At 44.2% G+C, this 105647-nt stretch overlaps 3 protein-coding genes across 6 annotated transcripts; 2 read left to right on the top strand and 1 right to left on the bottom strand.

Annotated features, from left to right (window-relative positions):
* The first annotated feature begins 1244 nt into the window (after window positions 1–1244).
* Window positions 1245–44685, top strand: POLB (DNA polymerase beta). Its single transcript, XM_038746614.1, has 14 exons — window positions 1245–1517; window positions 6260–6317; window positions 12608–12674; window positions 13999–14073; window positions 14802–14860; window positions 15177–15226; window positions 15628–15679; window positions 22587–22641; window positions 22740–22812; window positions 27860–27930; window positions 29019–29105; window positions 40269–40333; window positions 43543–43682; window positions 44446–44685. The coding sequence occupies exons 1-14, from the start codon at window positions 1457–1459 to the stop codon at window positions 44538–44540; spliced, it is 1008 nt and encodes a 335-aa protein (XP_038602542.1). The 5' UTR covers window positions 1245–1456; the 3' UTR covers window positions 44541–44685.
* Window positions 44686–46089: 1404 nt separating this feature from the next.
* DKK4 (dickkopf WNT signaling pathway inhibitor 4) lies at window positions 46090–51102 on the bottom strand. The gene is made up of 4 exons (XM_038746616.1): window positions 50992–51102; window positions 49371–49521; window positions 48367–48519; window positions 46090–46337 (listed from the first exon to the last, which is right to left on the bottom strand). Exons 1-4 carry the CDS (start codon window positions 51100–51102, stop codon window positions 46090–46092), a joined length of 663 nt encoding a protein of 220 aa, XP_038602544.1.
* Window positions 51103–74304: 23202 nt separating this feature from the next.
* On the top strand, window positions 74305–104627 carry VDAC3 (voltage dependent anion channel 3). Of its 4 annotated transcripts, XM_038746390.1 has the most exons (11): window positions 74305–74390; window positions 82724–82812; window positions 86191–86262; window positions 87649–87698; window positions 91238–91240; window positions 92935–93087; window positions 94554–94606; window positions 98375–98602; window positions 100210–100360; window positions 101635–101692; window positions 104088–104627. In XM_038746390.1, the coding sequence occupies exons 2-11, from the start codon at window positions 82773–82775 to the stop codon at window positions 104177–104179; spliced, it is 900 nt and encodes a 299-aa protein (XP_038602318.1). In that variant the 5' UTR covers window positions 74305–74390; window positions 82724–82772; the 3' UTR covers window positions 104180–104627. The 4 variants fall into 4 exon arrangements, with proteins under 4 accessions (XP_038602318.1, XP_038602321.1, XP_038602319.1 ...); XM_038746393.1 differs by lacking the exon at window positions 82724–82812; XM_038746391.1 differs by lacking the exon at window positions 91238–91240.
* The last annotated feature ends 1020 nt before the right edge of the window (window positions 104628–105647 follow it).

Here is a 105647-nt window from a genome sequence, read left to right as displayed (position 1 = left end):
TCATCATCAGTCATCTTTATTGAGCGCTTACTGTGTGCAGAGCACTGTACTCAGCGCTTGGGAAGTACAAGTTGGCCACATATAGAGACGGTCCCTACCCCGCAGTGGGCTCAATCATCATCATCATCAATTGTATGTATTGAGCGCTTACTGTGTGCAGAGCACTGTACTATGCGCTTGGGAAGTACAAGTCGGCCACATATAGAGACGGTCCCTACCCCACAGTGGGCTCACAGTCTAAAAGACACAGGACACCGTGACATCTCGCCGGGGCCTCCACATGTTGTGCGTCATCATCCTCATCATCAATCGTATGTATTGAGCGCTTACTGTGTGCAGAGCGCTTGGGAAGTACAAATCGGCAACATATAGAGACAGTCCCTACCCAACAGTGGGCTCACAGTCTAAAAGACTTATGCAGAGAATCAGGAAGCGAGACCCAAAAGTGGTGGACTTTTATTAGCGGGCGGCTGCCAGGGGGGAGAGACCCAAATCAAGCAGCCCCCATCAGGGGTAGGGCTGGAGTTTATATAGGCCCCAAACCGCAAAGCCAACGCTTGGGAGTTGCATAAGCGGAAAGTTACAGAAGCAAACACTTGCAATTAGTTAATTTCTCGCTCGAGGGCCACATGAACAGGGTGGGGGGGGAGGACTTTCGTCAGGCAGGTTTTGTGGAGGGGGGTTTTGTCGGGCTTTCTTCTTCCGTGAAGAAGGGCCTGCAAAATGGCGGGGGGAAGGGCTGGGGAAACAAAATGGAGGTCGGATAGATTTGTACAGAGCATCATCATCAACCGTATTTATTGAAGATAAACTGTACAGATTCACTACTCTGTTTATTTCACTTGTGCTTATTTACTGTTCTATTTATTTTGTTAATGACGTGCACGTCGACATGATTTTATTTGTTCTGACGGTTTTGACCCCTGTCTTGCTGTCTCCGCCCCCCCCCCCCCGCATTCTTCCTCAGCGTTCACTTCTGCGCGTGCGCGGGCCATGTCGGCGGGCCGACGTCGAGCCGTGACGTCAGACGCCGACGCACGCACTGTCTCCCCCTCGCCCCGTTCCGCCTCAGCGTTCACTTCTGCGCGTGCGCGGGCTCCGTCAGCGGGCCGACGTCCATCCGTGACGTCAGACGCCGACGCACGCACTGTCTCCCCCCGCCCCGTTCCGCCTCGGCGTTCACTTCTGCGCGTGCGCGGGCCCTGTCAGCGGGCCGACGTGAGCCGTGACGTCAGACGCAGACGCACGCAGAGGACGTACGGTCTGGCCATGGGGCAGCACCCCCCCCACTGTGGGCAGGGCCTGGGCCCATTACTAGGCCGCGGGGCGTCCAACGACGAGGGTTGGGGGCGTTTAAGCGCTTAGTACAGTGCCCTGCACACAGTAGGCGCTCAATAAAGACGATCGATTGATTGATTAAAAGGGCCGGGACCCCCCTAATCCGGTCCGGTCCGCCATGAGTAAGAGGAAAGCCCCCCAGGAGACACTCAACGTGGGGATCACCGACTTCCTGACGGGTCAGCAGGCCGTGGGCGGGGAAGAGGGAGGGGGCCTGTTATCATCATTATTAATAATAATAAGAATCTATAATATTATTTATAATATAATATAAATATTATATAATATAATACAAATGATAATGATATTAATATTATTAATAATGGTATTTGGTAAGCGTTTACTATGGGCAAAGCACTGTTCTAAGCGCTGGGGAGGTTACAAGGTGATCAGGTGGTCCCACGGGGGGCTCCCAGTTTTAATCCCCATTTTACAGATGAGGGAACTGAGGCCCAGAGAAGTGAAGTGAGTCGCCCAAAGTCACACAGCTGACGGTTGGCGGAGCCGGGATTTGAACCCATAATAATAATAATGGTATTTGGTAAGCGCTTACTATGTGCAAAGCACCGTTCTAAGCGCTGGGGAGGTTACAAGGTGATCAGGTGGTCCCATGGGGGGCTCCCAGTTTTAATCCCCATTTTACAGATGAGGGAACTGAGGCACAGAGAAGTAAAGTTAGTCGCCCAAAGTCACACAGCTGACAGGTGGCGGAGCCGGGATTTGAACCCATAGTAATAATACTGATAATGATGGCATTTGTTAAGCGCTTACCATGTGCAAAGCACTGTTCTAAGCGCTGGGGAGGTTACAAGGTGATCAGGTGGTCCCATGGGGGGGCTCCCAGTTTGAATCCCCATGTTACAGATGAGGGAACTGAGGCACAGAGAAGTGAAGTGACTCGCCCAAAGTCACACAGCTGACGGTTGGCGGAGCTGGGATTTGAACCCATAATAGTAATAATAATGATGGCGTTTGTTAAGCGCTTACTGTGTGTAAAGCACCGTTCTAAGTGCTGGGGAGGTTACAAGGTGATCAGGTTGTCCCATGGGGGGCTCCCAGTTTTAATAATAATAATAATAATGATGGCATGTATTAAGCGCTTACTATGTGCAAAGCACTGTTCTAAGCGCCGGAGAGGTTACAAAGGGATCAGGTTGTACCACGGGGGGCTCCCAGTCTTAATCCCCATTTTACAGATGAGGGAACTGAGGCCCAGAGAAGTGAAATGACTTGCCCAAGGTCACACAGCAGATGTGGGAGAGCCGGGATTCGAACCCCTGACCTCTGACTCCAAAGCCCGGGCTCTTTCCACTGAGCCACGCTGCTTCTCTAATCCCCATTTGAACCCATAATAATAATAATAATGGTATTTGGTAAGCACTTATGTGCAAAGCACTGTTCTAAGCGCTGGGGAGGTTACAAGGTGCCCACTGTTGGGTAGGGACTGTCTCTATATGTTGCCAACTTGTACTTCCCAAGTGCTTAGTACAGTTCTCGGCACACAGTAAGCGCTCAATAAATACGATTGATTGATTGATCAGGTGGTCCCATGGGGGGCTCCCAGTTTTAATCCCCGTGTTACAGATGAGGGAACTGAGGCCCAGAGAAGTGAAGTGAGTCACCCAAAGTCCCACAGCTGACAGTTGGCGGAGCCGGGATTTGAACCCATAATAATAATAATAATGATGGCATTTAAGTGCTTACTATGTGCAAAGCAATGTTCTAAGCGCTGGGGAGTCTGCAAGGTGATCAGGTTGTCCCATGGGGGGCTCACAGTTTTAATCCCCATTTTACACATGAGGGAACTGAGGCCCAGAGAAGTGAAGTGACTCGCCCAAAGTCACACAGCTGACAGTTGGCGGAGCCGGGATTTGAACCCATGGCCTCTGACTCCAAAGCCCGGGCTCTTTCCACTGAGCCACGCGGCTTCTCCAATAACAATGATAGTGATGGCATTTATTAAGCGCTTCCCATGTGCTGGGGAGCTTACAAGGTGATCAGGTTGGCCCACGGGGGGGCTCACAGTCTTAAGCCCCATTTTACAGATGAGAGAAGTGAAGTGACTTGCCCAAAGTCACACAGCTGGCAATTGGTGGGAGCTGGGATTTGAACCCATGACTTCTGACTCCAAAGCCTGAGCTCTTTCCACTGAGCCACGCTGCTTCTCTAATAATATTGGCGTTTGTTAAGCGCTTACTATATGTCAAGCATTGTTCTAAGAGCTAATAATAATAATAATAATAATGATGATGGCATGCATTTATTAAGCGCTTAATATGTGCAAAGTGCTGTTCTAAGCGCTGAGGAGGCTACAAGGTGATCAGTTTGTCCCACGGGGGGGCTCACAGTATTAATCCCCATTTTACAGATTGAGGGAACTGAGGCCCAGAGAAGTTGTGACTTGCCCAAAGTCACACAGCTGGCAATTGGTGGGAGCCGGGATTTGAACCCATGACCTCTGACTCCAAAGCCCGAGCTCTTTCCACTGAGCCCCGCTGCTTCTCTAATAATAATGGCATTTGTTAAGCGCTCACTATGTGCCAAGCACTGTTCTAAGAGCTAATAATAATAATGATGGCATTTATTAAGCGCTTAATATATGCAAAGTACTGTTCTAAGCGCAGAGGAGGCTACAAGGTGATCAGGTTGTCCCACTGGGGGGCTCAGTCTTAATCCCCATTTTACAGATGAGGGAACTGAGGCCCAGAGAAGGTGAAGTGACTTGCCCAAAGTCACAGAGCTGGCAATTGGTGGGAGCCGGGATTTGAACCCATGACCTCTGACTCCAAAGCCCGAGCTCTTTCCACTGAGCCCCGCCGCTTCTCTAATAATAATGGCATTTGTTAAGCGCTCACTATGTGCCAAGCACTGTTCTAAGAGCTAATAATAATAATGATGGCATTTATTAAGCGCTTAATATATGCAAAGCACTGTTCTAAGCGCAGAGGAGGCTACAAGGTGATCAGGTTGTCCCACTGGGGGGCTCAGTCTTAATCCCCATTTTACAGATGAGGGAACTGAGGCCCAGAGAAGTGAAGTGACTTGCCCAAAGTCACACAGCTGGCAATTGGTGGGAGCCGGGATTTGAACCCATGACCTCTGACTCCAAAGCCCGAGCTCTTTCCACTGAGCCCCGCCGCTTCTCTAATAATAATGGCATTTGTTAAGCGCTTACTATGTGCCAAGCACTGTTCTAAGAGCTAATAATATAATGGTATTTGTTAAGCGCTTACTATGTGCCGAGCACTGTTCTAGGCGCTGGGGTAGATACAAGGTAATCAAGTCGTCCCACGGGGGGCTCACAGTCTTCATCCCCATGTACAGATCATCAGTCGTATTTATTGAGCGCTTACTATGTGCAGAGCATAATAATCATGATGGCATTTATTAAGCACTTACTATGTACAAAAGCATTGTGCTTAGCGCTGGGGAGGTTACAAGGTGATCAGGTTGGCCCACGGGGGGCTCATAGGCTTCATCCCCATTTTACAGATGAGGGAGCTGAGGCCCAGAGAAGTTGTGACTTGCCCAAGGTCACACAGCAGACATGTGGGGGAGCCGGGATTAGAACCCACGACCTTTGACTCCCAAGCCTGTGCTCTTCATCATCATCAATCGTATTTATTGAGCGCTTACTGTGTGCAGAGCACTGGACTAAGCGCTTGGGAAGTACCAGTTGGCAACATGTAGAGATAGTCCCTACCCAGCAGTGGGCTCACAGTCCAAAGTGTACTTCCCAGGCGCTTAGTACAGTGCTCTGCCCACAGTAAGCGCTCAATAAATACGATCGAGCGATTGATTCTCTAAACCGAAGCACAGAGAAGTTAAGTGACTTGCCCAAGGTCATTACAATCATCATTTGCTCCCGTTCATCACTCTTGTCCATCGCCTGTTTTCAGTCCGTCGGTGCTATTTATTGAGCACCCACTGTGTGTAGAGCACTGTCCTAAGTGCTTGGGAGAGGATGGTATGGCAGTTGGTCAGCGCTTAGACCAGTACTTGGCACATAGTAAGCGCTTAACACATAGCATGATTATTAGACACCGTTCCCTGCCCACAGTGAGCAGCCTCTCCCTTTGAGCTTTTGATGCAGACCACCCGTTTATTTCTTTAAAAGGCACCCAGCACATAGCCCCTGAAAAGACCATGTGGCTTCCAAATCTGTGCATTTGGCGATTTAGTAGGCCAACTTATTGGCCTCCTTCATTGCCCCATGGCTTCAGCCAGTCAATCGATAGGATTTATAATAATAATGATGATGATGGGTTTTGTTAGGCGCTTACTATGTAGCCGGCACTGAGTGTTCATTCTGCGCCAAACCTCTGGTTGTCACTCCTTGTGTGAGTTCCTTGGCCCATTCGTTCAGTCGCATTTATTGAGCGCCTAGTGTGTGAGAAGCAGCGTGGCTCAGTGGAAAGAGCCCGGGCTTTGGAGGCAGAGGTCGTGGGTTCGAATCTCGGCTCCGCCACCTAGTTGCGGGACCTTGGGCAAGCCACTTCTCTGTGCCTCAGTTCCCTCATCTGTAAAATGGGATGAAGACTGTGAGCCCCCCGTGGGACAACCTGATCACCTTGTATCCCCCCAGCGCTTAGAACAGTGCTTTGGACATAGTAAGCGCTTAATAAATGCCATCATTATTATTATTATTATTACTAAGCGCTTCTGCGCGGGCTGGTTCCGTGCTGAGGATATCAGTTTCTGACGGCTGCCCTTAGCACCTCGTTGAATATTACCCGGTTCCCTCTGTGTGTTCATTTATTGAGCGCTTACTGTGTGCAGAGCACTGTACTAAGCGCTCGGGAAGTCCAAGTTGGCAACATCTAGGGACGGTCCCTGCCCGACAACGGGCTCACAGTCTAGAAGGGGGAGGCAGACGACAAAAACAAAATATGTCACCTTGCACAACGTGTTGCTTTTCCAGAGCTTGCAAACTACGAGAGGAACGTCAACCGGGCAATCCACAAATACAACGCGTACAGGTAGGACTGTGGTGTGGGTTGTGGTAATAATAATGACGGCGTTTGTTAAGCGCTTACTATGTGCGAAGCACTGTTCTAAGCGCTGGGAATAGTACTTCGGCAAGACTTCGTCATCCGTCCTGCTTCTCCAAATGAGCCTTTGGTTCCTCTCCTTATAGGAGAGGTTGATATATTTAGTTTTCCCTAATCTTCCTAATCTTTGAACCTTCCGTGGTTTCCCCAACTGTGTTCCTTTTCGCTTGTACATATTTATTACTCTGTTTATTTATTTTCCTTGTACCTATGTATTCTATTTATTTTATTTTGTTAGTATGTTTGGTTTTGTTCTCTGTCTCCCCCTTGTAGACTGTGAGCCCACTGTTGGGTAGGGACCGTCTCTATATGTTGCCAACTTGGACTTCCCAAGCGCTTAGTACAGTGCTCTGCACACACGGTAAGCGCTCAATAAATACGATCGATGATGATAATTGTGGTATTTATTAGGTGCTGCCTTTGTGCCGAGTGTTGGGGTAAATACAGTCAGATCAGAGAATCCCCGTCCCACCTAGGGCTAGGGTTGGAGGGAGAACAAAAATGTAATTCCTCATTTAGAAATGATGAAACTAAGGCACAAATAAGTTAATGGACATGCCCAAGTTCCCACTAGGCCCCATTGCTCCTGGTGTTGGTGTTCTGGTGTGTGAAACACTGTGCCAAGCGTCAGTCGGAGCAGACACAGGCCCTGTCCCGTTGTGGGGCGTGGAGGGGGGGGCTCACAGTCCAAGGGAAAGGGGGAACAGGTGTTCAGTCCACATTTTACAGATGAAAAGACTGAGGCACAGAGAAGTCAAATGAGTTGCCAACAAGCGGCAAGGGGCAGAGCTGGAATTACAACCCGGGTCTGCTGACTCCAATCAATCAGTGGTATTTCTTGAGCCGCCGACTGTGTGCAGAGTGCTGTGCTAAGCACTTGGGAGAGTCCAGTGTAACGGAGTTGGTGGACGCGTCATGAGTGCTTACTGTGTGCAGCGTTTGGGAGAGTACCACACAACACAATATACGACACATTCCGTGCCACGGCAATTAGCCCGCGGCCTTTCCGTTAGGCCGTGTAGGTGTGGAGAAGAATAGGTGCTTCTGTCCCTTGAATGACAGGTGGGAGGCACCCCACATAATAATAATAATCAATCAATCAATCGTATTTATTGAGCGCTTACTGTGTGCAGAGCACCGTACTGAGCGCTTGGGAAGTCGGCAACACATAGAGACAGTCCCTACCCAACAGCGGGCTCGCAGTCTAGAATAAATGACATTTATTAAGCGCTTACTTACTTTTTAGACTGTGAGCCCACTGTTGGGTAGGGACTGTCTCTATATGTTGCCAATTTGTACTTCCCAAGCGCTTAGTACAGTGCTCTGCACATGGGAAGCGCTCAATAAATACGATTGATGATGATGATGAGCAAAGCACTGTTCTAAGCGCTGGGGAGGTTACAAGGTGGTCAGGTTGTCCCACGAGGGGCTCACAGTCTTAATCCCCATCATCATCATCATCAATTGTATTTATTGAGCGCTTACTATGTGCAGAGCACTGTACTAAGCGCTTGGGAAGTACAAATTGGCAACATATAGAGACAGTCCCTACCCAACAGTGGGCTCAGAAGAGGTAGCTGAGGCACAGAGAAGTGAAGTGACTCGCCCAACACAGCTGACAATTGGCAGAGCCGGGATTCGAACCCATGGCCTCTGACTCCAAAGCCCGGGCTCTTTCCGCTGAGCCACGCTGCTTCGCGTCCCATCACCTGCTGTGTTGCCCGGTGTAACGTTTGTGCCGTCACGGCCATAGAGGCAAAGAAAATGTTTTTACTTTCAACTTTGCTCCTTGGGTGGTGTGGTTACATCATAGTCGCACATCTTAATCCATTCCCCAGCACCAGTGAGATCTGGTAGTGTGCGTAAAGGACTCAGCCGTACTCAAACCATTCTAAACACGATAGTCAAAAACCTGCAATTCGGTAGCACACTTAGGGGCAAGAACCTGGGAGTTAGAGGACCTATATTTTAATCGTAACTCTGCCATTTGCCTGCTGTGTGACCTTGGGCAAGACGCTTACCTTCTCTGTATCTGTTTCCTCAACTGAAAAATGGGGGCTCAGTATCTCTTTTCCCTTAGACTGTGCGCTCCGTGGGGGACAGGGATGGTGTCCAACCTGATTAACCTGTATCCGCCCAGCATTTAGAACAGTGAGCGCTTAGCAAAGGATGTAATTATTTTAATTACTGCACTTGTGAACTACTGGAAAATGTTCAATTTAGGAGACTGTAGCCTGTAAGCTCCCTCTTGACTGTAAACTCGCTATGGGCAGGCATCACGTCTGTTAATTCTCTTGTATTATGCTCTGCACATACGAGTTACCTCATCTGTAAAATGGGGATTCAGACTGTGAACCCCACGTGGGACAACCTGATCACCTTGTAACCTCCCCAGCGCTTAGAACAGTGCTTTGCACATGGTGAGCGCTTAATAAATGCCATCATTATTATTATCTGAAAAATGGGGGCTCAGTATCTGTTTTCCCTTAGACTGTGCGCTCCGTGGGGGACAGGGATGGTGTCCAACCTGATTAACCTGTATCCGCCCAGCATTTAGAGCAGTGAGCGCTTAGCAAAGGGTGTAATTATTTTAATTACTACATTTGTGAACTACTGGGAAATGTTCAATTTAGGAGACTGTAGCCTGTAAGCTCCCTCTTGACTGTAAACTCGCTATGGGCAGGGATCACGTCTGTTAATTCTCTTGTATTATGCTCTGCACATACGAGTTACCTCATCTGTAAAATGGGGATTCAGACTGTGAACCCCACGTGGGACAACCTGATCACCTTGTAACCTCCCCAGCGCTTAGAACAGTGCTTTGCACATGGTGAGCGCTTAATAAATGCCATCATTATTATTATTATTATCTGAAAAATGGGGGCTCAGTATCTGTTTTCCCTTAGACTGTGCGCTCCGTGGGGGACAGGGATGGTGTCCAACCTGATTAACCTGTATCCACCCAGCATTTAGAACAGTGAGCGCTTAGCAAAGGATGTAATTATTTTAATTACTGCACTTGTGAACTACTGGGAAATTTTCAACTTAGGAGACTGTAGCCTGTAAGCTCCCTCTTGACTGTAAACTCGCTATGGGCAGGGATCACGTCTGTTAATTCTCTTGTATTATGCTCTGCACATACGAGTTACCTCATCTGTAAAATGGGGATTAAGACTGTGAACCCCACGTGGGACAACCTGATCACCTTGTAACCTCCCCAGCGCTTAGAACAGTGCTTTGCACATGGTGAGCGCTTAATAAATGCCATCATCATTATTATTATTATCTGTAAAATGGGGATTAAGGCCATGAGCCCCACGTGGGGCAACCCGATCACCTTGTAACCTCCCCAGCGCCTAGAACAGTGCTTTGCACTTAGTAAGCGCTTAATAAATGCCATCATTATTACTATTATCTGTAAAATGGGGATTAAGACCATGAGCCCCACGTGGGACAGCCTGATCACCTTGTAACCTCCCCAGCGCTTAGAACAGTGCTTTGCACATAGTAAGCGCTTAATAAATGCCATCATTACTATTATTATTAAATACTATTGATTGACTGAGGCTAATTACCTCCTAAAGTGAAGGTTGTTTTTTTTTTTTTAACTGTACTTGTTACTATGTGCCAAGCACTTTACTGAGCCTTGGGGTAGATACAGATAATCAGGTTGGACATAGCCTCTGTCCCTCATTGGGCTCACACTCAAAGTAGGAAGGGGAAAAGGTATTGATTTCCCATTTTACAGATGAGGGAACTGATGCACAGAGAAATGAAATGATTTGCCCAAGGTCACACGGCGGACAAGGGGCAGGGGCAAGATTAGAACCCAGGTCCTCTGGCTCACAGACCCCATGCTCTTTCCATTAGGCCACACTGCTTCTCACTGTACAAATTTCCCTACGCCAATAATTAAGCTTTTTGAAACGCATAGACAAGAGAGATATGCAAGAGATTCTAAAAAGCGTGAAGAAGCATGACTACTGAATTCTGCGATTTTGGCAGCTGAGGGACAGATAAGTAGAAATAAAAAGAAGACTAAATGTCTTTCTTGAACCTGGGGGTGCATCAATGCGTAATTAAGCTCCAGCAAACTAAATGTCTGCAGAGAGGTTTTTCTAGCCTTCTAACCCTCTCTAGACGGTAAGCTCATTGTGGACAGGGAACATATCTATCAATGCTGTTTTATTGTACTTTCCCAAGCTCCTAGTATAGTGTTCTGTACACTGTAAGCCTTCAAAAAAATACCACCGATGATTGTGGTTGTGAGACCCGGACGGGCCGCAGGCTTCCTGTGCATCTGTGAACCATAATTAATATTAAGCAAGATTGCAAAAGATGAGATCCTTGAACACCACTCAGTCTACCGACGCTGAAAACGAGGCGTATTGCAGCACAGGTCTTCAGTACTAAAAAATATGCAGAGGATAAGTGATAGTATGACCTGTGTCTTAATAAAGTGCTTGCATTTTATTGGATAGCAATGAGGCTATCCAGCTAGCCGGTGAATATGACACTGAAATATGACTTCTGGGGCTGTGGCGCGTCAGAGATGTTGAGGTGAGCAGTGGCTGACCAACAAAGCCAATATAGCACGTGAGCTATAAATAGGGTCATTTCAGGCAAATGCTTAGGGTAAGTCATGAATTTTAAGAGCTAGCAGCAGATTATGAAAGAATCGATTGTTTCCAAAAGAAAATTGCAGTACATGTGGGGTATGGAAAGGAACGAGTGATCACCAGCCTTTTCGGGCACACCGCCTTACGTGGTTAAATGCCATGAGCAGCGTCTTCAGGTGTGGAGAAACCGTATATGTTTCTGCGCCTGTGTGGAAATACACACATGCCCTTGTAATCTAAGGATTTAGCAGAATCCGAGTCTCACTTGGCCCTTCAAGTAGAAGTAATGACACTGGACTAAATAAATGGGAATTAATATACAATAGTGGGAATTATAATTCTAATAAATGGGAATTTTAATAAGAGAAGTGCAGGACACATTCCCAGCCCACAGGGAGTTGACACCCTGATGGGTGAGGTAAACAGAATAGTCGCAACAGAGGCATTAAAATAAAATTGGATGTTCAATCCAATAATCCTGTAGCATTTGCAGATTTTTTTTTTAGTAATTTATGGTTTTGCCTACTTGTGGGGGGGCTGTATCCATACCATGGCTGCCCGGCAATGGGCACTGGTTCCTCCTCAAGCTTCTGATCTGTGTCTGATCCCTGTTTGATCACTAGCAGCTTCAGTGACCACCTGGCCACCTCCTCCCACCCCTAGGACAGCCTGCATGGCCGTGAGCGGTAGATTAAACTTCCTAGGGCTTTGGGTGCAGCTGCCGTGAGGCACAGGTGGTATTTGTGGTTTCAGTTTATTCACAGGAGTTTCTCTAACGCAGCGAAACCGAAGGCACCATGGATATTCTGTACACAGGTGGTGAGGCTGGGCATAAATAAATAAATGCATCTGTGTAAGAAGTGGCTGAGGAGTTGATAAGGTTTCACAGTCTTTATAATTAATAGAGAAGCGGTGGTTGATGGGGGGTGAGATTGTAGGAGGGCTTTAAAAGAGTGGGGATTTGAGATCTGCCAACTTGTACTTCCCAAGCGCTTAGTCCAGTGCTCTGCACACAGTAAGCGCTCAATAAATACGATTGATTGATTGATCTGGTGGATTTTGAGGAGGAGAAGCAAAGTGGCAGGGGAGGGAGTTGTCGACCCCAGAGACAACGTGAAAAGGGAAGGGGACAGGCAAGGCGGGAGCTGGGTAATGCCGGGAGCTGGATTTGGGAGGAATAGAGTGTGTGAGCAGGGAAGAGAGCCCGTAAGGAAGGTGCAGAGGACTGGTTTTCTTTTCTAAGTGCCATTTCAAGGAAGAGAAAAACACACTGTTTTCATAGTGGCTCAAGTCTTAGTCATGATAGCGTATATTAAGTGCTTACTACACGCAGAGCACTGTACTAAGCTCTGGAGAAGAATACACAGGTAGGAATTAGACATGGTCCCTATCTCTCAGGGAGCTCACAATTAAAGAAGTGGGGTGGAGGTCCTTGGTACCCTGCCCCTCTCAGGGGGTAGGGGCTTGGGGGGATGGAAGGTGTTACTCTGCATGTCCCCCCAATATTGAATGTGTGTGTCTGCATGTCTAATAGCCCCCCTCAATTTTGAATGTGTGTGGAATTAAAATTTTATGGTACCTGTCATTATTTCCCTGTAGAAAAGCAGCCTCCGTGATAGCCAAGTACCCAAACAAAATAAAAAGTGGAGCAGAAGCAAAGAAATTGGTAAGTTCTAAGATTCATTAAGTGTGAAGATCGTTTCAGACCATTCCCACCGCGGGTAAATCAGTGAAGATCACATCTCTCATTTTAAGGGGGTATTACTGTGCTCCTAACTCTTATAAAATCTGAGTTGAAATATTTCACTTTTGGCACTTGGGGGATTAAAAACTTCAGTGCAGATGTAATTTTGTAAATATCTTTTTCCTATCTTTTTTTTCCTCTCCTAACTGAACAGTCACCCAAAATCAAGTCCCAAAACCTCGAGCAATGCCCAATTCTACTTTTTTTTGAGAATCCCAAAGTTGGGCTTCTTTTAATCAGGGCTGTAGTCCCTGAAACTTCGTCTATCAGGAAGGAGTGGTTTGCTGTCATCTCTCTGTTTAGAGGTACAACAAGCACCTGTGTGCCTTGGCACATGGAATTAGCAGCACAAGAATCAGCGTATTTTTAGAGCGATGTCCTTGCAGCATTAAGAAAGGGAAATGTAGAAACCTTTCCTTTTGTCTGGTTGGAGACCCATTTGCTCACTCGGAGACTCCGGGGGCTTCTCTTCTTTCTTCCCTTCTATTTCTGATTTGCTATTCGTTTGGGTTTATTCAGGTTAGACAATATGGAATAGAAATTCAGCAGCTTCCGTTCCCCCTCCCTTGTGAGTCTGACACATTTATTTAAAATGAAATAAATTAAAGGACATTTTAAGCTATTTTATATTTCAGAAAAATCAAATTGCTGGATAAGTCCCTGAAAGACCATCTGACCCAACCAGCCCCCTGACCGCTGGAAAGGGAATAGACCAAAGCCATCTGGAGACAGTGGTTGCTTATTCTTTTCTTAGATCTTTGGGGATGGAGACTCCACACACCTCTCAGACGTTTATTCCAGTGCTTTTTTTTTTTTTTAGCCTGATGATTTAAAACTTCATCAAGTCTATTTCCTCTTGTTCAGGTCTTTGAAGATTTGAAATAAAAGATTAGTCAGCAGTTATCTGTTTCTAAAATCACTTCAGCGTTCTTTCAGTCCTTTGGAGATTATTTTGTTGGGTTCATTTTGGTCTACTTTGCATTCTGGCACTATTGTTAATAATGCTATGATACCAAAATAATTACGGTGTTAAGCGCTTAGTATGTGTCAAGCACTGTTCTAAGCTCTGACGTAAATGCAAATTAATTAGATTGGACACAGTCCCTGTCGCACATGGGGCTCACAATCTAAATAGGACTTATCATTTTAGGGTTGCGTTTTCCTTGCCCAAATTTTGGATTTTAACTCTGTTACTATTTCAGTTCAGGAGGTGTAAGTGTTCCTTGTTCTCTTTGTTTCTCTGTAGGATGGAGTAGGAGCGAAAATTGCTGAAAAGATAGATGAGTTTTTATCCACTGGAAAATTGCGTAAATTGGAAAAGGTAAATCACTAATGCTTAAGTTTAGTTTCTTACTTGATTAAAGCATCTACCGTCATAGTTCTCTGGCCCCTAGCACGTTTAAAGTTCCATTAATGTTTCCAAAATGATGACGGGAAACCAAGAGAAAGGAGGCATATTGAAAATGAAACCCATTGCTTTAAAAGCATAGGCTCCAAGGTATTTTGAGGGGCTCCATCTGCTACTAAAATGAAGTTAACACTTTGTCAATCAATCAGTTGTATTTATTGAGTGCTTACTGTGTGCAGAGCTCTGTACTAAGCACTTGGGAGAGTACAGTATAGCAACGTTGATAGAAACGTTCCCTTCTTGCTATTCAGTCAGAAAAAGGAGGGAATAAGAGAACTGGCTTATTTCTTTCGGGCACAATATCTATTTTCCACACACAGCTTTGTCATTTCAACTCAGCCTTAGTCACAGCAGCAATTACAGTCCATGCCACACCATATAGAATAGAAGTGAAATATAGGGGAAATATAGGAGACGTGAAATATAGGATAAAATGGGAGAAGTGAAATAAAACGGGAAGTATTTTGTAAGTCAAGTGCATTCCTGTTAGGAAATTCCCTCTAAAGTCTCCTAATGCGTTTATCCCTAACAAATCTGAAAATATCACATGGAATGACTGTTAACTTCCGGCAGACTCATGTGTCCCAGATGAAGTATTTCTAGGTGCCATGCATTCCAAGATTATTTTTTGTTTTATTTAGATTCGGCAAGATGACACAAGTTCATCCATCAATTTCCTGACGAGAGTTAGTGGCATCGGGTGAGAATTATATTTGGAATAAAATAGGAAAAGGTCCATGCTTGGTGGTTTTTTCTCCCTTTTTAGGACAGGTGATTTTTTTTTTTCCTTTTAAAGCTTTTGTCCCTGTGCCGTGGGGCAAAGTACAGTACAAACTTGACATATTCTTAACGGTTACATTTTGGCATGTGCAGTTTGCTCTGCAGCAGCTCTTTAGTTATATTTTTCCTGACTCATTGAAGTGCCCTGGAGCCTTTTAAACCCTGATATTCTGATGCAGTTTTTTCCCCATTTGGGCTCAGAGGATGATAATGATGTTTCCCCTCTCTTTCTGCAGTCCATCTGCCGCCCGCAAGCTCGTAGATGAGGGAATTAAGACATTGGAAGGTGAGTGTGCTGTATAGACACGCCATATAAGTTCAGCTAGAATTTAAGTAAATGTTCATTAGTATTCTGATGAAATATAACTTGAAAGGCCTGTTCTCCACTAGATTAAGAGCAGTAAAATTAAGCAATAGTGTAGTTTCGGCTGCACAGTTAAGCAAAGGAAGATGTTCATTGGTTTAGTTATGATATATGATGGTTTACATCTGGGGAAAGGGGAATATCTTATTCTGGTTCTTTTCTTTTTTTCTCATGGATCTTGAAAATCTTTTCAGCGGTCTGTTACTCGAGTACCTTCTGTCAAAAGCTGTTGATCCATCAAATTAAATAAAGGATTAAATTTAAAAAATTTCCGATATGCTGTAGTTCCAATTCTCAGTATTTTTCTTTTATCCTTTGCGCAGATCTAAGGAAAAACGACCACAAGTTGAACCATCATCAGCGAATTGGGCTGAAGTAAGGTGGCCTTTTCGGGGTTGATGTCTACATACACAAATGCATATAATAAATAAAATAAAATGCATATAATAGAAGCCCTCTCCAGCCGAGTTAACCCAAGGGCTCTGATTGGAAACAAGAAAGAAAGGGCAGAAGAAAAGAGGAGGGAGGTGGGGGGAGATGGGAAGGCCGGGGTTGGGAACCATTCATTCAGTCTCAATTCATTCAGTCGTATTTACTGAGTGCTGACTGTGTTCAGAGCACTGTACTAAGTGCTTAATAATTGTGGTATTTAAGTGCTTACTATGTGCCAGGCAAGTGCTGGGGTGAGTACCATGAAATCAGGTTGGACACAGTCCCTGTCCCACATGAGGCTCGCAGACTCAATCTCCATTTTACAGGTGAGATAACTGAGGCACAGAGAAGTTAAGTGACTTTCCCAAGGTCACACAGCAGACCAGTGGTGGAGCCGGGATGAGAACCCATGACCTTCTGAGTCCCAGGCCCATGCTCTCTAACCATAAGGACAGACAGTTGAGGGAGAAAGAAGAGAGTTGACCCTGGGGGAGATATTCCAACTATATTGGAATAATATAATTATGCAATTATGGAATTGCTCCTTGCAGGAGCAAGGATAGCATAACTGATGGGGATATTTGACAGGGTGGCGGTGGTAACACCCCTTCACAGTTTAGGTATTCTGGTATGTGCGCATGAATAGTCAATCATATTTATTGGGCGCCTACTGTGCCAGGAGCACTGTACTGAGTGCATGGGAGAATGCAATACAGTAATAGAGATACATTCCCTACCCACAACGAGCTTACAGTCTAGAGGGGGAGACAGACATTAATATAAATAAATTACAAATACATACATAAGTGCTGTGGGGCTGAGGGTGGGGATGAATAAAGGGAACAAGGCAGGGCAGTGCAGAGGGGAGTGGGGGAAGAGGAAAGCAGAAGCTTAGTCAAGGCTTCTTGGAGGAGATCAATCAATCGATCGTATTTGTTGAGCACTTACTGTGTGCAGAGCACTGTACTAAGCGCTTGGGAAGTCCAAGTTGGCAACATATAGAGACAGTCCCCACCCAACAGTGGGCTCACAGTCTAAAAGGGGGAGCCAGAGAACAAAACCAAACATACTAACAAAATAAAATAAATGAATAGATATGTACAAGTAAAATAGAGTATTAAATATGTACAAACATATATACGTATATACAGGTGCTGCGGGGAAGGGAAGGAGGTAAGATGGGGGGATGGAGAAGGGGACGAGGGGGAGAGGAAGGAAGGGGCTCAGTCAGGGAAGGCCTCCTGGAGGAGGTGAGCTCTCAGTAGGGCCTTGAAGGGAGGAAGAGAGCTAGCTTGGCAGATGGGCAGAGGGAGAGATGTGTGTTCAATAAGGCTTTGAAATGGGGGAGTCATTGCCTGGCAGATAGGAGGATTGGTGACTGAGTGTCTGTGCATCTGGTGCAGAAATCCTTCCCGGCTGATCCCGGCATGAGTGTGGAAAGCAGGAGGAAGAGGAGAGTTTGAGGGTGTTTCCATCCACTACTGTCAAGTTGAGAAGCAGCATGGCTTAGTGGAAAGATCACGGGCTTGGGAGTCGGACGATGTGGCTCTGCCACCTGTCTGCTGTGTGACCTTGGGCAAGCCACTTCACTTCTCTCCGCCTCAGTTACCTCGTCTGTAAAATGGGGATTAAGATTTTGAGCCCCTCATGGGACAGCGTCATTACCTCGTATCTGTGCTTAGAGCCTCGTCTGTAAAATGGGGGTTAAGACTGTGAGCCCCACGTGGGACAGCCTCATTACCTTGTACCCTGTGCTTAGAGCATTGCTTGGCACATAGTAAGCGCTTAACAAATGCCATTATTATTATTATTAGTAATAACTGTCATAGCAAAATTTCCTGGTCAGGGTTTCCGAGCGGCTCCAGCTCTCGGCCAGCTGTGAGTTCTGAGCCCTCAAGGAAGCAAATCGGGGCCAGACACGGCCCAGAATGGGCCACACAGTTTTCCTAGCCATCCCCGTGGGCCAGTGCAGCCCTGGATATTAAGGGCTATTAAGCCCTTTATAATAATATTTATTATTATAAATAAATAAATAGAGTAATAAAAATGTATATTTATTAAGGGCTATTAAGCCCTGGATATTAATAAATATACATATTTATTACTCTATTTATTTATTTTACTTGTACATGTCTATCCTATTTATTTTATTTTGTTGGTATGTTTGGTTTTGTTCTCTGTCTCCCCCTTTTAAACTGTGAGCCCACTGTTGGGTAGGGACTGTCTCTATGTGTTGCCAGCTTGTACTTCCCAAGCGCTTAGTACAGTGCTCTGCACATAGTAAGCGCTCAATAAATGCGATTGATGATGATGATGATCGGACGTGACAGCTGGACGGGGAAAGGAGCAAGGGCTCCTTTTCGTGTGGCGGTTAGCCCTACCTGTCATGGCCACACCCTCCCCTCCAGATTTTTCAGCTTGTTGTTAATTTGAAAAAATATATCCGTAGAAAGTACCATAGGTGTTTGTGGTTAGTATCAAACAGTCAATCAGTGGTATTTATTCAGTGCTTAAGTGTACAGAGCACTGAAGAAAGTAGTGTCATAATCTGTGTTTGCATTGTGCATTTTGGATGACCACAGAATTAGGGAATATTCTTCTGTCTGTGTCGGGCCCTCCTGAACGGGTAGCTGAACTTTAGAATATGTGCTCATTGCCCAGTTTCATTTCTTCTTTTGGCCTCCCTCATATTCTGAAGGATTTTAGAGAAGAAACGTCCTACTGTGTGTATGCTATTTCTGATTTGTCCATGGCAAACCTTGACTGTGACTTGACCCCCTTGTAGACTGTGAGCCCACTGTTGGGTAGGGACCGTCTCTAGATGTTGCCAACTTGGACTTCCCAAGCGCTTAGTACAGTGCTCTGCACACAGTAAGCGCTCAATAAATACGATTGACTAAGTTTTGCATTACAAAGATGTTGTTTTAGAAGTGCTCTTCTACAGAGCCTGCAGGTTTTGAGGTTTAATTGCCTTGTGCTTCTTGAAAGTAAACGGGATTGAGATCTATTTATTTAGCTCTATTGAGAGCTCATCATGTGCAGAACTCTGTACTAAGGGCTTGAGAGAATCCAATATAACAATCAGTAGACACGTTCCCTGCCCACAACAAGCTTACAGTCTAGAGGGGGAGACAGACATGAATATAAATAAATTACAGATATGTACGTGAGTGCTGCGGGGCTGAGGAAGGGGTGAATACAGGGAGCAAATCAGGGGGACGCATAAGGGAGGGCTTAGGGAAGACCTCTGTATGTAAACACAAGCAGTGATAGGAAATGTCTGCGTCTACTGGAGAAGCAGCGTGGTTCAGTGGAAAGAGCCCGGGCTTTGGAATCAGAGGTCATGGGTTCAAATCCCCGCACTGCCAATTGTCAGCTGTGTGACTTTGGGCAAGTCACTTAACTTCTCTGGGCCTCAGTGACCTCATCTGCAAAATAGGGGATTAAGACTGAGCCCGCTGCGGGATAACTTGATCACCTTGTAACCTCCCCAGTGCTTAGAACAGTGCTTTGCACATAGTAAGCGCTTAATAAATGCCATCATTATTATTATTATTACCTGCCCTGAGTAGTACACAGTGTCATTTGGAGGTGGGGCAGGAGAAGTTGGCAGCCTCGGCCAAAGTTTACCTCTGAGCATCTTGCCCTGCTATGGTCTGCTCAGTGCCTAAGACTCAGAATCCCGGTATTCCTGTCAAATTCCCAGTTGAAGTGTCTTGGGCCTCCGGGGGACTGTTCCGAGGGGCAGGTACCCCTTGGGGATCCTGCCTTGCTTGGCAATTCTGGGAACCAGCCCTCTTGGGATATTGAACAGGGCTTGGCACATAGTAAGCGCTTAACTAGTACCATAATTATTATTGATTAATAATTGATCGATAGGACCATGCACGGCTTGATGTCCTCCCTGTTGTGTTCTAAGTAAGCCCTAGGAGGCTGTCGCAGAGGTCAAGGTCTCTGGCTGATTTCTGCATATTAGCCTAAAATTTCATATGACAAAAACTGAATTCTTCATCCCGAGCTCTTAGAACAGTGCTTGGCACATAGTAAGTGTTCTAGCAATTGTCATTTAAAAAAAAAAATCAGGTAGGCATTCAACGGCTGTCTCCCTCAATCAATCAGTGGTATTTATTGAGTACTTACTGTGTGTAGAACACTTGGCGGGGGTACAATACAGAATTAACAGACACACTCCCTGCCCATAAGGAGTTTACAGTTTCCCTCATACTAATCCAGTTTGCCGCCTTTGTTGCCTGCAGCTACCCAACTCACCGAGTCTCCTCCTTGTCTTTTCTGCCTCCAAATACTTGCCTTTTTTTTTTAACTGGTATTTCTTAAGCACTTACTGTGTGCCAGGACTGTACTAAGCGCTGGGGTAGATACAAGATAGTCCTTCTGACTCGCAGGGCTGTGCTCTCCCCACTTGAGTACACTTTTCCCCAGCTTGACGCCTTCCCCGTTTGGCTCCCCAAGACCCCAGCTCCCCAGTTTCAAAGCCCCTTCTGAAATCGTGTTTTTCCTGGAAGCCTTCCCTGATTCCTTTTTCTTCTCCCCAGGTCAGACTGCCCTCCTACCACCTCAGGCCTTCTGCACCGGCTATGCTCCATCCTGCTAGCAGGGCTTATGGATCTGTTACAAAAGAATCAGACTTAACATAAAGACAAAATACAGCAACAGACAAAACAACAGAGGAGGCAGGAGACCCCCAAGACCAGGGAGGGGGTCCCCAGCATCCCAGGGGCAGAAACAGAGCCTGGTTTTCCCCATATTCCCTTCTTCCCCCAGGATACAGCAAGGGGTGGATTACTTTTAAACCCCTCTCCCACCAGAGTCAAGTTTCGGCCTCTGCCCGACGCTGATGTCCCACAGTCCTGCCCATGCAGCGTGGCCTTGTGGTTAAATCCTGGGCGTCAGAAGGACGTGGGTTCTCATCCCTTCTCCGCTTGTCAGCTTTGTGACCTCGGGCAAGTCGCTTCACACCTCTGAGCCACAGTTACCTCATCTGTAAAATGGGGGTTCATTCATTCGGTCGTATTTATTGAGCGCTTACTGCGTGCAGAGCCCTGGACTAAGCGCTTGGGAAGTCCAAGTCGGCAACATCTAGAGGCGGTCCCTACCCAACAGCGGGCTCACAGGCTAGAAGGGGGAGACAGAGAACAAAAACAAAACATACTAACAAAATAAAGTAAATATGTACAAATAGAGTGATAAATACGTACAAATATATATACATATATACAGGTGCTGTGGGGAGGGGAAGGATGTAAGGGGGGCGATTCATTCAGTCGTATTTATTGAGCGCTTACTGTGTGCAGTGCACTGGACTAAGCGCCTGGGAAGTCCAAGTTGGCAACATCTAGAGACGGTCCCTACCCAACAGCGGGCTCACAGGCTAGAAGGGGGAGACAGAGAACAAAACAGAACGTATTAACAAAATAAAATAAATAGAATAAGTATGTACGAATGTACAAATAAATACAAATTACAAAGTACAAATAAATGTACAAATAAATGTGAGCAAACATGTACAAATAAAATAGAGTAATAAATACGTACAAACATATATGCAGATACACGGGCCGTGGGGAGGGAAAGGAGGCAAGGCGGGGGAGAGGAAAGAGGGGGCTGAGTGTGGGAAGGCTTCCCGGAGGAGGCGAGCTCTCAGTAGGGAAGATGGAGGAGGATCCCCCCCAGGCCCAAGGCTTGAGGCCCACTCTGTGAGCCCCATGAGGGACAGGGACTGTGTCCAAACCGTATATACCCCAGCACTCGGTGCCTGGCACGTAGTAAACATTTAACAAATAGCATTTTTTTTAAAAAAAAAAAAAGCAGAAGTTGAACTATGGGACTTTTGAATTCTCCTTCCCACCAGTGCCCTCCTCCATCCATTCCATTAATGGAAAGGGCAACTGGAGAAGCAGTTTGCATCCCTGGAGTTCCTGAAGGGTTATTTCTGGTTTATTCCCAGTTTGGCAGCCCCGTGGCAAATGCAGATCCCGAGCGTATCACAGTGCGGCAAAAGCCAAGTTTGGCGTATGACAAAATTCTGATTTTTGATATTTAGAAATGGAAACAGTTTTGTGTCCTCATCTTTCAGGGAGAAGTGAGATGTGAATCCTTGGTGTAGTGGGAAGAACGGATATGTTGGAACGTGGCTCAGTGGAAAGAGCCCAGGCTTTGGAGTCAGAGGTTGTGGGTTCAAATCCCGGCTCCCCCACTTGTCAACTGTGTGACTTCGGGCAAGTCACTTAACTTCTCTGGGCCTCAGTTCCCTCATCTGTAAAATGGGGATGAAGACTGAGCCCCACGTGGGACAACCTCATCACCCTGTATCTCCCCAGCACTTAGAGCAGTGCTTTGCACATAGTAATAATAATAATAATAATAATAATGATGGCATTTATTAAGCGCTTACTATGTGCAAAGCACTGTAAGCGCTTAACAAATACCATCATTATACAGTGCTTAGAACAGTGCTGTGCACATAGTAAGCGTTTAATATGTGCCATTATTATTATTATAGATTAATTGCCTTTAATCCATTTTCTTGCTCTTAAAATTAAGGGCAAACAGCCCAGTGATTTTATTCATTGGGCTTTTTGAAGCTTTAAGGGAATAAAGCTTCCAGGTTTGGCTCTAGGCAGGAAATGAGGCTAAGAAATACATTACAGTTGCTTTTTGTAGTGAAAGCATGGTAATTTCCATGCTATAGTGCTGATTCCTGGAAGATCCCTTAAGTACTGGAGAGAGACATTTGCAAATTAGGTTAGTAATGCTTTGACTGAGGGCAGGTTAATGGGGTTAATCAGTATTTGCTTAACCACTGTTTTTTTTTTTTTTTTTAACCCCACAGATATTTTGAGGACTTTGAGAAAAGAATACCCCGGGAAGAGATGTTACAAATGCAAGTAAGAACTGATGAACTGAGTTATTCTAATGGTGCCAGGAAAGGCCTAAAGGGAAATGAAGATTGAGATTTTGATCTGATTACTCTTTCTCTTGCTAGGACATCGTGCTGAATGAAGTCAAAAAGTTGGATCCCAAATACATTGCTACCGTCTGTGGGAGTTTCCGGCGGGGTAAGAGCTACCCCATCCTTTTTTATTCAAAGTTTTTTTATTTTAGTCGTATTTAAGTGCTTACTAAATGTGTCAAGCACTGTGCTAACTGTGGGGATAGATATTCATTCATTCATTGTCGTATTTATTGAACGCTTACTGTGTGCGGAGCACTGTACTAAGCGCTTGGGAAGTACAAGTTGGCAACATACATCATCATCAATCGTATTTATTGAGCGCTTACTGTGTCCAGAGCACTGTACTAAGCGCTTGGGAAGTCCAAGTTGGCAACATATAGAGACAGTCCCTACCCAACAGCGGGCTCACAGCCTAGAAGGGGGATAGATATGAGATAATCATGTTGGACACAGTGCATGCTCCACTTGGGGCCCACAGTCCTAATCCCCATTTTACGTAGGTGGTAACTGAGGCACAGACAAGTGAAGTGACTTACCCAAGGTCACACAGCAGACAAGTAGCAGAGCTGAGATTAGAACCCAGTCCTTCTAACTCCCAGGCCTGTCCACTAGGCCTCACTTTGATGTTACAATTTTTTAATCATCATCATCGATCGTATTTATTGAGCGCTTACTGTGTGCAGAGCAGTGTACTAAGCGCTTGGGAACGTACAAGTTGGTAACATAGAGACAGTCCCTACCCAGCAGTGGGCTCAATCCTCACCAGGTTCCAGGACCCTAACGACCCATTTCTTTAAGAGTCTTTGAGACCCAGTAGTGTTACTTTGCTGGAGTCTGTCATCGTCTTTAGGTAGGGTCATTTAGTTAAATTCGAGGGCAAATGCGTTTCTTGCTGTCATTTAGCCATTGCCGTTCGGGGTCTTACTAGTGGAAGGTGCTATAGTGGCCTTCTCAGCAGCCTTTTTTAAATAAGTGCTTACTATCGATGGATCGATCAATGGTATTTATTGAGTGTTTACTATGTGCGGAGCTGGAAGAGTACAGAACAGCAGAATTGGCAGACACATTCCCTGCCCATAATTCATTCATTTATTCAATCATATTTATTGAGTGCCTACTATGTGCAGAGCACTGTACTAAGTGCTTGGGAAGTACAGGTCGGCAACCTATAGAGACAGTCCCTACCCAACAGTGGGTACAGTCGGGAGGGAGAGACAGACATTAATATGAGTAAATAAATAATTTATAAATGTACTAAGCACTGGGCTAGATACAACATAATTAGGTTGGACACAGTCCCTGTCCCATGTGGGGCTTACAGTAATAATAATAATAATAATGGCATTTATTCATACAATCTTATTTCAATCGTATTTATTGAGCGCTTACTGTGTGCAGAGCAACTGTACTAAGCGCTTGACACTTCTTATGTGCAGAGCACTGTTCTAAGCGCTGGGGAATTTACAAGGTGATCAGGTTGTCCCACGTGGGGCTCACAGTCTTAATCCCCATTCTACAGAGGAGGTAACTGAGGCCCAGAGAAATGAAGCGACTTGCCCAAAGTCACACAGCTGACCAGTGGCAGAGCCAGGATTTGAACCGATGACCTCTGACTTCAAAGCCCGGGCTCTTCCCGCTGAGCCGCGCGGCTTCCCTACTTCCCAAGCGCTTAGTACGGTGCTCTGCACACAGTAAGCGCTCGCTAAATACGACGGAATGAATGAACGAATGAATGAAGCACTGTTCTAAGCGCTGGGGGGGTTACAAGGTGATCAGGTTGCCCCGCCGCGGGGCTCACAGTCTTCATCCCCGTTTTACAGAGGAGGTAACTGAGGCCCAGAGAATCAGTCAATCGTATTTATTGAGCGCTTACTGTGTGCAGTAAGCACACAGTGTACTAAGCGCTTGGGAAGGACAAGTTGGCAACATAGTGAAGTGACTTGCCCAAAGTCACACAGCTGACAAGTGCGTCCACCAAGTACCCACATCAGGACAGAAGGGCCCGCTTTCTGGGGCCCCCTGAAGTGCCCGGAGATGGCTTCGCAGGCCAGCCACTCACTGTACTAAGCGCTTGGGAAGTACAGGTTGGCAACCTATAGAGACGGTCCCTACCCAACAACGGGTACAGTCTGAAAGGGGAGACAGACATTAATATGAGTAAATAAATCATTTGTAAATGTGCTAAGCACTGGGCTAGATACAACATAATTAGGTTGGACACGGTCCCCGTCCCATGTGGGGCTTTACAGTAATAATAATGGCATTTATTCATTCAATCGTATTTCAATCGTATTTATTGAGCGCTTACTGTGTGCAGAGCACTGTACTAAGCGCTTGACACTTCCTGTGTGCAGAGCACTGTTCTAAGCGCTGGGGAGGTTACACGGGGATCAGGTTGTCCCGCAGGGGGCTCACAGTCTTAATCCCCATTTTACAGATGAGGTAACTGAGGCACAGAGAAGTGAAGTGACTTGCCCAGAGTCACCCAGCTGACAAGTGGCAGAGCTGGGATTTGAACCCATGACCTCCGACTCCAAAGCCCGTGCTCTTTCCACTGAGCCACGCTGCTTCCCTTCGCAGTCTTCACCCTCATTTTACAGATGAGGTAACTGAGGCCCAGAGTAGGTCAGCGACTTGGCCAAGGTCACACAGCAGACAAATGGCGGGGCTGGGATTAGAACCCAGGGCCTCTGACTCCCAAGCACGTGCTCTTTCCACTAGGCCACTGCGGTAAAGCCACCCGCTCAGATCTTTACTAGCCCATTTGCTTGGGCCCAGGAAGTGAGGGGGAGAAACTTCCAGAGGAATTGGGGGAAGAGCGGGCGGGGAGAAGGAATTCCGTGGCTTCCACTGCCTACTCGAAGGTATGGCAGCAGTTGGGAGTGATTGAGCAGGTGCAGGATCTTGGAAGATTGATGGGAGTTTGCCGGCCCCGATTAGTCATCTTCCCTGGGCATATGGTGGGGTCCATTTACTTGGCATTTTTGGCAAAGGCATTTTCTTATTTCATCTCCCTTCACACCTGGCGTCATGAACTGAAACATAAGAGTTTTCATCATAATAATGGTACTTGTCAAGTGCCTGCTATGTGTGAGACACTGTACTAAGCGCTGAGTAGTTCAACTGGAGATGCACTGGGAATATCTGAAGTAAACTATTGCTTTTCTGTATCTATACCCGTTGACTGTGCATTAGGTTGTGGAGTGGTTTCTGGGGAGGGAAGATTGAGGAGTCATCAGCTCCCTCCTCCCAGCTTTCAGGACTGACCCGTGGGATCTTCCCCGGGCATCAGCAGCGGATTTTCTGGGTGTCGATGCCCGGTTTTAGGCCCTCTAGACTGTAAACTCGTTACGGGCAGGGAGAGCATCTGCTCATTCCGTTGTATTGTACTCTTCCAAGCGCTTAGTACAGGGCGCTGCACATAGTAAGAGGTTAATAAATACCGTCGTTCGATTGATTCATGGGGTCCGTATCGAGTCCATCTGCCCCTTTCCTAGCAAGACATGGGCAGGACACCCATACGCAGTCACTCTCACACCCGTCGTCCATCAGGACAGTCTTCAGTATGCAGCTCCGTCCCCTCCATCCTCATCTGTGGAGGTGGTGGTGGAAGAATAATAATGATAATCTTGGTGTTTGTTGAGTGCTGGCTGGAGTGTTGTGCTCTGCTGGGGGCTGAGCTTGCAGTCAACAACATCTGTGTGGGTGACAGAAGGAAGGGAACATTTTGGTGCTGTTCCAAGAGGAAAGCACAAAAGAATGTGAAATGGGGGTCTCTGAGCTCTTTGTAGGATAGGGAGTTTCCAGAAACCATAAGGCATTTATATGACCTCGACTTACGAGTAGAAATTCTAACCATGGTTCTTTATCACGTGTTTTGAGGGGCCTTAAAGGCCCTCGTTTAACCAAAGTGTCAGTTTAATTAGGGAACACCACACAACACCCCTGGGCTGTGCTTAAACTCAGGTGGATTGTTTGAATTGATCTGAGGATGGGGGGGAAGAGGATTCCATCCCTTTTAAGCAAATCAGATTAACTCTTTTTTTCATGGTATTTGTTAAGTGCTTACTGTGCATTAAGCACTGTATTAAGTGCTGGAGTAGATACAGATTAATCAGGTTGAACACAGTCCCTGTCCCTTATGGGGCTCACAGTCTTAATCCCCATTGTACAGACGAGGAAACTGAGTCACAGAGAAGTGAAGCAACTTGCCCACGGTCACACAGCAGACAAGTGGAGGAGCCGGGATTAGAAACCAGGTCCTTCTTACTCCCGGATCCATGCGGTATCCACTAGGCCACACTGGGTCTCCGTGTGAATTCATTCAGTCGTATTTATTGAGCGCTTGCTGTGTGCAAGGCACTGTACTAAGCGCTTAGCACTGTATTAGGCCACTGGCTCCAGACTCTTGGGATTTAGACAGCAAAACCAGGGAGAAAGCCCTGACTGTCAGGTACCTCTGCAAGGAAGCCTAACCAAACTCAGGTTTGATTCCCAAGGGCCTGTTCAGTAGAGGGAATTACGTACACACCTGGGAGATAGTATAGAGAGCAAAGGATTTAAATCAGAAGTCTGGATAGGAGGGGCCTTTTTCATGCTAAGGAGAGTGCTGGGGTGGATATACAATGGGCAGATCAGGCGTGATCCCTGTCCCATATGGATTTTATGTAGGGGAGAGAGAACAGGAATCCTACCCAATCCTACCCCCATTTTTACATTATATCGTATAGCACCCAGCCTCACAGCGCGTAAGTACGTATCCTTATTCTCCCCTAGCTCCCCATCAGAAATTTATTTTTAATATCCGTTTCCCATTAGAGACTGTAAGCTTCTCGAGGGCAGGGATTGGGTCTCCCAACTCTGTTGTAGTTTCCCAAGTGGCTCTGCACCCAGCGCTCAAAAATACCACTGACTGACTGACATTTATTGTAATCATCCCAGATTCTGCTTTCAGCATCAAATCACCTGGACAGAAAGTTCGCAGGCCGTAAACTTGCGATGTGGCGGAGTGAGATAGAAAGTTAGCCGCAGAAACCACCGAGAAGAAAGTTAGGCTCAGTAAGAATTGGTCGTTTACTCAATTCCCCATCTAACATGTACAATGTGGTGTTTATAAAAGGGATTTCTTTCTCTGTTCTCTACGCTCACAGGTGCAGAGTCAAGTGGAGATATGGATGTTCTCCTGACCCATCCCAGCTTCACCTCTGAGTCATCCAAACAGGTGCCTGAATCCGTAATCCAGTTCAGTCATTAACTGGTAGGGTCGCGCGTGCGTTCCGGAGTTATCGACAAGAACGTTGTAGAGCTGAGCAGTTCTGGCAGAGGGAAAAGAAAATTGCTGAAAACATCCTTCTGGACAGGGAACCGGGAGCAGTAATAATAAAAATTAGAAGATGAAGAAGAACTGTGGTATTAAGGAACATAAGTTTTAGTTAATGTTCAGTAGCTGCTCTGCTTTACAGTCATTCATCCATTCAGTCGTGTTTACTGAGCACCTACTGTGTTCGGAGCACCGTACTAAGCGCTTGGAAAGTACAGTTCGGCAACATATAGAGACGGTCCCTACCCAACAAAGGGCTCTCAGTCTAGAAGGGGGGGACAGACTACAAAACAGAACAAGTAGACGGGTGACAAGAAGTCACCCTAGATATACACAATATCCGTGTACCGTATTATGAGTCAGTCAAGCAACACAGCAAGGATGTTGGCGGGTTACCATAGAGACATGCGTGTGTCAGACATTTGTGACCCATCAACATCCAGTCTGCCTCCCCACCCAAAGAGTAGCTGACGTGCTGAGCTGGTGGCTGTCTGGGGGACTTCCCTGTTCATCAAGGTAACCAAGCAATACGGCGTATCACCCACCCTCTGCCATCACTGACCTCTGCCATTAGAGTAGTTATAGTTGAATTTTCCCTCTAAATGCATTTCTTTCAGTTTAAATAAAGCCATCAGTTCTGGGGAAATTCGGGTGAGGCTCACACACGGCACACCTTCCCCAAGTTTAAACGTAAGCTTTAGAAATCACTGGGCAGACTCTTCTGTGATCCCGTCACTTGCAAGCTTGCAAATACTCTCTTTTCTCCTGGCATCTCAGTGTCATGAGGGGAAAAACATCCTCTGTGTAAGATCTGCATGTTGATACACTGAGATTTTTAGGTTCGAGCAAGACGTAGTTCGGTCTCCAAGATGCTTAGGACCCGTGACTGTTTTGCGGACATTCAGAGCGGTGGCTTTGTGTCTGGTTCCCTCTTTTTAAACTAATAGCTTCTCACTTAACTTTTTGTTTTACCGTCTCTAATTTTACAGCCCAAATTATTGCATCAAGTTGTGGAACAGTTACAGAAAGTCCACTTCATCACAGATACTCTGTCAAAGGGTGAAACCAAGTTCATGGTGAGTTCTTTTCTGGAATAAAACAACAACCTTGAAGGCTGCCCAGTAACCATTCTGAATGTATTGCCTCAGCTAGGTCTGGCTGAAGCTTCATGTTAATGCAACCAGATTCAACGTCTAAAAGTCCTGAAAGACAAAATAGTTATTAGTTGCCACTTATGCTCGCATTTGGTATCACAGTCTAGTGTACATTTTGAAGGACCGAACAGCTGAAATATGGTCAGTTATTAGTCAGAATAATTTACCAGCTTTATTGTTTTCAAGTTACTGTGATGGCTTTGGAGTTTCTTACGGTATTTGTTAAATGCTTTCTGTGTGTAAGCTCGTGACGGGCAGGGAACGTTTCTGCTAATTCTTGTTGTACTGTACTCTCCCAGGTGCTTAATACAGTGCTCTGCACATAGTAAGTACTCAGTAAATACCACTGATTGATTGCCAGGCACTTTCTTAAGCGCTGGGGTAAATACAAGATATTTGGGTCAGACATAGTTCCCGTCCTACGTAGAGCTCACAGTCTTAATCCCCAATTTATAAATGAGGTAACTGAGGCACAGAGAAGTGAAGTGACTTGCCCAAGCTCACACAGCAGACAAGTGGCAGAACGGGAATTAGAACCCAATACCTCTGACTTCCAGCCCCATCCTCTTTCCACTAAACTACATTGCTTCTCCCAGGCGTTTTACGTGATCATTATTAATTAAATGAGTTTCTCCCCAAACTAGTAAGCCCCCTTGTAACCCTGGAAGTGGGCCTCAGATAGCTTCCCCTAACTGGATTTAGAATGATTTTAGAGCAACACATGCACGGGGTGAAGCAAGGAGCAAAAGAGGAGAAGGGAGGACGGGAAAACCTTTACAGGAATTTCCCACAGTCGGTCCAACTCGAATTAATCATCACAGTTCTGCTGTCCCGTGATGACAACCCTAAGGAATTAGGGGATAGAAGCACAATTTAAAATGGCAAATGGATTTAAGAGAAATTATCAAACAATTCTTTATAAATACTAAGGGAAAGGCTTCAAAACAGCCAGACAATCCTTTTCCTTTCTGACTTTTAATGGATCTAATTCATATCCTTCTGTCTCCTTCCTCTCCTGAGCTTTGGAAAGAAAATAAAACCCCTATATAGTACAGTTTGAAGATATTAAAGGATATGAAATCATTATTTGGGGGGTGGGTGGGTTATGAATATTCAGTTTTCTAGTAGCATGCCTTCTGATCTAAAGATGTAGTTGGTAGACTTGGTTATTCTCATATAAAGTCATTCAGACTTTGAGGTAGTTCCTTGGTTATTGAACATTTTTAAACATTGTAATTATTGCCAACATTAAGAGAATAGAAGTAATGAGAAATTATAACACCCAAGTTCTTAGTGTTTTGGAGCATATCTTGACTGTGAAGTCAAGTCAGTTATCTTGACAGCTCTTTATTTGTATGGACATTTGATTTAAAATTGAGTATCCAACTTTTTGTTCTTTCGCGATGTTGACTTTTGTGAAACATCATCATAAGTTCAGGTTTTTGTAGTATTAGAGACAAACAGAAACCAATTTAAAACTTAACTACTCCCCCCCCCAACAAAATATAGGTAGAACCCAGTCTCAGCAATGTTGACGAGACCAAGAAATTAAAGGTGCTGTAGCCAAGTCCACTGCTTGTATACTTGGGATAATTTTCCTGGACCAGCCTGAGTGACGCTGTAACAGGATTGGTGTTGTGAGAGGTAATGTTATAACCGGGTTTTACCATGTAGGAAGAATCATGGCAATATTTGAGTGCCCTTGGCTCCTTCTAACTCAATAACAGCTTTGGTCTACACTTTGGCCTGGAGGGATTAGAAGCAGAAGCACCAGTTAGCTTTGGAACCTACCTGCATTTTTTATTCAGACACAGAATTTTAATGGTTAAATGTTCCTTTCATCTGTGCTGTTGTCACTGGAGACTAGGATACGGATTTTTGTTCAATTTCTAATTAGGATTTAGGTTCCTACTTTACCCCTTACGCCTCCCAAATCTAAATATTAAACTTTGATAAGTTTTCCGTCATTTTTTCAATGCCACAGTTCCTTTATCTGGTCAATAAGTGGTATTTCTTGGTATTTCTGTGTGCAGAGCATTGTACTAAGCACCTAACAAGGTTGGTAGGCACGTTCCCTGCCCACAAGGAATTTGTAGTGCAGAGGGGCAGGCAGTTCTTATTATTAAAAATAATAATAATAATGATGGCATTTGTTAAGCCCTTACGTTGTGCAAGGCACTGTTCTAAGTGTTGGGAGAGATACAAGGTGATCACGTCCCTCGTGGAGCTCACAGTCTTAATCCCCATTTTACAGATGAGGTAACTGAAGCTCAGAAGTTAAGTGACTTTGCCCAAGGTCACACAGCAGGCATGTGGGGGGGCCGGGATTAGAACCCATGACCTCTGACTCCCAAGCCTGTGCTCTTTCCACTGAGCCACACTGCTTCTCAGCTATGTACCTAAGTGCTGTGGGGCTGAGGGTGGGGTGGATTTCAAATGCTAAAGGGATACAGATCCAGGTGCATAGGTGATGGAAAAGACAGCGGGAGGAGGGGAAAAGAGGGCTCAATTGAGGAAGGTCTCTTGGAGGAGATGAAATTTTAGCAAGGCTTTGGAGGTGGGGAGAATAGTTCTCTGTCCTGTAAAAGCCGGGAGGGAGATCCAGGTCAAAGGGAGGATGTGGGCAAAGGATCGGTGGTGAGGTAGACATGATCATGTTTCAGTGAGTCAGTTGGTGTTTAAAGGAGTCAAGTGTGGATATTGAGTTTGTGGGAAATCAGCAAGTTAGGTAAGAAGGGGCAAACTGATTGCTTTAAATCCCATCATAAGGAGTTTCTGTTTGCTGAGGTGGATGGGCAAACATTAGGGATTCTTGAGTGGGGAAACGAGGACTGAACGTCTTAGGAAAATGACCTGGGCAGCAGAGCGAAGCGTGGACTGGATTGGAGAGAGACAGGAGGCAGGGAAGTCGGTGAAGAGGCTGATGCAGTAGTCAAATTAGGTTATGATAAGTGCTTGGATCAGCATCAATTGCAGATTGATGGAGGGGATAGGGTGGATTTTAGTGATGTTGTAAAGGGAAAACCTACAGGATTTGGCAACAGTGAATATCTGAGTTAAATGAAAGAGCTGAGTTGAGGATAATGCCATTGTTACGGGTTTGTGAGAGAGGGAGGATGGTGAGGTGGTTTACAGTGGTGGGAAGACCTGGGGAGAATGGGGTTTGGGTGGGAAAGACCCAAGGTGCCCAGAATCTTCCAAAGCTTTAACCTATCCACATGAGTTGGCCTTCTCATCAGGCTGCAGGGAGTGACCTGCTGTTTTCCTGTGGCTTCTGCTATTAAAGCCGTGGAATATTTAGGTGACAACTGCCTAAATCATCATATTTAACCATAATGACATTCCACGGGAGCAGTCACCCCACGGGCTCCTTCCCATTGGCTTTAATTCCTCAGTCAACTTGCCCCATCTCACCTCACCTCACTAGTCTCCGACTACAACCCAGCCCGCACACTCTGCTCCTCTAGTACCAGCTTACTCACTGTGCCCCAGTCTCGTCTGTCTCACCCCCAATCCCTTTCCCACATCCTTCCCCTAGCCCGGAACTCCCTCCCATTCTATATATGCCAGACCACCGTTCTCCCCCACCTTCAAAGCATTATTACGGTCACATCTTCTCCAAGCGGCCTTCCTCAATTAAGCCCTCTTTTTTCCCCCGGCTTGCTGTCCTTACTGAGTCATCTGTGCACTTTGATCTGTGACCTTTGGACATTTGATATTGGCCCCACCCCCAACTTCGTAGGTCTTATGTACGTTTCTTTACATTATATATTATAAATTATCTATTTGCATGTGGAGTCTGTCTCCCCTTCTAAGAGTATAAGCTCATGCTGGGCAAGGAAAGGCTACTTCTGTTGTATTGTACTCTCCCAAGTGCTTAGAGTACACTGCTCTGCACGTGGTAAGTGCTCAATAAACTCGATTGATTGATTGATTGGGCTGGCATAATGGGTTCAAGGCCATTAGCCTGGTTCCCACAGCTTAGACTGAGGCCCCTCCTTCCTCTCCCCCTCCCCGTCTCCCCCGCCTTACCTCCTTCCCTTCCCCACAGCACCTGTATATATGTATATATGTTTGTACATATTTATTACTCTATTTATTTGTTTTATTTGTACGTATTCTATTTATTTTATTTTGTTAATATGTTTTGTTTTGTTGTCTGTCTCCCCCTGCTAGACTGTAAGCCCCCTGTTGGGTAGGGACCGTCTCTATATGTTGCCAACTTGTACTTCCCAAGCGCTTAGTACAGTGCTGTGCACACAGTAAGTGCTCGATAAATGCGATTGAATGAGTTTGGAAGGTCTGCACTGTAAATCTGGTTTCTGCTCACAGCTACTAGGGAGATGCACAAGAACAGGAATGCCATTAAACACAATGATGCAGTAATGTGTGTGCATGAAGGTTTGCAAGGAGAAAGGAGGAATCGGCAGGAGCCACTTGGCACCCAGGCAATAAGAAAAAAAAAAAGTTTTGGATGTTGAGGAGTAGAGGAAATCCAGCTAGGAATGCTGTGGGTTTGGTTGTGGAAGGGTAGAAAAAATGTAAGCCAAGGACTGCTCTTTTGCAGCGGCCGGGACCTGGTAACCACATTCAGCATTGCTAAGGACTTTTGCACAGAAAGCCTTGCACTCAATCAATCAATCAATCAATCAATCGTATTTATTGAGCGCTTACTGTGTGCAGAGCACTGTACTAAGCTCTTGGGAAGTCCAAGTTGGCAACACATAGAGACAGTCCCTACCCAACAGTGGGGTCACAGTCTAAAAGGGGGAGACAGAGAACAAAACCAAACATACTAATAAAATAAATAGAATAGATATGTACAAGTAAAATAAATAGAGTAATAAATATGTACAAACATATATACATGTTTACAGGTGCTGTGGGGAAGGGAAGGAGGTGAGATGAGGGGGATGGAGAGGGGGAGAGGAAGGAAGGGGCTCAGTCTGGGAAGGCCTCCTGGAGGAGGTGAGCTCTCAGTAAGGTCTTGAAGGGAGGAAGAGAGCTAGTCACTGCATCTCAGGAGCTGTTGACTACCTAGCTTGAATCAATCAATCGTATTTACGTTGTACTGTACTCTCCCAGCACTTAGTACAGTGATTTGCACACAGTAAGTGCTCAATAAATACGATTGAATGGATTAACTGAGCTCTTAGTGTGTGCAGAGCACTGTACTGAGTGCTTGGGAGAGGACAGTATAACAACAGAGTTGGTAGACACATTTCCTGCCTACAACAAGCTTACAGCCTAGAGGATGAGCTTACAGTCAACAACATCTGTGTGGGTGACAGAAGGAAGGGAATATTTTGGTGCTGTTCCAAGAGGAAAGCACAAAAAAAATGTGAAATGGGGGTCTCTGAGCTCTTTGTAGGATAGGGAGTTTCCAGAAACCATAAGGCATTTATATGACCTCGACTTATGAGTAGAAATTCTAACCATGGTTCTTTATCACATTTTTTGAGGGGCCTTAAAGGCCCTCGTTTAACCAAAGCATCAGTTTAATTAGGGAACACCACACAACACCACTGGAATGTCCTTAAACTCAGGTGGATTGTTTGAATTGATCTGAGGATGGGGGGAAGAGGATTTCATCCCTTTTAAGCAAATCAGATTAACTCTTTTTTTCATGGTATTTAAGTGCTTACTATGCATTAAGCACTATATTAAGTGCTGGAGTAGATACAGATTAATCAGGGTGAACACAGTGTCTGTCCCTTCTGGGGCTCACAGTCTTAATCCCCGTTTTAGAGATGAGGTAACTGAGTCACAGAGAAGTGAAGCAACTTGCCCACGATCACACAAGCAGACAAGTGGAGGAGCCGGGATTAGAAACCAGGTCCTTCTTACTCCCGGATCCATGTGGTATCCACTAGGCCACACTGGGTCTCCGTGTGAATTCATTCAGTCGTATTTATTGAGCGCTTGCTGTGTGCAAGGCACTGTACTAGGCCACTGGCTCCAGACTCTTGGGATTTAGACAGCAAAACCAGGGAGAAAGCCCTGACTGTCAGGTACCTCTGCAAGGAAGCCTAACCAAACTCAGGTTTGGTTCCCAATGGCCTATTCAGGAGAGGGAATTACATACACACCTGGGAGATAGTATAGAGAGCAAAGGATTTAAATCAGCAGTCTGGGTAGGAGGGACCTTTTTCGTGCTAAGAAGAGTGCAGTTTGAGAATCAGAATCTTGAAGACCGTCCATCGTGGTGGAATTTGGGAGAGAAGATGTAGCAGAAGCCTCTGCTGAAAGGTAGAAATGGGCAGCTTGGAAAAGTCCATATGGCTTGTAGCAATTCAGTTCTCAAAAATACAAGGGAAGGAGCAAAGTGGACTCGTAGTGGTGGTACTTACAGCATTGCTCCTCTGACTACGCCTTATATTTTTTTCTGCCTCTTGCCTCTCTGCCCCCCTGTAAATCCCTCTCTTTACATCTGTGTCTCTATTTGTGTGTATCTTTATACTCCTTTTTTGTTCTTCCCCACATCTGTCTCTCTCCTCTTCCCTTCCTCCCTCAGTCCTTTTCTGAGGTATTCCCAGGCAGCAGTGTAAGACTGTGGGAAAGATGGAGGGAGGGCTGAGCATGCTGAAGCAGGAGAATGGCAAGACGAGGATTAAAGCTAGTCTTAAGAGTGTTTCAGGAAACCAAAGTCATAAATAATAGTAATAATAATAACCAGAAGAGAAATAGGGGCACCATCCCTGTTTTAGGCTTGTTCTGCCCTATCCAGGTTATCCTACACACTCACACACTCCCCCCTCTTCTCGCTTCCCCCGCCACCAGGCTATCACACCTGAGAAAAAGGAGAGGCAGGATACCAATGTTTGGCTTCTACAGCTGGATAAGGATTGTGCTAACCTCACCAAAAGAACAAAAATATATTCTTCTCTGGTATGAGGGACGTTGTCCTTGGTTTATTAGTAAATTAGCATTTTGGCAAATTAAAGGAAGAACAAGGTATTGAAGGGGGAAAACTGGATGGGGTGGGGGAAGAGTACGGAAAGGAGCTGGAAGAGGTAGGTGGTGGAATAGAGAAATCCTTCCAAGTGGATGTACGAGCTTTCTGAAGAGCATTATACCAAGTGCTTAGAGTTATTTGGAGTGAAGGACACAATCCCTGTCCTTAATGAGCTTTTAAATTTCAATTTGTTACAAAAAGCCATGCTCAGACCTCACTCCTCAGAAAGTTCATGCCCCTCCCAAAGCTTGACATACAAATTTCCAGGTCTGCTTTAAGGAGGTAGTCTTTCCCTGAAACTGAATAATTGAAAGAGTGAGAATCCCTGTTGACACAGAGCTGTCTTCTGGGCATTACGTAATTAGAAATTCCCACAAGCTACCATAACCAAACCAAAAGCCATTGCAGATCTTTCTTCCTAAGGTAATTGAGCCATTCTTCCTGAGGGTACCTCATTTGGAAGGGAAAGTTAGATTCCTAAGCGTTTAGGTACCTGTTAGCTTTGTGCCTGATGGACACCAGTCAAACTCTTACCATTGAGGGCTACCTTGGCCACGGATCTTAGAATTTACAGAACACGGCAGCGTGGCTTCCAGGGACATAAGAAGTCTCCTGGAATTGCCAGGAGAAATGAAAAGAGCTTAATTTCATACACGCAACACGAAGCCATCCAACTGAAATGCCAAACATAGCTAATCCACTCAGTCCAGCAAGGAATTTGCAGTAGTACACAGACATCCTTAAGCATCAGAACTTCCGTTACAGTGCAGGAAACCAAATTAGCCTTGAGGGAAGGAGCGAAGCCATTAGGTAAAATCCTAACATGACAAACGGCAAGATCACTGCTTCTCCAACTTGAAACAGCCAGATCTATAGGTATTACCGTATGGTAATACCAAATGGAAATCAGTTGAGGATGGAAGGTGAGTTGGAACTTGTTAATGCCTCAGGAAGGTAGGATTCATGGCAAGGTAAACTAAGGTTTCACAATAGGGTTGGCTAATCCTGGTATTTAACCACTGGCACTGCCTGTATGAACAAGGAATGCCAAAGTGTAAACCCCGATCTGAAAAGGGCATAGTACAGTGGGGTTCCAAAAAGTTGGTGAAATTTTTCCTTGTTTTAGGATTTTTTTTCCTCTCTTTTATTGAATGCTCCGTAAAACAGGTGTGGGTTAAGAACCTTACAAGTTTGTTAGAAAGCGGGAGTCTGTAACTCGTTGAAGTTTCACTACTTAGAAATGGGCTAACAATAATAATAATAATACTGATGATATTTAAGCATTTACTTTGTGCCAGGCACTGTACTAAGCCCTGGGGCGGATGTACAAGCAAATTGAGTTGGACACAGTCCCTGTCCCATGTGGGGCTCACAGTCTAGATCCCCATTTCACAGGTGAGGTAACTGAGGCACAGAGAAGTGAAGTGAATTGCCCAAGGTTACACAGGAGACAAGTGACAGAATTAGGACCCATGACCTTTTGAATCCCAAGCCTGTACTCTATCCATTACGCCATGCGTTTCTTTAATATAATTGACAGCCTGTCTCAGGATTTCAAGTGCAGAAAATCAATCACGTAGCCAAAAGTGCAAATTTCTTTTCGACCGTTGAAAGAATGGCATGCAGCTCCCTTTGGGGGCAGGAAGAAAATGTGAGGGACCACTTTTCAACATCCGAATGAAGTGCTAATTAGAGATGTTCAGGAAATTCATTCAGCCAAATTATGTGGCAGGTAGGTCAGCGATATTAAGGGAAGCCCATTGAAGGTTGTGGGTTCAAAGTGAATCAAAGAAAACTTCCCACACTAGAGCTTGGAATTCATTATCACATACTTGAATTCAAGTATGAATTCATACTTGGAATTCATTATCCCAGGAAGTTGTACAGGCAGGCTGTATTAGGTTCTAGAAGAGTTTGGGTTTGGATAAATTAATTGGAGAGAGAATCATAGTTGATTAATAGAGGGGAAAAATTAGGGGGATAAGATGACTTGAGATGTGTTGCACGGTTCTAAGGAAAAGAAAGGAATCCTCCTTAACATTTGCAGAATCCACCCCTTCCTTCCTCTCAGGCACTGGTCATTTCCCAGTTTGACTCCTGCGTTAACCTCACTGACTTCCCAGCCTCCAGTCCTCCCTTTGCTGCCCAGATCATTTTTCTAAAACATGACTCCACCTGTGTTTCCCCACCCCTCAAAAAAAACCCAGCGGTTGCTCATTCCTCTCTGCACTAAGCAGACACTCATGACCATTGGCTTTAAGGCACTCTCCCTCCTACTTATCCACTGTCTTCTCCCTCTACACCATCTTGCACTCTTCATTCCGTGCAAGCTCTCCTTGTCACTACTGTGCCTCGTTCTTGTGGAAGTCCCTTCCAATTCACCTCTGGCAGACCCATTTCTCCCCATCTTCAGACCCCTTCTGAAATCACACCTCCTTCAGGAAGCCTTCCCCAGTTGATTCTCAATCTTCTTGCATCCCTCAACTGCCGTATCAGCACTTCCACACGACCTAATTTATAATCTGTTACTTCATCCTATCTGTAATTTATTTTAGTGTCTGTGTCTTGAGGGCAGAGATCATGTCTACTAATTGTGTTGTACTTCCCCAAGCACTGCACAAAGCAGGCTCTCAAAAACTATTGCTTTGTGGATTGATTTCCTGTTTGTATGTACGTGGCCATGAGGATGGATTTCATGGACAACAACCATCCGACAGTACCTGTAAGCATCCTTGATTTCCAGTGGTGGAATCAGAAGGTGTTTTATTCTGACCCTCTGACCTGATGTCTGTGGAATTAGCAAGCTGTCGACGTTCTTCTGTCAACATTAATTTTGGTATTTGTAGCCTTAGTTTTGTGTGCCATGACTTCAAAATACAGAGTTCTTGCTTCTTTTAAATAGCCAGTTTCCTTCTTAAAAGGAACAAATGTTTCCCTCTGTTGCCTGATATGATGTGTCCCTTGGGTATTCTTGAAAGGGGACAGTTCTACCCCTGGATTTGTAATAGAATGGGTGAGTGTAAAAAGTCAAACTTCACTTCTAGGCCCTTCTCCTCCCAAAACACTACCCTGCCTCATTCTCACTGTCATTAGTAAAATCCGTGTTCGCAGCTGCACTCCACCCATAACATACACATTTTCCTCTTTTCCTCACTCTCTACCGTAGTCTTCCATGGACTCAAGTTGGCTTGCGGGCTGTGTTAATCCAAAAAAAATGAATGAACTGGATATGTGGTAGCAGGGTCCCTGACCCCCAGTCATCTTGAAACCAGCAGTTTGGGTTTTCCTCAGGCTGGTGGCCGCAACTGTGTTGCAAAGGAGGGGTTAGGTAATTTATGTGCTGGCAAAGGCCAAAGTGCAGGCTGGATGAGTTGTCACATGTGGAAGAAATGAAGGAATACATAGCCCAGAGGTAGAGACGTAGCATCAGCGGTCACGACGGAGCGTTTGGGAAGCAGATGGTCCCAGGATGCATAAAAGGTGCCATTTTAAAACCTTAAAGTGCTCAAGCTCCCTCCTAATCAGTCGTATTTATTGAACTTACGGTGTGCAGAGTACTATATTAAGCACTTGGGAGAATACAATGCAGCAGAGTTGGTAGACACGTTCCTTGTGCTTGTCCACAGCGCGCTTACTCGTCCTCTAGACTGTAAGCTCGTTGTGGGCAGGGAACGTGTCCTTTTTTTTGTTATATTGTACTCTCCCAAGCACTTAATACAGTGCTCCACACACAGTAAACATTCAATAAGTAGGATTGACTGACTAAAGCAGGAGGCAGACAATGTAAATAAATAATGGCTTTGTATGTAAGTGCTGTGGGTCTGAGGGAGGGGTGAATGGAGGGTGCAAATACAAGTGCAAGGGAAAATCCTAAATTATCAGTCCAGGCCCCGTATATTCAGACAACTTCAGGCTGGGAAACTTGGGTCCTTGAGATCTGCACTCTGAGAAACCCTCAGGAAGGCAATCTTGCTTGCTAGCGGAGAAGTGCTTATAAGGACAGAGCTCTCAAAACTTTTAAAACTTTATCCTCTGCAAGTACATTTTGAAAAAACTCACGCTATTAAAAACAAAGCCTCAGGTTTCAAAATGTCTGTACGTTTTATCCTGTACAACTTGTGTGTTTTTAGGGGGTCTGTCAGCTGTCCAGCAAAGATGAGGAAACGGATTATCCATACAGAAGAATCGATATCAGGTATTACTCAAATTGGAAGCCAGGTGCAACCTTTGAGCATCTTGCCTCCTGTCCACTCCAAATTTGGGATTTCTGCCTCTGTCCCTGTTCTTCTGAAAGTATGTGGTTTACCAAAATAAGGCTGAAGAGTACTCTACATCAATCAATCATATTTATTGAGCACTTACTACATGCAGAGGACTGAACTAAAGCACTTGAGAGTACGATACAACAGAGTTGGTAGACGTGTTCCCGTCCCATAACCAGTTAACAGTGTACAGGGGGAAACAGACATGGAAATAAATTATGGATTTGTTCTTAAGCGCTATGGGGCTGAGGTGGGGTGACTATCAAATGGCCAGAGGGCACAGATAAAAATGCATAGGCGATGCAGAAAGGAGAGGGAGAAGGAGAAATGGGGGCTTAATTGGCCTGTTGGAGGAAATGGGACCTTGATAAGGCTTTGAAGGTGGGGAAAGTGGTGTTCTGGCATATATGGAGAGGGAGTAGAGGGAGGGAGGATGTGGGAAAGAGGTCGATGGTAAGATAGCAAGATTGAGGCACAATGAGCAAACAGGTGCTAGAGGAGCAGAGTGAGCAGGCTGGACTGCAGTAGATCAGTGAGGTGAAGTAGGCTGGGGTGAGCTGATTGAGTACTTTAAAGCCGGTAGTATGGAGTTCCTGTTTGCGAAGGTGGATGGGCAGCCCTGGTGGTTCTTGAGGTGTGGGGAGGTGTGAACTAAACTTTTTATTAGAAAAGTGATCCAGCAGCAGAGTGAAGAATGGACTGGATTGGGGAGAGATGAGGCAGGAAGGTCAGCAAGAAGGCAGATGCAGTAAATAAGGCGTGATGTAATAACAGGATTTGGTGGCAGAATGAAGATACGGGTTGTATGAGTCAAGGGTAATGCCAAGGGTACAGGCTTGTGGGATAGAGAGGATAGTCATATTGTGTACAGCGATGGGAAAGACAGGATGGACAGGGTTTGGGTGGGAACGTGAGTTCCGTTTTGGGCGTGTTTTAGTTTGAGTTGTTGGTGAGGTATCCAGGTAGAAATGTCCTAAAGGCAGGAGGAAATGCCATAGTGCAGAGGAGGAGGGGGGTCGGGGCTGGAGAGGTAAATTTGGGAATCATCAATCGATCAGTTGTATTTATTGAGCTCTTACTATGTGCGCAGCACCATACTAAGCACTTGGGTGAGTACAATACAGCAAAATTAGCAGACATATCCCCTGCCCATAGGAGCTTGCATCCATGTAAAAGGTGGTAGTTGAAGTCTTAAGAATGAATGAGTTCTCCAAGTGAGACTTGGAGACTGTGACTGAGTTCTTTTAGACTGTGAGCCCACTGTTGGGTAGGGACTGTCTCTATATGTTGCCAACTTGTACTTCCCAAGCACTTAGTACAGTGCTCTGCACATAGTAAGCGCTCAATAAATACGATTGATGATGAGTGGGTGTAGATGGAGAATAGAAGGGGACCCAGAACTGAACCTTGAGGGATAACCCCCACTGTCAAAGGGTGGGTGGCAGAGATGGCGTCTGCAAAAGAGACTGAGAAGGAGCAGGCAAAGAGATAGGAGGGGAACCAGGAGAGGACAGTGCCACTGAAGCCGAGGTTGGATAATGTTTCCAGGGGAAGGGGCGGTTGACAATGTTGCAAGCATCTGAGCAGTCAAGGAGGATAAGGTTAGAGTAGAGGCCACTGGATTTGGCGAGGAGGTCATTGGTGACCTTAGAGACGGCGGTTTCCGTGGCGTGAAGGGTGTGGAAACCAGGTTGGAAGGGATGGAGAGAACTGGAGGAGAGGAAGAGGAGACAGCGGGTGTAGGCAACTCATTCAAGGAGATTGGAGAGGAATGGTAGGAGGGAGATAGGGTGATAACTGGAGGGAGCCATGGGATTGTGACTTCAGAACTGTTCACCCTCCTATTTAGACTGTGAGCCCCATCCGAGACGGGGACTGTATCCATCATCATCATCATCAATCGTATTTATTGAGCGCTTACTATGTGCAGAGCACTGTACTAAGCGCTTGGGAAGTACAAACTGGCAACATACAGAGACAGTCCCTACCCAACAGCGGGCTCACAGTCTAAAAGGGGAAGACAGAGAACAAAACCAAACATACTAATAAAATAAATAGAATAGATATGTACAAATAAAATAAATAAATAAATAGGGTAATAAATATGTACAAACATATATACATATATACAGGTGCTGTGGGGAAGGGGAGGAGGTAAGATGGGGGGGATGGAGAGGGGGACGAGGGGGAGGGGAAGGAATTCACTTGCATCTACCCCAGTTCTTAGAACAGTGTTTGGCACACAGTAAGTGCTTAACAAGTACCATAAAAAAACTGCCTTTCATCACAGCTTCTTCCTCAGGTACTAAACGGATGGGTGGCAGGTCACACCCAACCTATTTTGGGAGTTATTGATGGGGTGTTTGTAATGAGCCTACTATGTGCCAGACACTGAACTAAGCGCCGGGGTAGGTACAAGCTAATCAGGTTGCACACAGTCCGTGTCGCACATCAGGCTCAAGGTCTTAATCCCCATTTTACAGATAAGGGAACTGAGGCACGGGGAAGTAAAGTGACTCACCCAAGGGCACACAGCAGACAAGTGGAGGAGCTGGGATTAGAACCCAGGTCTTTATGAGTCCCAGGCCCATGCTTTAGCCATTAGGCCACGCTGCTTTTGACTCTCCTCATTCCATAATGTCCCAATTCACCCTGATTGGGTGAGTAGGTGATGGTTAGGTCAATTACAAAAGTGATGGTATTGGAATTTAAGCGTTATCCTTTAAGCATTTAATAGTCATCCCAACCTCAGCCCCACAGCACTTACGTACATATCCGTAATTTATTTACTTTCGTGTCTGCATCCCTCCCTAAACTGTTGGCTCCTTATGGTCAGGGAACATGCCTTCCAACCAACTCCGTTGTATCGTACTCTCCCAAGTGCATACTACGGGGCTCTGCACATAGTAAACACTCAATAAATTTGAGAGATTACAAAAGCATTTACCGTGATTTTTCATCACGGCTGCATTGTTTTCTCAGGTTGGTTAGCTATGACCAGTTTGTGTAACCTGTATATTTACACTTATTTTTCTAGTACCTTGCTCTACTTTTAGCGAATTCCCAGTTTTTTGTAAATTGCAAGCGTATTTCAAGTCATCCTCAAAGAAGTTGTTTGTGTTTCCGAATTGCGTTTTTTTAGGCTGATCCCCAAGGACCAGTATTACTGCGGTGTTTTGTACTTCACCGGCAGTGATATCTTTAATAAGAATATGAGGAGCCATGCCCTAGAAAAAGGCTTCACAATCAATGAATACACAATCCGCCCCATAGGAGTCACGGGTAAGTGTTTCCTTCTGCCCCGGAATTGTTCTTCAGTAGAGAAAACCATCCAGGAGACTTCACTGTTGGCAACTTTGGTCCACATTAAAACCCTCTAATAAAGCTCATGGCCCATTGTAGCAAATCCTCAATGGCATTAGAGAGAAGCTTCGTGATATAGCAGTTCCACATACACACACACAAACACACACTCCCCTCCCTCCAAGCTCGATCAATTAGTTCCCTAAAGAAAGACTTTTCCTCTGGCGTCATTATGGGACGTCGGTACCTTTATGATATTTGCAGTGCCAGTAAGCATTTGTAAAGGCTGTGCCCGAGTGGTCTGCAGAAGCCCTCAGCTTAACAACGCAACACATTCTCCGCTTTAAAGAATGATTTTCCAAGTATCAGTGTTTCCATGTACATTTGATATTTTCTTTTTAAAAAGCCACTTTTTAAAACAGATGACCCAAATCCCACCGAAACTGCATGTTAAAATGACGGGCAACAAATTGGCTCATTTGAATTAAAAAAAAATATTAACATGTCTTGAAATTGGAAGATAAACGGAAAGCCATTTTAGGCATCGTGGGGCTGATTAACACCACATAACTTGAGTGTCAAGGCAGTGGATGAAGAACAAAACTGTTTACAACGCTGTACACGATAAGGTTCTGACCAGCACTAGCAGAAGTTTCCATTTCTCTGTAGCTTTGATGTCTAGTGTCGTTCTTGTTCTCCTTCTAAAATGTTTCATGTCTGGAATTCTCTTTTGTTTCCGCAGGAGTTGCTGGGGAACCCCTCCCAGTAGACAGTGAGAAGGATATCTTTGACTACATTCAGTGGAAATACCGTGAGCCCAAGGACAGAAGCGAGTGACTTGCTGTCTTGTTTGTGTTAAGACCAGCCTCGGGTTATTTATTTCTCATCCTTGCCATTGTAAAGCCCTCGACTGGGGTTTTTAAACAACGGCCTATTAATTACCTATTAGGTGCTATTATAGTCATTAAGCCACTGAGTATCATCAAGTGTTGTTTTGTTTTATTTACTAATACCTTCGATGCAGATCGCATTGCTGTTCGTCCGTAATTTTTGAACTGGAGTCAAAATGCTGTGAAACGGGATGAAAAGAAAACCGACGGAATTCTTCTGAGCTCCAGGTTAAATAGGGGAGATCCTCTTAGTGCCTAGACTATAGGCATCTCCCCAAAGGGGCATAATGAAGGAAGTAGGCTATACCCTGGGAGAATCTGACTCTATATTGATTTTTAAGAAGATAGTAGTCTTTAGGTTAATTGAAATATTCTCAAACTAGAAACTGGTTCCGCCGCAATCACTTTTCCTAACAACTTTCCATGATAAAATTGAACCAGGCTTCATTTTAAACTACAACATATGGAATTGGACCTTACCCTCTAAACAGGAGTACGTGATTTTCCTTTATGCCAAAAAATGGAAACACCCAATTGCATCCGTCCCTGATTATAATAATCAAAAAGTTTATTCTCACACCTTACAACTTCATATTCTCTCACAATTTCTCTCGAATAATATACATAAAGATCTTAAGTATGAATTGTCAGCTCTAGCCAAGACATTCACACTTCGGGAGTGACGGAAGTCTAAAGCACAGCATCCTTACCTTTATGTAATGGAACAGATAAATTGTATTAATATGTTTATTTCCCTTGCTGAACTAGATGGTCTCTGGCAGTCCATTCCAACTCTCTATAACTATTTTATTTTTCCGGGGCGTGGTGAAATAGCAGTTGTATGTGTTCCAGCGTTGGAGACAGGTGTCACTTGAAAGAACCAATTGGGAAGGGAAACATCATCATCGTCATCATCAATCGTATTTATTGAGCGCTTACTATGTGCAGAGCACTGTACTAAGCGCTTGGGAAGTACAAATTGGCAATGTATAGAGACAGTCCCTACCCAACAGTGGGCTCACAGTACATCAATCAGCAATTTTCATAGTAACCCAATCTGATCGTTTAGCTCACCGAAAAGACTTGACAACTCTGTCTTCAGTCCCCTTCATTTTCCTCTGAATCTTCGGCCAAGTACAAACACCTGACGAGATCCATTTTATGAGGTTGCTATTTTGCCCATGTTTAGTTAGGAGTCGTGTCCAAAATAAATCTTTAATGTAGAAGGATGTCAGTTTTCTACGGAACGGAGGAAGCTGACACAAGGAAGCGAAGCCTTTTTCAATAATTCACTGAGCCTACAAAGTAATTCTGAAAACATCCGACAGCTACTCTACCTTCAGCTTGTATTGTGTTGCCAAGTCAGGATCTCCCAACTCTCTGCAGGACCTGACAGTATCGAGGAAAAGTTTAAAATCGATCTTTGAGTTCTATACTTACGCAAGTTAAGAGTGAGGGGTCACCCCCCGACTCTTGATCGTAGAATACAAGTCATTTTAGATTTTTTGACAGACTCTCAACCGTGTTTGATGCGGCGTCCCAGTGCTCTGATTTCGACAAGATAAACCAGGGCCACAGTCACACCGCTGGAAGATTTCTGGACCTTGAACGTCTTTGTGGCCCCTCCGAGAGCAGACCTGCCCCTCCGTGAGAACTGGCTTACAGATTTTCGTCCAGAAATGGCGAGCGCAGCACAGGCCGGGGCCACAGTCAAAAGTGCGGAGGCAGCTTTCTCCTTCTTGCCCTAAAACAAGAGTGAGAGTTCCAGCAACATCAGTCGTGGAGAAATAATAATAATAACCGTAATGATGGCATTTATTAAGCGCTTACCATGTGCAAAGCACTGTTGACAAGCAGTCGTATCTGAGCACTAACCGTGTGCAGAGCACTGTACTGAGCCCTAGGGAGAGGTGACAGTATGGTCATGGGTTCTAATCCCGACTCAGCCGCTTGTCTGCTGTTTGGCCTTGGGCAAGTCACTTCACTTCTCTGTGCCTCAGATATCTGTGAAATGGGGATTAAGACTGAGCCCCACGTAGGATCGGAACTGTGTCCTACCCCAGTGCTTAGAACAGTGCTTGGCACATAGTAAACACTCAAAAAGTGCCATTTTTATTTTTATTAAATATAAGCATTGGTATTGACGGCTGTGTGCCAAAAGGATGCCACCAAGGGTATTTTATTTCAGGGATGTCGTTCATAATTTAAACCAGAGAAGCAGCGTGGCTCAGTGGAAAGAGCGTGGGCTTTGGCGTCAGAGGTCATGGGTTCAAATTGCGGCTCTGCCAGTTGCCAGCTGTGTGACTTTGGGCCAGTCACTTGACTTCCCTGTGCCTCAGTTACCTCATCTGTAAAATGGGCATTAAGACTACGAGCCCCCCGTGGGACAACCTGATCACCTTGTAACCTCCCCAGTGCTTAGAACAGTGCTTTGCACACAGCAAGCGCTTAATAAATGCTATCATTGTTATTACTGTTTTTCAAGGAGGCACATCCTTCAGGGCTTCAGGTGGAATATGATCACTAAGTCACCCTACACTTTCATTTGGTTTAGAGAAGCAGCATGGCCTAGTGGATAGAGCACAGACTTGGGAGTGAGTAGGACCTAGAGAAGCAGCGTGGCTCAGTGGGAAAGAGCCCGGGCTTTGGAGTCAGAGGTCGTGGGTTCAAATCCCGGCTCTGCCAGTTATCAGCTGTGCGACTTTGGGCAAGTCACTTAACTTCTCTGGGCCTCAGTTCCCTCATCTGTAAAAGGGGGATGAAGACTGTGAGCCCCCCCCCGTGGGACAACCTGATCACCTTGTAACCTCCCCAGCGCTTAGAACAGTGCTTTGCACGTAGAAAGTGCTTAACAAATGCCATTATTAAGCGCTTAGTACAGTGCTCTGCACATAGTAAGCGCTCAATAAATACGATTGATTGATTGATTGATTGACCTGGGTTCCAATTCTGACTTTGCCATTTGTCTGCTTTGTGACCTTCGGTGAGTCACTTCAGGGCCTCAGTTCCCTCATCTCTAAAATAGGGATTAAGACTGTGAGCCCTATGTGGGACAGGGACTGTGTCCAACCTGATTAACTTGTATCCACCCCAGCACATAGTACTGCGTCCGGCATGTAGTAAGCACTTATATAACTTTTTTTTAAAAAGTGGGTTTTACACTGTCATGGTACTAAGCCAGCTCATGGAGGCTCCAAATACAAGAGCTGGACTTGTGTCATATTTAAATAGTGGTGTAGAAAACAGCAATTTCTACATCAGTAATCAGAAAGGGTGAGACAGGGAGGCATCAGTACTATTTAAATTTTAGACCGGCCTAGTTATGCGCCCTAAGAACTGCTGTTTTGTAAATTAGAGATATGTTAGTGTAAAGACAGAAGGCCCCAGTTATGGGGTCCCTTGCTAACCAGTCAGTTATTACATCTTACAGGTGGAAGGTGAAGAGCCTCCTTTTCAGCTTTCAAGCTGCTTCCTACACTTCCCTTATCCCAACTTATGTCTGTTTGTCACATCTCGTACTTGCCGCCTCTGCTTCCCAGCCTCAAAGCTCTTGGAATCATTTTCTCATGTGACAGTTTCTGGCAAGGAAAGGGAGCGAGACACAGACAGAGGCAGAGGGAGAGACACTTGTTTCACCGTCTCTTGCCTCTGTCACAGGAAGCCCTGCCAGGATCTTAAAAAAAAAGGTCTGTGGTGATTATGGTTTTTAATAACGGGGAAAATGATGTTTCCCACAACCTTGTTTCCTTTAAAATAAGAAACGCTGTTCTTACCTTTGCTGCCTTGAGGTTTGTTGGGATTTGACTTTTTCTTAGGTCTGTTCTCTTGTATTGGATGCTGAGTTGTCACTTTTAAAATCAGCCCGTCTTGGTCGTCCAGCCTTCTCTCCAAAAGCGGGATTGTCTCTTCGGCCAGTGTACATACATCTAAAAGCCAGTCAGGGAAGGCCGTGGTAAATAGTCTTGGGTGGAAAGGGGAGACAGGTGCATTGAGCTTGGTTCCTGTGCCTATTTAAATGGGTGCCTCTGGCTTTCTGGGACATGGAAACAACGTTCGGGGTTGGGGGAAGAAATTGAGGGTTTGGAAACAAAGCAGAGAATCAAAGACTCTACCTTTGTTTTATCTAAAAGCAGTGGTTCTTTCCCACCCAATCCCCAGGCCCTAAAAGATACAACGGTCCCAGAACTCACTTCCATGCCCTGGGATTGAAGGAGGAAGTGGCCTAGTGGATAATGCACAGGCTTGGGAGCCAAAGGACCTGTGTGTCCCAATCCCAGCTCCACTATTTGCATGCTGTATGACCTTGGTTAAGTCACTTGGCTTCTCTGTGCCTCAGTTACCTCACCTATAAAATGGGGAGCCTCATATGGGACGCAGACTGTGTCCGACCCGATTAACTTGTATCTCCCCCAGAGCTTAGAACAGTGCTTGGTACATAGTAAGTGCTTAACAAATATTTTTTTTTAAAAAAGGAAGGAATCTAATGCTGCAGTCCCAGGGGGGCAACCCTAAATTACTAAATCCCCACCAGTCCACGCACAAGGAATGAAGACACCAGAGCACCTGTCCAGGGTGTTCCCCAGGGAAACATCACTTCAAATAATTTTTTTTTTAGAGGAAAGAGTTTTAGTTAAATGGAAAAAAGAGTGGTAAATTTAAATCAACTCCAAAAAAATTAAAACTAAGAAAACCATCCCACTTGATTTTCGCCTTTCTGAAAAAGACCAACCGTCTCGACTGTTTACCTCCAGGCATTGTGAGTGAAAGCTAAGCTTACCATTGACACAGACCGTCCCTGGGCAGCACATGGAATTACGGTGGCATCTTCTCCTCATCCCACGACAGGTAGCACAGAATGCCGGTTCATCTCGGGGTTTAAGGCAGAATTGTCTAACGCTGCAATCTTTGTCTATCGAGCACTGCGAACCCTGCGGAGAGAAAGTGGCTTCGATGAAAAATAAATAGCTGCAGAGTTCTAGGACACGAAGATCAGCACCTCTTTCCCGACCAAAGCGAGCTGCAGCCGCCTTGATTTGATCTAGAAGCAACGTTTTAGAAATCTGTCCCTTGTAGCCTAGCTCAAAGGATATTTCCACAATAACAATTTGTGTTTTCAATATATAAAGATGGAGATGGGAAGGAAGGGAAGTGGTTTGTCCTTTCCTGATGTGACAGCAGTAATCTAAGTAACAGAAGAAATGTTTTGCAGGAGCTAAGAAGGGGCAGTGGACTAGTTGCGTGAAAGCAGTGGATTTGTTTTTAAATGGTATTTGATAAAGCACTTCCTATGTGCCAGGCACTGTACTAAGCACTGGGCTAGATACAAGACAAGCAGGTTGGGCACAATTCATGTCTATATGAGACTCACAGTCTTCATCCACATTGTATAGATGAGGTAACTTTCATTCAGTCATTCAATCATTTATTGAACGCTTACTGTGTGCAAAGCACTGTACTAAGCGCTTGGGAAGTACAAATCGGCAACATAAAGAGACAGTCCCTACCCAACAACAGGGTAACTTGAGGCACAGAGAAGTGACAAGCCCAAAGTCACCCAGCAGACAAGTGGCGGAGTCAGGATTAGAACCCAGGTCCTCTGACACCCAGGCTCGTGCTCTTTCCACTATGCCTCACTGCTTCTTGTGGAATTCCTAGGATGCAACAGGTTAAAAGTATAGAAGAAAGTTTCTTTTTTTTTTCCCCAAGTCTCACAGGTGATTAGAGGCATTTTGAAGTATGAGAGTTTGTTGCCCGGTGCCTTAATTCCCGTAGTTCAGGATTTGTTTCTTCAAACCAACAAGCCATCAATTAACGCAGTGCCAGTAGAGTATATGTAGGCCATATGAAAAAAAAAAAAAACACTTCTTGAAGAGTAACTGCCTTAAACAAACAGAAATAGGAAGAGAGGAAAAAGCAACTTTCATTCTCTGCTTCATCATCATCATCAATTGTATTTATTGAGCGCTTAACTATGTGCAGAGCACTGTACTAAGCGCTTGGGAAGTACAAATTGGCAACATATAGAGACAGTCCCTACCCAACAGACAGTCCCTACCCAACAACCTCAGTAGCTTATATTTCTAGATCCGAGAGTCCAAAGGAAGACTTGCCCTGCCATGGTTCTCATGGCATTTCTCTGAAGTCATTTGATGGCAGGCCTCATTATCCCCCTTTATAGACGGATCAACACTCAGAGGTGGTGTTGTTTACGGGAGGGGCCCAGTTAACTCCAGAGCTGAAACCAATTTTGTCGGCCAGGGTCCCTGGCAAATCCAATCCCTTCCCATGAGCAAGGTGACTCCAATGATTTGGTTTTAAAAGTCTGGCACCAACGGCCAGGGAAGTCGCGCCCGATCATCCGAATTGTGAATTCCTCCCGCCCCGACAAGCACGTTTACCTTCCTTGTGGCCTGTACCTCTGCAGAGCTCTTGATGATGTTGGAGTCAAGAACCAGGGCTGCCGAGGGAGAGCACAGCCAGCTGAGCCCCAGCAGGAATGCCACCACCATTCTTCGGACCTCCAAACCCCTGGGTTGCCCTGAGGAACTCTTGCCTTGCCTCCTCGGAGCTGGGCCGCCGCTAACCGGCAACAAAGGTTTAACCGAACTGCGGGATCGCCGAGCGTTTGGTAGGGACTAGCCCGTGAGAGAAGGTAGGCTCAACTTTAGGTGAAGTGTATGAAATGTGATAAACGAAATCCGCCCAGTTGATTCTTTCTAAACCATTTATATACCCAGATGTTCCCTGTTTATCCCCCCCCCCCCCCATCATTTCCTCCTTCCTCAGCCCACACAGGCTTCAACAAATCCCTTTAAATCTGTTTGATCAATAGTTCAAAACAAGGACTCAATAGAGGGAAAGAGGAGGCAGGGCAGCGGCAGCTTCTCCTGGGGCTGAATCCCTCCTAATTATTGCATATCAAAGTTAGTTCAAAGGGCCAGGACAGGAGCAGGATGTCTGTATCAAAGGCGCACTCTGATAATCACCTGCATTTCCTACCTTCAATAATCCTTTGCAAAAGGTCTGTTCTAAGATCTGCTTTCACAGCTAATTGTGCTCAAAGAAAGAATGAATCATATTGGCCAGTTCGCCAGCAAGGATGCCAAAAGCTAATAAGTTACAAAATATACCGAGGCCGTTTAAACTGGGCTTCAGGTTGTGGAAAGGGAGAAAATACCTTCTGGGTAGCTCTGGTATCCAGATATAAAAAAAATAATAATAATAAATTCCCACTAGCGTCGAGGCAGTTGCCAAAATAACACCTGCTCTGACCCAATTTCAGTTTGGAAAAAAGTTACAAAGTCCCCTTAAAATGAAACGGAATTGTTTGAAATCCGTGTTAATTACTTCTGAATATGATGGGGATATATAAAGAACCTTTTTGATGTTAATGGCATTAGCAGGAAGTCCTTTTTATTGAATTAGACAACTCGCTTGAGATAATTTCATGTGAAAAATCTGTTGGTAGCTTTCTCTACAATTGATTGTGATTTGTATTGCATTACTTCACATGGACTTAAATGGGACTGGACTCCGCTTTAATTGACAGAATGCCAATCTTCCTGAGAATATCCTTTCTTCCCAGTTTTGGGAATTCAAGTTCTGTCAGAAGTGGGTCTTACTGTCTATCTTAGTCCTTTAGGTTTGGAGAAATTGAGTTGTAGGTAAGGGCAACTGCTATGCCTGCCCATGCGCCCTCCTCTTTATTATTGATATCTTCCTTTCCAGAAGATACTTGCTCCAATGCTTCAGATGTGAAGTGATTTTTTTCTCTCCAGTGATGCAGCCTAAATTACATCCTAAGAATTGCTGTAAACTTCTCATGAGTAGCAAGCGTTTCCAAGTGGATAAAGCATGGGCCTGGGAATCAAAATGACCTGGGTTCTAATCTCAACTCAGCCACCTGTCGCTGTATGACCTTGGGCAAGTCGCTTCACTTCTCTGTGCCTCGGTTCCCTTATCAGTAAAACTGACATTAAGACTAGGAGCCTCATTTAGGACAGGGATTGTGTCCAACCTGATTAGCTTGCATCTAACTCAGCACTTAGTATAGTACCCGGCCCAGAGCGCTTCACAAATATCATAAAAAAACGAGTGTCGGTCTATTAGAGGTTATCTCAGTATCTCTTCTCAAATGAGTAGTCCTTCTGGACAAGAGGCCAGTGGGTTTATTTCGGTAATTTAAGGCTTCTGATGTTCTGATTTCCCTGCTGCCCTACCGTGATGTCCCTGACAGAGCCTTCCGAGATCACCTCATTCAGTCCGCAGGCCGTCAGTCTTTCCTGAGCTCGCTCACGCAATTTACCACTCCTCCCATGAAAAACTAACCATTCCTCAAAATACCAACGACAGAGACCGTCTGTCATAGACCGTCTCTATACGTTGCCAACTCGTACTTCCCAAGCGCTTAGTACAGTGCTCTGTACACGGTAAGCGCTCAATAAATACGATGGATTGAATGAATGAACAGGCTCACAGTCTAGAAGGGGGAGACAGACAACAAAATGTACACAGGTGTCAAAATCGTCAGAACAAATTATAGCTATGTACACATCATTAACAAAATAAACATAGTAGTAAATATGTACGTAAAATAAATAGAGTAATAAATCTGTAAAAATATATACAAGTTCTGTGGGGAGGGGAAATCTTGGGAGATTGTGACCCACTTTCGCACAAGAGGCTTGGATTTTTTTCACTCCCGTAAAAATATAGTGCCCGTTTTAAAATAAACACTGTGCTCCTGGTTGATATCATTGAAGAAAAGCATCCTATGCTCTCTTCTAAAGAAGCCTATTCCCAACTCTACACAATAGGTTTCTTATTACTAACTTCTTTCTTTGCCAGGTTCAAGCAGAGACCAGTGGTTGTAGAAGCCTCCCATGGCAGAAGAAACGCACCCTAACCAGAATCTCAATTAGTTAGGGATAAGGGAGAGGGCAAAGGTTCAAAGCTTTTCTTCAAGTAACTTTTCCATTTGAAAAGCATTTCCCCTGCCCCCAGTTTCATCCCACCAAAGTTTATGGCTCAGATTCAACTTCAGCAATAAAGCGGAACATGCTCAAACAACTTTCCACATTAGCAGCATCTTCTAGCCAAGAAAAGAAAAAAAAAATTCAAACAACGAGGCTGTCCTCGGGGACCCGTCTTTCAGAAATAGGCGGTACGGCAGCGGAGCAAAGACAGTCCCATATCCGTACCCGGCCAAGTCCTTGACGTGTTTCTGGCAGGGATTATTATGCCAATCCCGTACATCAATCTGAGCCTCTCAAATTTGAATCAGGACCAGTAGTGAATCCAGGCAACCTTGATCATTCTTGGGGGAAACGTGGGTCCCCCCAAAATAAACTCATTCTCGCTTAAAGTCCTCGGTTTTAGCACCGAAAGTCGGAAACCACTTCCTGATGATCCACCGCTCTCCGGCAGAGACTGCAGATTTATGTTTGATAGCTGTAAACAGACATCTTCCAGAATTACCGCTTTCGGTTCGAATCAAAGGCAGGCTGTCAGTTTGGGTGGATTTATCATTCATTTAGGAGTGACACTTTTAATGTGTTACGACGTCTGCGTCCAAGCCGGTTTGATTTCTCCTAACTCCGTGTTTCTTTTGTAAAATCAAAGCAACTCGGAACGAGCAACGCCCTGGAAGAATCTCACAGGAAACGTTCGGTGAGGTCAAGATGAGAAGGGATGCGGTGATGAGAACAGACGGAAAATTACAGGAGATGATCACGAAGCCCGTGCGAACGTGACTGTTTAGTTCCCTGAGGTCAAGAGGGAAAGAAAAATCATTTGCAAAGACTTAGAGGGATAGAAGCTGTCAGAGATGGGGGGAACTGTGGGCACCTTGGTGTGGGAGGTGGTAGTGGTGGGGAGTTTGGGGGGGAAAGAGGGGGGTGTCTCCAGGTGTAGCAGCTGCATCCGGCCCTCAGAGCGATCCCACCCGCGGGCCAACTGGGAATTGTGAAGGAAGTCTGGAATCCTCTAGCCTGGCACCTCTGGAAAAGGGACACCTGGAGACAGGAGCCGTGCAACTAGTGATGGGTGGGCTCTGCGGCAAGCTCACCTGGCTCCCTCCGGCCCCCCACCCCAACCATTTTTGGGTTTTTTTTCCCTCCTCTTCCCCTCTGTTCTCCCGCCTTTCGCTCTCCTCCTTCCCTGCTCCTGCCAACCCTTACAGTCGCTAAAGTTTGGGGGAGCTGGGACTTAGCCCCGTATTTTCCACGTCTCGATGGGGCGCGAGGGATGGGGTTCCTAGGGGGCAAAGCCAAAAACTTAGCAAGGGAGGAAAAGGCAGGAAAGGGAGAGGGAACAGAGGCCGAGAAAGGGAGACAGAAAAACAGGGAGAGAGCGGCACAGGTGACACAAGCAATAGGCACGCATCAGTACACACCACACACCCTGCACACTGAGGATGATTATGTACTAACAAGCGCTTAGTACAGTGCTCTGCACACGGTAAGCGCTCAATAAATACGATTGATGATGATGGTGTTTATTAAGCACTTAGGATGCGCCAAGCACTCTTCTAAGCGCCGGGGTAGCTACAAGGTAATCAAGTTGTCCCACGTGGGGCTCACAGTCCTAATCCCCGTTTTCCAGAGGAGGGAACTGCGGCACAGAGAAGTGAAGTGATTTGCCTGAGGTCACGCAGCAGGCTGGTGGCAGGGGCGGAATTAGAACCCCCAACCTCCGAGTCCCAAGCCCATGCTCTTTCCACTAAGCCACACTGCTTCTCACGTTTGGACTCCCAGAAATGGAAGCAAAGAGGGGCTGCAGCAGGAGATAAGGAGGCAGAGGCAAAACTGCCACTCAATTGCATTTATTGAAGGCTTGATGTGTACCAAGGACTGTACTGAGCACCGCCACTGTCACCTCCGTTGCCATATTTACCGCTGAGACCGCTGCCATGTGGATCTTTGTGTTGCCTACTTGTACTTCCCAAGCGCTTAGTACAGTGCTCTGCACACAGCGCTCGATAAATACGATTGAATGAATGAATGAACATTTACTTGTACATATTTATTTATTTTATTTTGTTATGTACGTATTTATTACTCTATTTTATTTGTACATATTCTGTTTATTTTATTAATACGTTTTGTTGTCTGTCTCCCCCTTCTAGACTGTGAGCCCGCTGTTGGGTAGGGACTGTCTCTAGATGTTGCCAACTTGGACTTCCCAAGCGCTTAGTACAGTGCTCAGCACACAGCGCTCGATAAATACGATTGAATGAATGAATGAACATTTAGTTTACTTGTACATATTTATTCTATTTATTTTATTTTGTTATGTACATATTTATTACTCTATTTTATTTGTACATATTCTATTTATTTTATTAATACGTTTTGTTTTGTTGTCTGTCTCCCCCTTCTAGACCGTGAGCCCGCTGTTGGGTAGGGACTGTCTCTAGATGTTGCCAACTTGGACTTCCCAAGCGCTTAGTACAGTGCTCTGCACACAGCGCTCGATAAATACGATTGAAAGAATGAATGAACATTTATTTTACTTGTACATATTTATTCTATTTATTTTATTTTGTTATGTACGTATTTATTACTCTATTTTATTTGTACATATTCTATTTATTTTATTAATACATTTTGTTTTGTTGTCTGTCTCCCCCTTCTAGACCGGGAGCCCGCTGTTGGGTAGGGACCGTCTCTAGATGTTGCCAACTTGGACTTCCCAAGTGCTTCGTACAGTGCTCTGCACACAGTAAGCGCTCGATAAATACGATTGAATGAATGAATGAACATTTATTTTACTTGTACATATTTATTCTATTTATTTTACTTTGTTAATCTGTTTTATTGTCTGAGTCCCCCTTCTAGACCGTGAGCCCGCTGTTGGGTAGGGACTGTCTCTAGATGTTGCCAACTTGGACTTCCCAAGCGCTTAGTACAGTGCTCTGCACACAGCACTCGATAAATACGATTGAATGAATGAATGAACATTTATTTTACTTGTACATATTTATTCTATTCATTTTATTTTGTCAATATGTTCTGTTGTCTGTCTTCCCCATCTAGACCGTGAGCCCGCTGTTGGGTAGGGACCGTCTCTCTATGTTGCCAACTTGTACCTCCCAAGCGCTTAGTACACAGTAAGCGCTCAATAAATATGATTGAAGGAATCTTTGTGCTACCTGGAGACAGAGAGGAGAGAGCATGGTGCCGGTGGTAGTGGAGGTGACGACAGGGGAGAACCCGCCCCTCACCGATCCATTGCCCGTTCGGGCCGCCGCTCTTGGGCCCCCCGTAGTTGTCAACCTCCCCACCACCCCGGAGAAGCAGTGTGGCCTAGCGGGTAGAGCCCGGGCCCGGAATCAATCAATCAATCAATCGTATTTATTGAGCGCTTACTATGTGCAGAGCACTGTACTAAGCGCTTGGGAAGTACAAGTTGGCAACATATAGAGACAGTCCCTACCCAACAGTGGGCTCACAGTCTAAAACGGGGAGACAGAGAACAGAACCAAACATACCAACAAAATAAAATAAGTAGGATAGAAATGTACAAGTAAAATAAATAAATAAATAAATAAATAGAGTAATAAATATGGAAATTTCCAGCTCCACCAGTTGTCGGCTGTGCGACCTTGGGCAAGTCACTTTACTTCTCTGTGCCTCAGGTCCCTCGTCTTCGAAATGGGGATGAAGACCGTGAGCCCCGTATCGGACAGGGACCGTATCCAACCTGTATCTACCCCACTGCTGGCACATAGGAAGCGCTTAACAAATACCATGAACAGTAACAACCCCCGCTGATGGGGACTGGCCCTGCTACACCTCCAAAGGCTGAAACAAGACTTTGGTGAATCTCCGAGCCATTTTTTGTTTCCAGGACCAGAACAAGGGGCGGAATTACATTACCGCCCTGCCTAATCTGTGCCTTAGGGTAAGTGCTCATTGAAGACTTACCCTAAGTTCTCAATGTGCATTCTCCACTCCTGTCTTTTATGGTGGAAGGACTGTGCCTACCAATTCTCTTTGTATTTTCCCAAGCACACAGTAAGAACGCAAGACTACCACTGATTAGATTATATTATTTCCTCTTTCCTATCAGGTCTGTGGCTAAACAGCCACCTCCTCTGCTTCTTCTTAGGTCGTGTGGCCCTGGAGTGTGAGAGATTATATCTGTCAGCTGAGTAATTTTTCCCTGTGCTCTGCCCACAGTAAACATTTAATAAACACACTGTAACTACTGAACTTGATCTCCCAGGCTCTCCGTAAGCTGTGCTGGACCCTTTTCTTCGAGTAGGGAATCCACATGCGGTTCTTGGGAGGCATGAGTCACCGCGGAAAAAATGGGCTCCTCCAAGTCCAAAGGGCCATGGGACAGTCACCCCCGCCCTGCCTCAGAGGAAGACCTTTCCCTCCCTAGAGATGTGGATTGCTGATTCTGGAGGGCACTCTGAAGCATACGTCACGCCCTAAGACATAAAACAGTCATTTCCGTCTGGTCCGCTCGCTAAAATGTAAGAATCGGTTTAAAATGGAGTTATCCTTTGGGGGCAGTTTAGATGCAGCCCTCCCCAGGGACAGGAGAATGGCTTTCTTGACGTCTTCTCCAGCCCTTGGATTCTGTGAAAATCTGGGTAATAAGCTGCGGGGACACCTGTCTCTTTATTTCCTTTGCGATTTCAGAGCCCAGAGAAAAGTACATGAAAGAGGAAGTGTCACCAGTAAATTTCTCATTATCGCCACGTGTTCCCTGCCATTCCTTTAACTCACGCTTTCTTACTCTTCTTATCACTAATGCAACATTTACTACATGCAAATGCCCGTGCACAGTCTTTTAGACTGTGAGCCCACTGTTGGGTAGGGACTGTCTCTATATGTTGCCAGCTTGTACTTCCCAAGCGCTTAGTACAGTGCTCTGCACACAGTAAGCGCTCAATAAATACGATTGATGATGATGATGACCATACTAGGGGATACGAAGAAATGCAAGAAAATCGGTAAAGACTGGTCCCAGGTTTCCAATTTAGGTGAGAAAGCTCAGAGGAAAAATAAAAGAATATTACACACAGTGAAAATCAGTTTAAAGGACGACAATGAAAACCCCGGACAGTAAAAAATAGCATTTGATAAGGTCTTGGGGGTGGAAGGGCAGTCCTCGGTGGTGGCCCGTTGTTGGATAGGGATTGTCTCTACCTGTTGCTGAATTGTTCGTTCCAAGCTCTTAGTACATTCTTTGGCACACAGCACTCAATAAATACGAGTGAATGAATGAATGAATGAATATTTGAGTGCCCACTCGATGAGATGAAATGTACTAAGTAGTGGGTAGAGCACAGGCCTGAGAGTCAGAAGGACATGGGTTCTAATCCCAGCCCTACCACTTGTCTGCTGTGTAACCTTGGGCCGGTCACTTTACATCTCTGTGCCTCAGTTACCTCATCTGGAAAACGAGGATTAAGACTGTGAGCCCCCCGTGGGACAGAGGTTGTGGCTGACTTGATTTGCTTGCAATACTAATAACGATGGCATTTATTAAGTGCTATGTACAAAGCACTGTTCTAAGCGCTGGTAGCCACTCATCATCATCAATCGTATTTATTGAGCGCTTACTATGTGCAGAGCACTGTACTAAGCGCTTGGGAAGTACAAATTGGCAACATATAGAGACAGTCCCTACCCAACAGTGGGCTCACAGTCTAAAAGGGCTCACACTCCAGTGCTTAGTAAAGTTCCTGGCTCATAGTAAGAGCTTAGTCTTTTAGACTGTGAGCCCACTGTTGGGTAGGGACGGTCTCTATATGTTGCCAACTTGTACTTCCCAAGCACTTAGTACAGTGCTCTGCACACAGTAAGCGCTCAATAAATACGATTGATTGATTAATAAATACCACAATTATTATTAAGACAGATGGCTGGCATGTTCCCTTCCTACAAGGAGCTTGCACTCAAATAGAGAAGCAGCTTGGCTCAGTGGAAAGAGCCCGGGCTTTGGAGTCAGAGGTCATGGGTTCAAATCCCAGTGTCAGCTGTGTGACTTTGGGCAAGTCACTTCACTTCTCTGGGCCTCAGTTACCTCATCTGTAAAATGAGGATTAAGACTGTGAGCCCCCCGTGGGGCAACCGGATCACCTTGTAACCTCCCTGGCACTTAGAACGGTGCTTTGCACATAGTAAGTGCTTAATAAATGCCATCATTATTATTAAATAGGTGATAATGGACATTATAATGCCTGCAAATAGAGTGGTCAAAGTTATATGTATTTTTATTCGATTAAAGTGCTGAGGATGGGTATAAATGAGTACATCAGTGCTGGAGATCTTACCTCCTTCCCTTTCCCACAGCACCTGTATATATGTATATATGGTTGTACATATTTATTACTCTATTTATTTATTTATTTATTTTACTTGTACATATCTATCCTATTTATTTTATTTTGTTAGTATGTTTGGTTTTGTTCTCTGTCTCCCCCTTTTAGACTGTGAGCCCACTGTTGGGTAGGGACTGTATATGTTGCCAATTTGTACTTCCCAAGCGCTTAGTACAGTGCTCTGCACATAGTAAGCGCTCAATAAATACGACTGATGATGATGATGATGGAGATGGCCGATAGGTTTGTGCAGGCTTTTGGGAGGAGGTGGGATTTTCAGAGGGTTTTGAATGGAGGGAGAGTTGTGGTCTGTCAGATTTGGAAAGGGAGCTCTAGGCTAGGAGGGTTGGAAGCGGAAGAGATGAGAGTGACGTTCGGTTAAAAGGTTTAGCTTGCGGTCCTCGACGGTGCTCTCTCCCCTAGGCAGCAGGATGGAGGATCCTACGGTAGACGGTTAGACAGCCAGCTGGTGGTGGGAGTGAAAGGAACAGATAGAGAAGCAGGGTGGCTCCGTGGAAAACAGCACGAGCTCTGGAGTCAGAGGTCATGGGTTCAAATCCCAGCTCCGCCAGTTGTCAGCTGTGTGACTTTGGGCAAGTCACTTCACTTCTCTGGACCTCAGTCCCCTCATCTGGAAAATGGGGATTAAGTCTGTGAGTCCCCCGTGGGACAACCTGAAGACCTTGTAAGCTCCCCAGCGCTTAGAACAGTGCTTTGCACATAGTAAGCGCTTAATAAATGCTCTCATTATTATTAGTAGTAGTAGTAAGATGGAGAGAGCTGGTGGAGTATCTTGAAGCTGATGAGTTTTTATTTATTTATTTTTTTTTTAATGGCATTTATTAAGCGCTTACTATGTGCAGAGCACTGTTCCAAGCGCTGGGGAATTTACAAGGTGATCAGGTTGTCCCATGTGGGGCTCACAGTCTTAATCCCCATTTTACAGATGAGGTAACTGAGGCCCAGAGAAGCGAAGGGAGTGCTCTTTCCACTAGGCCGTGCTGTTTCAGTCCTGAACTTCGGAGCGGAGAACCTGCGTTGGGGAATCGACTGTAGCGCCCAGGGTCATTTTCACCCCCTTGTTTCAGCCAGTCACGTTTCCACTACGGCACAAATGCAGCAAGGGAGTAGGCGGGAAGTGGTGCAGCTCATTATGAACTGCACGTGCCCTCTTCACGCAACGTTGGCCAGCCTCCAGAGCTAATAATGCTCACTGTGGCATTTGTCAAGTGTTCACTATGTGCCCAGCACCGTGTTTAGCACTGAGACAGACACACGGTGATCGGGTGGGTCGTGGTCCCTGTCCCACCTGCGTCTCGCGGTCTAAGACTAGAAACCACATCTCCTGATACCAAGAACAGTGCTCTTTCCCCTGGGCAGCCGGACTGAGGAACCTATGGTAGAGTCCTGATGGTGAAGTAAATCATTCTGAACTCAGAGAAGCGGCGGGGCTCGGTGGAAAGAGCCCGGGCTTTGGAGTCAGAGGTCATGGGTTCAAATCCCGGCTCCGCCAACTGTCAGCTGTGTGACTTGGGGCAAGTCACTTCACTTCTCTGGGCCTCAGTGCACTCATCTGTAAAATGGGAATGGCCTGTGAGCCCCCTGTGGGACAACCTGATCACCTTGTAATAATAATAATAATGGTATTTGTTAAGCGCTTACTATGTGCAAAGCACTGTTCTAAGCGCTGGGGAGGTTACAAGGTGATCAGGTTGCCCTCGGGAAGGCTGACCGTTTTAATCCCCATTTTCCAGATGAGGTAACTGAGGTTCAGTGACTTGCCCAAAGTCAACACAGCTGACAGTTGGCGGAGCTGGGATTTGAACCCATGAGCTCTGACTCCAAAGCCCGGGCTCTTTCCACTGAGCCATGCTTGTAACCTCCCTAGCGCTCAGAGCAGCGCTTTGTACATAGTAAGTGCTTAATAAAGGCCATCATTATTATTATTACATGGTGGCTTGTCTGCCTTTTGACAAAAGTCCTCTCTCTGGTGGTCTAAGCTTCATCGGCCGGGCCTGAGGAGTCCACAGCAACTTTTTCTAAGCTTGAAGCGGTAAGCAGGCCCTGGTAACCGGGAAGGGAGGAAAACAGAGCACGGCAGATACTTCCATTTATCTACACTCTCTCTCTTCCCAATACGGCGTCAACCAACTTCCCAGTGGGATCAAATCCGGGCATAGAGAGAGTAGAAAAATGGAGCACCATAGGAAGAACACAGATGACCCCTCTTTCTGTCTTCCCTGAGGACAGGGAACTCCATCCCCGACACCTCCCTTAGGAGGGGACCCAAACAACTCTCCTAAAACAAGACAAACCAAAGTAGTCACTCTACGGCGTTGTCTAACTTATTAAACCTCTACATCTCCAAGTGGGACCTCACTGAAACCATCCTAGTGTTAGAGGCGTCCAGAGAAGCCACCATTTCCACCCCCTCACGCTCAGGAAATTCCGTCTTTCACCTAACCGAAAGGCTGCAATCTAATTCGCTTCTGGTCGATTAAGATTTCAATTATAGTTTAGGACAGGATGCCATCTCTGAGTACCTAAGAGTGATCCAAGCGGCGGAAAACTAGTTTGGGAGCCCCAGGCAGTTAGAGAGTCCGAGGTTGAAATAATGCAAGGGAGAGATAATAATAATAATAATAATAATGGCATTTATTAAGCGCTTACTATGTTCTAAGCACTGGGGTGGTTACAAGGTGATCAGGTTGTCCCACGAGGGGCTCACAGTCAATCCCCATTTTACAGATGAGGCTCAGAGAAGTGAAGTGACTTGCCCAAAGTCACACAGCAGACAAGTGGCGGGGCCGGGATTTGAACCCATGACCTCTGACTCCAAAGCCCGGGCTCTTTTCCACTGAGCCACGCTGCTTCTCAGTTAGATGTACCGTAACTGAAACGCGTGCCGTGAATTTGACGATCGATACCAAGTTCTTTGATTTAGATGTCAAGGTGGTTGTTTATGATGTTTAAGCGCTTAGTATGTGCCAGGCACTGTAGATACAAGATAATTGGGTTGGATACCGACAGGAACCTACCTGTAATTTATTTGTATTGATGTCAGTTTCTCCCCATCTACACTGAGCCCACTGTTGGGTAGGGACTGTCTCTATATGTTGCCAATTTGTACTTCCCAAGCGCTTAGTACAGTGCTCTGCACACAGTGAGCGCTCAATAAATACGATTGATGATGATGATGATGATTGCTGGCAGGGAACGGGTCTATCGTTGTATTGTACTCTCCCAAGTGCTTAGTACAGTGCTCTGCAAACGGTAAGCATTCAATAAATGATTGGATGAATGAATGAATACAGTCCCTGTTCCACATAGAGCTCACAGTCTTAATCCCCGTTTTACAGATGATCAATCAATCATATTTATTGAGCACTTACTGTGTCCAGAGCACTGTACTAAGCAATGGGGAGAGTTCAATATAACAGACAGTCAGTTGTATTTAATGAACACTTATTGTGTGCAGAGCACTGAACTAAGCGCTTGGGAGAGTATGATATCACAGTACAACGGGCACATTTGCTGCCCACAGCGAGTTTACAGTCTTGAGGGGGAGGCAGCCATTAATATAAATAAACAAATTATGGAGATGTCCATAGGTACTTTGGGGCTGAGGGTGGCAGTGAATAAAGGGAGCAAATCAGGACACCACAGAAGGAGTTGTTGTCACTTAGTACAGTGCTCTGCACACAGTAAGCGCTCAGTAAATACGATTGACGATGAGAAGGGAGAGAGGGGAAAGGTAAATGAGGGCTTAGTCAGGGAAGGCCTCTTGGAGATGTGCCTTCAGTAAGGCAAGATGTGGGTGAGAGGTAACTAAGGCACAGAGAAGCTAAGTGACTTGCCCAAGGTCACACAGCAGATGAGCGGCAGAGGCAGGCTTGTGCTCTTTCCACTAAGACCATGCTGTTTCAGTTATCAGAGCAGTCCTGCTCTGAGTTTATGCTGACAGTTGAAGCTATGAGTACAAAACCTCAGGCAGTTCTCTGATTTGATTCTTAGCATCTCGCTAGGAAATGCATCATTTTGCTTATTATTTAGCAAAGTTCAAGGAAAGCAGGTGAAACAGCTTCGATCTTGTTTGGGAAGTGAGGTCATCTGTGGAACGCGGCTGTACATGTTAAGGCATAATGGAGCGATTGTTACTTATTCATTCAATTCCAGCATCAGTCTCGGGTATGTTCTTAAATCATTGCTTGGTTGAATCTTCTAATGCAGGAACAAAAAAGGAAGACTACAGTATATTGGGCACCAAGAAAGTACTTTGAAGTTAAAAGGTTCACTCTAAGATTGGTTTCACCCAAGCACAACGGGGCCAATCATAAAGAAAGCTCTGTCTTAGGGGCAAAGACATGCACATAGGTGCCATGAGGGGAGGAGGGCATGGGTTTCCAAGCACTTAGGAGGTACAGAAGTGTTGAAGTGAGAGTTAAAGGGATATAAGGCGTGGGTGATTTTATATTAATCAGGGAAGGCCTCCTGGAGGAGATGTAATTTCAGAAGGGCTTTCAAGATGGCAGAGGACTGACGTTTATTTATTTATTTATTTTACTTGTACATATCTATTCTATTATTTTGTTAATATGTTTGGTTTTGTTATCTGTCTCCCCCGTCTAGACTGTGAGCCCACTGTTGGGTAGGGACTGTCTCTATATGTTGCCAACTTGTACTTCCCAAGCGCTTAGTCCAGTGCTCTGCACACAGTAAGCGCTCAATAAATACGATTGATTGATTGATCGACGGAGATGAAGGGGGAAGGAGTTCCAGGCTAAAGGGAGGGTGTGAGCCAGGCATCAAGGGTGTTAATTTTGAGGTTTTGGTGGAACATCCAGAAAGGGATTTTCTGAAGGCAGGAGGAATTGCGAACCTGCAGAGAAGAGGAGAGGTCAGGACTGGAGAGGTAGATTTGGGAATCACTGGCGTGGAGGTGGTAGTTGAAACCATGGGAGTGAAGGAGTTCTCCAAGGGAGTGGGTGTAGATGGAAAATAGAAGGGGACCCAGAAATCAGCCAGCCTTCAGGGACCCCACAGTTGGAGGGAGGCAGAGAAAGATACTGAGAAGGAGCCGCCAGAGAGATAGGAGAAGAACCAGGAAAGGAAAGTATCAGTGAAGCCAAGGTTAAATTAGATTTCTAGGAGAAGAGGGTGTTCCATGGGTTCAGGTTGAGCGGTTGAGGATTAGTATGGAGTAGAGGCAATTTGATTTACCGAGAAGGAGGTCACTGATGACCTTAGAGAGGAGACAGTTTCTACAGAGTGAAGGGGGCAGAAGGCAGTTTGGAGGGGTTTAAGTGGAGAATCGGAGGGGATGAGGTGGGAGCAGCGGGTGTAAATAACTCACTTGAGTTTGTTTGAAAAGAAATGGTAGGAGAAAGATGAGACAATAACTGGAAAGAGCCATAGCGTCAAAAGCAAAACAGAAAATAATTTCTTGGGATGGCTAAATGCTGTTTACCCTGGAGAATGGAAGATAGGGCCACTTTTTAGATCCTTTAAGACCTATTATTCTATGTTTTCATAATACCAATTTTGCTCACAGTGTAACCATTCTCCAAAGGGAGAGAATAGGCTAGTAAAAAAAAAATTACAGGCTGGTAAGTATTTTTTATTTGCCCAAAGGATAGGGGATGAGGTATCCCCTTCCGACCATGCAGGAAGACGGTGTATTTTCTTCATCATCTTCCTATGCCCACACTGATCCCTCCCCAGTGTAAGCCCTTGTAGACACTTTGATGTCGAAAACTGTTATTAGCTTAAAAGCTGTTTCCAAAAGTGGGCTGGGGAAGAGTTGATGTCTCTAACTTTTCTTTGCAGTTTGTCATTTTGCACATAAATATATCATCAGCTTTAGAATAGAAGAACAAAAGGAATATCATTAACGAGTCAGACCAAGAGGTTACCCAGACTAGTTTTCAGTCTACACGGGGCAATACGATGCTTAAGGGGAACAGTAGGATGACTGCTCTCTTTGACACGCGTTCTACTAGTTACAGATACACCATCTTACATCCCTAAATTATGTGATTTGAAAAAGCGTGATTTGTTCTCCCCCAGCTTTTCAGATATCCAGACCCCCATTTTTCACAGTATTTGTTAAGTACTTACTATGTTCCAGGCACCGGACTAAGCACTGGGGTAGATACAAAGCTAATCGATTTGGACCCAGTCCATGTCCCGCATGGGCTCACAATCTTAATCCCCATTTGTCTCCCCCTTTTAGACTGTGAGCCCACTATTGGGTAGGGACTGTCTCTATATGTTGCCAACTTGTACTTCCCAAGCGCTTAGTACAGTGCTCTGCACACAGTAAGCGCTCAATAAATACGATTGATGATGATTTTACAGATGAGGTAACTGAGGTAACTGTGAGCTCCATGTGGGACCGGGATTGTGTCCCTCCTGATTAGCTCGTATCTACTCAAATGCTTAGTACAGTGCCTGGAACAAAGTAAATGCTTAACAGATACCACAGAAAGAGAGTAATAAAAACAAATGATAAATGTAATAATAATCATAACAACAACCAGAATAATGATACTTGTTAAGCACTTACTATGTGCCAAGCACCGTTCTAAGAGCTGGGGTAGATACAAATGAATCAGGTTGGACACAGTCCCTGTTCCGCATGGCGCTCACACTCCTATCCCCGTTTTACAGATGGGGTAACTGAGGTACAGAGAAGTGACTCGCCCAAGGTCATGGGGCAGAGAAGTGGTGGAACCAGGATTAGAACGCAGGTCCTTCTGATTCCCAGGCCTGAGCTCTAACCACTAAGCCACACAACTTTAATTTAACACTTAGTCGATCTCGAAGTTTTAGACTGTCCCCTTTTAGACTGTGAGCCCACTGTTGGGTAGGGACCGTCTCTAGATGTTGCTAACTTGTCCTTCCCAAGCGCTTAGTCCAGTGCTCTGCACACAGTAAGCGCTCAATAAATACGATTGATTGATTGATTGATTGATTGATTGAAGTTGGCCTGCTTCAAAAGTTCTGAATAGAAAATCCCACAGAGTTGGGACGCCATTCCACCGGTGCGCTGTCCACCACCACCACCACCAGATACCACCACCTCTCTTCCTTACTTTTTGAAGGTGACCCTGCTTACAGAAATCTTCCAAAGCAATCATGCTATCAAAGGCACATCACTCTGAACAGCACTTAACAGACAAATAATAATAATAATAATAATAATAATGATGGCATTTGTTAAGCGCTTACTATATGCAAAGCACTGTTCTAAGCTCTGGGAGCCTCACAACTCTCAATAGCCCTTAACAAACTCAAAATTTCAATTGGGCAGCCCCATCTTGATCATTCCTGGGCCTGAGTTCTTGGTGAAAGCCCCAGACAAGTGCGGCTGAGACCAAATGACCTCAACTAATAATAATAATAAATGATGGCATTTATTAAGCACTTACTATGTGCAAAGCACTGTTCAGAGCGCTGGGGAGGTTACAAGGTGATCAGGTTGTCCCACCCAGGGCTCACAGTCTTCATCCCCATTTTACAGATGAGGGAACCGAGGCCCAGAGAAGTGAAGTCACTTGCCCAAAGTCACACAGCTGACAAGTGGTGGAGCCGGGATTTGAACCCGTGACCTCTGACTCCAAAGCCCGGGCTCTTTTCCACTGAGCCCCACTGCTTCTCTAATGATATCAATCAATCAATCGTATTTATTGAGCGCTTACTGTGTGCAGAGCACTGTACTAAGCGCTTGGGAAGTACAAGTTGGCAACATATAGAGACAATGATATCCCTATGATAATGATATGATAATGATATGATAATGATATCCCTAAACTAATGATATTCCCCCTTGCAGCTCCAATTTAACTTTGTTTTTCCTTATTTTCTTGCTCCACCTTGTGGCCCACAGAGTGACCAAAAGCTCAGGAGAAGTAAATTTCCCTTTATCTGTACTTAGTACAGTGCTTAACAATAATAATTGTTAAGCGCTTACTATGTATCAGGTCCCACATGGGGCTCGCCGTCTGAGTAGGAGGGAGAACAGGTACTGAATCCCCATTTCACAGATGAAGGACCTGAGGAACAGAGAAGTCAAGTGATTTGTCCAAGAGCACCCAGCAGGTAAGTGGCAGACCCGCGATTAGACCCAGACCCGTGCTCTTTCCCCTAGGCCACACCGCTTGGCACATAATATGTGCTTAAATACCGCACACATACGAAAATTGAACCCAAGGAAATGCTTTGCGGAGTTGTTTGACAAGTTCAGGTGGAGGGCTTTTGAGGAGCGGAACTTTATTTCTGATAAATCTAGGCACTCCTTCCTCTGGCCTGGTCAGGATGACGGTCTTTTTCCAGTTTGGGGCTTTCCATTTTTTATATTAAAGTGTGTTGTGAGACATAGAAAAGGGGTGAATGCCATAAGATAAAACAAGCTTTTGATGGTTAGAGTCAGTTTCTCAGGTCAAGTCTTATGCAACTCTTAAAAACCTAGTTAACTTCTGTGTCTTAGGATGCTATTAATAGAAACTTCTCAGTGTTTGGAGAAAAAAAAGAAAAGAAAGATCAATTGTCCTTAGCATCTTACCCTTAAGAGACGCATGCATAATCGATTACGGATAAGGACGGAAGGGAAATCTTACAATACTCTTCCCTCGTCCCCCTCTCCATTCCCCCATCTTACCTCCTTCCCTTCCCCACAGCACCTGTATATATGTATATATGTTTGTACATATTTATTACTCTATTTATTTATTTTACTTGTACATATCTATTCATTTTATTTTGTTAGTATGTTTGGTTTTGTTCTCTGTCTCCCCCTTTTAGACTGTGAGCCCACTGTTGGGTAGGGACTGTCTCTAGATGTTGCCAACTTGTCCTTCCCAAGCACTTAGTACAGTGCTCTGCACACAGTAAGCGCTCAATAAATACGATTGATTGATTGATTGATAGAATAATCCCCTTTAGTGGACTCTCCTATCTTTGGGACTTGGACTGAGAAAAGCCTTTATCCAAATTGTTGGAGGATTTTCTTTTGAACAGATAAGTGATGTTGTCCTGAAAAGTGGGGAAGTAAATACACTACTTCTGGGGCGATGGGGCTACAGCTTTTCGAGGATCTTGACGGTGAAGTCGAAAGGTTAATTCCGTTCAATCTAGGCTTGCCCTTTGCCAGCAAAGGCAATTAGTGATTTGAGGGATATTAAATCTGTTCTCTTCACCCGTTTCTTCCCAACATACACACTCTGCTCCTCCCCATTTCTTCTCATTTTCCTTCACTCTCACCTCTCCCACCTCTGGCCCCTTTCCTCTGCCTGGAATTCCTCCCCACTTGAAATCTGCCAGATCTCAACTCTCCTTACCTTCAAAGTCCTCTTGAAATCCCACCTCCTCCAGGAAACATTCCCTCATTAATTTCTTCCTCCCCGGATTGCACCACTCCAACAGTCACCTCAGCATTTACGTAGTCACAGCCAGAGGGGAAAGTAAAAATGTTTTCTTACCAGAACCAGGCGTCTAAACTCCGGCCAGGGTTGCGATGAGCGGGCGTTGCACACGAGGTGGGGCAAGAGCTGCTCTGGCTTGACCCTGCAGCCTGGAGAGGGTGATTGATTGATTGATTGATTGGAACTTCACTGATTCCTGGGATGGGCCAGGCCAGGAGGTCGTGTGCTGAAAATTGCGAGAACTGGAGAAGTGGGAATGTGCCGTAACAGACCCTGGTTAAAGTCTTCACCTCTCGTCTGATTTTGACATCGTGGATCACTCCTTTCTTCTGGGAACACTAATACTGGTTTTTCTGACTTATTTTCTGGTTCTCCTCTTAATTCTCCCTTTCACTGGCTCTTTTTCTGCCTTCTAGCTCCTATTTGTGGGTATCCCTCAAGGCTCTCTTTACACCTACTCCCCTGGGGACTTCATTTACTGTCACGGCTTGAACGACCAACATTACGCAGAGGACTCCCAAATCTACTTTGTAGGCCTCAACCCCTCTCCTACAATCTTGCATCTCTTCGTGCCCCAGGTCATTTCATCATCATCATCAATCGTATTTATTGAGCACTTACTGTGTGCAGAGCACTGTACTAAGCGCTTGGGAAGTACAAGTTGGCAACATATAGAGACAGTCCCTACCCAACAGTGGGCTCACAGTCTAAAAGCCCTCCACGCCGCCGCCCCTCATCCATCCATCCAGCCATCCGTGTATATATGTTTGTACATATTTATTACCCTATTTATTTATTTTACTTGTACATATTTCGATATAGATTGTCCGACTACTCAAGCCTGGTATGTCCAAAACTGAACTCATCTTTCCTTCCAAATCATTTCTTCCACTTAACTCTGGGCCGGGCCTGGCTCGGGGCCCCTCAGGCCGGGCCAAACCCGCCGCCTCCCCTCACCCTCATCCATCCATCCAGCAATCCATGTATATATGTTTGTACATATTTATTACCCTATTTATCAATCAATCAATCAATCAATCGTATTTATTGAGCGCTTACTATGTGCAGAGCACTGTACTAAGCGCTTGGGAAGTACAAATTGGCATCACATAGAGACAGTCCCTACCCAACAGTGGGCTCACAGTCTAAAAGATAATAATGGCATTTATTAAGCGCTTACTATGTGCAAAGCACTGTTCTAAGCGCTGGGGGGGATACAGGGTGATCAGGTTGTCCCACGGGGGGCTCACAGTCTTCATCCCCATTTTCCAGATGAGGGAACTGAGGCCCAGAGAAGTGAAGTGACTTGCCCAAAATCACACAGCAGACAAGTGGCGGAGCCGGGATTTGAACCCACGACCCCTGACTCCAAAGCCCGGGCTCTTTCCACTGAGCCACGCTGCTTCTCTGACATTTATTTATTTTACTTGTACATATTTATTCTATTTATTTTACTAATATGTTTTGTTCTGTTGTCTGTCTCCCCCTCCTTCCTCTCCCCTTCCTCCCCCTCTGCCTTACCTCCTTCCCCTCCCCACAGCACCTGTATATATGTTTGTATGTATTTATTAATCTATTTATTTATTTTACTTGTACATATTTATTCTATTTATTTTATTTTGTTAATATGTTTTGTTCTGTTGTCTGTCTCCCCCGGGGGGGGGGGGGGGGAACCCCCTCCTTTCTCTCCCCCTCCTCCCCCTCACCTCCTTCCCCTCCCCACACCCCCTGTATATGTTTGTACACATTTATTACCCTATTTATTTTACTTGTACATATTTATTCTCTTTATTTTTTTGTTAATATGTTTTGTTCTGTTATCTGTCTCCCCCGGGGGGGGGGGAGACTCCCCCTCCTTCCTCTCCGCCTCCTCCCCCTCCCCATCCCCCCTGCCTTACCTCCTTCCCCTCCCCACAGCACCTGTATATATGTTTGTACGTATTTATTACTCTATTTATTTATTTTACTTGTACACATTTATTCTATTTATTTAATTTTGTTAATATGTTTTGTTCTGTTGTCTGTCTCTCCAGGGGGGGAGACTACCCCTCCTTCCTCTCCCCCTCCTCCCCCCCACCTTACCTCCTTCCCCTCCCCACAACACCTGTATATATGTATGTATGTTTGTACATATTTATTACTCTATTTTTTTATTTGTACATATTTATTCTATTTATTTTATTTTGTTAATATGTTTTGTTTTGTTCTCTGTCTCCCCCTTCTAGACTGTGAGCCCACTGTTGGGTAGGGACCGTCTCTATATGTTGCCAACTTGTACTTCCCAAGCACTTAGTACAGTGCTCTGCACACAGTAAGCGCTAAATAAATACGATTGATTGATTATTATTATTATCATTACAATGCATAGGACCAAAACTTCTAATCAGAATCAGTTGAAATGCCGTTTAATGTACACTGGCAAAGAAAACTAGAAGCCACAGGAATCCTAAAATGACGATTATGATGACGACAGCATGACGTCCCCCTAGCCAACCCCCCCATCTTACCTCCTTCCCTTACCCACAGCACCTGTATATATGTATATATGTTTGTACATATTTATTACTCTATTTATTTATTTATTTTACTTGTACATATCTATTCTATTTATTTTATTTTGTTAGTATGTTTGGTTTTGTTCTCTGTCTCCCCCTTCTAGACTGTGAGCCCACTGTTGGGTAGGGGCCATCTCTGTATGTTGCCAACTTGTACTTCCCAAGCGCTTAGTCCAGTGCTCTGCACACAGTAAGCGCTCAATAAATACGATTGATTGATTATTATTAGTATTATTACAATACATAGGACCAAAACTTCTAATCAGAATCGGTTGAAATGTCGTTTAATGTACACTGGCAAAGAAAACTAGAAGCCACAGGAATCCCAAAATGAAGATGATGATGACGAGTGAATGACAACTGCCATTATTATTATTATTATTATTACAATACAGGATCAAAACTTCTAATCAGAATCGGTTGAAATGTCGTTTAATGTACACTGTCGAAGTAAACTAGAAGCCACAGGAATCCTAAAAAGAAGATTATGATGACAACAGCATGACGTCCCCCTCTCCACCCCACGATCTTATCTCCTTCCCTTCCCCACAGCACCTGTATATATGTTTGTACATATTTATTACTCCATGTATTTTACTTGTACATATCTATTCTATTTATTTTACTTTGTTAGTATGTTTGGTTTTGTTCTCTGCCTCCCCCTTCTAGACTGTGAGCCCACAGTTGGGTAGGACTGTCTCTATATGTTGCCAACTTGGACTTCCCAAGCGCTTAGTACAGTGCTCTGCACACAGTAAGCACTCAATAACTGATTGATTATTATTATTATTATTACAATATATAGGACCAAAACTTCTAATCAGAATCGGCTGAAATGCCGTTTAATGTACACTGGCAAAGAAAACTAGAAGCCACAGGAATCCTAAAATGAAGATGATGATGACTAATGACAAATGCCATTATTATTATTATTACAATACATAGGACCAAAACTTCTCATCAGAATTGGTCAAAATAATGTCAGAATCGGTTGAAATGCTGCTTAATCGACACTGGCAAAGAAAACTAGAAGCCACGGGAATCCTAAAATGAAGATGATGACGAATGAATGACAACTGCCATTATTATTATTATTATTATTATTATCATTATTATTATTATTATTACAATACAGGATCAAAACTTCTAATCAGAATCGGTTGAAGTGCCATTTAATCTACACTGGCAAAGAAAACTAGAAGCCACAGGAATCCTAAAATGAAGATGATGAATGAATGACAAATGCCACTATTATTATTATTACAATACATAGGACCAAAGCTTCTAATCAGAATCGGTTGAAATGCCGTTTAATGTACACTGGCAAAGGAAACTAGAAGCCACAGGAATCCTAAAATGAAGATGATGATGACTAATGAATGACAAATGCCATTATTATTATTATTATTACAATACAGGATCAAAACTTCTAATCAGAATCGGTTGAAATGCTGTTTAATCTACACTGGCAAAGTAAACTAGAAGCCACAGGAATCCTAAAATGAAGATGATGATGATGAATGAATGACAACTGCCATTATTATACAGGATCAAAAATTCTGATCAGAATCAGTTGAAATGTCGTTTAATCTACACTGGCAAACTAGAAGCCACAGGAATCCTAAAATGAAGATGATGATGACAACAGCATGATGTCCCCCTCTCCACCCCCCCATCTTATCTCCTTCCCTTCCCCACAGCACCTGTATATATGTATATATGTTTGTACATATTTATTACTCCATTTATTTATTTTACTTGTACCTATCTATTCTATTGATTTCATTTTGTTAGTATGTTTGGTTTTGTTCTGTCTCCCCCTTCTAGACTGTGAGCCCACATGTATATATGTTTGTACATATTTATTACTCTATTTATTTTACTTGCACATATCTATTCTATGTATTTTATTTTGTCAGTATGTTTGGTTTTGTTCTCTGTCTCCCCCTTTTAGACTGTGAGCCCACTGTTGGGTGGGGACTGTCTCTATATGTTGCCAACTTGTCCTTCCCAAGGGCTTAGTACAGTACTCTGCACACAGTAAGCGCTCAATAAGTACGATTGATTGATTGATTGATTGATTGCTTGATTGAAAAAAACAACCCTTGGCCTCCTTCAACTCCACAAACTCAAAATGGCCAAAGATGGAAGGCTAGTCCCTCGAGCGACGAGGGTGGGTGACCTCTCGCGAGATTTCTGTAAGCCACGCCCCTCCTCCGCCCCCTCCCTCTCCGTGACCTTCCGCGCAGGCGCAGTAGGTGACATTGAGTGGGACCGTTGGCGGACGGCCTTCCCCCACCTACTTCCGCCGCGGCGCGGCGAGGCGGTGTCCGCCGGCGCAGGCGCAGTGAGGCCGGGCGGGCCCCCCGGCCGACGCTCTGCGCAGGCGCAGCTGGAGAAAGGGGGCCGCGCGTGCGCAGAGCGGCGCCCTTCCGACGTCGTCGTCGTTGCCCCGGGTGAGGGAGGCCGCCTGCGCTGAGGTGAGGAGGGAGAAGGGGAATGGGAGCAACTGGGAATGACGGGAATTTCAAAGGGATGGAGGAAATCCAGGGAATGACGTGAGGGAAAGAGAAGGTGTGAGGGAGGGAAGGATCAGGGAGACAACATGGTTGAGGGGACAAACGGCTCTGCCACAAAGATGGAAGTCGAAGCTTGGGAAAGGAAGGCTTTTGGCTTCCTTCTTCTCCATCAATCAATCAATCAATCGTATTTATTGAGCGCTTACTGTGTGCAGAGCGCTGGACTAAGCGCTTGGGGAGTCCAAGTTGGCAACATATAGAGACAGTCAATCATCAATCAATCGTATTTATTGAGCGCTTACTGTGTGCAGAGCACTGGACTAAGCGCTTGGGAAGTCCAAGTTGGCAGCATATAGAGACAGGCAATCATCAATCAATCGTATTTATTGAGCGCTTACTGTGTGCAGAGCGCTGGACTAAGCGCTTGGGAAGTCCAAGTTGGCAACATATAGAGACAGTCAATCAATCAATCAATCGTATTTATTGAGCGCTTACTGTGAGCGGAGCACTGGACTAAGCGCTTGGGAAGTCCAAGTTGGCAACATATAGAGACAGTCCCCTCCCAACAGTGGGCTCACTGTCTAGAAGGGGGAGACAGAGAACAAAACCAAACATATTAATCAATCAATCAATCGTATTTATTGAGCGCTTACTGTGTGCAGAGCGCTGGGCTAAGCGCTTGGGAAGTCCGAGTTGGCAACGTATAGAGACATCAATCATCAATCAATCGTATTTATTGAGCGCTTACAGTGTGCAGAGCACTGGACTAAGTGCTTGGGAAGTCCAAGTTGGCAACGTATAGAGACAGGTAATCAATCAATCAGTCGTATTTATTGAGCGCTTACTGTGTGCAGAGCACTGGACTAAGCGCTTGGGGAGTCCAAGTTGGCAACATATAGAGACATCAATCATTAATCGTATTTATTGAGCGCTAACTGTGTGCAGAGCACTGTACTAAGCGCTTGGGAAGTCCAAGTTGGCAACATATAGAGACAGTCCCCACCCAACAGTGGGCTCACAGTCTAGAAGGGGGAGACAGAGGACAAAACCAAACATATTAATCATTCAATCAATCGTATTTATTCAGCGCTTACTATGTGCAGAGAACTGGACTAAGCGCTTGGGAAGTCCAAGTTGGCGACATGTAGAGACAATCAGTCAGTCAATCAATCGTATTTATTGAGCGCTTACTATGTGCAGAGAACTGGACTAAGCGCTTGGGAAGGCCAAGTTGGCAACATATAGAGACAGGCAATCAATCAATCAGTCGTATTTATTGAGCGCTTTTTTAGACTCTTTTAGACTGTGAGCCCACTGTTGGGTAGGGACTGTCTCTATATGTTGCCAACTTGGACTTCCCAAGCGCTTAGGACAGTGCTCTGCACACAGTAAGCGCTCAATAAATACGATTGATGATGATGCAGAGCACTGGACTAAGCGCTTGGGAAGTCCAAGTTGGCAACATATAGAGACAGTCAATCATCAATCAATCGTATTTATTGAGCGCTCACTGTGTGCAGAGCACTGGCCTAAGCGCTTGGGAAGTCCAAGTTGGCAACATATAGAAACAGTCAATCAATCAATCAATCGTATTTATTGAGCACTTACTGTGAGCGGAGCACTGGACTAAGCGCTTGGGAAGTCCAAGTTGGCAACATATAGAGACAGTCCCCACCCAACAGTGGGCTCACTGTCTAGAAGGGGGAGACAGAGAGAACAAAACCAAACATATTAATCAATCAATCAATCGTATTTATTGAGCGCTTACTGTGTGCAGAGCACTGGACTAAGCGCTTGGGAAGTCCCAAGTTGGCAACGTATAGAGACAGGCAATCATCAATCAATCATATTTATTGAGCGCTTACTGTGTGCAGAGCACTGGACTAAGCGCTTGGGGAGTCCAAGTTGGCAACATGTAGAGACAATCAATCAGTCAATCAATCAATCGTATTTATTGAGTGCTTACTGTGTGCAGAGCACTGGACTAAGCGCTTGGGAAGGCCAAGTTGGCAACATATAGAGACAGGCAATCAATCAATCAATCGTATTTATTGAGCACTTACTGTGTGCAGAGCACTGGACTAAGCGCTTGGGAAGGCCAAGTTGGCAACATATAGAGACAGGCAATCAATCAATCGTATTTACTGAGCGGGTACTGTGAGTGGAGCACTGGACTAAGCGCTTGGGAAGTACAAGTTGGCAACATATAGAGACAGTCCCCACCCAACAGTGGGCTCACTGTCTAGAAGGGGGAGACAGAGAACAAAACCGAACATATTAATCAATCAGTCGTATTTATTGAGCGCTTACTGTGTGCAGAGCACTGGACTAAGTGCTTGGGAAGTCCAAGTTGGCAACATGTACGGTCAATCAATTGTATTTACTGAGCGCTTACTGTGTGCAGAGCACTGGACTAAGCGCTTGGGAAGTCCAAGTTGGCAACATATAGAGACAGTCAATCAATCAGTCAATCGTATTTATTGAGCGCTTACTGTGTGCAGAGCACTGGACTAAGTGCTTGGGAAGTCCAAGTTGGCAACATACAGAGACAGTCAATCAATCGTTTTTATTGAGCGCTTACAGGCAATCAATCAATCGTATTTATTGAGCACTTACTGTGTGCAGAGCACTGGACTAAGCGCTTGGGAAGTCCAAGTTGGCAACATATAGAGACAGTCAATCAATCAGTCGTTTTTATTGAGCGCTTACTGTGTGCAGAGCAGTGGACTAAGCGCTTGGGAAGTCCAAGTTGGCAACATCTAGAGACAGTCCCTACCCAACAGTGGGCTCACAGTCTAGAAGGGGGAGACAGAGAACAAAACCAAACATACTAATCAATCAATCAGTCGTATTTATTGAGCGCTTACTGTGTGCAGAGCACTGGACTAAGCGCTTGGGAAGTCCAAGTTGGCAACATATAGAGACAGGCAATCATCAATCAGTCGTATTTATTGAGCGCTTACTGTGTGCAGAGCACTGGACTAAGCGCTTGGGAAGTACAAGTTGACAACATATACAGACAGTCAATCAATCAGTCAATCAATCGTTTTTATTGAGCGCTTACTGTGTGCAGAGCACTGGACTAAGTACTTGGGAAGTCCAAGTTGGCAACATGTAGAGACGGTCCCTACCCAACAGTGGGCTCACAGTCTAGAAGGGGGAGACAGAGAACAAAACCAAACATACTAATCAATCAATCAATCGTATTTATTGAGCGCTTACTGTGTGCAGAGCACTGGACTAAGTGCTTGGGAAGTCCAAGTTGGCAACATATAGAGACAGACAATCATCAATCAATCATATTTATTGAGTGCTTACTGTGTGCAGAGCACTGGACTAAGCGCTTGGGAAGTACAAGTTGGCAACATATACAGACAGTCAATCAGTCAGTCAATCAATCAATCGTTTTTATTGAGCGCTTACTGTGTGCGGAGCACTGGACTAAGCGCTTGGGAAGTCCAAGTTGGCAACATATAGAGACGGTCCCGACCCAGCAGTGGGCTCACAGTCTAAAAGGGGGAGACAGAGAACAAAACCAAACATACTAACATAATGAAATAAATAGAATAGATATGTACAAGGAAAATACATAAATAGAGTAATAAATATGTACAAACATATATCCATATATACAGGTGCTGTGGGGAAGGGAAGGAGGTAAGACGGGGGGATGGAGGGGGGGGCGAGGGAGTCCCTACCCAACAGTGGGCTCACAGTCTAGAAGGGGGAGGCAGAGAACAAAACCAAACATACTAACAAAATAAAATAAATAGAATAGATAGGTACAAGGAAAATAAATAAATAAATAGAGTAATAAATATGACTATCTCCCTCTCTCCTTTCCATTTTAAGGAGCCTGGTATGTCCCCAGGGAGAATAGGCTTGGGTCGGTGCCAGAGAGCCACCTGTTCCATTTTGTTAATATGTTTTGTTGTCTGTGGCCCCCTTCTCGACTGTGAGCCTGCCGTTGGGTAGGGACCGTCTCTAGATGTTGCCAACTTGGACTTCCCAAGCGCTTAGTACAGTGCTCTGCACGCTTTCATTCATTGTTATATTTATTGAGCGCTTACTGTGTGCACACTTTCATTCAGTCGTATTTATTGAGCCCTTACTGTGTGCACACTTTCATTCATTCAGTCGTATTTATTGAGCACTTACTGTGTGCAGAGCACTGTACTAAGCGCTTGGGAAGTACTTATTTATTGAGTATTCGTTCAGTCGTATTTATTGAGCCCTTACTGTGTGCACACTTTCATTCATTCAGTCATTCATTGTCGTATTTATTGAGCCCTTACTGTGTGCAGCGCTTACTGTGTGCACACTTCCATTCATTCAGTTGTATTTATTGAGCGCTTACTGTGTGCAGAGCACTGTACTAAGCGCTTGGGAAGTACAAATTGGCAACATCTAGAGACGGTCCCTACCCAACAGCGGGCTCACAGTCTAGAAGGGGGAGGCAGAGAACAAAACAAAACATATTAACAAAATAAAATAAATAGAATAGATATATACAAGTGAAATAAATAGAATAATAAATACGTACAAACATATATACATATATACAGGTCTCCCCCTTGTAGACTGTGAGCCCGCTGTTGGGTAGGGACCGTCTCTATATGTTGCCAACTTGGACTTCCCAAGCGCTTAGTACAGTGCTCTGCACACTTCCATTCATTCACTCATTCAATCGTATTTATTGAGCACTTACTGTGTGCAGAACACTGTACTAAGTGCTTGGGAAGTACAAGTTGGCAACATGTAGAGACGGTCCCTACCCAACAGTGGGCTCACAGTTTAGAAGGGGGAGACAGAGAACAAAACAAAACATGTTAACAAAATAAAATAAGTAGAATAAACATGTACAAGTGAAATAGAGTAATAAATACATACAAACATATATACAGGTCTCCCCCTTGTAGACTGTGAGCCTACTGTTGGGTAGGGACCGTCTCTATATGTTGCCAACTTGTACTTCCCAAGCGCTTAGTACAGTGCTCTGCACACTTTCATTCATTCGTTCATTCAATTGTATTTATTGAGCGCTTACTGTGTGCAGAACACTGTACTAAGCGCTTGGGAAGTACAAGTTGACAACATATAGAGATGGTCCCTACCCAACAGCGGGCTCACAGTCTAGAAGGGGGAGGCAGAGAACAAAACAAAACATATTAACAAAATAAAATAAATAGAATAAATATGTACAAATAGAGTAACACAGTAAGCGCTCACTAAATACGATTGAATGAATGAATGAATAAGTAATGGGGGCATTGGCCCTGCCTACTGGCTAAGGGAGGCCTCACGTTTTTCCCAAGTTCCGGTAGTTGGCGAAAGGAAATGGGATTTAAGGGAGGAGTTGGCCAGTGTCTGTTTTAACTTGCAGGCCGTCAACCCCTTTTCCCCTCAAGACCCCCTCCAGGTCCCCAAGTCAGGTCCTCGAAGCAGAAATTCATTCAGTCATATTCAGTGAGCGCTTACTGTGTGCACAGCACTGGGAATTCATTCAGTCCTATTTAGTGAGCGCTTACCTTGTGCAGAGCACTGGGAATTCATTTATTCAGTCGTATTTAGTGAGCGCTTACTGTGTGCACAGCACTGGGAATTCATTCATTCAGTCGTACTTAGTGAGCGCTTACTGTGTGCACAGCACTGGAAATTCATTTAGTCGTATTTAGTGAGCATTTACTGTGTGCACAGCACTGGGAATTCATTCAGTCAGTCATATTTAGTGAGCGCTTACTGTGTGCACAGCACTGGGAATTCATTCATTCAGTCGTATTTAGTGAGCGCTTACTGTGTGCACAGCACTGGGAATCCATTCATTGTCGTATTTAGTGAGCGCTTACCTTGTGCAGAGCACTGGGAATTCATTCATTCAGTCGTATTTAGTGAGCGCTTACTGTGTGCACAGCACTGGAAATTCATTTAGTCGTATTTGGTTAGCGCTTACTGTGTGCCCAGCACTGGGAATTCATTCAGTCAGTCGTATTTAGTGAGCGCTTACTGTGTGCACAGCACTGGGAATCCATTCATTGTCGTATTTAGTGAGCGCTTACCTTGTGCAGAGCACTGGGAATTCATTCAGTCGTATTTAGTGAGCGCTTACTGTGTACACAGCACTGGGAATTCATTCATTCAGTCGTATTTAGTGAGCGCTTACTGTGTGCACAGCACTGGAAATTCATTTAGTCGTATTTAGTGAGCGCTTACCTTGTGCAGAGCACTGGGAATTCATTCATTCAGTCGTATTTAGTGAGCGCTTACTGTGTGCACAGCACTGGGAATTAATTCATTCAGTCGTATTTAGTGAGCGCTTACTGTGTGCACAGCACTGGGAATTCATTCATTCAGTCGTATTTAGTGAGTGCTTACTGTGTGCACAGCACTGGGAATTCATTCATTCAATCGTACTTAGTGAGTGCTTACTGTGTGCACAGCACTGGAAATTCATTTAGTCGTATTTAGTGAGCATTTACTGTGTGCACAGCACTGGGAATTCATTCAGTCAGTCATATTTAGTGAGCGCTTACTGTGTGCACAGCACTGGGAATTCATTCATTCAGTCGTATTTAGTGAGCGCTTACTGTGTGCACAGCACTGGGAATTCATTCTTTCAGTCGTATTTAGTGAGCGCTTACTGTGTGCACAGCACTGGGAATTCATTCATTCAGTCATATTTAGTGAGCGCTTACTGTGTGCACAGCACTGGAAATTCATTTAGTCTTATTTAGTTAGCGCTTACTGTGTGCCCAGCACTGGGAATTCATTCAGTCAGTCGTATTTAGTGAGCGCTTACTGTGTGCACAGCACTGGGAATTCATTCATTCAGTCGTATTTAGTGAGTGCTTACTGTGTGCACAGCACTGGGAATTCATTCATTCAATCGTACTTAGTGAGTGCTTACTGTGTGCACAGCACTGGGAATTCATTCATTCAGTCGTATTTAGTGAGTGCTTACTGTGTGCACAGCACTGGGAATTCATTCAGTCAGTCGTATTTAGTGAGCACCTACTGTGTGCACAGCACTGGGAATCCATTCATTCAGTCGTATTTAGTGAGCACTTACCTTGTGTAGAGCACTGGGAATTCATTCATTCAGTCGTATTTAGTGAGCGCTTACTGTGTACACAGCACTGGGAATTCATTCAATCGTATTTAGTGAGCGCTTACTGTGTGCATAGCACTGGGAATTCATTCAGTTGTATTTAGTGAGTGCTTACCTTGTGCAGAGCACTGGACTAAGCGCTTGGGAAGTACAAGTCGGCAACATAAGCGCTTAGTCCAGTGCCCGGCACACGGTAAGCGCTCCCGAAATATGATTAAATGAATATAGAGACGGTCCCTACCCAACAGCGGGCTCACAGTCTAGAGGGGGGAGACAGACCACAAAACAAAACATGTAGACAGGTGTCCAAATAATGATAATGGCATTTATTAAGCGCTTACTATGTGCAAAGCACTAAGTGGTTCGTTTGTAAATACAAAAGGGAATAATAGTAATAATGGCATTTATTAAGCGCTTACTATGTGCAAAGCACTGTTCTAATGATAGGAGAGCCGAAAATTGTGAAGCAGATATCACAGAGCAATATGTAGTTGGTGATTTGCCTTTCTGTAGGACTAGAAAAGGGCACATACATTACCTCAGAGGGCACTTCGAGCCAAAATGCTCACGTTAAAATCAACGTAAAAGTTTGGCTTCAGTAAGGCCCAGTCTCCCTGCCATCATCGAATTTTTTTAAGGGTTAATATTCTATATGGTTACATAGGAATGAGGAAAAAAAAAAGAGCCGGGAGAAGTATAGATCTATAAAGAAGCCAGATGGTATCAGCGCTTAGAACGGTGCTTGGCACATAGTAAGCGCTTAAAAATACCATAATCATCATCATATTCACATTTGAGAGAAACTCTGAAAACAGTTAAACACTAAATTTTGAAAACTCTTCAAGAATGAGTCCAGGCCCCCAAAAATATGAGAGAAGCTAATCCTAAGCAAATACTGCACACTATCAGTATTAGCAGTCTAGTTTAGCAGTTTTATAGCTCATAATTTAACAAACTATCCATAAATATTTTGTACAAGCATGGGAAAACATTTTTTGTAAAAGTAGTAGTATCAATTAGAAATATTAAAGTTGCAGGCAGTAAATTTTACATCAGTGAGATTGAACAGCCTTAACCCAGTGTGAAAGTGGAAATTTAAAATATTTTATTTCATTCCATAACTATGATACGATTGCATGCAAAAACTGTCCTTTGTACTGTAACATCATATCTTTTCCATATTTGACAGGTTTGTCTTAGGGGATAAACATCCTTTTTGTAAATTCACAGCCGAGAAGATGTCTTCAGACATGTTCGAGTGCTCTAGAGGCAGTCAAGGTATATGTTGTAGAAGGCTAGTTTTAAAAATTAGGTCAAGAATAAGTGTCTGCTGTTTTGAATATGTTATGTAAGAATTATAAATCAGATAATTAGACATCTGTGAAGGCTGATAAAAGCTGTTAGTTATTACTAAAAGCACCAAGGCTCCAGTCAAAGGTCCTAAGGTGACATCAGGACGTGCTTACAGTTTAAATAGTTTTGAAGTTGATTGATTGAGCCATAATGTCACAAACTATTTATTACAAGAACAGGTATTTAAATTATATGCGGAGAACAAAAGGATATTAGGTTTTCAGTATGGTGGATTTCTGAACTGAAGCCATAGTTATGATCTTGGTGGAAAAGGAAAGAGTGCTGAACAGTAATCCTTTGAAATAAAGTTGAAAAACTAAATGTAGGGTGCTTTAACCGGTGTGGAGGGTGCTTGTCTTTTGTCTTTGAGAACAAGTAGTTTGACCACACCACTTTTTGAATCTGGGCATTATCTTTAGTAACATGTCTTTCCTTCAGCCCTCTGTGTCTATGAAAGTAGGGAGTAGGGCAAGAGTGGAGAAAATTAAAGTGAGTTAAAATCCTCCACCATTCCAGAATGTCTCTTCTACAAAACGTAGAATTCTTTGGACCTAAATTGAGCATATACTAGCTATGCTCAGCTGAAATGTGGAAGCGTTTAACATGGATCAATCAATCAATCATATTTATTGAGCACTTACTGTGTGCAGAGCAGTGTACTAAGCGCTTGGGAAGTACAAGTTGGCAAGATAAGGATAAGATGGATAAGAAAAGATGGGAAGTCGAAGCAAAATTTAACCAGGACTGTTCTAATTGCATTATTTGATTACTTAGGGCATCTTAGAAAAAACTAGAGTGGCCCCAGGTATGCCATAGGATATTGTCAATATGTAAATAACTTAGTGGTAATAGCTTTCACCGTATTTGCCAGGCTGACCCTGAAAGCTAGTGTAGTTCATAGCCTCTATAACATCTAAAGAACTCTCATTTCAGAGGGGAGGTTGAGGGTGCCGTGGGACTGACTTCTCAAGAGAAACCAAGGGTCATCAAGAAATTTAGACCAACTGCCATCTCTCCTGGTTGAGAACTACAGGAGCTAAATGCCAAGATTTTTGTGCAGTGGTCAGAAACCCATTCTTCAGGAAAAAGGGAATCCTGGCTGGGGCACAGGATATGACAGGGGACACATCCTAGGGATAAAGTCCTGTTGGAATTTGAGTGTTTGTGTGCAAGTCGAACCAGTTTGTAGGTACTATTAAGAGATTCTAGTACAAGCTTGGAGCTATCTACAAAGTGGGGTGTTTTTTTTGTTTGTTTTTAGATCACAAACACACTGTAATCATGTTTCATAACTACTAAAAAAAGAGTTTGAGTGTTTGGGATGGACAATTGTCAGGAATCCTCCATGGGTAGTTTCAATAAAATCACTTTTGACTTGCAGGATTTGATTTTTTTTTTAAACCCCATTTTCATCCTTGATTCAAGATGGTTTTTTGTATGTGGATGTCCATGAAGCGAATCAAAGATATCGCTAGTTGTAGGGATTGCTCATTCTGTGTGGATCTAGGAAGAAATAGAGGGAAATATGACCAGGGATGGCAAGGACAGCTGCCCCACACTGACTCGTGCACTCAGGAATTGAATGCTACATCCCCAGTCCCAATTCCTACCACTCGGCCACACCATAGATTGCAGACTGTAAACTCGTTGTAGGCAGGAAAGGTATCTGCTAATTCTGTTGTATTGCGCTCTCCCAAGAACTTAGTACAGTGCTTTGCACATAGTAGGCCGTCAACAGGTACGATGGATTGATTACCAAAGACATTGTCGTGGAGGAGAGCAGATAAGAACAGAATTTTAGGTATTGCCACTGAAAACTGGAGGCAGAGACCACGTGCCACTGCAGCATTAATTCCATCTGCAGCCTTCAACTGCAGTGGTCATGTGGGAATAGCACCTGTAATTTCTTTTCTTAAGCACGTAGCCTGGTTAATACGGTGCAATCCTCTGCACAAAGTAAATGCTCAAATACCCCGGTTGGTTGATTGCCTTATCTACTCCTGCCCTTATTGTTCTTCAGCTGGGCTATCGGGAATTCCCATCTGCAACAGCCCAGCAAAAATAGGAGGAGCAGGAGCAGCTGAAAACACAGATTCCAGTAGCTGCCACCATAATCTGCTGGGTCTCCTGTGCCTCTTAGCTACAGTTGGCAGGCAAGGAAGATGGGGATCCCCAGTGTCTTTTATGTTGGTAGAATGAGAGGGAGATGACATAAATGCAGCTTAGTTTAACTTGCTCTTTCAGTCAACCGATCAGTGGTATTTATTGAGCACTTACTATGTGTCAGGGCCTGTCCTGAGTGCTTGGGAGAGTACAATGCGGCAGAAATAGCAGGCATGTTCCCTGCTCAAAATGAGTTTAAAGTCTGAATTTCCATAGCAGCAAAGATTGCAATCCTGAGACGATTGTACTTACCATATAACTTCAGTTCACTTTTCTTTATTTAGATTTGTGACTTAACTCTCAAGAGTTTTTTAAAAGGGTGTGTGGCAAACTTATCAAAATTAGAAGCTTAAGAATTTAACCATTTGTGTCAAATGTTGATGTTCTAATGGTTATTTGTATTCAATGACTTATGTACTGTCCTTTCTCCTTTTAAATGCAAGTAGGAAGATTTGCCGCCTCCAATCAAGGGCATTTATTGAGCACTTCCTTTGTGCGGAGACTGAACTAAGCGCTTGGGAGGTTACAGTAGAACAGAGGTGGTAGACGTGTTCCCTGCCCACAGTGAGCATACAATATCTTCTATTTTCCAAGTGCTCTGAAAGCTCCTTCTGCAGGGAACATATAGATCTCCCGTAGTTTAATTGTTAGCCTTCTGTACCTGTACATAGCAAATAGAATGGATTTTAAAGTTTGGTTCATTTTCCTTGTTAAGATAATTGTAATGAATGACATTTTAGATGTCATACTCTGGTAATGTATTAGCAAATTTAGATATCTCGTAGTTGCCCATCTGTGAAGTCATTTTAGAATGTTGTTCAAATCGTGGGCAGTCTCTACTGACTCTTATATTGTACTCTTCCAAGTGCAGTGCTCTGCTCACAGTAAGCGCTCATTAAATACCATTGATTGATTTAGTCATCTAAATAGTACATCAGATGTTAGACTAAATCCATTTCTGATCTGATAATGTGAAATTAGACAGGACTTTTACTTGACTTTTTTTGTGTACCGAGATAAAAGATTACAACCATTCTCATTATGTAAGATAATTGCATTTTTAAAATGTGAAATAAACTTGAGGTTGAATTATTTCAATGCTGAGTATTAAAATTGAATATGTTCCATTTCTTCCTAAAGACCAAATGGCTGTCCCACCAAATTACTGTGACCTAGGGAAAGCTGCCAGGGATGTTTTCAACAAGGGATATGGTAAGTGGACTCAACGTGGATTTTTGGCCAGTAAAATAGGGAAATTAATATTGACTTACTAACACTATTGAAAGGAGAACTTAGTAAAACTTACTAAAAATATGTAAGAAGCAGCATAGCCTACTGGAAAGAGTATAGGCCTGGGAGACAACTGGGTTCTAATCCTGGCTCTGTCATGTGCATGTTCTGTGACCCTAGGGAAGTCACAATCTCTGTCCCTCAGTTTCCTTGTCTATAAAATGGGAATTAGTACCTGTTCTCCCTCCTGTGTAGACTGAGCCCCATGTGGCATAGGGTCTATATCCAACCTGAATTGTAACTGCCTAGCACTTAGTACAGCATTTGGCACATAGTGCTTAATAAATATTTTTTATTACTACTATTATTATTAGTAGTAAAGTGTTTTGAAGTGGTGGGAGAGTAATAGTATATTAAAACTATTAAAACCAGAACGGTTCTAGTTATACTCTCTAAACTCTGACATTTCTTTTTCTGAGCATTTGCGTAGGTGTGTCTCTTCCTGAATTGACGTTTGTAAGTGAACAAAGCCGGCACTGTTTATATGGTGAAAATATTCAGTTTTCCTGACTGGCTAGGGAATATTTCTGAAGTTTGACTTTTTAACTATTTACGCACATCAAAATTCATCATCACAAACCTTGATTCTCATTTTGGAAATAAGGCAGGAAGACTGCTAGTAATAATAACTCTGGTACTTAAATGCTTACTATATGCTAAGCACTGTAGTAAGTGCTGCTGCTGATAAAAGATCATCAGGTTGGACATATTCCCTGTCCCACATGGGGATCACAGTGTAAGCGGGAGGCAGAACAGGTATTCATGTTTCTGCTTCTCCCATTATACTATTTCCTCGTTCATTAGCTTGTAAGCACCTGTTGCACTTCCCAACCTCCTGATACAATGCTTTGCACTCAGTGATGCTTTTTTAATGGCATTTAAGTGCTTACCAAGTGTCGGACACTGTTCTAAGTGCTGGGGTAGCGACAAGATAATCAGATTGGACACAGTCCATGTCCCTCGTGGGGCTCACAGTCTTAGTCCCCATTATACAGATGAGGTACAGAGAAGTGAAATGACTTGTCCAAGATGACACAGCAGGCTAGTGCCATGCCGGAATTAGAACCTCTTTCCACTAAGCCGTGCTGCTTTGTGCCGTTCTGAATGCATTGCTTTCTTTTAGGAGGAATTAAGCTATCCCTGAGTTACTGAGATTCATGGCCAGTTAAATTATTGTTATGGAAATCTTAATTAATGTTAAACAGAGCCTGTCGCATACTTTTTATGTGGCAACTGTCCAAACAATTAGGAATTTCTGCTTTGCGAGTAGTAAAATTCTTATTTTTCTTCATCTGTTTTCTGTTTCAGGATTTGGCATGGTTAAAATAGACCTGAAAACCAAGTCCTCCAGTGGTGTGGTAAGTATTCGCGTCAGTAGTGTTATGCAGCGAAAGGAATTCACGTTCCGGCAGCACTTTCTCTCTTACGCAGTATACTTTCTTTTCCCCAATTTTTTGTTTCATTCAGTTTAAGGTAGGCATTTAAGTAGGGGCTGCCTTTTGACTGAAATGAATGTCCCTTGGTTGCAGGCTTCAGTTGTTCTTTGTACTCCTTAGGCTGGGGCAGCCAATTTTAGCCATGGGAAAGGAGATAGAGCCACTGCACAAAACACAGGCATCATATTGCTCCTTTTTCTAATTCCTTCGCCCATGGATGAGCAGTCAAATCATGGTATTTATCGAATGTTTATTCTGTGCAGAGGATTCTACTGAGCACTTGGGAGAATATAAGAGAGTAAGTAGCTATGGTCCTTGCTCTCAAAGAGCTTAGAGTGTAGTGGGGTTTCTTCTTATCTTTAGTCCAGCTGCCTCAGTCCAAGTAAGCCCAGAAACAAACAGGTTAGTTTTTTTTTTTCTCAAGTGCCTCAGCTGTCATTCAGAAGACAGAATTGGGACAGAACAGGATTATTCGATCCCCTGAAACATGGAACTACATCTGTACTTCCAAAAAGTAGTTGACAGTCAATGGTATTATTATTATTATGTTTGTTAAACATGTACTGTGAGCTAAGCAGTGTACTTAGTGCTGAAGTAAGTATAAGATAATCAGGTCAGATAGAGTACCTGTCCCAGATGGAGGTCACAGTCTTAAGTAGGAAAGATAACAGCTATCGAATCCCCATTTTACAAATAGGAAAGTGAGGCGCAGAGAAGTTGAATGAGGTGTCCAGGGTCACACAGCAGGCAAATGGCAGAACTGGGATTAGAACCCTGATGTCATGACTCTCAGGCTTGTGCTCTTTCCATTAAACCATACTGCTTGGAACAAAACAGTGACCAGAAATAACCTTTATATGGCCAACACTGAAAATCTGAAGCCCCTACACCTTTTACAGTTGTGAAAACATACAAACTCGTGTACACAGAAAGTCTTGTGTAGCGTGCTGGGGGAATAGCAGGGAATGGCTAAGTCGAAAGTTCTGCTTCACAAGGTCAGTTTGAGAAATAACTCTTGGAAGGAGATTTTCCAGAGGTAATGCAGAGGGCTAGCTAGACATCACATAATGAGGAATAAAATCCCCACTGATGCTTGTTAGCCCTGGAAAAGAATATCAGTGGTGAAAGGGCACTCACTGATTAGCTGAATTCAGCCTATGTAAGAATTCATTTTATTCATTGGGGATCCAGGTCACAGAAATCACAATCCACCACCAGCCAACTGTTGAGCATTTGCAGGGTACTTGAGGAACTCCATGCAGGTAGAGTTCATTAGCCTCCTTCATTCCACCTGGAAAGAACTCAAGAAGATTATAATCTTTGGCAATGCTCCCTGCTAATTCCACAGGGAATCAATCAGTTCAAATTGCACCGTACTAATAGCAGTGATGCCAGTTACTGAGCTGTCTAGTTGTTAAAGGGCTGGATAATATAGCATTTGTTGTATATACCATCATCAATGATATTTATTGAGCGCTACTATGTGCAGAGCCCTTTAGTGGGAATAGCAGGGAATGGCTAAGACAAAAGTTCTGCTTCACAAGTTCAGTTTGAGAACTTCTTGGAAGGAGATTTTCCAGAGGTAATGCAGAGGGCTAGCTAGAAATCACATAATGAGGAATAAAATCCCCACTGATGCTTGTTAGCCCTGGAAAAGAATATCAGTGGTGAAAGGGCACTCACTGATTAGCTGAATTCAGCCTATGTAAGAATTCATTTTATTCAATCGGGATCCAGGTCACAGAAATCACAATCCACCACCAGCCAACTGTTGAGCATTTGCAGGGTACTTGAGGAACTCCATGCAGGTAGAGTTCATCAGCCTCCTTCATTCCACCTGGAAAGAACTCAAGAAGATTATATTCTTTGGCGATGCTCCCTGCTAATTCCACAGGGAATCAATCAGTTCAAATTGCACTGTACTAATAGCAGTGATGCCAGTTACTGAGCTGTCTAGTTGTTAAAGGGCTGGATAATATAGCATTTATTGTATATGCCATCATCGGTGATATTTATTGAGCGCTACTATGTGCAGAGCCCTGTACTGATCGTATGGGAGAGTACAATACAAGAGGGTCGTCACATTCCCTGCCCACAACAAATATCCATAAACAGAACAGTATCTTGTTCGAAGGGATTTGGGAAAGTTTCATTTCCTAAAGGTGCCAGTCAAAAGCAGTCCCTCCCCTCCCAAAATGTACTGTGAGCCCACTGTTGGGTAGGGACTGTCTCTATATGTTGCCAACTTGTACTTCCCAAGCGCTTAGTACAGTGCTCTGCACATAGTAAGCGCTCAATAAATACGATTGATGATGATGATGATGATGATATATCATTTCAAAGCATGCTTTTTGCCTAAAGGCAGTGGGGGCAATTTTTTGGCATTCATATTCAATCATATTTACCGAGTGCTTACTGTATGCAGAGCACTGTACTAAGTGCTTGAGAGAGTATAATACAACAATAAAGACACAGTCCCCGCCCACAATGAGCCCACAGTCCAGTTCAGATATCCATATGATAATTATGCCCTTTGAACTTGATTTTTGTTTCTCAGAGCTTGCAGCTGGAGACTTTAAGCTGAAAGGCACACTAGCCATGGGAAAGGAGATGGAGCCGTTGCATAAAACACAGGCACCATATTGCTCTTTTTTCTAATTCCTTCGCCCCTGCATGATCAGTCAAATCGTGGTATTTATCGAATGCTTATTCTTTGCAGAGGCCTGTACTGAGCGCTACAATAGAGTAAGTAGCTATGATTCTTGCTCTGAGAGCTTAGAGTGTAGTGGGGCTTCTTATCTTTAGTCCAGCTGCCTCAGTACCAGCGCATAGTAAGCGCTTAATAAATGCTATAAAAAAAAAAAGTAAGGCTAGGAACACACAGGTTAGTTTTGGGGTTCGAGCACATCTTTTTAGGCTACATCCTAACCTTGCTAACGCCTTTAAGGATGCAAGCTCCCCCTGCAACACCCCAACATGTGCATCCTCAGGGGCGCAAGGATCGTGCCCCCTGAGGGGCTATCCCTAAAGGGACTCCCATCCTTGACCCACCCCTAAGAAATTCCCAGGTGGAAGGGAGTTCCCGACCCTCTGCCACTCCCCAAAGCCCCCCGTTGCAGGGAGGTGCCTGGCTCCAGAACCACACACAAAAATTATACACACAAATACACACACACACTCAGTGTGTGTAGTAGAGTTGTCCTTCAGTTCAGAGATGGAGCTGCCAGTGGTAAGACTGCATCCAGCGAGGAAGGTGTTATAAATACGTGCACTTGTTTTATCTACAAAGTCCATATCTTTTTGAAGTTCATTTTAAAAGACTGTGCAGCTCTCTTGATGATGCCATGATAGATTTTCAGAGGGAAATGTGAAATGCCTGGAACTCAGAATTTACCTTTAATCACTGAACTTTTGCAATTTTACCTTTTTTGTGCAACTGTGGTTGTGGATTATTCATCCAGCTGGTAAGAATAAAGAAAAAAGGATGTGCATGTGCTTGCTTTAGTATTCATAGCTTTTATTTGTCATGTGATACTGAATTCCGTAGAAAGTCGGCATCCTTTCCATTTTCTAGATTTCCATACTAATTATGGTATTTGCATGCTTGCTGAGTGCTGGGGAAGAAATGAGATACTCAGGCTGGATACCAAGATATCTATATTGGAATAATGTTTTTGTTATTTTTTGTAGCTAAGAATTGCTGCAATGTCTTTTTTAAGAAGGTAGTTAACATGGTTTACCCGTTTAATGTTTTAGAGAAACATTCCTGTTTGCATAACACAACCTTTAAAAAAACCCAAGTACTTTACTCAGCAAAGATCTTTCAAATATGAAAGAGCTCCGAAAGTAACTACATGTAGAAGGAAACATGAAATATGGAATATTCTTTTGTGACAAAGGTTTTCCGATCAGTTTATATTTCTGGTCGCATCTTTTTCTCTGGTAGTGCGGTTTATGAGGAGCAAAAGCCCTTAAAATGCATCTTTATTACTGAGCTAAGTAGAAAGCATGATGGCTTCCTAAATGAACTAATTGCCTGGTTTTGCTAAAATTGTAGCACTTTAAATTGTGGGTTTAACCTAACTGTGCCTTGTGATAATCTCTCAGAATTTCTGCTTGATGTTGATAAGTAGACCAGAGCCGTCCAGTTGTGTTTTTCTAGCATGACTGTCAAAGACAGGAAATGTATTCATGGTAGGATTCAAACTGTGGGAGCAAGTAAAAGCTGGCAGTTGGTCACAGAGGTTCCCAAGAAAAAGTCATAAATCCGCTCTCGACCGTTGATTTTAATGGTGATAAATGTTGTTTCCCTCTGGAAGGAGATGGATTTTTCCGTATGTTCATGGTCGTAATTCAAGAAGGAAGCCTTTTTGGGAAGAGTTTATTTTAAGGCTATGATGGAATTGTGTGTGCTAGTAGAGATATAAAAATGAGCCTTATATTATAGTGGAAATAGAAATTTGGCAAAATATTGGTAAATTAAGAGGGAATAAGAAAGAGGGGTTCATAATAACTGACTGTATTTTGGGACTGAAGGAGGAGCAGACTTTTTGAAGGTGAATCAGAACTTACTTGATGGTAACAATGGGAAAATTTCTGTTCCATGGTGAACCTCCAGAGCTAGAATATCAGGGGGATCAGAGATTTGGAGGTCTTTCCCTATGAATTCACTGAGGTTTTCAAGATCAGTCAAGATTGGTTATGGGGCATCTGCTGAGTTCAACCAAACACTTGGGAGAATACACCAGAGGGAAGAACCTGTTCTCCGATCTCAGTGAGTTTACAGTCTAATTGGGGAGGTGGACAAAAATTATACACGAACACCAGGAACAGGAAGAAGCAGTACAAATGCATTCATTTCTCCAGTTTGGTAACTCTTCTTGAAGGGTTTGAAATTCTCCCCATAGGTATATTTATATGGGGGTTCAGCTGATTGAGTGTATTGGGGGGTGAGTGAAAGGTACAGAAAAATATTAAAATATTCAATAGGTGGAGATAGAGTAGGAAATTTGGGAAATAATGGACTTTTTGTCTCATGGTAAGGTGCATGGGCTATAGTCATCTAAGACTGTGTTGTGTTTACAGCTGTTTTTGAATATTTAAGTGTAATCTGGTGTTTTAACCCTTAAATGAAAGCACTTTTTTTTCATTTTAATAGGAATTTTCAACATCTGGACACTCAAACACTGATACTGGCAAAGCATCCGGTCATTTAGAGACAAAATACAAGATCCTACCCTATGGACTTACCTTCACCCAAAAATGGAACACAGATAATACTCTGGGGACAGAAATCACCCTTGAGGATAAGGTAAGAGGAGGCTGGAGGTTGAACTGCTTCAGTGTCCTTAGCGGGCTTAGAATAGGATTAACAATTTATAATCATTACAGTATAGTAGATGTGTGCTCCTTTCTAGGTGTAGTCAAATGCACAAATGTTTGTGGCTTATAAAGGGGATGCAGAGTGAGCTGTTGCTGTGCAAATTGCTTACCACATTAACCATTCTATATTGTTATGCATATGAAACAAATTGGGTTTTAGAACTTCCAAGTCACTATGCAGAAAAATGCCCCTAGAACATGTATTTTGTCCATTTTCCATAAACTGCATTTTAAACCGTTTTTCAACGGTTTAAAACCATTTCTGAATTCATTAACCGTTCTATGTCGTGCATATGAAACAAATTGGGTTTTAGAACTTCGAAGTCACTATGCAGAAAAATGCCCCTAGAACATGTATTTTGTCCATTTTCCATAAACTGCATTGTAAACCGTTTTTCAACGGTTTAAAACCGCTTCTGAATTAAAACAGGCTGGGTTACCTAAGTTTAAGAAGCGGTGTTTAATATTTATTAACCACAGAGTGGGCAGCGTGGCTCAGTGGGTAGAGCAGGGGTTTGGGAGTCAGAAGGAGCCGAATTCTAATCCTGGCCTCACCACATGTCTGTTGTATATATAGCACTTGCATATATTTGCACAGATTGATTATCAGCTTGTTCTTCCCAAGCGCTTAGTACAGTGCTTTGCAAACAGTAAGTGCTTAATAAATACGATTGAATGAATACTAAGTTTGGCTCTGTTCAGAGCAAAAGCCCCAACACAGTGCCTTTGCTGTAGGTACTTAGATTTTTGATATTAAGGTTTTATATTAGTTATATTATGATATATGATTAATTATACAATATATAATGTAATATATTATATACAAATATGTTATATATAATTATATGTTATATATTATTATATTTATATTATATTTCTAGGCTGTGAGCCCGTTGTTGGGTAGGGACCATATCTATATGTTGCCAACTTGGACTTTCCAAGCGCTTAGTACAGTGCTCTGCACTCAGTAAGCGCTCAATAAATACGATTGAATGAATAACATTCACAGAGGCACAGAGAAGTTAAGTGACTTGCCCAAAGTCACACAGCTAACAAGTGGCTGAGCGGGATTCGAACCCATGATCTCTGGCTCCCAAGCCCACGCTCTTTCCACTAAACCACAGTGGAGCCCGATATTAGTAAAAATAGTTGTCTTCTGACACTGTAGCACTACATGGGCCTCGTTTGCAAAAGGTTTTGATAATTGTTAGTAAGTTTTTCACATTATTAATTTGTCTCTTTGCGAAGCATTTCGATTAGAAATGAATTTTGTAAAAGTTTTTTGTGCTGACCTTTGTGTTGATGTACCATTCTCTTCAAAATGAAGTTTGGGAATTTAGAGCTGGTTAAGTTAATTTTCTTAGTAATATTAACATCTCTCTCTGTCTTTTGCAGTTGGCCGAGGGGTTGAAGGTGACCCTTGACACCCTATTCGTACCAAACACAGGGTAATTGTCTTCAACACAGTATTTTGCCAAGTTCTTTTGGAAGTCTAGTGGTGTCTAATGTTTATGGGAGAGTCTCTGAGGACAGCGAACCTAGGAATTAGGGTATTGTGTTAAGGAGTAAAACAAGGAGGGAATATTCTAAAATTGAAGGAATTGGGGTTGGCATTGGGGGCGGTCAAAGATGGGGCTTAAGAATTCTGGCATGTAGTAAGCACTCAACAAGTACCATAATATTATTCGTTGTTATTATTGTTAATAGAAACCTAGGTGCAAAAATGGATAGGGGCTAACAAAACACATTTAACCATCAGGGAATTTGGGTAGAAAATGTTTAAAGCTCTATAAATCGAGCACTAAAGTTTTTCTGAAACGTAATTCTACGGATCTTTTTTTTTCCGATAGTGAATTAATTAATTAATACCACTGAGGAGTGGTATTAGAATCACAGGTGCCCACTCCACTGGGGCGATCACCTCCACGGTTTTCTGAACTGGACTCTCAGACTTTGCTCAACCTGCATCTCTGATAAGACCAGAAAGTTGGTCCGTTCAGGGCCAAAAGGACCCGAAATGGTGCCTTTTTGACCCCCTATCTCTTTGAAGCTCAGTATAAAGAGACATTATTTCTCTGTCATCGATAACAAGCGGTAGTGGCTTTCCTATTCCATCATTTAATTATTTGTAGAAGTTAATCTGCAAGGAGGTACAACGTTCTTGGATTTGGCAGAGTTTAGGATAAGCGTGTTTTTGAAGTAGTGTTTTCACGATAGTTCCTTAGGAAAATTGCATCACCCTCTGTTTCAAAGTGCAGCCTCTGATTTAGGATGTTTAAAATGGACTAATATGCACTTATGTCTTGAAACGTACACCCTGTTTCGGTTGTACCTCATCTGTAAAATGGGGGTTAAGACTGTGAGCCCCCCGCGGGACAACCTGATCACGTTGGAACCTCCCCAGTGCTTAGAACAGTGCTTTGCACATAGTAAGTGCTTAATAAATGCCATTATTATTATTATTATTATTATTATTGTTGTACGATACCAGCCCATTTTATGGCCCTGGCTCTCGGGGTGCCGACCATTCATACAAGAGTTGTGAGAGAATTGGGGAGATCATTTTAAAAGCTTCAGTTGAAGAAGAAATAGGGAGAAAAACTTAAAAAGGAACAGGCAGCCTGGCCTAATGGAGAGAGCATGGTCTTGGGAGTCAGGACTTGGGTTCTAATTCCAGCTTGCCACTTGTTTGCTGTGTGACCTTGGACAAGTCACTTAACTTCTCTGTGCCTCAATTACCTCATCAGTAAAATGGAGATTAAGACTGTGAGCCTTTATGCGGGAAAGGAACTGTGTCCCACACATCAATCAATCAATCGTATTTCTTGAGCGCTTACTGTGTGCAGAACACTGTACTAAGCGCTTGGGAAGTACAAGTTGGCAACATCAGTGCTTAGAACAGTGCTTGGCACATAGTAAGTGCTTAACAAATCCCATTATTATATCTTGTATCTACCTCAGCACTTGTGCAGTGCCTGACATAGTCAAGTGTTTAACAAATACCATCAAAAAAAAAAAATAGGAGCGAGCCAAGGGTTTACGTTACCTGATTGCTTGGGACTGTTAGTATGCCCACTTTACTGCCAGTCATCATCAATCGTATTTATTGAGCGCTTACTATGTGCAGAGCACTGTACTAAGCGCTTGGGAAGTACAAATTGGCAACATATAGAGACAGTCCCTACCCAACAGTGGGCTCACAGTCTAAATGGAGTAGAAGTTGGCCACCCGATTTTGGAAACTGTGTGTGCATATGGAAAAATTAATATAAGTATTTAACTCATCTGTAACTGATTGCATACATCTAGATACTTTTGTTAAAAATAAGTAACCCCGTGGTTCAAGAACCTCTCTCTCCACACTGTTCCTAAGAGAAAATTGATTCTAACATATGTTTTGATTTAAGGTACAGTCTTCAGGACCCAAGTCTGTCTGTCCAAAATGCCCATTTGGAAACATTAGAAAACTTGACCAATCGTTTGTGTCATGTGACCTTTCAGGTTATGAATTTTATCCTTGACCTAGTAAACATGTGGAAATAGCTTTTAAAAATCTCACCTATTCTTGCATCTCTAAAATGGGCAATAAATATGAGCAGTCTATTGAGCCTTTACGAAACACTACTATTAGGGTAAAATTCATCATAATCAGATGAGATCCAGACTCTCATCGAGACCTTTCTGAGAATGGGAAAGCAGCTTTATTGTTTGCATTTTACAAACGAAGGAACTGAGGCAGAGATGTTATATGGTAATAGAGCAGGCCACTGACAGAGCTGCTATTAGAACCGGAGTCTTAGGCATTTCTAGTTTCATGTTCCTTGTAGACTGTGAGCCTGTCTCTCTATGTTGCCAACTTGTACTTCTCAAGCGCTTAGTCCAGTGCTCTGCACACAGTAAGTGCTCAATAAATACGATCGAATGAATGAATGAATGTTCTTTACATTGGGCCTCATTACCTCCCTGCTTTTTTTTTCCGAAGCTAACTTTAATCCCAGAAAACAGGTTACCTTAAAATTGACATTTCTACAAATGCAAGTGGCACACCTATTCACTTATATTTGATCGATCTCTCTCCCTCCATCCCTCGCCTTTCTTGAGCTTTGAAGTCCCCCTAACTGTAGAATCCTTTCCTCCATACATATATCTGTCCTTTCTACTCAGAGAAGACACTACTAATGGTGCAGTTCACATACGAGTGAGTGTTTGACAGAAAGGGCCAGTGCCAGCTCTACAGTACTTGCTGCATTGTCAGCCGTGGGGCCTTGGGCAAGCCACTTAACTTCTCTGTGCCTCAGTTACCTCATCTGTAAAATGGGATTAAGACTGTGAGCCCCACGTGGGACAACCTGATCACCTTGTATCCCCCAGCGCTTAGAACAGTGCTTTGCACATAGTAAGCGCTTAATAAATGCCATTATTATTATTATTATTGTACACATACAAAAGACTGTCCTGTCGTGTTTGATGTTTGCAGCATCTGGTGCTTTTTTTGATTTTTGCTTTGTTTCACAACCTCTAAAGAGCTTCTGCTCCAACGGAGGCACTCCTTTTCTGGTTGCAGCAGGGCATGCTGCTCTTTTCGTCAGCAATGACGCCTTTCTTTCTGCTGGAGTGCAGGATTGGCTGGGGCTTTTCTTTTACTGTATGCTTAAATCATTTCCTCTGTTTTTCTTGCTTTCAGTTTCCCAATTTCAGTTTGTCCTACAGCTGTTCATTTCCTCGGGTGACCCAGCTGGTGTAATTGGGTTGTAGTGAGTATAGCTTCAGTGCAAGGCAGGAAAAAAAACCAAAATCCACTTTGCCTTTGGGCAGTAAGAGTATCAAGCTGACCAGGGAAATGAAGCAACCATTTCTTCTCTTTGCGAAAATTAAGGTGAATGTTCTTGAAACTGAATGAAGGAGCAGGACAGACGTAACCACACAGGCTTTGAAGGAAGAGTGGAAAGCCGACAGGGCCCTGTGCTATGGAAAAGAGCTTGTTTTAAAGCATCAGATTTAGGGGCTCGTCTACAATCCAGGGTAGCTTGGTTTTGGAGCTCTTTGACATGTTCATTGTTAATTATGTACTTGGAGTGCTAAGAAATCTGAAACCACTTCCCTGCTTGTACTTCTTTTGTAAGTGAAGAATTTGAGGACTGAAATAAAAGTAGAGAAGGGGAAAGGTAACGTCGCATTTGCTGTAAATCATCACAAGATCAAATGTTTCTCTTTCAGAAAGAAGAGTGGGAAGTTGAAGACTTCTTATAAGCGGGAATGCATCAATGTTGGATGTAATGTTGACATTGACCTGGCTGGACCAACTATTCACGGTTGGGCCGTGCTCGGCTACGAAGGCTGGCTTGCTGGCTACCAGATGAGTTTTGACACAGCCAAATCCAAACTGGCGCAGAATAATTTTGCCCTAGGCTACAAGGCCGCCGACTTCCAGTTGCATACTAATGTGTGAGTGTTTACATTTCGGGTGTCTGCTATCGTGTCTCATTGAGCTGTGTATCACTTGGGGAATCTAGAAAAGGTGTAACCTTGTCTGTGCATTAGAGCGGTCTGATTAAGGCACTGATTTCTGGCTTTAATTCTGTTCTGCCAAGAACTGGGGTTTGGGATAATCTATTTGGGACATGGTGCCTCTGCAGATGGTAATCACTGGTGATTAGGTGACAACAGCTGATTAATAAGATCCCGGGGTTGTCTTCCAGTTATGTGGTGAGGAGTGTCCACTCCATTTGGTTCCTTAGTTCGCTAAGACTAGTATAAATTGATTATTATGCCATTGTATACTGATGCATGTCATGTCCTGTTTTACCCTTTTGTAAAAGTGAGGCTTTCAGATTTGGAAAGCAGAAGATGGAATTCAACCTTGGAAAGACACGAGAACCACCCATCAAAACTGGAAAGTGGAAAGGGTGTATTGAATGAGCAGTTTTGGTCGGCTTTAGAGAAAGAAGTTGAGGCAAATGTTAAAAGTCTGCCGCCTAATTTGAGCCTTCATAGGTGTAGGCTAAAATGCGGAAAGTCTGAAAACTTTAGATGGGTTATATCTGATCGAAAGTAAGCATTATTTTGGTTGGTGAGCTCACAGCTATGGGATATCTGGCTTTGCTGCTAACTTCATAGCCATGGATAATCAATCAATCGTATTTATTGAGCGCTTACTGTGTGCAGAGCACTGTACTAAGCGCTTGGGAAGTACAAGTTGGCAACATATAATGAGCTGAGAAATTTTCTCAAGCTATTCCAAGGAAGCTCATAAAATTTCACCTAGGACGAGAGATAAGTTTTTAAATAAGATTAGTGACCATTTGAATGAAGTTTCTCTAAAGGGCACTGCTTATCAAGCCAGGGGTGAAAAGCCAAGGCATGGTTTAGAAGTGACGAAGCTTCCAAAGACAAGGGAAATTCCTTCCTCCCCCCCTTCCTTTGTATTTTTAGGTCACCGTTTGAGCAAAAACCAGTGTCAGTCGAATAGTGGTGCAACCTGCCAGGTGGAATTGACATGGCTAGAATACATTTAAGACTGAAATTAAAGAAGTTTTAGGGGTACTTGGTGTGAGTTGATCACTTAAATAGAAATCAAGGTAATGGAGTAGATAGTGGTAGGGGAAGTTCTCCCAGATTGTCATGAATGCAGTGTAGAACTAGGTTTACTCTTGAATTCGGATCTCTCGGTTGGAGCATAAGATATCAGAGCAAAATTTAGGATTGAGCCTTGTTTCAGAATCTCAGAATTCTTGGTAAATCTGAAAGAAACTCTTGACATCAGATTTTCAAGGTAGCCATTTGTGTCATCTGTATAATTGAACTATGTCTTGGAAATGGGAAAAGTTGGTAACGCCTACTCTGGCCTTTGCCATCTCAATTGGAGGATGAGTGGAGAGTTTTAAATATAACCGAGCCATAACCAAACCAGAGGTGGATTTTTTTTTATTCAAGAGCTGCTCAATTTTCAGAAATTTGCACAAACACAAAAAAAGTTCCTGGTTAGTATTTCTCAAGCTTAATAGCTTGAATGGATCACATTTTCATAACTTTCCTTTTCTCTCATACAACAGGAATGACGGCACTGAATTTGGTGGTTCCATCTACCAGAAAGTTAATGAAAAAGTTGAAACTTCAGTAAATCTCGCTTGGACCGCCGGCAGTAACAATACTCGCTTTGGGATTGCCGCCAAATACAAGCTGGATTCGAAAACTTCTGTATCTGTAAGAATGTTATTTAAATGGGCAGTTGCTGTCTCTGTCATACTTTTGGCTGGATGTTGTAAATGAATGGTCTCTTGTGGGTGTTCTTTGCCCTTAGTTCAATTTTGGTGAGATCTCAGTGAGTCAGAGGTAACACTACCATTGAGTGTTGTAAGCTGTTTGCTGTGAACATTGCCGTTCACATTTCAGAGTGATTTAAGTATGTTAAAGGATGAAGTAAAAACCTGATATAATGAAAAATTATCAGACAGATTCTTCCAATTATGGTTTGGGTGCAAGATCACCCTATAGTCTGTTCTTTCAGGTCCTGGGTTAGTGTATTAATTGTTACAGAGCACAGCCTTACTGACCTAGGAGCATTAATGCAGCATGAACTCTGCTGTGTCCCCTAATTTATTTCAATGTCTGCGTCCCCCATTAGATTGTAAGATCCCGTGGGCAGGGATTAACTGTTTTATATTCTCCCACATGCTTAATACAGTGCATTTTTCACAGTAAGCATGCCATTCATTGGTGGATGCACCAGGAGAAGCTGCTTATATACCCAAAGCTTCACCTTCCATTCCTCCATTGCTACCCTCCCTCTACTTCTGGATTACAACTCCCTGCCCCCTGGTTAGGATTATATACTGTCTCCTTTCTCTCACCTCCTTTCCAGCTTGCAGTGGGGAAGTTTGCATCTCTCTGGACCATGAAAGGGGCAGGGGACGTCCTGACTGGGCTGCTGCTGCACCCTTGGGTGTGGGGGAGGTCGATAGATGGTAATGGGGTAATAAATAAATCATAGGATACAAATGAATGGAGGGAAATTTAGGTGGCCGACTAGCTTTCTCTGACAGTTGCAACCAAAGTTACTGAGCGCTCACAGCGTGAGGAGCGTGAAAATAAAAGACGTTACTGCTGCCCTGAGGAATTTACCCTCAAATACAGAAGACGGTAGGTAGAAATAGGTAGCAGCTTACAGTTTAGAGAGTACTAATACCGTCCCGAGGTCCAGCTATTCGGGGCTGGTCGCTCAGCATAGAGCTGCATATGGGAAGGTAACTTCTGGCAAGGCCATGGCAGCGGTGCCCTTGCGTACGTGGGACACAACTAGACGTGCAAAGTTGTGCCCCTCATCTGGAAGTGTGGCCAGACCGTCTGGGGGGCTTTGGACCCGACAGTTCTTCACTGCCCCAGCCAGTCGCGGTTAACCATGGTCCTGCCTTCCGAAAGGGTTCATTGACAGGCCTCCTTGAAGAGAGTTTTCTAATTTCTGTCTTTCTGCGCTCTAGGCGAAAGTGAATAACGCCAGCTTGATTGGAATTGGGTACACTCAAACGCTTCGACCTGGTAAGTAAGCGACAAGGTACTAGTAATGTGGGGTTACTCCTCTCTCTTAGGGCATTGCCAAAGAAATCCTAAATGCAAGCATTCCTCCGACAGCCTGGTAGTTGGATTCTTGCCAACCGCTGTGTTATCAGAAATTGTTGTGGTCGACCTCCGTTTCAGTAGAATTAAGGGGAAAATAACCCCAAAACAACTGACAGTACCAGTTGGACATTCAAGAAGGCTGTGGGGAAAAGTGGTCTGTTTCGAGGAGTCTTCCTTATTTGACCATTTCCTTGAAGTTTATTAACACAGCACAGATAATCAATTTAACCATTCATTTATTTATTTAATGTAGTTTGCAGCTACATCAAGTTCAGCATTTACAGTTAAAGAATGAAGTGAACTTTATATGTGATGTGCTAATTAACTGGCGTGGCCTAGTGAATAGAGCATGGGCCTGGGCGGTAGAAGGAGCTAGGTTCTAGTCCCGGCTCTGCCTCTTGTCTGCTGTGTGACCTTGGGCAAGTCACTCGACTTCTCTGTGCTTCAGTGAACTCATCTGTCAACTGGGGACTAAGACTGAGCCCCTCGTTGGGCAGGGACTGTGTCCAATCTGATTAGTTGGTATCCAACTTGTACTTCCCAAGCGCTTAGTACAGTGCTCTGCACACAGCGCTCAATAAATACGATTGATTGATTGATTGCTTAGTACAGTGAGCGTGGCTCAGTGGAAAGAGCTCGGGCTTTGGAGTCAGAGGTTATGGGTTCGAATACCGGCTCCGCCACATGTCTGCTGTATGACCTTGGGCAAGTCATTTAACTTCTCTGAGCCTCAGGTACCTCATCTGTAAAATGGGGATGAAGACTGCGAGCCCCCTGTGGGACAACCTGATCACCTTGTAATCTTCCCCAGCGCTTAGAACAGTGCTTGGCACATAGTGCTTAACAAATGCCATTATTATTATTATTATTATTACAGTGTCTGGCCTATAGAAAACTCTCAAGTACCATTAAAATAAAGAAAAAAAACCCCTAATACATTGTTGCTACTTAGTCCTATGCTACTCTGTACAGAGTAAGCAGTCAGTAAAGGCCATTGATTAATTGACTTTTATAAAGTTGTTGGGGGTGGCCCAAATTGATCCTAGCTCCCCTTTAGCTCCGACGGAGATGGAGGATCACACTGTTTTCCTTCCCTCCATCAAATTGCAGGGGAACGATCTGTACAGATCGTAGCTTCCCTGCAGCTTCAGTAAGGGGTAACACACAGATTCATTCACCGAGAAGGTTTCTCATTCCAGTTTTGCTTCTGTTGGGCCCGTGTTAGGACGAAACTATTTTTTCCGACCTCCTCTCCAACTTCTGTGGGGGACCCAGAGTCAAGTCACACTGAAGCGAACCTCCCGTCTTTCAGGATCGGGTTTCTGAAAGGTGTATTATTATCAGTTGTTATCCTGGAACCCGGTGTGAGGAACACCTGTGTGATTCAGATGAAAAGGCTTTTGTAGCTGTTGTGGTAAGAATGTGACATGTCGTATTCGGTCAGGTGATAATAATAATAATGATGGCGTTTATTAAGCACTTACTATGTGCAAAGCACTGTTCTAAGCGCTGATAAATAGTCCATTTAGCCCCTTAGATGTCTGACAGGGATCCTAGAAAATCAATCAATCAATCAATCGTATTTATTGAGCGCTTACTGTGTGCAGAGCACTGTACTAAGCGCTTGGGAAGTACAAGTTGGCAACATACAGAGACAGTCCCTACCCAACAATGGGCTCACAGTCTAAAAGGGGGAGACGGAGAACAAAACCAAACATACTAACAAAATAAAATAAATAGAATAGATATGTACAAGTAAAATAGAGTAATAAATATGTACAAACATATATACAGGTGCTGTAGGGAAGGGAAGGAGGTAAGATGAGGGGGATGGAGAGGGGGACGAGGGGGAGAGGAAGGAAGGGGAAATGCTTATAGAAAATGCTTATAGGAAGTTTGGCAACCGCCCTCTCTGACTTCCATCCTCACAGTTAAGGCTTTTCCTAGTCTATACCTTCCTTCCCATTATGTCATTACAGAATCATCATCTTTTGGTTAAGTAAAATAATAATTATAAGGACTAATAATTTTTATAATGCTTATAAAAATGTTCTTTGTCCTTAATGAAGATATAGTACATTGGGGTGATCTTTGTTTGCTTAACTGAGAATTTAAGTCTCCTAGGTCTTCATTCAAACTCCATTTAAAACTGGGTTTAAGTCATCATCAGGTGGGGTTCGAAGGATATTTAACCTGCCCAGGTTTTGTTGGAATTGTCGATTCTTCTAAGTGTCGTAAGCTGTTTACAGAAAGTCTGTATGACTGCATTTTGCTTTTCAGATTCGTAATTAAGATTTTTTTTTTCCCCCCCCAGGTGTAAAGCTGACCCTCTCAGCTCTGGTTGACGGCAAGAACTTTAATGCAGGAGGTCACAAGGTTGGGTTGGGATTTGAACTGGAAGCTTAATTTAGTGGTTAGAAAAGTACCAGATCCGTTCCTGGATATTTAGGGAAACAGACCTATATGTTTTGGCCTTAAGATTATTCTGTGAAATGGCAAAGTGTGAACTTTTTATTCTTCCAAAGAGTTGTTGTTATACCCCCTTCCTCACTCTTCCCCCACTGAAATCTTGAGATTGTGAACCCGGCATTAGGGCAGATACCTGAAGGCATGCATGGAAGTTGTAATGTTGTGCCACACTTCAGTTCCTCCAGTGTTATTTTAAAACTGCTCTTCATCAACAGTGTAGCGTCATGCTCTGAAGGAAATGGTCTGTCCAGCCTTCTCGTTTGTATATTACATCCTGCAAGTCCTGCACCACTTTCCATGCCCATTTATTAAATTGTTCTCTCTGCTGAAGTGAAGGCTTCAGTATCGGATCGAAACAAAATAAATCCATCACGTTTGGAACATATCTGAGTGGCAGCGGTGGTGGTTTACGCGCAGCTCGGTGGGGTCTGGGCCGAGCGCACTGCGTTTTGATTAACTTCCCTGATCTCTCCTTTCGAAGGTTGCGTAGCGGGGCCCGGAGGCGAGGGCGTAGACGGGAAGCCAGTGCCACGAGCCAGGAGAAGAAAACAGGACTGGTTGGTTTCAGGGCCAGAGCTGGGACAAGGTGTTAAGACGACAAGAGGCAAGCAAAGAGGGGAGACAAGTCGGAGTGATTCTGGAAGAGGGAATGGGGCTGGTTATGGAAGTGGGGCCAGGAATGAGGTGGGAATCTCCTTTAACAGTGAGAGATTGCAGGGTGGGGATTCGGCTGCTGGAGTGGCTGGCCGGCGCCCTCATTTAAGGGCTTCCTTACTCAGCCATGATCGAAACCAGGCCAAAGTCAAGGAGAAAAGCAGCAGGTTGGGTTCCGGGAAGGGAGGCCGGCAGAATGCATTTACAGGGAGTATTTGTCTCCAGGAAATGGGATGATTGGATGCGGAGGAGTTTTTAAAGTGCGAGGTGGGGAGGGGGTTGTGTGGGTATGTCCGTGGAGTGGATTCTGAGGGTCCTATCGGTGAGCTAAAAGCCGCAAAGAGATGCTGTTCTATGGACCGGAAGGAAGGCTCTGCACAAAGTAAGTGCTCAATAAATGATTTACTATTTGATCATTCATTCATTTGTATTTATTGAGCGCTTACTGGGTGCAGAGCACTGTACCAAGCGCTTGGGAAGTACAAAACGGCAACAGATAGAGACAGTCCCTACCCAACAATGGGCTCACAGTCTAGAATGGGGGACGGACGGACAACAAAACAAACAGACGAGTGTCAATACCATCAGAATGAATAGAATTACAGAATTATAAGTGTTACGGTATCTAAGTGCTTATTATGCGCCAGACACTGTGCTAAACGCTAGGGTGGATCCAAGCAAACCGGTTTGGCCACCGTCCCCATCCCGCATAGGACTCGGTCTTAAGCAGCGTGGCTCAGTGGAAAGAGCA

This window comes from Tachyglossus aculeatus, chromosome 5 (assembly GCF_015852505.1).
Source record: "Tachyglossus aculeatus isolate mTacAcu1 chromosome 5, mTacAcu1.pri, whole genome shotgun sequence".
NCBI classification, from domain to species: Eukaryota; Metazoa; Chordata; class Mammalia; order Monotremata; family Tachyglossidae; genus Tachyglossus; species Tachyglossus aculeatus.
The sequence above is the reverse complement of the archived record's forward strand: the minus strand, read 5'-3'. Positions and strand labels throughout refer to the sequence as shown.

Excerpts from the sequence above, each read along its gene's own strand:
- POLB (XM_038746614.1), top strand. The coding sequence starts at position 1,457 with ATGAGTAAGAGGAAAGCCCCCCAGGAGACACTCAACGTGGGGATCACC. Across the intron at positions 6,318-12,607 it reads CACAAATACAACGCGTACAG|AAAAGCAGCCTCCGTGATAG; the intron begins GTAGGACTGTGG and ends ATTTCCCTGTAG. Across the intron at positions 29,106-40,268 it reads AGGGTGAAACCAAGTTCATG|GGGGTCTGTCAGCTGTCCAG; the intron begins GTGAGTTCTTTT and ends GTGTGTTTTTAG.
- VDAC3 (XM_038746390.1), top strand. The coding sequence starts at position 82,773 with ATGTCTTCAGACATGTTCGAGTGCTCTAGAGGCAGTCAAG. Across the intron at positions 82,813-86,190 it reads GTGCTCTAGAGGCAGTCAAG|ACCAAATGGCTGTCCCACCA; the intron begins GTATATGTTGTA and ends TTCTTCCTAAAG. Across the intron at positions 101,693-104,087 it reads CACTCAAACGCTTCGACCTG|GTGTAAAGCTGACCCTCTCA; the intron begins GTAAGTAAGCGA and ends TTCCCCCCCCAG.
- DKK4 (XM_038746616.1), bottom strand. The coding sequence starts at position 51,102 with ATGGTGGTGGCATTCCTGCTGGGGCTCAGCTGGCTGTGCTCTCCCTCG. Across the intron at positions 48,520-49,370 it reads AGGGACGGTCTGTGTCAATG|ATGTATGTACACTGGCCGAA; the intron begins GTAAGCTTAGCT and ends ACTGGCTTTTAG. Across the intron at positions 46,338-48,366 it reads CAAACCTCAAGGCAGCAAAG|GGCAAGAAGGAGAAAGCTGC; the intron begins GTAAGAACAGCG and ends CTCTTGTTTTAG.